Source organism: Curcuma longa, chromosome 2 (genome assembly GCF_044706935.1).
Source record: "Curcuma longa cultivar G26 ecotype Majalengka, Jawa Barat chromosome 2, ITB_CL_G26_1.1, whole genome shotgun sequence".
Classification (NCBI taxonomy): Eukaryota; Viridiplantae; Streptophyta; class Magnoliopsida; order Zingiberales; family Zingiberaceae; genus Curcuma; species Curcuma longa.
This window is the reverse complement of record NC_133862.1, coordinates 5,711,281-5,816,128: the sequence shown is the minus strand read 5'-3', so window position 1 is coordinate 5,816,128 and position 104,848 is coordinate 5,711,281. Positions and strand designations below refer to the sequence as shown.

At 36.7% G+C, this 104,848-nt stretch overlaps 12 protein-coding genes, 2 long non-coding RNA genes and 4 pseudogenes across 19 annotated transcripts in view; 8 read left to right on the top strand and 10 right to left on the bottom strand.

The window, feature by feature from the left end:
• The first annotated feature begins 5,361 nt into the window (after positions 1-5,361).
• LOC141821330 (squamosa promoter-binding-like protein 15) lies at positions 5,362-10,718 on the top strand. Its single transcript, XM_074708741.1, has 11 exons — positions 5,362-5,625; positions 5,748-6,479; positions 6,780-6,973; positions 7,052-7,821; positions 7,908-7,982; positions 8,073-8,180; positions 8,262-8,379; positions 8,525-8,660; positions 8,738-8,882; positions 8,995-9,597; positions 9,782-10,718. The coding sequence occupies exons 2-11, from the start codon at positions 5,848-5,850 to the stop codon at positions 10,199-10,201; spliced, it is 3,201 nt and encodes a 1,066-aa protein (XP_074564842.1). The 5' UTR covers positions 5,362-5,625; positions 5,748-5,847; the 3' UTR covers positions 10,202-10,718.
• A 5,963-nt stretch (positions 10,719-16,681) lies between these two features.
• On the top strand, positions 16,682-19,172 carry LOC141821407 (F-box/kelch-repeat protein SKIP11-like). Its single transcript, XM_074708839.1, is given in 3 exon segments — positions 16,682-17,010; positions 17,513-17,746; positions 17,748-19,172. Coding segments are annotated over 2 exon segments (1,287 nt in total). The 5' UTR covers positions 16,682-17,010; positions 17,513-17,546; the 3' UTR covers positions 18,835-19,172.
• Positions 19,173-19,490: 318 nt separating this feature from the next.
• Positions 19,491-25,351, bottom strand: LOC141821222 (polypyrimidine tract-binding protein homolog 1-like). Its single transcript, XM_074708621.1, has 11 exons — positions 24,986-25,351; positions 24,164-24,373; positions 23,286-23,348; positions 23,142-23,215; positions 22,956-23,051; positions 21,563-21,620; positions 21,375-21,479; positions 21,207-21,288; positions 20,960-21,072; positions 20,343-20,747; positions 19,491-19,803 (listed from the first exon to the last, which is right to left on the bottom strand). The coding sequence occupies exons 1-10, from the start codon at positions 25,181-25,183 to the stop codon at positions 20,367-20,369; spliced, it is 1,380 nt and encodes a 459-aa protein (XP_074564722.1). The 5' UTR covers positions 25,184-25,351; the 3' UTR covers positions 19,491-19,803; positions 20,343-20,366.
• A 1,950-nt stretch (positions 25,352-27,301) lies between these two features.
• Positions 27,302-36,282, top strand: LOC141821144 (phenylacetaldehyde reductase-like). Its single transcript, XM_074708524.1, has 6 exons — positions 27,302-27,560; positions 27,768-27,937; positions 28,884-29,072; positions 30,071-30,233; positions 35,554-35,740; positions 35,862-36,282. The coding sequence occupies exons 1-6, from the start codon at positions 27,317-27,319 to the stop codon at positions 36,004-36,006; spliced, it is 1,098 nt and encodes a 365-aa protein (XP_074564625.1). The 5' UTR covers positions 27,302-27,316; the 3' UTR covers positions 36,007-36,282.
• On the bottom strand, positions 31,964-34,724 carry LOC141818141 (uncharacterized; annotated as a pseudogene).
• Positions 36,283-37,766: 1,484 nt separating the features above from the next.
• On the top strand, positions 37,767-42,307 carry LOC141815917 (phenylacetaldehyde reductase). Its single transcript, XM_074703783.1, has 6 exons — positions 37,767-37,959; positions 38,157-38,326; positions 39,247-39,435; positions 40,415-40,577; positions 41,559-41,745; positions 41,855-42,307. Exons 1-6 carry the CDS (start codon positions 37,845-37,847, stop codon positions 41,997-41,999), a joined length of 969 nt encoding a protein of 322 aa, XP_074559884.1. The 5' UTR covers positions 37,767-37,844; the 3' UTR covers positions 42,000-42,307.
• Positions 42,308-44,923: 2,616 nt separating this feature from the next.
• On the bottom strand, positions 44,924-46,384 carry LOC141815908 (putative sugar phosphate/phosphate translocator At5g25400; annotated as a pseudogene).
• Positions 46,385-48,452: 2,068 nt separating this feature from the next.
• LOC141815903 (p-coumarate 3-hydroxylase-like) lies at positions 48,453-50,311 on the bottom strand. The gene is given in 4 exon segments (XM_074703770.1): positions 48,453-49,107; positions 49,200-49,594; positions 49,700-50,104; positions 50,107-50,311. Coding segments are annotated over 4 exon segments (1,551 nt in total). The 5' UTR covers positions 50,213-50,311; the 3' UTR covers positions 48,453-48,462.
• Positions 50,312-57,955: 7,644 nt separating this feature from the next.
• On the bottom strand, positions 57,956-58,694 carry LOC141821481 (heat stress transcription factor B-4-like). Its single transcript, XM_074708900.1, has 2 exons — positions 58,434-58,694; positions 57,956-58,360 (listed from the first exon to the last, which is right to left on the bottom strand). Exons 1-2 carry the CDS (start codon positions 58,692-58,694, stop codon positions 57,956-57,958), a joined length of 666 nt encoding a protein of 221 aa, XP_074565001.1.
• A 1,952-nt stretch (positions 58,695-60,646) lies between these two features.
• LOC141821041 (putative protein S-acyltransferase 4) lies at positions 60,647-64,182 on the bottom strand. Of its 3 annotated transcripts, none has more exons than XM_074708396.1 (6): positions 63,771-64,182; positions 62,642-62,833; positions 62,249-62,557; positions 61,891-62,124; positions 61,050-61,607; positions 60,647-60,842 (listed from the first exon to the last, which is right to left on the bottom strand). In XM_074708396.1, exons 1-5 carry the CDS (start codon positions 63,837-63,839, stop codon positions 61,095-61,097), a joined length of 1,317 nt encoding a protein of 438 aa, XP_074564497.1. In that variant the 5' UTR covers positions 63,840-64,182; the 3' UTR covers positions 60,647-60,842; positions 61,050-61,094. The 3 variants fall into 3 exon arrangements, with proteins under 3 accessions (XP_074564497.1, XP_074564498.1, XP_074564499.1); XM_074708397.1 differs by having other exon boundaries at positions 61,101-61,607; XM_074708398.1 differs by having other exon boundaries at positions 62,642-62,760.
• Positions 64,183-65,165: 983 nt separating this feature from the next.
• On the bottom strand, positions 65,166-71,420 carry LOC141822204 (histone-lysine N-methyltransferase, H3 lysine-9 specific SUVH1-like). Of its 4 annotated transcripts, XM_074709642.1 has the most exons (4): positions 71,187-71,413; positions 70,590-70,871; positions 68,722-70,487; positions 65,166-65,460 (listed from the first exon to the last, which is right to left on the bottom strand). In XM_074709642.1, the coding sequence occupies exons 2-3, from the start codon at positions 70,780-70,782 to the stop codon at positions 68,773-68,775; spliced, it is 1,908 nt and encodes a 635-aa protein (XP_074565743.1). In that variant the 5' UTR covers positions 70,783-70,871; positions 71,187-71,413; the 3' UTR covers positions 65,166-65,460; positions 68,722-68,772. The 4 variants fall into 4 exon arrangements, with proteins under 4 accessions (XP_074565743.1, XP_074565742.1, XP_074565740.1 ...); XM_074709641.1 differs by having other exon boundaries at positions 68,722-70,871; positions 71,331-71,420; XM_074709639.1 differs by having other exon boundaries at positions 68,722-70,871.
• A 340-nt stretch (positions 71,421-71,760) lies between these two features.
• Positions 71,761-72,057, top strand: LOC141820120 (uncharacterized). Its single transcript, XR_012601115.1, has 3 exons — positions 71,761-71,781; positions 71,896-71,942; positions 72,035-72,057. It is a non-coding gene; the product is annotated as an uncharacterized LOC141820120 (long non-coding RNA).
• Positions 72,058-72,094: 37 nt separating this feature from the next.
• On the top strand, positions 72,095-73,084 carry LOC141815807 (uncharacterized; annotated as a pseudogene).
• Positions 73,085-78,354: 5,270 nt separating this feature from the next.
• On the top strand, positions 78,355-79,121 carry LOC141822118 (uncharacterized). The gene is made up of 4 exons (XR_012601239.1): positions 78,355-78,397; positions 78,478-78,550; positions 78,728-78,792; positions 78,858-79,121. It is a non-coding gene; the product is annotated as an uncharacterized LOC141822118 (long non-coding RNA).
• Positions 79,122-80,165: 1,044 nt separating this feature from the next.
• On the top strand, positions 80,166-83,454 carry LOC141821789 (F-box protein SKIP24). The gene is made up of 5 exons (XM_074709151.1): positions 80,166-80,459; positions 80,535-80,708; positions 81,616-81,778; positions 81,865-81,997; positions 82,839-83,454. The coding sequence occupies exons 1-5, from the start codon at positions 80,245-80,247 to the stop codon at positions 82,895-82,897; spliced, it is 744 nt and encodes a 247-aa protein (XP_074565252.1). The 5' UTR covers positions 80,166-80,244; the 3' UTR covers positions 82,898-83,454.
• Positions 83,455-89,165: 5,711 nt separating this feature from the next.
• Positions 89,166-92,844, bottom strand: LOC141815483 (uncharacterized; annotated as a pseudogene).
• An 8,592-nt stretch (positions 92,845-101,436) lies between these two features.
• LOC141815857 (NAC domain-containing protein 68-like) lies at positions 101,437-102,785 on the bottom strand. Its single transcript, XM_074703724.1, has 3 exons — positions 102,472-102,785; positions 102,100-102,380; positions 101,437-102,011 (listed from the first exon to the last, which is right to left on the bottom strand). Exons 1-3 carry the CDS (start codon positions 102,647-102,649, stop codon positions 101,619-101,621), a joined length of 852 nt encoding a protein of 283 aa, XP_074559825.1. The 5' UTR covers positions 102,650-102,785; the 3' UTR covers positions 101,437-101,618.
• Positions 102,786-104,773: 1,988 nt separating this feature from the next.
• The window catches only part of LOC141815867 (uncharacterized), a 14,551-nt gene continuing 14,476 nt past the window's right edge, over positions 104,774-104,848 (bottom strand). Inside the window, exon 5 of the mRNA XM_074703736.1 lies at positions 104,774-104,805. The gene's annotated coding sequence lies outside the window, so the exon portion shown is untranslated. The remainder of the gene's footprint in view (positions 104,806-104,848) is intronic.

The following is a 104,848-nucleotide window of genomic DNA, read 5'->3' as shown; positions in this document are numbered from 1 at the left end:
CAAAAATGTTGACACTTGAAGAGGAAGCCCAAAAATACTCTTCTCTTATGTAAAATAGTGGTTACATAATCAATCTTATAATTATATATGAGAAGATAAATTAAAAAATTATAATTAATTATGACAGAAAAAAATATTACTCGATTTTATTGAAATTTGAACTTTTATTTTTTTTACTAGTCTCCTCCGTTGTAACCAACTCAGCTATGCCTCGAAAGTGCCAAAAAATACTCTTCCCGTTCATTATCAAACTAAGATGCATTTCTCTAATGATCATTTTTCATGAAAAAAAAATTACTTTTTAATTTAAAATTTTATAAAAATATACACGAATAAGTTTTGGAGGAGAAGTCTTTAATTACTAGAATATTATCTTTTAGGTGTTTTTTAATATTTTTTTTCCCGTAAACGATGTTAATGATAAGTTTAGAGTTGGGGAGAGAATCCTACAATCTTTACATTATCTACAACTCCATACTGCAAAATATACAGTGTTGACATCTGATGCAACTTGCACGCCAAGTCTTTCTTAGCATTCCACTTTTTTAGTACAGTAAATAGCAAGGTCCATTTATTGAAGCAAAATAATCAGTGTAGCAGTGTAAAAAAAATCAAATTATAATTTAAGTATGAAATATTTACTATAAAATCTCCGAAGGAAAAAAATCAAAGAGAAAAAAATAGATCTAATTCACATTTACATATATCTACTATTTATAATTAGCATTATTATAACACATTTTCATGAATAAAAAGAAATTATAAAGGATAAGAAAATTTTCTAGTCACTCTTCTTTGTTTGATTATCTTTAAGAAAAAATGTCACGGAAGATGGTTATCTGAAAAATTTCGCAGCACTTCCCCTTTAACAATTATAATTACCTGAATATACATATGTCATAACGCCTACAAGATCACAAATAACCTTATACAACCACAATCCATAAATATAACATAGTATAAAATAAGTACATCAAAAACCGAACACATATACGAAATTCCACCTGAACTAGATCAAGTTCTGAAACATAACGACCCATAGCATAATAAAGCCAAAACCAACAAAGACGATGTCATCTCGATAGAGGACTAGCAGCGCAACTCTCGAAACAGACGTCAATTTGAAAAAAATAAGACCAACGGAATGAGTTTAATGAACTCAACATATATCTAACAGATATGTATAATAAACTATCTAACAATAATAATCATATAAATACAATAACCTATCTAACAGATTAATCTGTGCCGCTCAGTTTATATATTAATCTTGCTGGGCGGCTATTAATCCACAGCAGAATTGAAGCACGCCTGGTGTTTTGATCGGACGGTTTCGTAACAGTTTGAGATGAAGAACATGAACATTTTCTTTAATTTTTTTTTTAAAACAAAGTGGATTGGAAAATTTAAGTCTTCCCGTGAAAAAATTATTTTAAAATTTAAAAATTCAATAATATTGTTTTTTCAAAATTTTCTAAGTAGGAAAGAATTTTCCAATTTTTAAATCTCATCAATGCATAAACTTAATAAGGTGGATTTTAATATAAGAACCAGTGAATCAAAATATCTCCACAATAGTATAATATTGTCCACTTTGAACTTAAGCCCTTATAACTTTGTTTTTAGGCTCTCCCCAAAAGGCTTTATTCTAATGGAGATATCTTTCATCCTTTTAAATCCATGATCTTTTTCATATGTTTTAGATGTGGGACTATGTTTGCACCCTTGCAACCCAACATTTAATAGTGTTCCAGTAGTATCTCGTGGACTATCAAACCATCAGTAAATAAACTGTCAACTCATGCACCGTTGCTCCCGTCGGTGAAGGGACATGAAGAGAAATTAAACAAATGGATTAGTAGGGTGTCGGAGATTTTCGACAGACTACTCCGACGTTCGAATCAGTATAAATAAAAAAAGAAAGAGAGATGTATGAAGTTGCTGAAGTTGAGGAGAGAAGAATTATTTTCATACATACGGAAGGGTTTATATACGTACAGGAAGGAATATCCATGTCGGCCTAGAGACAGACCTCTGTCGACACCTAGGGGACAAGTTCTGATGATCGCTGCCATGTGGCTTCCACATGCGGCATCTAAGAGGCTAAGTCTGTTAATCTCGTAATCGTCCTATAGCTCGGGAGTGCTGATTATTTTTACCATTTGACTGTAGGGGCAGACACGAGGAGATCCAGGGAACCAAGTTTGATAATCTTGCAACCATTCTGATATTTTGGCAGGGCTCGCATGCTTGAGGGATTTTGACAACTTTTGGATTCGGGATGACTGATAGGCTGAGAAAGATATAGTGGCCGAGGTGATTGAGACCAAGAGACCGAGATAGTCAAAGTCGGAATGGTTGAGAGAGAGACCGAGAGATCAAGATGGTCGAGGTCAGGATGGTCGAGAGAGAGACCAAGATGGTCGAGGTCGGGATGGCCGAAAGAGAGACCGAGGGACCAATATGGTTGAGGTCGGGATGACCGAGAGAGACCGAGATGAGGATAACCGAGAGAGACCAAGGGATCGAGATGGTCGAGGTTGGAATGACCGAGAGAGAGACCAAGGGACCGATATGGTTAAGGTCGAGATGGCCAAAAGAGAGACCGAGGGACCGAAATGGTCAACTTTGAGATGGCCAAGAGAGATCGAGATGGGGATAACCAAGAGAGAGACCGAGGGACTGAGATGTTCAAGGTCGGGATGACCGAGAGAGAGACTGAGGGATTGATGGTCGAGATCGAAATAGCCAACAAAGATCGAGATGGAGGTAACCGAGAGAAAGACCGAGATAGGGATAACTGAGAGAGAGACTAAGGGACCGAGATGATCCACCTAAAATTGACTATTAACTTTCTAACTTGACACATTGATTTATTTCTTGATCTTCATTGTCAAGTAGGGTCAATCAAGATCTGCCACATCAAATAGAAAGAATGTTTTAGTGAGCTAAATAAAACATTTATATAGATAATAAAAAAAATTAAACGGATTAGAACTAAAATAACCTTAAGTAAGATTGGTCTCTATCCACGTTTACATCACTAATTTCGTGTAAGCTCGACTTATCCAGAGTCCACGGCTCTGATCGATCGATCTCCTCCACTCTAACATTCTCGTGGTCATGAATTTTTCGAATAGAAATAAATTTTTTAAAGTTTATTCTTAATTTTTTTATTCTACTCTTTATTTTTAAAAAATATTTTTTTATTCGACTATCTTATTTCATATAATATATGATTTTTGATATTCCTAACATTACCCTCAATGAGCGTGACAGCGCACGAACAGATGAAGGGCAAAAAGGACGGTTCCTCGCGTCGGATATATAGTGACGATCGTACGGTCCAGATCTCATGCTTTTCTTGGCGGTACGTTTTTGTCTGCCACAATTATTGTAATTGCGAAAAAAATAATTATAATGGTAAAATAATATATATTTTTTATCTCGTAAATTAATTAAATTTCTTTTTTCTTAACGACCGCAAATAATTGACTTTGACACAGTCCCCGACGACTTTTCGTTGACCTACCATTACGCAAATACTATTATCCCTTATTGGCTGGAAATTTCTTGGGCCCACGCGGTACAATTTGGTAAGTTTATTTTATTTTTAAATAAAGATTATCAACGCTATTTCATGAGTCCACTCTTCTACAAAAGATCGAATTCGTCATATTAACGGCGGGCCCACACGATCTGCTCTATGACTATTTATGAGGAGGTAAATTGAGAAACTACAGTTGGTCACGACGCAGGAGGGTATTGCTTGATTTCGTCAAGATTCGAACCTTTGTCCTCTTCTGCAACTTTACTGCATCGTAACCAACTCAGCTATGTCCCGGGAGTTTCATGAGCCCACTCGACCTCTCTTTCATGGGCTCACTCGGTACAACTCGACTAATCTATCGGATATGATTTCCTTCTTTACTTTTATTTATTGGATAAATCTTTAAAATATTCATTTTTATTAAATTTTAATCTTTTATTTTCTTATTTATTTTTCTAAATAATTTGCCGACATTAAACAATTATGAATTATTCATCTATATTATTTTTAAAATTGACAGCATCTCATTTCTAATTAATATCAAATTGATGTTTTTTTAATAATTTTATCTCGAAAGTACTCTTTGATTCAGTATTATTATCGTAGCTATGATAGTTATTATTACATGTAGAAGTTATCAAGTAGTTATTATAACATGTAGAAACTATTCAATAATCACTACAATATATTTATAATGAGTTTAAGATTTAAAATTTATAGTTTACACCACATAAAAACTATTTAGTAGTTACTACATAAAAACTATTTAGTAGTTACTACAACGTGCAGAAACTACTCAATAATTGTTACAACGTATTTAAAGTGAGTTTAAAATTTAGAATCTCTGAACAATATTATATCGAAATACTATTTATCAACTTAATCAAAATTATTTAAACTTTATTAAATCATTTTAAAAATAATTGTAAAAGTCAGGGGCGGATGTATTAAGGGGCCCGGGGGGCCATGGCCCCCCAGCCCAAGTTGAACCTTTAGGGTTACTGGTTAATAGGTTTTAGGATTAATGGGTTGTTGATCTATTGGATCCTAAACCAACCCAATAAGCCGATAAGGAAACCTAGAAATCGTGAGTCTGCCTTCGTTGGGTCCCGATCGCGCCTCCATCTTCTTCGTGTCTTCGTCGGGCGCGGCGGCAACAACTTCAGCTTGGATTGCCGGCGATCTGCAAGGTGGCTGAGGACGCCGGTGAGTGAAGGGTGGATTGGGCAGTGCCGGTAACAGGGTCAATCGGCGGCGGCAGTGGCTTGAAGGGCAAACCGGAAGAGTCGAAGAGAAGAAGTAAATCGGGTGAGTTTCAGCCGAATATGTAAGTTTGTACTTAGACCCTTGATATGTATTTTTGGGTAATTCTTTTGTTCAAATGAGTATATCATTTTCATTATATGGCCCCCCCAAATATGAAATCCTGGATCCGCCTTTGGTAAAAGTTATTATATAACCGTTACAATTTTAAATCTTAAATTTTAAATTATAAATTTATCTTAAATACATTGTAACAATTATTGATAGTTCATATACATTATAACATCTATTCGAGTTTATACACAATATACATTTTAAATTTAAATTCATCTTAAATATATTAAATATCTCACTACCAAAAAAAAGGAAGAATATTGCATTTTGCAAGGGGCTTATTGGTAAAATAGATTCGATGGGGACCACACCGAGAAATAATGCACACGCAATTCGCAAGAGGCCAACTTTTCTTTGTCCTTGGCGAATAGCCCACGGCCTGGCCGTTTATTACATTCCCTGCCACGCGGCGATTAGCTGGCGAAGAGCAGAAGAGGAACCGAAGGACGACAGAGGCAGAGGCAGAGGAGAAGAGGAGTGAGCAAATTTCTCATTGGATTCTCCAGTCTCGGAGCACACACAGAGATCCTGCCAACTTGTTCTTTTCCTCTCGATCAATCTTTGGCGGAGATGGTATGGTCTCTTCTCGAGATCGCTTTGATTATCTGTTTCGTTTCGTGGCGAAAGATCCGGATTTCGAGCTTGTTATCTGGCTTTTAGCCTGATCTTTGCTTGTTTCCTTGGAGCAGCAGCGTTTGGTGAGTGAAAGGAGGTTCTTTGCTCATGTTTGTTTGGGGATTTCTGCTGGTTGATTTGCTCCTTCCTTCTTGATGGTTTTCTGATGAGTCCTTGTTTTTCTGTTTATATCTTTCTTCCACAGATTGAAATTTTGCCGGAGGGATGGATCGGAAGAGGCTCTAGTATTCTGAGGAAAAGAAGGCGTGTTTGTGTGAATTTAGGGTTTGAATAATCTTGGAGAGATGGAGGGAGAGGTCGGAGCGCAGGTCGCTCCTCCCATCTTCTTTCACCACCATCACCAGGCCATTCACGACGCTCGTCTTCTCGCGAAAAAGCGAGACCTTCCTTGGAAAAACCACATCTTTGAACATATCCAATCCCAGGAGAGCCAGAGCCAGCAGTTCGCTGCCCTTTCTAATTCCAGTGGTAATTGGAACCCCAAGGTGTGGGATTGGGATAGCGTGAGGTTCACCGCCACACCGGCCCTTGATGGCGCGGACTTGCTCTGTCTGGGATCCCGCCCTTCTTCTTCAGTCGCTGCTGTGGTTGACCTGGCGAACAAGGGAAACGAGGGCTTGAAAGATTCTAAATCTAGAAGGGATTTGGAAGAAGATAACGGGGAGCTAACACTGAAGCTAGGAGGCGGAAGTAACTTGGTGGAGGAGCCAGCAGGGGCGAGGCCTAGCAAGAGGGTGAGGTCGGGTACGCCGGGGACTAGTAGCAATTATCCGATGTGTCAGGTGGATGATTGCCGCACCGACCTGTCGAGCGCCAAGGATTACCATAGGCGCCACAAGGTGTGCGAGGTGCACAGCAAGACCACCAAGGCCCTTGTGGGAAACCAGATGCAGAGATTCTGCCAACAATGTAGTAGGTAATACGATTCTACTCTCAATTTTTTGTTTTCAGTTTCCATTGTACAGTTCTATCGCATCTTCGAATGTTGGCAATGCATTTTATCTCTGGTAAAAACTCTTGTTTCAAATTTAGTTGAATAGATGAAGATTGATCATGGCTACATTCCCTGCTATATCATCATTTATTTATTTAAATGTTGTTATTTCTAATATTTGGTTCGCCTATTTAGGAACTCTTGATCTGACTTAAATCTACATATCCAGTATAGTAGAACCCTATTTATACTGATACATGAATCTTTGGAACTGGAATCCAGATTTCATCTTCTTTCTGAGTTTGATGAGGGTAAGAGAAGTTGTAGAAGGCGGCTTGCAGGGCATAATCGGCGGAGAAGGAAGAGTCAACCAGAGGACAGTTCTTCTAAGCTATTGCCACCTAAAAACCAAGAAAATAGGATAAGCGGGAATCTGGATATTGTGAAATTGTTGGCTATGTTAAGTCCCTTGAAAGGTTAGCTATCTTTAACCAAATGTTGGAATTCTTAGCCTTTCATGTTGGTTGCTTCATAATTTTGTATTGCAATTGCAGGTAATTATCATGATAAACCAAGTGGTATCTCCCCTCCACCTGATAGCGATCGCCTAGTTCAGCTTATCAGTAAATTAAGTGCTTCAATTAGTGGAGACCCCTCTGAAAGAGCTACACCTGGTGGTTTTGATTTGAATACATGTCAAGATGCACCTCTAGGTTCCCTTGAGAAATCAATAAAGGCGGTTCTCTCTGCAGCATTGGCGGCATCCATTACTCCTGTTCCTGCATCTCTTTCACAAGGGAGCAGCAAAAGTAGTGGCAATCCTAAGGCCATAGTACAAAATGCAGATCCCTCTTTGCATGCTAATTTGCATGATAAACCTACCAATGTGTATTCTTCAGTTGCCTTGACAAGTAAAGGTATCAGTCAATCTCCTACGGATGTACCTCGTCAGGTGGTCCAGCAACCTCACCAAAGTTTGCCTTTGCAACTTTTTGGACCTTCTGATGATGACAATCCTCCTGCAGAGGGATTTGCGATTAAGTATTTATCCTCAGAAAGTAGCAACCCTACTGAGGAGAGGTCTCCTTCATCTTCATCCCCTGTTACAAAAAAATTATTCCCTCTGCATTCGACCTTAGAAGAGGAGAAATATACAGGAAGATCTCATTACAGGGAAGAAAATGCAACTGTTGAATTAAGCACCATTCATGGTGCAAGTGCAACACTTGATCTCTTTCAGAATTTTGAAAGATCAGCAGATCATGTTGGCTATAAATCCAATTGCTCAGATCACTCTCCATCGAGTTCCAACTCCGATGTTCAGGTAACCTGCTCTGTAGTAACACACATTTCAGTGATAACATATTACCCATTTTATTTACTTATTGGACTAACAATATGACTTAACAGGATCGAACTGGGCAAATAATTTTCAAACTCTTTGGCAAGGATCCTAGTAGTTTTCCAAATGCTCTTCGAGCTCAGGTACTGCAAATTAAAGTTACCTTTTTTTTTTTACCTTGAACAGTTTGGTATCAAATGGTTTGTTAGCACTTAATTTGATGTTATTTGCAGATATTGAATTGGCTCTCAAACAGCCCTTTGGAGATGGAGAGTTACATCAGGCCTGGTTGTGTTGTCCTGTCAATATACTTATCGATGCCATCAATTGCATGGGAAGAAGTTAGTGGCATTTTTCCCCTGACGGTCTTATAGTTTTTGGTTTACTTTGTAAAATTCTTAATAAATATATTGGTTTTGCAGCTTGAAAGTGATCTTCTTCAGCGTGTCACTTCTCTTATTCAATGTTCTGAAACTGAGTTTTGGCGAAATGCGAGGTTTTTGATTTGTACAAATAGACAACTGGTGTCACACAAGGATGGTATGTTTTCTCTTATAAGTATATACTACCCCATTATATTGATTTCAAATTATTTTTTTATTGGTCGGAGTGCTCTCTGTTGAAATTTGAATCTTTCAATAGTAGATCTCATTTCCCGGTCATTGGCATCAATATTTTATTGCAGGAAAGATTCGTGTATCTAAGAATTCGAGGGCATGGACTGCTCCTGAAGTGACTTCTATATCACCTGTTGCTGTTGTAGCTGGGAAGGAAACTTCCCTAGTTCTTAAAGGTCGCAATTTGACTGTTCCCAGCACCAAGTGAGTTGAGACATTGCAATGCTGTTCCAGATAATGCATGAACTTGTTCTTTTTGCTCATTTTCTTCACTTTTGCAGGATTCATTGCACATATAGGGGTAAATACATGTCGAAAGAAGTTCTCTGCTCCACATACCCTGGCACCATATATGACGATTCTTGCGTGGAGAGCTTTGACTTTCCTGGAGGGTTCCAAGAGCAGTTAGGCCGTTGTTTCATTGAGGTGATCGCCATATAAGCAATGTTCAAAAGCATGTGCCTACTGTTTGTAATTTCCTGTAATCTAACAGCTATGCTCTCAGCTATGCTCTCAATTTGCTGATTTCTATGTTCAGGTTGAAAATGGTTTTAGAGGAAACAGCTTTCCTATCATTATCGCCAACGAAAATATCTGCCAGGAATTGAGAACCCTTGAAGTAGATTTTCACCGAAATTTTCAGACAACAGATGCCATCACAGAAGATCAAGTTAGTAATAGTCCTCAGTACAGGTCAAAGAAGGATGTCCTACACTTCCTAAATGAACTTGGCTGGCTGTTCCAGAGGACACATGCATCATCCAACCTGCTGTTTTCTGATTTCTCAATTTCACGGTTTAAGTACCTTTTAACTTTTTCGGTCGAACGAGATTGGTGCACTCTCATTCGTACTCTTCTTGATATTCTCGTGCAAAGAAGCTTAAAGGATGACTCTTCAAAACATGAGCCACTTGAACTGCTTTCAGAAGTTCATCTGTTGAACAGAGCAGTTAAGAGAAAGTGCAAGAAAATGTTAGATCTTCTCATTCATTATTCTGTAGTTCACGGAAGTTACGCGACAAAGGTGTATCTTTTCCCACCAAACATGGCTGGACCTGGTGGCATTACACCATTGCATATGGCCGCTTCTATGGAGGACTCAATCGACATGGTTGATATGCTCACTAATGATCCACAAGAGGTAAGATTAGTTTTCATTTTGCTACCTTTTTTCTTCTCTTAGATTCTATGATCAACCAATCCCGAAACCAATCAAATAATTTGATCATACTGACTTCGATCATGTCTACATTTGTCACTGCCATTTCTATTGCTTTCGCAACCTTATCAGGCATTTTCACTTATTTATTTCTCTGATTCTTTAGATTGGTTTGAAGTGCTGGAATTCGGTACTTGATGACGATCATCAGTCGCCTTACATGTATGCACTGTCGAGGAACAACATTTCTTATAACACTCTGGTGGCCAGGAAGTTTGCTGACAGGAACAATGGACAAATAACAATATCATTTGAAGGCGAGAAGATCTCATCGTCCGCGGGAGGAGAATCAAGACGGTATGGTTCCCAAGTTTTAGAGTCAGGGTCTTGTGCGCAATGTGCCATTACCAGAACTGTGCTGCTTAGACGAACGCCTCGCACGGGGCTGCTTCAGCGGCCGTATGTCCACGCAATGCTTGCAATAGCTGCAGTGTGTGTTTGTGTCTGCTTACTTCTCCGAGGTTCGCCACAGACTGGGAGTGGGGATCCATTCAGGTGGGAGGAACTCAACTTTGGCCCGAGGTAGCTACTCACATTGCATCCGGAGGTGGTTACTCATCGCGCTGCTGCCTTCTGATTCCGACGAAAGGCAGAGGTGGCAAACTCCAGCGAAAATTGATGCACTATGCGGTGCAATGGAGACCTGCAAAGTATTCTCCAGATGTAGAGCAGGATGGTCTCGAGGGGTTTTAACTTTGCTCCTTTCCGAAGAATTCATTTAGATTTCTCTTAACGATTGCTCTCCGAACACCATCAGAATTGATACAAACTAATGTTCTTGTGTTCAATTGGCGGCACCCGCAGACACAAGCAGAAGATGGTACTCCTCAGGCTTAATCCTTGAGTTGGCTGTGAATGGCTAAATTGTGCATTTGTTACCTTTATCCTCTTTTGTGTCTCTTCATGATCGAGTGGAAGCTCCTTTAGTTTCGCAAATATCTTACAGTTCAACGTACCACACCCACCATCAGAATGGCTATGTATGTTGTGATATTTCTACAAATTTTCTAATTCGGTCGGTTCGGTCGATTATTTTGATTTAATTGAGATTTTACTCACCCCTAATCAAAATGAGAGGAGTTCACTTGGAGCGAAGGTCAAGGATTGAATGAAGTTTGAAGTTGAGGAATGTTATTATACTTTTTAACTCTAATAATAAGGGATAATTTGCTTCTATAAGCATTTTTGAAGGAAAATGGTCTTTCCGATTTACATTGATAGTTGATGGGAAATTTATGGGGACGAGGCTGGCCATCCCCAAGGATTGAGTCCATGAGACTGATTAGGATTTATTATTTTTTAAAGGAAAATGGCCAAATTATTGCTCCATTCAATGCCAAGAAAAAGGACTCCAATATGAGTTTAAGCACAAATGACTGAGCAACTACATATTTGTAATCTTCAATCTTTGATAATAGAGAAATTAAAAGACTTTAATATAGAAGTATCTTTATGGTGAAGATAAGAACATAAAGTAAAAGTGTGCGACGAACAATTTATATCGTCTTTATGGTTATGCTTAATCAATGGAGATAAGGACTTGTGTTTCAAATTTACAATGGATCAACGTCATAGAACCAATCAAATTTAAAAATTTGATTCAATTATTTTAGAAATTTAATTTTCTTAATAAAAAATTGATTAATTTAATTTAATTTCAATTTTAAAATTTTTTATTCCATTAAATCAAATTAATCAAAATAAAAAAATAATTTATAAATTCTAAATATGTAAATTTTATAAATTATTAATTAATTAATAAATCTCCCATAATACTTAAAAAATTCGATTATTTCAGTTAACTCGATTGAAAACCGAATTAATCGATATTTTATTGGTTTGATTTGTTTATTTTTATTTTAATAATTCGATCGGTTCGTTTAATTTAAAAAAATTTGATTCGGTTCGATTTCAATTAATTCAATTCATTTCGATTTTAATTGAATTATTCATCTTTTCAATAAAAGGTGAAATCCATCGCCCTAACGACTCCACACGATCGTTTCATGACCATCTGTAAGGAGATAAATCAAGAAGTTGCAGTTGACTATTACAGAAGAGGATCGTCTCGACTTCGTCGATATTCTCAACTAGAGGTGGGTAACAATTCGATTAAACTGAATAAACTTGAATTATGTTCCAACCGAACTAAAAAATTCAGTTCGGTTATTTCAGAAATTCAGTTATTTTTTTATAAAAATCAGTTAATATGGTTCGATTTCGATTTTAAAATTTCTTATTCGGTTAATCAAATTATTCAAATTTAAAAAAATAATTTATAAATTTTAAATAAATAAATTTATAAATCCCTAATTAATTAGTAAAATTTTCATGATATTTAAAAATTTAGTTAAAAACTGAATTAACCGATAAAATATCAGTTCGATTTATTCGATTTTTATTAAAAAATTTGATTAGTTCGATTAATTAAAAAAAATTAATTTATTTAATTTTTGATTTATCCGGTTCCGTTCGATTTTAACCGTGCTATTAATAGCTTCGAGGGTTATTAGGATTTTTCCAACGGTTACAACGAGTTCGTATTTAAAGGCCAACAGGCGACTGATACGAACGTGGACGTATCACTGGAATAAGCACGACGAATGATCTATCGCATAAGTTATCGTGATAAGCCGAGGTCGAAACGGATAAGGCTTCGGCGTGTGGGCTCCGCTTCGTGACAGCGACTCATTCACGGTATTAACGCGGAGGAACACGAACGCATTGAAGAGGGAGCAGGTCGGGATCGAGGGATTAGCTGACTCCGTTGCGGACATGAAATTATCGTGAGACCAATAGGATGATGACACGTGAACTGAAAACGACGCAAGGACTGTTGTGATGGTTAAGAATCCGTGTCGCCTGGATTGGCGCTTACGCGCAACTCGGTGAATCTGACGTGCACGATGATGGCTGGCATGAGTGTGCGAGAGAGATAATCGCCAAAATTCACTCCTTTCCAACTAGGTTTATATCAATTAAGTTTTCGGACATAGCTGACTTAGTTACGACAGGAACAAAATTGTATAAAAGAATAAAAATTTTCAATTGTAATGAGGTTGAGATAATATCCTCTTCTATCATGGTCAACTGCATCTTCTAGATTTATCTTCTGACAAATCGTCATAAAACCGATCGTATGAGACTGCTGAGGTGACGAATTTCATCTTTCACATAAGAGAATAGGTTTATATTCACTATTTACTAGAAGGAAAAATCATCTTTATAGTATACCACAGCTGAGTCTGGAATTTAAGATTTTTTAAATCTATCGGAGAAATCTTAACTGTTGCCCCGAGGACAATCGTATATTTTCATTTCAGCAAAAAGGTAGAATCTAATATCCAACGGCCCCGCATGATTGATTTCACGATCATCAGTGAAGAGGTAAATCGAGAAGCTGCAATTAACCACTACGAGGAGGATATTACCTTGGCTTCGTCAAAATTCAACCCTTGTCCACTTTAATAAGTATGTCATATAGTAACCAACTCAATCATGCCTCGAAATTGGGTTAAGGAGGAGATTAATCTAATATTTTTATCTAGATTTAGTATCGATTCAATGATTCTAAAAGATTATCACAAGTATTTTTGATACAAAAACACTCACACAAATAGAGGACAAATGAATCGACAATTTTTATAAAATTATATAAATGAATGATGGGGATATCTTGTTTAGCACTTAAAACGTGTACGAACTAAAAAAAGATAATGATAAAATTAATATGGATGTGAAAATAAATTGACATTTATTCATAATTGATATGTGTGACTATCATCTTAAATTAAAGAGAGAAAAAAATACCCTAAAATTATAGCACGATTAATTTCTATCGTATAACATAATTATAGTCTAATTTATTTTCTAATATATTGAGTTTTAATTAATTTCTTAAAGCATTATTCAATTTGTTCTAAAGAGGCTTTAAATTTTGTCCCTTTTTGTAAAAATTAAATTATTATGCCGCTTTTAATATGATGATTAGGACACTTAATTTTCATTTAAAACAAAAACAGTTCGAGATTTATTTTTTTATTCCAACAAAAATTTCATTCCTTCCACGTGGCTTTCACAGGACCATTAGTTCAAAAAATATTGCCAAAAAATATAATTAGTTTTTATTGGAATTGGCTAATAATTTGCAAGAAATTATAATTTACTTTTTAAAAAGAAATATTATGTATTTATTTATTGTAATGAAAATACACGAGAGCACATTCTCCATGGTATCAAAATTTTATTTTCGATTGAAATATATATATTTTTATTTGATAAAAAAATTTAAAAAATAGTATAAAATATAATTATCTGAGTGGATCAGAATACCATCTATGGAGCATGTTACGGTCTATAATTCTATTACATAAATGTGGTTGTTCTATAACAATGGATCAATCATGAAAATCAAGTATTAAATACTTTCTTGATTTATTTTAATAATTAATCAAAAAAATTTATAATGCTAAATCAGTTGTTTACGGAATTAATTGGTTAAATAGAAATCTAAATTTCCAAAAACTAAATTTAGATTATTTATTGAATTGTGGAATTATCTACAATATAAATACCAATTAAATTATTATTTTATAATAAAAGAGAGAGAGAGAGTTGGATGGGTTTCTTTTGTTCCTATCTGGCTTGAGTTTGACACGTGTATAGCTCATGTTTTCAATGAATATTAAATGATTTTTATTTTTATTTTTATTTTATTTTTGTTGTTGTGGTGTTTTTGTTTGCTAGTGATCAATGAATATAGTGTTTGCAAATAATAAATAATTATTTATTTAAATTATGAGTGAGTATATATTTACATCATGTCCAAATCACTACCAGTTTATTATCTTTTTAAAATGATTAAGTATATATTTGTCAAAGATTAAATAAATTTTGAAAAAATAAACCTATTTATATGATTCTGTATAAATTTTCCAAGGCAAAATATCATCTTTTTTATCTTTATTACCATAAAAAAAAAAGACATTCTATTTTGAAAATAGCTAAACCTATTTATATGATTCTATTTTATTATATTTTTTATTCTCAAAATGGTAGTTGAAGACTGAAGTTTGAGTTAAAATAGCTAAAATATAAGTACGATTGTTTCAACTTAATTAAATTATATATGAAAATAGAGTATAATATTTAGGTTAAAAAAAGTAAAAATAAAAAAAAATTATACTATGTATTCTGCAATACATATATATAGATGCATGTATGTGAGAATGATATGGTGCACATACATCCATGATCAACCCATGAGAGAGTTTAGGGTATAGTGTATATAGATGGTCGTGGGGCTGACCGTGTAGGGCCGCTAAGGTGGCGGATCCACCTTTGCAGAAAAGGGTATAGTGTATAAAGTAAAGTAAGTGAAAATTGAAATAATTAAAAGTAAATAAAAATTAAAAAAAAATCAACACTGGATGCTCACGAATGAGTGTGTAGTATATTATCACTCACATATAAGGATGATATGCTATACATCTATCTGTGAGTAACCTATGAACACCTAGTGTTAATTTTCTTTTAAATTATTTTTTAGAGTTTAGGATTTAGAGTATAATATTTAAGTTAAAGTAAGTGAAAAAAATTAACACTAGTTACTCACGGGTGGATATAAAGTGATGATGATATATTGTATACTCATCCGTGAGCAATCCACAAGTACTTAATGTTTTTTTTTAAATTTAAGTTATCTTAGTCTAAATATTATACTCAAAACCCTAAATATTAATAAATATTTAACACTAAGTGTTTACGAGTTGCTCATAGATGGGTATGTAATATATATATATATATATATATATATATATATATATATATATATATATACCTTAAATCTGAGCTCTAAACCGTAAATATTATACCTTAAATCCTAAAAAAATTAAAAAAAATATACTAGATGTTCATTGCGATGTGCAAAGATTATTTAGCTATTATGTTCATAGAGGCAATAATCATAAATGCACTAGAACAATTGGAAAGTGTCAAATAACTAAAAGGGCTAGCTATATCAAAATAATTATACTAGAGCTTGGTCGTATAGCTTCTTATTTGTTATGACTTGGAACTATATATATGAAGTATTATACTATTCAATTATTTTAAATTAATTAAATAATGACCGACTACAAGGTTAACGGTATAATGACAAAAAATACAAAAGGCAACTCCATAAAAGTCAACGCGAACGCGTTGACTAGTTAGGCAAGTCAAATCTTCGTGACAAGTGGTTGACCCAACTCTAACAATGTATAAACACAGTCCAATGAAAAAACAAATCCAATTTGGTGAATAATAGCAAGATTTGACCCGGAATCCAAAGCTCGGGTTGATTTAATTAGTTCTAATTAATTAATTAATTAATTAACAACTTTTTAGAAAGTTAATTAAGACACTTAAAGCACATAATAACTCTAGCAATTAACCTTGTTATTTATTGGAGGAAAAAAATTGAATTAAAACAAAAGAATATTTAGGTTAATTTTTTAATAAGGCGGAACATTTTCCTTATATTATGAGATATGATAATGAAACGTTCCTTTCAAGCCACAAAGGCACCACCTACTTCTCCTCCTATTTTATTCACTAATCCGTACGGAAAATAAAAAAAATTATATAATGGAGAAATAAATAAAAAATATATATTTGTTTAAAATTCTTAATTTTATAATAAACAACGCAAATTTTGAAAAATGAGAAAAAGAAGCTTTCTGAAACATCAGAAGCATTTTTTATAATTATGATATGGTAAGATAAATTTATTATTTTTGAAAATATATAAATTAATTTATTAAAACTGATAATCTTTTATATTTTAATTATCTGCCGTATTGGAGCTGTAGAGTGTTGATTATCTTTTAAAAATGTGTATTGGGCTCTTATATTTAGATTTTGCCTTAAACAGTTTTCTGCTAAAGGAAATAAATAAATAAATAATAAGAGAGAGAGAGAGAGAAGAGAGAGAGAGAGGCCATGGGAGAATAAAAGGAGGCGGCGAGGGGTTGAGGTTCGGGAGGCGTCGCGGGGCGGAGAGAAAGGGGAGGAAGAGCGCAAAGCGCAAAGAAGTAGCAGCTCGTGAAGACATCTGCAAGCGCCGCAGCAATCGCTATGAATTTTGGCCCCTCTTCGATCGCGAGGACGAATTGAAGCCGAAGCAGCAGCAGAAGCAGAAGCAGCAGGAGATAGCCCTGAGGAGGAGGAGACAGAAGAAGGGGATCAGAGCCGGAGGAGCAACGATTTGGTTTCCGTTCTTCTCACCGTCTTTGTTGGTCCGTGTCGGTGATTCGCCGTTTCCTCCTCCTCCTCCTCCTCGCGGTTAATCCTCACGTAAGTTCATTTTTTCTAGTTTTGGGTTTTATTTCCGTGCTGATTCCCTTGCTCCCGTGATGATTGTTAGTGAAGATGATCTTTTGAGGGGATTTGGTGATGTTTACTTGTTTGTGCGATCTCTTCTTCTGGGAATCTGGCGGAAAGCCTTGGAATTGCTGGATACAGATTAGGGAACTCGCAAATAGTTCGAAATTAAGGTTTTTATGGAGCGGGAGTTGTGGATCTGGGTCTGATAGCACTCATTTCTAGGGTTTAGCTCGTCAAACTCTTTTCTTTCCTTCCGTGGTGCTTGTTCTTTAATGAACTTTCTTAGATTGATCGGATGCTGTTGTTTTCCTTGATGTTTTCTTCTATGCAGTGATCTTGTGCTAGTTCCCCCAAAATTGTTTCTTTCATTTGGATTTCACCTTCTCACCGAAAAAACATTTCTATTTTCTTGATTGAAGAACCTGATTGATCATTGTTGCTAACCTCTTTTTGTTTATCTCATCCGGAACAGGAGCTTGGAGGGTGACACAGTCGCAGAGTAGGAAATGATAGAGAATGAGTCTTGTTTGACCTGGAGAACATTGAGGAGCTCCCTCGAGCAAGAATCCTGGGCTTACATGACATACCAGCTCCTCGAGATCAAAACCAACAAACGTCCTCCATCCGTGGAATCCTTGGAGCTAGACGAAGCTAAAGTGAAACGGGAAAAGTCCACAGAGCCTCCTCCCTCTCAAGCCATTGCCTCCCGATGAACCCAGTTGCTGCGGCGGCGATGATGGCGCTTACTCTGAAACGACCTCTCTCATCACTCAAATTGGCCGCGACATGTCCATCAAGTGCCTCCTCCACTGCTCCAGATCGAACTACGGCACCCTTGCTTCCTTGAACCGAGCTTTCAACTCCCTCATACGAACTGGCGAGCTCTACAAGTTGAGAAGGCAGGCGGGGATCATAGAGCATTGGGTATACTTCTCCTGCAACATACTCGAATGGGAAGCATACGATCCTTATTGTAGTCGATGGATTACCTTGCCGAGGATGCCGCCTAATGATTTCTTCATGTGCTCGGATAAGGAATCCTTGGCCGTGGGCACAGAGCTCCTTGTCTTCGGAAGAGACTACACCTCTCGAATTTCCCATATTTTGTTGAGATACAGCATTTTGACAAATTCTTGGTCCCAAGGTGTGGAGATGAACTACCCCAGGTGCTTGTTTGGATCTGCCAGTTTCGGCGAGAGAGCTATCGTAGCCGGCGGCATAGATGCTCGAGGTAATATTTTGAACTCCGCAGAGCTCTACAATTCTGATACACAGACTTGGGTTACTCTTCCTAGCATGAACAAACCGCGGAAGATGTGTTCGGGCATATTCATGGACAACAAGTTCTATGTGATCGGGGGAATGAGTAGCCCTACAGAATTGCTTACCTGTGGGGAAGAATACGATATCGAGAAATGCACCTGGAGAATCATTCCAAACATGTCCCAGGGGTTGAACGGCCCTAGCGGTGCACCTCCGCTCGTTACGGTAGTTAACAATGAACTATATGCAGCTGATTATGCAGAGAAGGAAGTTAGGAAGTATGACAAGGGAAACATCACTTGGACAACTTTGGGCAAATTGCCTGAGAGGCCGGATTCAGTGAACGGTTGGGGCTTGGCTTTCCGGGCTTGTGGTGAACGTCTCATAGTAATCGGCGGACCTAGAATGCTCGGGGGTGGAACCATCGAACTCAACTCGTGGACTCCGAGAGATGGACCTCCGGTTTGGAACATGATTGCCAGCAAGCATTGTGGGAATTTTGTGTACAATTGTGCTGTCATGGGCTGCTGAGTTGTAGTATCTGAAACCTTGCTTCATGTACTGCTCAGTTAAGGAGGATATGCAGGAATACTGATATCATCTTCTTCCTTGTGACGACCTTGATCCTGATTTACCACTGAAAACTTTAACTTCTTCCGAGTTCGGATCATGCAGTCTCACCGCGCACAATAACTCGATGTAGCTGCGTGTTCCTAGGCTTCCTTGAAAGTTACCTTGTTAGATTCAGTATGTACTATTCTGCCATTTCATTGTTGCCTCTATTGCGAGGAAATAAAACTGCTCATCACTTTCTTGTATTCTTTTGCCAACTTATTATTGTTTGAACTGATCGTTGTGCTTTCCATTTAGCATGAGAACTTTCATGTGGATCATTCAGTCTCACTGCTCATCACTTTCCTTGGAAGTTACCTTGTTAGATTCAGTGTGTACTAACTATTCTGCCATTTCATTGATGCCTCACATTCATTATAGGTTTAAATTAAAATTGAACTCAGAAAAACTTTTCTGCATCAATTAATAAGAATACCACAAGCATAAATAAATTGAATGAGGTAGAATACAATCAGAAGAAACCCATAAATTATACAACTAGAACATATCGAAATCCTAGGGTTTGCAAGACTGATCACTACCATGAGCATCAAGACGAAGCAAATAGCCAAATCTCAAGTTAAAAAGATTTGTTTTTTTTAATGTATAAGAACGTCTTATGGGTAGGTCAAACAACTCTCAGATTTAGCACAACTTCCAAACATTTTATGCAAAACCCCCATGAGGTGAAAATGAAACACCATCTTTTACATGGTTACTTTTTTCTTGCCATATCAAATAAGAAAATCCAGATGATAGCGAACTGATACATACCAGACCAAGTTTCTACAACATAGAAGTTCCAAACCTTACATATGCCGAGAAAGGGAAGCTCAGAAGGGGCGATGAAATATATCAATGCGACTTCACCAGATTTTCCCGATACATCTGCAAGTCATGTGCTTCTGGTCATTGCTTGCTTAAACCAAACTGAGGAAAACAGTAATGAAATATAGCATGAAATAAGCTGAAGATTTAACTAGTTCTGAGAAGATAATTTAGTTTGATGCTAAAGACATTTATCAAATTTGAAGGAGGCAGCCAAACATCTGCATAATATTATAAAGGTTACAGGAAATTCTGAATGATTGATAAAAAAAAACCCAAGAGAATGAAAATTAAATGCGATAGTATAAACAACATAACTGTTTGGTATTAAGAAGGAAATATATGGAAAGCTGTCAAATTCCATCAGAATTCAGACTCAATTTTGTCAAACTTAAAAGGCATAGTGAAAAAAGACCATGACAAGAATTTCCTTGCATAATGAGAACCTGATGCAAATTATATCAATGAGAATACAAGATGCATACAGGTTCAAAGCAAGCACCAGCCAGCCTTGATCATGAACATATAATCATTTATTATTTATTACTGTTACGATAATTTTGGAGAATAAATTCATACGGTCATTTCATATAACTGACCTAAAGAATGCACAAATAAGCAGCTTATTGAGCAAAATACGGAGGCTGAGTTGGTGGTGCAGCAGAAGGCTGTGCATTTGCCAGTTGACCAAATTGAGACGATGAAGCTTGAGAAGCTTGAAGTGGCCAAGTAGGAGGAGGAGCAGAGATGCTTGAAGTAGGGTAATAAGAAACAGGATTTGACGTTGAGGCCAAACTTGCACCTGAGGTGCTAGTATTCCATGTGGGCATCTGACCCTGTGAAATTGTTACTTGTCCAGGGACAGCATAATCATTGCTGATATATGTAGACGAAGATTGTGGATATGCTTGCCAAGAAGAGGATGCTGGCAAATTGGGAGCTTGGGACATTGCTTGTATACTAGAGTCCTGGACAGTGTAATCTCTGCTTCTATCATTGTGCACCTGAATAACAAACAACATGCAAACATAGAATCAACTATAACGACATCTTCATTGCATATAGACGAAGAAAACATCATTCAAATATGGGTATACAGTGACATAAGAGCATCAACGGATACAACACTATTCCTTTTTCCTGAGTGGAAAATCTTCCAACAAAATCAAAATTTAAACCTATGTTACTCCATTTAATCCAAAGAATTAATCTATACCTTAACACTGAGATCGGTATGACGAGAGTATGTCAAATGGAGCTTACAGTAACCACCATCATAGATGCAGTGCCCCTCCAAAGCAGCCTTGGCAACTGAAGCAGTCGTAATATCTGGTAAAACAGAGAAATGAAAAACGGACAACTTAAGGAGGATATGTAGGACTAGCAAAATTTCAGTAAATTTGGGCATTCATTCAGAATGAAACACCAGAGCATACACTTTGTAACTCATTCAAAAATTTTACCAGAATACTGTATCAAGGCCTGTACGCCACCATTTTTCTCAAAAATTAAAATTTTTTGCACACTTCCAAAGGCAGAAAATACCTGTATTTGTAGAACATCAACCTAGCAGTTACGCATTGGCTAAAATTCAAAATACTAAACTGCCAGAGATAGAAATAACATCTTACTGTATGAAGAACATCAACTGTCACAGCATATTGCATGTTCTCAATAGTAGCTAACAGGACGTTACTCTCAGGCTCCTGTTTCTTTACTTCAGGACCTGACAGAGGCTGTGAATAACATCTCATAAGAACATTGAAGAACATGGAAGAAGAAAAGGTAAAGAGGCAGGGATGAGTTGTGCAAAAATTACCAGTACACTTCCGTCTATAGCAGAAGGATTCACAGGAAGATAAGGATTTGTATAATCCCTGTTTGAAAAGAGATTGAAACAGATTACTATAAGTTTTATGAAAACTCAAGATTGCAAACAACTTATATAAAGCTAATATCAATATAACTTGAGAAAAAATCACATAGAACAGGTGATAATGTTAGAGCAATGTGGTACAATGGTAGTACTATAATAGATACTGAGATATTATAAGCAAGCTAATGCAAAGATGTCGAAACCCTAAACCCATTTGAAAAGCTTAAGAAAGACTGAAAGAGCTTTGCACGTACAAGTTTAATAACAGTACACAGCTTGACATAAGTTTGTGCAAGCATCTTTTACTGTGTTATAGTGCTTAATAATAGAAATCACAAGAGTGAATGAGATTGAGCAAGTTGAAACTATGACAATGAAACTTTATTAAAAGATCTGATACATTGCATTGTTTATCACCAGGACAAACAAAACTTGCAAAGAGAATTCAAAATTTTATTAAACTGAAGATCCTCTGACATAAGGGATTGGTCTCACTTTTCAAGGCCCCAACCAAAACAAATTTGGAAATAAACTGATATCTACCCGATTATACTGAACAAGAGCATTAGCTAATGAATAGAATACTCGCTTAAATAAATAGGAGGATCTACCAAAGCAAAATCATACGGTCTTAGAACTTATAAATTAAAAATTCCTAGTTTAGAGTTGCATTATTGCCATATGAAGGATGTACGGAAATGAAATATAGCCATTTAACATAAACATGACCTATATTTCCATATAATGGAATTAAATCTCCTGCAATATTCTGCATCATGAAAAGGGGTCTGAATTTAATGAGACAACCTTTTAACTAAAAGTCAAACAAAGAATTTTTGCATCAGTGCAATATAAAGAATGCAAGGAATTTTAAAAAATATTCATTTAATAAAAGATGACCTATATCTTCATATAACGAAATTAAATCTCCTGAAATGTTTGGAATAATCCTAATGAATAGGCTCTGGTTAAATTCCTGTTTGATTGAAAAGGAGGCCGAACTTAATGGGGCATGGCTTCCAGTTGTAAACTAAAGGTCAAACAAACAACATATATGCCCAAAAACAATTGTACTTTGACTCAGTCAATCCTAAAAAGTTGATATTAGAAATCATGATGCAAGAACAAGTTTAGCAAGAGGAAACCTGTTTGACAATGCATTCTTAAGATAGGTGCTGAATATGACAAGGATGCAAATTCTAAGAAAAATCATACTCTAGTTGTTGCTTTCCTTGTGTAATCTGAGAACAAGGTACAACATTCAGAATCAAAATGCAAGAACTTAAATCATAAGCAATCCCAAACTACTTGCCCCAGATTGTAGAGCAATTCTTACCTGCTACGGTGAGACTGGAACTTGATGCTTAAATCTGTGTGAGCTGAATATGAAATACGCAAATGGCAAGATGTAATATGTTCAGGAAGCAAGTACCTGGAACATTCAAGTTCAATTAGAATGAATTCAAAAAAACCAACAGTCTGTGTTATAACTTCGACATCAAAACATGGAAAAATTTGTAACCTCGGAATACTTCTCCCATCCAATGCATTTCTTGCACTAGCAGCAGTCTCTGCATCCGTGTATTGAATTAGTGCCTGCAAAACATCCAATGAAAGGAAAGTTATAACCTGCAGTTTTATCAAAAACCCCATGACAAAGTCTTACCTGAAAGCCAGCAGCTTTTTCAAAGGTTGCAATTTTATGCACAAAACCAAAGGCTGAGAATACCTGAAACATTTTTTGGAGCATTTACTATTAATTATTATGAAGAAATCTATCCAACATAGACTATAAATGTAAAGTTTAGATCCATAACTTAATTTCCTTTAAAAATGATTGGAAGTCACCCAAATGCAGCTCAAAGCAAAAAGTGGATACCCCTTTCACACAAAATTTTATGCAAGGAAAAAATACAAAAATTGTGACCTTAAAAGTTTCCATAAAGGACAAAAGCAATTCAATCATAAAAATAGCCTGAAAAGAAGATATACAACAACATTTGTGTTCCTTAAAACTATCAACATAGGAATTATTATGCCTATGGAAATATCTCAGGCTCTCATCAAATCATTAGATGAAGCATCTGACAGATTATTTTCAAGATAGAAATGTTTCAAAAACAAGAAGTCAACCAAAAAGAATTATCCATAAGTTCCAATGATCTTACTTTCAAAGTATATGGTGTTCCATACAACATCTGCTTTTCCAAATCTTGGAGTGATTGGTAAATAAAGATCGAGTATGGGAATCCCAAAATATGATTGTCAAACTAACATCAAAAGTATATATATTGAAGCTAATCATTTTCCTCAATCCTAATGAGAAGTTTTTTTTACAAGGCTCTCAAAGTCAACATGAGCAAGCTAGATCTTACATAAGTCAATAAGAATTGGAGAGGGGAGCTTATTTTGCAACAAGGTTTCTATGTTCTTTACCTGAATACAAAGGTCCAATAAACTAAAAACCAATTATTTGATAGGATGAACATAGTCTTTAAACACCTTTATTTGTATTTTGTAACATAGATTCTATCAACAACTTACCAGATGGATAACATCTATGCTGACGTCGCCAGCTTCAACACCTTCGATAGTGACAAGCAAGACATTCCCGGGAACTTCTCCAGTACTCCTATTGTTTGTAATTTCTTGCCTATTCGAATACTGAATATAAACAGTTTTTCCACGGACTTGGGCTGGCTCAGATGAAGAAGCATAGTATGAAACCATCGAAATTGCTTGGTTGGGGTCCGCCTACATTGAGACAAAATGACAATTTTCAAATTTGACAGCAATGTACAAAGAGTTTAAACATGGAATAAGTAAAGCTCGTAACCAAAGAATTCTTTTAATGCAGTATATTCAGAACTAAGATATCTTACAAGTATACTACACTGACATGTATATCGCAAAAGGGAGTAAAAACCAAGAATTAAGCTAAATGATGCTGGAACTTGAAGAAAGAGTCCAACCTATGTATCCTAGCTAATTTAGATCTAGTATACTGGGTTAAAACAGAGGAAGCAACAGAGGGATGTGATTCACCTGCTCTAAAGGTCAAATGGGGAAATCTTGCTAATTCGAGAGTTTGATATTAGTAAAAAAAATCCCTATTTCTTCAGTTTATTGGGTTTTGTACATTGCTGCCTTTCCAATCTGACAGAAAATAAAGTATAAACAAAATTTCCAGAGTCCGATGTCAAGATTTGGGGACCAAACACGAAGGGAAAAAACATCAAATTGAAAAGTGGAATGCCAAAAAATTTAGGTTTTAAGTAGTTTTTACAGAGGAATATAGACTATCAAAACATAATGCTAAAAACTGCACAAGCGAATCAGGATCAGGGAGAAGAGTTCGACACGTACAAATTCGACGAAGGCTTGGTTCTTGTTGGCGCCGACGTTGCACATGGTATTGACGATCCTTCCAAACGGCTTGCAGAGGACGACGAGCTCCTCCTCCGTACACTCCCATGGCAGGTTCCGTAGGTGGAGCACCTTTGACGGCGTCTGCGTATAGCGAAACTGCTGCTGCGGCTGCCCCACTCCTTGCCCCGGTGCCATCCCTTATCAAATCTCAACGCTCCTTGTTAGGGTTAGAGAGAAGGAGCCACGACAAGAAGGGAGACGGAATCAGTCTTCGATTCTTCTCTCGATCGCCCACCCGCCGCCCGCCCGCCCGCGGCCAAGGGTTGCGTTAACCGCTCTTCGCCCGGTCTCTTGTAGCGCCGACGAAGGATGAGTCGGCGGCCGCGGTCGACGTTATCCCGGTTAAGCAAATGAGATGACCATTTTGCATCGGCTCCGATTTTTTTTTTTTAATTCAGGTATCAATTATTATGATATAATTAATAATTTTAAAAATGATTAATTCAGAATTATAAATTTTTTTTTATCGATTATAAAAAAAATAAATAAATGAAACTCCGTTTCTAATTTTAAAGATTTCTAGATCAAAAATTTTTTAAATATATATTTCAAAATGGTAAATTTTAGTTTAAAAAATTAGTAAAAATAAAAAAAATTCAAATTTATTAAATAGATGAACATTTAAAAATAAATAAATTAAAAGAATGTCCTATCAAATATTTTATCTTAAAAATATCCTTTTATTTCAATACTCTTATAATAACTATAAAAAATTTACTATATTAATTTATAGTTGTTATAATGTATTTAAGATTTAGAGTTTAATTTTGTACCCCCTTGGTATGATTACCTGGTAATTAGTTATTACGAGACGAATGTTGTTTGATTTACTTTATTTATTTGGAGGGAATAAAACATAACTAGTTTTATATTTACTATATTACCCTTCATTCAATTATATTTTAATATAATTCATTATATTAATAAATATAATTTGATAATTTTATTTTAATAAAATAATTCTTTAAAAATAATTATTTTAATAAAAAATATTAAAATAATAAATATAATTTGTTAATTTTATTTTTAAAATTTAAAATAAATTTATATATTTTAATAAAATAATTATTTTAATAAAATAATCCATTAAATTAATAAATATAATTCCTTAATTTTATATTTTTAAATTTAAAATAAATATAAATTTATTTTAATAAAAAAATTTATTAAAATAATTATTTTAATAAAATAATTCATTAAATTAATAAATATAATATGATATTTTTTATTTTAATAAATAATTTATTAAAAAATTATTTTAATAAAATAATTTATTAAATTAATAAATATAATTTGTTAATTTTATATTTTAAAATTTTAAAAAATATATATTTTTTTAATAAAATAATTCATTAAAATAATTATTTTAATAAAATAATTTATTAAATTAATAAATATAATTCATTAATTTTATTTTTTAAATTTTAAAATAAATTATTTTTTAATTTATAAATATTTAAATTAAAATTTATTGAATTAATTAATTTGATTTTAATTAGATTTCGAAGTACATTTTAATTAATTCAATCCCTTCGGAATCATAGAAAACCTCTTGGGAATCGATCATAACTTGACCCATAGTAGGATCAACAAATTTCATATTTTATTGAAGAATTTAAAATTTAATTTGATTAAAATAAAATAAATAATTTTTATATTATAATGATTATCGAATATCTATTACAGAATAGCTACTAGTTAAATCATAAATTTTTAATTTTTAATTCTAAATATTGAAAAATATTATTTATATTAATTTTTATATAAAGTTATTTAAACTTTATCTATTTTTAAATGAATAAAAAATATTTTTAAAATAATTATAGAAGTTATTAAATAATTATTATAATATTATTATATTAGATATTATACGTTATAATAATTATCAGAATAATTTTTAATTTGATTGTAGTTGTACTTTTAACCCTTAACATTATTATTATCATGAACTGATCACATCATTATTTTGTTAAGCGAGTTAATTAAGTGCGTTAATAATTAGGAAGTGGGAAAAAATAATCGTGCTGTTTAAATGTTTTTTTTTTCCAATTATTTTAAATAATGTAATTATTTTCTTTATCGGATTATATATAATTCAAATAGTAGATTTTTTTCCTACGCGTCAAATATTCATTAAATTAATATATTTTATTAATTTTATCTCATTTAAGCAAAATAGATTTTATCTCAACGCCCCTGTTCCCTGTTCCCTGTTCCCTGTTCCCTGTTCGCCGTCCACTGTCCACTCACCAAATCGCATCTGCAGTCATGCTTCGCCTGTCCGCTTCATTTGGTAGTGTCGCCTCACGGCGTTCACCGTTGCCGCTCTCTTGTTCCGATCCAATCGGTTCCCCCTTCTCCAAGAGAGCGGCAGCGAGAGCGAAGGCGGTCGTCGCCATGAGCAGCAGCAAGATCGTGTGCGTCACCGGAGGCTCCGGGTACATCGCCTCCTGGCTCGTCAAGCTCCTCCTGGAGCGTGGCTACACCGTCCGCGCCTCCGTCCGCGACCCCGGTCAGTTCCCTTTTGTGTGCCACGTTTTCCAGTGCTCGGTCCAGGATTAGGTTTTTCATTTGATCGCTCGGTCCGATCCCTTGAGATGGATCATTGTTCCCGTCTTTAGTGCCGTTACTAGTTTAGAATATGCAATAATAATTCAAGATCTCACACGATTCGGTCATTGGAATAAAAAATGTTATATGTATTCTGTCGAGGTTTAAGCTGATCCGAAGAAGACTGAACACTTGCGTGCTTTGGATGGGGCCGCTGAGAGGCTTCATTTGTTTAAAGCCAACTTACTAGAAGAGAATTCCTTTGATGCTGGGATTGAGGGTTGCGATGGTGTTTTCCACACTGCATCTCCTTTTTACCATGCAGTCACTGATCCGAAGGTTTGCGATTGTGTTCGTTTAAGTTAAACTTATTTGGTATTATTGGTGGTCTTAATCTTTAACTGGTTTCTTTACTTAAGGCGTTTGTTCCTTATGCATGTCGCTCCTCTCACAAGGTTCTAAACATTTTTTTTGGAACAATAATATTTCAAGCTATTCCTGGTCCAATTCATATGTATTGGTAAACAAATATATTAAAATTAGAATTATATTGTCAAAATTGTATGGTTTTCAAATTTGATCAAAATTAGTCATATCCATGTTCAAAAATTCTCTCAATTTCCTGAGGCTAAGTTACTCTTAAAACTAAATCCAGCTATATTTGATTATCATTTTCTCACTTAAATTCAGACAAAATCAAATAGAATGTTCAGATTCATACAAAATTTCTGATATGGAATTGGAATGTTTTTTAACCAGTATGTTATTTGAAACAAGCTTTTAAGATTCATCTAAAATAGTGGATAACCCTAATGGCCTACGCTAGGGACATGTCAGTACAGCATTTATATAGTGGTTGTATAATTCCTGAAAGTGTGCAACATCATATCATACGTAATAGTTAATTTTGCCAAACATAAATTCAACTATTGTTCGATCACATCTATTATCGGATGTACTTTGAATTATTTTATCCTGAATCTTTTACAAAATGATTTCCTGTGTGCAGATTCATGTTATGGAAATGTTTTATATTTGTTTGTGCACACCAAAGTAGCTTATTTACAATTTCTTGTCTATACAAAAAAAACATGAAATAAATTGAAATTATTGACTTAGAATGTCATGATATGGTGATCTTTGAGAATACCTGTAATTCTTGATGAAGCTTGTATGTATATCACTGCTTACTCTTCTTTTTTACGTCAAATATCAACATAGGTTATTGACTGTCATTTTTCAAATGGGATTGAACAATAGTTGAATTGATTTTTTCAACCTTCAGGCTGAGTTACTTGATCCAGCAGTGAAGGGGGCACTCAATGTGCTGGCTTCCTGCAAGAAATTTTCCATTAAAAGGGTAGTTGTGACATCATCACTGGCTGCTGTTATATACAATGATAGACCACGAAGTCCTGAAGTAGTAGTTGATGATACATGGTTTTCAAGTGCTGAAATTTGTGAGCAGGATAAGGTAACTGAAAATATAGACAGAAATAATATTTCAATCATTCCATGGCATAGATTTGAATTTCTCAATCTCCATCAGAGCAACGCTCATCATTCTTTGAAGGCGGCACATTAGAATCTAGTGTGTTGAGTTAATGCTGACATACACTTTAGGCATCTTTCTCATTCGTCTTTATTTCACTACACACACAAGAAACCTTGTTTACTTCTGAGTTTTAAGATGGTTGTGTATGTGAATTCATGATCCACTCTCTTGGGCATGTTTGGACAAATATATTGGTCCTGTCCTGCCAACAAACTTTCTCTGATGTTACCTGCATTAGACAACTAAACTGAAAACATCATGAACCAATCTTATAGTCGTCTTTATAATAATGTGTTTTTTTCTGTCTAGATATGTCTGTCCCATTGCCACAATTGCTTATAGATAAATTATTTAAAAATTCAGTCATTGAGGTTGTTGAGGTATTTTAATTCCATTGCTTATGAATTATTCTAAGCTTGAAAGACAGTGTATTACCTATTGAACATATTATTTATCATGCATGAACATTATCTTTCAAAAAATTTATAGTTAATCATCTTTGGTATGATTGATTGTATGACATAAACGGGTGTTGGAAGGTCACTATATTATGTATAAGTAATGTAGTCAATATTCTGCTGACGCCTTTCAACCAGCGACCATGAATGTGCCGTAGGAACTATTCAGCTTGAAGATAGGTTGCCTTTTTACAACCACAAAGGTATTCCTTCAGTCTATAGATCTCTGTGTTACCACAATATAATGTGCTTGATGAATTAATAAATCAGAGTTTTCCTTTGATACAGTAAGCACTTTTGCATCATATTCAATTGAATATCATAAATTCAGAATATTTATATTTGGGTTTGGTAGCTCTAATAAATTGGGTACCAGGAAATGCTCTTTATTTAAGAAATTTATAAGATATACTTCCTACGCTATGTACGTTATCTAAGATGATCTTCAAATTGCTTCAGCAATGGTATGTTCTCTCAAAAACCTTGTCAGAGGATGCTGCTTGGAAGTTTGCTAAGGAGAATGCCATTGATATTGTCACGATAAACCCAGCAATGGTCATAGGTCCTCTTCTTCAGCCAACACTAAACACAAGTGCTGCTGCAATCCTTAACCTGATAAATGGTATGATGCTGTTTGAAGCTTAATTCTTTCAAACATTCCATTTGCCTATATTACATGGAGTTTGCAGCTAGACTTTTTTTCATGCATTTTCACTCTAGCATTGTCTTTCTATTGGTGGAATAACAACGGGTACTTGACTCTTGACATGCCTTACTTTAACCATGTTACTCTTTGTATGATGTGCTACAAGAAGTTCTATGTTACATCAGTGTTTGGCATGAAAACTTTCAGCACAATCTCATGAAAATGTTTGACGCATCATATAGTCTAGTGTCTGAACCTTTTCCCCTTCAATTTCCTCAACTCTGGAGAGCCATTTAGAATCAAAGACGCACCATCATGCTTCATCATTCGTTATTTTTTCTCTCTTCCAGAACTATTATGATCTACCTGGGAATCTATTTTGAATGTTATTTATAAATGGCAATGATTTAGTTGGTAATGATTTAGTTAATCTTGTTGATGATGTCATTTTTTGCCATTGATTGTTCTTGTAGATCCTTTGTCTAAAGGGCAAAATTTGCCATCCTTTTATTCCCGGAGTGGAGAATTCTTGATGGTTCTATGGGACTAGATCAAGACTTAAGATGGTGTAACCTTTGGAAATGACTTACACTTGTTTCGGTTGGGGATCACGTAGGCAAGTCTAGTTTTACGTTGTATAGGAATCGGTAGGCGAGTACACTCTCATGGCTTAAGGTGTGACCCCTTAACCTTTGAGAGAAACAATGCTCAAGCATAGTCACACATTCATATTTGTTTTTCCTTTTTTTTTTCTAATTTCCATCTATATATTATCAGTTATATACATAGACACCCTTGCAGTACATTGCACACAAGGTGTTTCTCAATGGACAATGTACCCTGGATATGCCACACGCACAAAAGCAGCATCTAAGTACATGTTCGGCTTGAATTGCTCATGGTTAAAAACTCTTTTAAAGCTTGTTTTACTTTTAAAGTTTAAATTCTACGATAAAATTTTAAATTTCTATATTAATGTAACCTACTTAAATTACCTAAGTTAAGTTGGTCATCTAAATCTTCATTAAAAAGTTGATGAAAATACTTCTTTCATTGCTTTTTTATTTCCTCATCATTTATTAGTACCTTATTGCATTTATCTTTAATACATCTTATTTGAATATAATCTCTTGTTTTCCTTTCTCTCTCTTTGAACTATTTTATAAATGTCTTTGTCCCTTTTTTTGTATTCAATTTTCGATATAAATATTCAAAAATTTCATTCTTAGTTTCATTCATTGCTTTCTTAGGGGGCGCTTGGTATACATTCGGTAATGGGAATGGTAATGATTTTGATTGAGGGGTTAATGACAATGGGAATAATTACCGGATTTTTGGTGCTTGGTATAGATACTGGAATGGGTATTATTCCCATTAATGTTGTTTGGTTTGACTTAAATTATGGAATGAGAATCAGTCAAAATTCTCATTTTACCCTTATATGTAAAAGACAAAAGTAATCATATAGAGTCATAGACAAAACCATTTTATTTAAAAAAAATACAATATGATGAATATTTTTCTTTCATCCCAACGTACAAAAGGCATAATTGTCCACAATAGACTATTGCGCTACTTTATGATTAAGGGCAAGATATTATTCATCAGAATAAAATGCACTACTGTGAGAGTTTGAGCTACTTATTTATAAGGAGTCAATTACTTGCAAGCTATTTTCAATCAACAATGTGAATTCATTACTGGGATTATAGATTCCCAAACATAAAGAATGGCACACACACCTGAGCCATCACGAACTCATAGTTGCCCTTGAACCTTGCTCTCATCTCATGCTCGGGGACCTTCATCAGCCGTCCACAATCTCCATTACTAATTCCAGAAACCAAGGCGACCAATGCTGTTGTATCAAAATTTACAACGTCGGTTGAATTCATGTTCATCTTTGAAAGCACAGATCCAAATCCTTCAGACGATTCACAAACTTCCACTGTCTCATCCATAACTTGAGAACTACAAATCGCACCTCCTCTGTCATCTTGGCTAATCTTTATCTCAAACACCCTGGAGTTTGAACTGTCTGGCCATCTAACACCAACCCATCCCTCTTCCAATTCCTCGAACACATCCTCCTCCTCGTTCTTAAAGAAATTAATCTCAGAGGCCCCAAACTCCCTCACCAGATTGTTGGCAACATAGCTAGGTACGCCACGAGAGAAGACAAGGAGGACAGAGGTGGGTTTGAGAGCCCCAGCCGATCGGGCAGCAACGGCGACGTGCTCAACGCGAGCGCGGAGTCCCCTGGGACCGATCCAGGAAAGGTAGGAGGGGTTTCGATCGGAGACCACGAACCAAGCAGGACAGCAGCGGAAAGTGCAGACGAGGTCGACGTGGACAGGGTGGTCGGATCCAGCGGTGATGATGGGCCTAGAGACGCGGGAGACGCAGCGAATGGAGGGGTGAAGGAGGAGACGGCCGATGGATTCGAGGTACCCGATATTGGAGCTAAGGGGAAGGAAAGGGGGAGGTGAGGCGAGTGAGGGAGCGTAGCTCAGCTTCGAGGAGGCGGGTGAGCGATTGGTAGGAGGATGGGGGGAGCCCGGAGTGGAGGAGGCGGTGGCGCAGAGCGAGGCGGTGGTTTTCGGCATCGCGAATTTGATAGCGACCAGCGGCGACGGCGTCACAGAGGACTTCATTATGATTGAGGGCAAGATATTATTGCGCTTCACCTTGCAGATTCTTCAAACAAGTAGACTAGGAGAAATGAGGAGAAAGGAAGAAGAAGAGGAGGAAGAAAAGGGGAAGGGGTGGAGGAGCTCGGCCGGCAGAGAAAAGAAGAAGAGGAGGAAGATGGGGGGGGGGGGGGGGGGGGGGGGAGCTTAGATGAACGGGGGAGAAGAAAAGGGGGGCGGCCAAGAGGAAGGGAGGCTCGCGGGTGGGGAAGAAGAAAAGAAGAATCGCGGCGGGGAAGAAATCGCAAGGAAAGAAATCGCGACCTAGAAGATGGGCGCGGGGTACCGCTGTCCACGGGAAAAAAAAGCTGCGCCGCGATGGGAATGAGTTTAGCGATAACCGGGGGAGGGGTAGGTTATGAAATCAGGGATATCAAATCCTTATTTTGATTTCCATTCCCGTCTACCAAGCATTAAGAATGGGAATGAAATAGATTTCATTCTCATTCCCCTCTCCTAAACCCGCCTACCAAGCGCCTCCTTAGTCTCTTTCTTACTATATATTTTTTAAAATTTCTCTTGTTCTTACAAGTGTATAATACCTTATAGGTTGTTCCTTTTTTCTTCGTTTCTCTTGTACTTTCTTATTTCACCGCCAAAATTCTTTACTTGGTAGTGTATGTTCCTTTAACTCATCGAGTACACTCTTGGTTACTATTTTAACTTTGATATCATCTTATTTCATGTCATATTCGAGTCTCTATATATTTCTCTTAATACTTGTACTTGTACTTTCTCCTTAAATATGTTTTGTTTCACATCATTTAACTTTCACCATTTAATTCTAGGAGTCGTGGATATTTTCCTTCTATTGATATTATGTTTGAGGGGTATTTCCAACACTAAAAACCTATGTTAGGTAGTTAATTTTTTTCCATGGATGACCTTGCAATCTTTATACATTTTTCTATCATTCTTCCTAACTATAAGAAAGTCAATTTGCAATTTATTATTTCTAGTTTTGAACGTGATAAAGTGTTATTTTCGTTTCTTAAAACATGTATTAGCTAGTATAAGGTCATAAGCTATAGTAAAATTCAATATAGTTTTTCATTATTCATTTCTTGTTCCAAACCCCTAACGCTCATGCACCATATCATATTTCTCATTTTTTACTCCTACATACTCATTTAAATTTCCTCCACTTAAAATTATTTTGGTTGGTAGAATATTTTGTAATACCTCATCTAGATCGTACCAAAATTTAAATTGGATGCGCTCATCTAATCCTACTTAAGATACATATATGCTAATTACATTAATAATTTCTTTCGTCACCATTATCATGAGAATTATAATCCTATTTTCTTTCTAACTACTCCTAGTACTTCATTCTTTAATGAACTATCGATAACAATACCTATTCTATTTCTTGTTTTACTCCTTTTTGTGTATCATAATTTAAAATTTGAATTTTCTATCATCTTTACATTCTCTCCGATCCATTCTGTCTCCGATACATACAAAATATTAATTCCTCTTTTAATCATTGTATTTACTATCTCTAATATTATTTGAAATTATAATAAAAGTTAACTTTTAATTTTTATTCATTGAAAAAAAACAATTTCTTACCGTATAAATAGAACTTTTATATGATATAAAGTTTATAAAAGCTAATTCATAACAATAAAAAAAAGAGTTCTATAAATAATACATAAATAACACAAAGTAAATGATAGCATCCACAGGAACAACTCATGAACCAATGAATTTTATTTTCCATCAATGCTGCAGCTATTTGATTGCGAACCCCTGCCATATGACCATCATCCATCTTGTATAAGTAGTTGAGCCTATTTCTTCATCATCAATTCTGTGATTTTTCTTAATAGAGAGGGGTTAACAAATTATGTTTTAAAAAACTGTGTTTTTGTATATAGCTTATGTAAAACATGTTTGGATTGACTTTTGCTTCTGAGGGATAGACAAGCTAAAAATAAGCCGGGCCCAACAGGTAGTAAGTTGGCAACCTATACGGACTCATTTATATTAGATCAATGTCCTACACATTTCCTTCACTTATGAAATTGTGATTAGGGTTGTGAATGAACTGGATGTTTGTGAACAAATTTGGTATTCGGCTTGGTAAGATTTTATTTATGTTCATTCAATACACACAAGATCAATGAAATGAACAAGTTTAAACAACTCGTTAAACTAAATCAACAAACTTAAACATAATGTGTTCAGCTCGTTAATGTTCGTGAACAACGTTCGTGAATAATATTCGTCAATAAAACTCTTATCAACATGCTAAGTAAACAAAAAAAATTTCAAAATGAATAATTATTTTAATGATTTGGTTCATTTTAGGCTTTGGCTTAGCTCAGTTACCTTATCAAATAAACTTGAACATTACAAAACTTGGCTTGGCATGTTTACAACCCTAATTGTGACCTGATGACTCCGTTGTTTGCATATGAAAATCAATGGTTTCTTCACCTCTATCTACACAGTAACTAACAATAGTAAACACACTTGAGAAATGAATTCCTTGTATATATAACATTGACGTATTATTTAGTACGAGATTTGCATTTTCATAATGTTTTGTAGTTGTCAAACTGACTCATCACCTTCTTTATTTTGGTTCATGTTTTCAGGTTCACCTACATATCCGAATATATCGTTCGGGTGGGTTAACGTTAAAGATGTAGCCATGGCACACATTCTGGCATTTGAAGTTCCTTCAGCCTCTGGAAGATACTGTCTAGTTGAAAGAGTTGTTCACTACTCAGAGCTTGTGAGGATCATACGGCAACTTTATCCTTCTCTTCCAGTACCCGAGGAGTAAGTGACCTATTTGATTCTTGTTTTTGCCGTCATTGCTTCACCAGTCTTTTTTTTTTTTTCCCTTTTTCCCACACATGAAAGTTTTCATACAAAGTTTATGAATTTCCAACATCCCCAGGTGTGCTGATGACAAACCCTTTGTGCCAATATACCAAGTCTCCAAGGAGAAGTACAAAAGTTTGGGACTCGACTACACTCCCATTGAAACAAGCATCAAGGAAACTATTGAAAGCTTGAAGGAGAAAAACTTTGTTAATTTCTAAGGCGGCTTTTAATCAGGCAAGAAATGGAGCTGGCAATGTTAATATGCCTGGGAGGTACCGTTGAAGTCTCTCTTATTTGGTAAGTTAAAGTATATTAATTTCCTTATTTCAATAAATGTTGTGCGTAGTACTTAATAAATAGGATTTGGCAAACTTTATTGATAATACGTGGAGTTGTTTTGTTGGTAGTTCTCAGATTAACCAAGTCTGAAACTTCCTATTTGGTGTACAAGCTTCAATATTTTTACAATTATAAATATTAAATTTGAGATTGAATCAATGGGTTGATATATAGTTTAGAAGTTTGAGGAGAGTGAATAGGGTTGGAGATAGAGTTGTCAAATGGGTCAGTTTGTTTGTGATAGGCTTGTCAAAAACTTAGCATATGATCAGACGGGTTGAGAAATTTTCGATCTAATTTAAGATGGATTGGAGATTAGATGAGATGGCCTATTAAAAAAGAAATAAATTTTATAATAAATTGAATTTGATCATTTTATAAATAAATATTTTTGATAAATTTTTAATAATATTTTTTATTTTTGATTTCACATCTTATACGTGTTGACCAAAACAATTGATAAAAAATTCATAATTTTCATTAAAAATATATATATATATATATCTTCGTAAGTCAATTCAAATTTATCACGGTTTAATTTATTTGAAAAATGATAAATCTCAGTTACCTTCATTGACTATCTGAGGGTGATTGATCTGGTCCCACGGAAGTTTTTCATCGGTCATCAGAGTAAATTGGAAAGTGCATGCAGTGGACAATTTAGACATCCAGCATCCTTTGATTGTGCTCCTCATGCTTAGGATGACAATTTAGATGTCCTACCACGGTGTCATGTCTCAGGGACATCCAGGGGCATGGATGACAATCTGATTTAATCTATTTGGACTTATGACTTGGGTGGATTAATTTATTTTTAAATGAGTTAATAAAATTTAAATTTAATCTATTTAAATTATTTAACAGGATAAATTAATTCTATAAATCTAATCTAAATTGTAAGTAGTTGGACTTTTTATTAAAGTGCTAGGATGATAGATTTTACTTTTTATTAATGTGAAAATTTGATACACACCGTAACACTGTTGTTACAGCAAAATTAAAATTAGATGGTGCAAACATAAAAAACGCACCCTTAATTATTATTTTTATTAAAAGAATATTTTTAAAAAATTAAAAATTTTTTTTATATCTTATCATATTTTCCATTTTAAAAGTACCTTTAACAATGCTATAAAACTAATATGTAATAATAATTCTTTCAGTATTGTTGTACAGTAGTAGCTATATAAAATAGCTGTTATAATGTTATAACAATCTTTACTTTCAATGATATTATTGTAGTAATTATTCAGTAGGTGTGATAATGTGTAATAATTAATATAATATAATTATAATTTTATTTAATAATTACTATAATTATTTTAAAATTAATTTTGATCAATTTAAAATTATTTTAATAAAAGTTCAAGTAATTCTGATAAGACAGGAATACTTTAATATAATAATATTTTATATATAATCATATTATAACAGTTAATTAGTAATTATTATTTTTAATATAAAATATCTAATAGAGTATTATTTTATTTTTTTTATCATTTATATAATTTGAAGGGCTCTTTTGGTTTTAGTTGTGCTTTTAATTAAAATGCTTACGCATGGGCGGGCGAGGCCACACCAAATCCGCCGCCTCGGCCCCATCGCTCGCCTATTTAATCGGGCTTCCTCATCTCCTCGGCTGTGCTCGACCCCTTCCACTTCTATTCGCCAGGCAATCGCTTTCGCCAGGCAATCGAGAGCGACAGCGATCGCCGGCATGAGCAGCGGCAAGGTCGTGTGCGTCACCGGAGGCTCCGGGTACATCGCCTCCTGGCTCGTCAAGCTCCTCCTGGACCGTGGCTACACCGTCCGCGCCTCCGTCCGCGACCCCGGTCAGTTCCCTTTTGTGTGCCACGTTTTCCAGTGGATTAGGGTTTTCATTTGATCGCTCGGTCCGATCCCTTGAGATGGATCATTGTTCCCGTCTTTAGTGCTGTTACTAGTTTAGAATGTGCAATAATAATTCTAGATCTCACACGATTCGATCATTGGAATAAAAAATGTTATATGTATTCTGTCGAGGTTTAAGCTGATCCGAAGAAGACTGAACACTTGCGTGCTTTGGATGGGGCCGCTGAGAGGCTTCATTTGTTTAAAGCCAACTTACTAGAAGAGAATTCCTTTGATGCTGGGATTGAGGGTTGCGATGGTGTTTTCCACACTGCATCGCCTTTTTACCATGCAGTCACTGATCCGAAGGTTTGCGATTGTGTTCGTTTAAGTTAAACTTATTTGACATTATTGGTGGTCTTAATCTTTAACAAGGTTCTGAACAGTTTGTTTGGAACAACAATATCTCAAGGAACTGGAATTCCAATTCTAATACTATTCCTGGTCCAATTCATAAGTATGGGTAAACAAATATATTAAAATTAAAAATTATATTGTCAAAATTGTATGGTTTTCAAATTTGATCAAAATTAGTCATATCCATGTTCAAAAATTCTCTCAATTTCCTGAGGCTAAGTTACTCTTAAAACTAAATCCGGCTATATTTGATTATCATTTTCTCACTTAAATTTAGACAAAATCAAATAGAATATTCAGATTCATACAAAATTTCTGATATGGAATTGGAATGTTTTTTAACCAGTATCTTGTTTGAAACAAGCTTTTAAGATTCATCTAAAATAGTGGATAGCCCTAATAGCCAACGCTAGGGAAATGTCAGTACGGCATTTATATAGTGGTGGTATAATTCCTGAAAGTGTGTAACATCATATTATATGTAATAGTTAATTTTGCCAAACATAAATTCAACTATTGTTCGATCACATCTATTATCGGATGTACTTTGAATTGTTTTATCCTGAATCTTTTACAAAATGATTTCCTGTGTGCAGATGCATGTTATGGAAATGTTTTATATTTTTTGTGCACGCCAAAATAGCTTATTTACAATTTCTTGTCTATACAAAAAAAATCATGAAATAAATTGAAATTATTGACTTAGAATGTCATGATATAGTGATCTTCGAGAATACCTGTAATTCTTGATGAAGCTTGTATGAATGTCACTGCTTACTCTTCTTTTTTATGTCAAATATCAACATCGGTTATTGACTGTCATTTTTCAAATGGGATTGAACAATAGTTGAATTGATTTTTTCAACCTTCAGGCTGAGTTACTTGATCCAGCAGTGAAGGGGGCACTCAATGTGTTGGCTTCTTGCAAGAAATTTTCCATTAAAAGGGTAGTTGTGACATCATCAATGGCTGCTGTTGTATACAATGATAGACCACGAAGTCCTGATGTAGTAGTTGATGATACATGGTTTTCAAGTCCTGAAACTTGTGAGCGGGGCAAGGTAACTGAAAATATGGACAGAAATAATATTTCAATCATTCCATGGCATAGATTTGAATTTCTCAATCTCCATCAGAGCAATGCTCATCATTCTTTGAAGAAGGCACATTAGAATCTAGTGTGTTGAATTAATGCTGACATACACTTTAGGCATCTTTCTCATTCGCCTTTATTCACTACACACACAAGAAACCTTGTTTACTTCTGAGTTTAAGATGGTTATCCACTCTCTTGGGCATGTTTAGACAAATATATTGGTCCTGTCCTGCCAACCAACTTTCTCTGATGTTACCTGCATTAGACAAATGAACTGAAAACATCATGAACCAATCTTATATTCGTCTTTATAATAATGTGTTTTTTTCTGTCTAGATATGTCTGTCCCATTGCCACAATTGCATATAGATAAATTATTTAAAAATTCAGTCATTGAGGTTGTTGAGGTATTTTAATTCCATTGCTTATAAATTATTCTAAGCTTGAAAGACATTGTATTACCTATTGAACATATTATTTATCATGCATGAACATTATCTTTCAAAAAATATATAGTTAATCATCTTTGCTATGATTGATTGTATGACATAAACGGGTATTGGAAGGTCACTATATTATGTATAAGTAATGTAGTCAATATTCTGCTGGCGCTTTTCAACCAGCGACCATGAATGTGCCGTAGGTACTATTCAGCTTGAAGATAGGTTGCCTTTTTACAACCACAAAGGTATTCCTTCAGTCTATAGATCTCTGTGTTACCACAATATAGTGTGCTTGATGAATTAATAAATCAGAGTTTTCCTTTGATACAGTAAGCACGTTTGCATCATATTCAATTGAATACCATAAATTCCGAATATTTATATTTGGGTTTGGTAGCTCTAATAAATTTGGTACCAGGAAATTCTCTTTATTCAAGAAATTTATAAGATATACTTCCTATGCTATGTACGTTATCTAAGATGATCTTTAAATTGCTTCAGCAATGGTACGTTCTCTCAAAAACCTTGTCAGAGGATGCTGCTTGGAAGTTTGCTAAGGAGAATGCCATTGATATTGTCACGATAAACCCAGCAATGGTCATAGGTCCTCTTCTTCAGCCAACACTAAACACAAGTGCTGCTGCAATCCTTAACCTGATAAATGGTATGATGCTGTTTGAAGCTTAATTCTTTCGAACATTCCATTTGCCTATATTACATGGAGTTTGTAGCTAGACTTTTTTTCATGCATTTTCACTCTAGCATTGTCTTTCTATTAGCGGAATAACAATGGGTATCAGATCAATGTCCTACACATTTCCTTCACTTGTGAAATTGTATGGAACACATGATAGCCGGGCCCAATAGGTAGTAATATACGGACTCATTTGTATCAGATCAATGTCCTACACATTTCCTTCACTTGTGAAATTGTGATTAGGGTTGCAAATGAACCAAATGTTGGTGAACAAATTTGGTATTCGGATTGATAACATCTTATTTATATTCATTCAGTATACACAAGATCAATTAAATGAATAAGTTTAAACAACTCGTTAAACTAAATGAACAAACTTAAACACATGTGTTCAGCTCGTTAATGTTCGTGAACAATATTCGTGAACAATGTTCATCAATAAAACTCTTATCAACATGCTAAATAAACAAAAACAAATTCAAAATGACCAAATAAGCTTGCATTATCAAGTTCAATAATCATTCAAACAAGTTTAAAATGTAAAAGTTTCAAACAATCAAACAAATTTGAATTGAGAGTTTGATAACATCTAAACGAATCAAGCTCAAACCAAGTTTGAATCAAGCTCAAGCTTATAAAAAAGAAACCAAACTAAGCTTGAACAATTATTTCAATGATTTGGTTCATTTTAGGCTTTGGCTTAGCTCAGTTACTTTATCAAACAAACTTGAACATTACAAAACTTGACTTGGCTTGTTTACAACCCTAATTGTGACCCGATGACTCCGTTGTTTGCATATGAAAATAAATGGTTTCTTCACCTCTATCTACACAGTAACTAACAATAGTAAACACACTTGAGAAATGAATTCCTTGTATATATAACATTGATGTATTATTTAGTATGAGATTTGAATTCACCTTCTCTATTTTGGTTCATGATTTCAGGTTCACCTACATATCCGAATTTATCGTTCGGGTGGGTTAACGTTAAAGATGTAGCCATGGCACACATTCTGGCATTTGAAGTTCCATCAGCCTCTGGAAGATACTGTCTAGTTGAAAGAGTTGCTCACTACTCAGAGCTTGTGAGGATTATACGGCAACTTTATCCTTCTCTTCCAGTACCCGAGAAGTAAGTGACCTATTTGATTCTTGTTTTAGCCGTCACTGATTCACCAGTCTCTTTTTTTTCTACACATGTAAGTTTTCATACAAAATTTATGAATTTCCAATAACCCCAGGTGTGCTGATGACAAACCCTTTGTGCCAATATACCAAGTCTCCAAGGAGAAGTCCAAAAGTTTGGGACTTGACTACACTCCCATTGAAACAAGCATCAAGGAAACTATTGAAAGCTTGAAGGAGAAAAACTTTGTTAATTTCTAAGGCGGCTTTTAACCAGGCAAGAAATAGAGCTGGCAATGATAGCTACGCGACAATTTGAAATAAGATAGGCTTAACAGAGATGAAAAATATGCCTGGGAGGTACCGTTGAAGTCTCTCTTATTTGGTAAGTAAAAGTATATTAATTTCCTTATTTCAATAAATGTTTTATGTAGAACTTTAATAAATAGGATTTGGCAAACTTTTATACGTGGAGTTGTTTTGTTGGTAGTTCTCAGATTAAAAAACATCCTATTTGGTGTACAAGCTTCAATATTTTTACAATTATAAATATTAAATTTGAGATTGAATCAATGGGTTGATATATAGTTTAGAAGTTTGGAGGAGAGTGAATAGGGTTGGAGATGGAGTTGTCAAATGGGTCGGTTTGTAATAGGATGAGCTGGTTTGTCAAAATCTTATTGGACGGATTGAAAAATCTTTAATCCAATTTAAGATGTGTTGCGGATTAAATGAGTTGGCTTATTAAAAAAAAATAAATCTTATAATTTATTGAATTTAATTATTTTATAAATAAATATTTTTAATAAATTTTTAATAAAATTTTTTATTTTTGATTTCACATCTAAATTCATAATTTTCATTATATATATATATATTTATCATAAATTTATAATTAAAATTTATATTTCAATTGCAAGTTAATTCAAATTTATCACAGATCAGTTTGTCTGGACTTATGATTTGTGTGGAGTGATTTATTTTTAAATGAATTCAATAAATTTTAATTATTTAATTCATTTAAATTAATTCGATGAATTTAATCTAAATTAACGGCTTTAGTTGGAGATGCAAGTAGTAGTAGTAAGTTGACCAATCTCTTTGACATTGACCGATCCCTTTGACATACTAAACCCAGTTAGCTCACCTAACTTAATTCGGCAAATCCAGCTCACCAAACTTGCCTGACCCACTTAAAGATGGACAGAGGATATACAACCGAAACAGAAATGTGATTTATTGATAAAGTAAATCTCTTACGAACGGGTAAGAATAACTTTCAATCCGTTTCAAAAACATATTTTAAATATATATTTTCTATTAACATTTTTTTATTTATAGTTTTCAAGTGCTTCAAACTGTAAAGAAATATATATTTTTTCTAAAACAAATAGAACCATAACACTTTTGTCTCAATCTTCGACTTAGGATAATTAAATTCAAGTTCATGATAATTAATTTACTCAAAAATCATACAAAAAATTAGCCAATAATCATACAAACTCTCCAAATGGAATCTTGACTTAATGATAAAATTGATACCGTGTGATCTAAATATCTCATGGATTCAACTTTCAAAAATAACCTTTTACAAAATAAAATAAAATTGTGTATATTAGACCATTTCCCAGAATTTCATATTGACGAAAGTTACGTCTAGCATTCTGCAAATGCAATTCTCAATTTATTGGTATTAAAGTGGATATTCAATTCTTATGAACTAATTAATATACATCCGATTACATATTTTATCCATCAAATAAATTCAAAAATATGGTAGCTCCTAACATAACGATTCAGGAAAATTAAATCATGATTGTATGAGAATGCACGTGCTTATTATCACCCCATCATGCTTTGAGGGCTCTTGTGCTTCTCTTCAACATTTTTATTTTAAAAAAAAATAGAATCCACCACCCTAACGGTTCCACACGATTAACTTTACAATATCTGTGAAGAGATAAATCGAAAAACTGTAATTGACCACGATAAAGAAAAACATTACTTCAAATTGAGATTCGATCCTTGTCCATATGTCTCATTATAATCAACTCCACTTGCCTCAAGGACTCCCTGTGCTTCTCATAAAGCCAAGGATGTTCAATTTATCTCCTAATACTCTATTTAATTCTTAATCAACTTCACGGGCATTAAAACTATAACTCCAAAAACATTTCGACGACACTTTAAAACAATATATATTATATAAAACACAACAAGTGTGTAACAATTAATAATATTAATTACCGGAGGCATTTCGAGAAAACATATAAAAAGGGTACCATTGTAGGAATTGGCTTGTTGAATCATCTATCAATCACTGATCTATTTTAAAACATCTTTTTAATTATTAGATTTGTATTTTTCAAAAATAAATAAATACAGTTTACATCTAAAATTCTCAAAGCAATAAAAGTAATCAATTTGATTGAAAATGTTCATCTTGCTCAACTTGTACAGTCATTGATATTCATGCACATTTTTATTGGAAATAAAATGATTTCTAGCTAGAATAACTCAAATGCATAGAAAATAAATCAAGATTTAAAAATATATATAATGAACATATTAGTCTACTGATAATTAATCAAAATCAAGATAGTTTTTGATGATTGAATAGTTAGCCCGAGAGAAAAGATCTAACAAAAGAAGAAACATCAAGAACAGTGGGGGCTTTAGCTGGAAGGTAGATGACTTCAAGTTGTAAGAGTGAAGTGAGGATTTTGAAGGACCACCAGCTACCAGTGTCAATGCCTCAAGAGATAAGCAATAAAAAAACACAGTGGGCAACAAAAAAAAATTGCAAGTTTTTAATTATAGGAAACAGTGTACAACAAAAATACAACCAGTAATCTTCATGGATGAACATATTAAGTCAAAATCTACTTCACAGAGAGAGACTGCAAGTAAAAACATCCATGGTATTACTGACACCAACAGCATTAATGTTCAAATTATGTTGCAATGAGATAATTAACTGTAAGCTTGCTTCCAGACTAACTAATCAATCATCCTCAATCTTTTATTTTCACCTTTACATCTTCAGTAGCTTAGAGTAAATCAAACAAATTCATTTAATAGTTAGAATCTTCTCTACAAATGCAAGAAACATACAAACTAGTGTTTCAGTGAATTCAATAAGATACTTTGCATGGAGACAATGGCAGAGCCATTGGCAATTCTTACTATTAATCTACAGATCAAACAATAGTTCTGCACCTATGTGCTTATTACCTTGAAAGAAAGAAAAAAAAATAGGTAGGTTAACATTCATCTGATTAACAAATTAGAAGATAAGTCCAATGCAATGTAAGTTGAACATTAGTACAAACACTAAATTAAGGAATTCTAGTAGTTAAACGAAGGGAAAGGCTAAAAAGTTCACCTTTTTGTTTTTGCTGTTTTCCCCCATAAAATTCAGTAGAAGAAATTGCTGCTGGAGATGAAGAAGGCAACGAATGAAGATATCCATTAGAAATGCTTGAGAAAAACCATCTCTTGTAGCAGAATTGATAGGGTTGGAGGAAAGATGGATCAATCCTGGGATTCACTCTTCCTGTTGCTACCACCATCAACTTGCTCAAGGAGCTTTCCAGCCTCCTCCTCGTCCACCTGGGCTGTTTTCTTCTGCCCCTCCTTGGCTTTGAGAGCCTGCAGCTTGACGTGGTTGTAGTAGGCCACGCCGAGGAAGGCGATGCCATAGCCAAAGAGGTTGATTGTGGTGATAGTGTCACGGATGACGGACCAGGAGAAGGCGATGAGGAGCCAGTCCTTGACGACGCCAGCGACGTTCATGGTGAGGGCGGAGGTCTTTCCGACTAGGAGGAAGACGGCGAGGTTGAGGGCGAACGCGCACAAGGAATTGGTGCCGAAGATGACGAGGTCGGGACGGAAGGGGGCAGAGGCAAAGCGGCTGCGGAGGACGGGGAGCTCGACGACGGACCAGGGCACAAGGAGGAAGGCGAAGCAGCAGGGGGCGATGTAGTAGAGGGAGGTAATGGGGTTGAGGGAGATGCCCTTGGAGTTGAGGAGGATCTGGATGAGGACAAGGCGGGTCGCCTCGAAGGCGACGGCGGCGAGCTGGAGGGCGACGCCGGTGGGGACGAAGCGAGCCTCGCCGTAGGCGGCGACGGCGACGCCGAAGGAGATGGAGAGCATGTTGAGCATAGAGGAGGACCTGAACGACTCCTTTTTGAAGAGGACGCCGATGGAGTAGACGGCGACGGGCATGAGGGCCTTGAGCATCTGGATGAAGGAGACGGAGAGGTAGATGTAGGCGGAGTTGGAGAACCAGAGGGAGAGGGAGTAGAGGGCGCCGATGGGGAGGACGGAGGAGAGGTAGAGGACATGGGCGGGGAGGAGGGCGGCGCCACCAGGCGGAGGACGCGGACGAGGAGGAAGGCGAGGGAGGAGCAGAATGCCATGTGGATCATGGTGAGGGAGATGGGGAAGGGCCAGGCGTACATCTTCGGGTCCAAGATGTACTTGTTGTAGACGATGACGGTGAAGCTGAGGAAGATCCAGATCGAGACGTAGGAGTAGGAGAGCAGAACCTGCTTGAGCACGCCTCCCCCGCTGCCTTCGCCGCCGCCGTTGTCTCGACCCATGGCGGCGATGATAGATCGAGAACGCCGCCGCCGCCGCCGCCGCTTCTTCTTCTTCCTCCTCTGGAAGAGGCGTTACTATATCCGGATAGCGCGGAGTGAAGTGGAGTGATGGGCACGGTAGGGGAAAGGGGCCCGGTGTTTCTTCTTGGGTTTATTTGGAAAAGAAAACAAAAATAGGGCAAAAATGGGCCAAAAAGGAAATATTTCATTTTTAAAAAAATTAAAAATACTAATTAATTATAGAACCACTGAATAACTATTCCAACGATAATGTTATATTAATTTTTATATATTATAATAATTATAAAATAGTTTCTATATATTCGAGATTGCTATCTTGTACGACAAACCCGTGCACGACTCTCTAACCCATCGCTGATGCCGCCGCCCTCGCCGCGCCGTCTGACCACCGTCGGTCGCCGCCTCGGGCGCGATCGACGCGCCACTCGTCGGTGCTCCTTCCAGCGGTGGATTCCGACCGGATAGTAGTCAGAATTTGATGAATTTACCCGGAAACGCGACCCCTGCCCACTCACCGCCATTGCCGGTCAAATCGCGATCGGAGATCGATTGAGGAAGGACCGACGTGAGCGGGCAGGGGTCGTGTTTCCAGGCAAATTTGCATGATTCCGACTACTATCCCACCAGAATCCACTACCAGAAGGAGCGCCGGCGAGTGGCGTGTCAATCGCGCCTGGGGCGGTGGGCGGATGGCGCGGCGGCAACGACGGTGGATCGAAAGTGTCGCGCACGGGTCGTACGGGTACAATAACAACACTACAAATGCATAATGATATAATTACTCGTTGAAATAAGAAGTATTTTTGAGATAACACAATTAATGAACACTTTTTTTTTTAAATTGCCCTCATTTAATATTTCTTTTAATTTAGGACACTTATTGATCTTTATCCTAAAAAACCTAAATAATTCCTATTTCATTTCATTGTATGCTTATAGATTTAATATTAGAAAACCTACAAAATATTTAAATTAAAAAATATATATAGAATAACAATCAAATATTAACTGAAACAATGCATATTACAGAATAATTAAGACTTAATGACATAGGTAATCAAATTGTTTTAGTTATCTCACCAAACACAACATGAAGGAAGCGTAGAGAAACTTACCAAGTGCTGAAGTAGTTTAAATTTCTACATGAATATTATTATATTAAAATATTTTTTATCAATTTAATTAAAATTATTTAAATTTTATCAAAATTATTTTAAAATAATTATAAAAACTACTAAATAATTACTATAATACTATGACAATATTTTATTAGATATTACATGTCGTAACAACTACAAAATAACTTTTACACATTGTAACAGCTACAATAACATTAAAAATAAAGAATAATATTATAACAACTAGTCAATAGCTATTGGCTATATGAATGTTGAAATATTTACCCCAAAAAAACCTTTAAAAAATATCCTATTTCATTTCCTTGTATGCTTGTAGATCTAATATTGGAAAACCTACAAAATCTTAGAATTAAAAAAAAATATATAGAATAACAACCAAATATTAACTGAAACAATATAATCACAGAATAATTAAGACTTAATGACATAGATAATCAAATTATTTTGGTGAGATAATCAAATTGTTTTAGTTATCTCACCAAACACAATATCAAGAAAACGTAGAGAAACTTAAAAATCATTTTAAAATAATTATAGAAATTACTAAATAACTACTACAACATTATATTAGATGTTACACATCATAACAATTAAAAAATAACTTTTACATATTATAACTGCTACAATAACACTGAAAATAAAGAATAATATTATAATTACTCAATAGCTATTGATAATTGTATGAATGTTGAAATATTTGCTCCTAAAAAAACCTTTAAAAAATATCCTATTTTATTTCATTGTATGCTTGTAGGTCTAATATTAGAAAACCTACAAAATCTTAAAATTTAAAAAATTTAATATAGAATAACAACCAAATATTAACTGAAACAATGTAGATTACATTACAGAATAATTAAGACTTTAATGACATAAATAATCAAATTATTTTAGTTATCTCACCAAACACACATAAAGGAATTAAGCGAAGAGAAACTTACCGAGTGACGAAGTAGTTTAAATTTCTGCAGGAACACGCGCGTATAGATGGGATGGCAACCTTGGCCTCGCCACAACCCGCAATGGAGTATGCATGAAGGTGATGAGGCCTGGAGTCTCCCTCATGTCGACATCCTCTGGTTTAACACCTTCTTCGAGTGCCCATTCGAAGTGGTGCAAGAGATGCGCCAACATCGAAGTGACCAGGTTGATGCCCAGCTGGGCTCCAGGGCAAACGCGACGACCGGCTCCAAATGGCAGCACTCGCATATCGTGACCCTTGATGTCGATATCCTCCTCCAGAAACCGCTCAGGGCGGAACTCTAGAGGGTTTTTCCAAAGCTTAGGATCGCGAGCAATCGCCCAGACATTGACAAGGATATTGGTGCCTTTGGGGATGTCGTAGCCGCCGATTTTGACCTTGGCACTGGCCTTGTGGGGAAGCATGAGAGGAGTCGGAGGATGGAGCCTGAAGGATTCTTTTACGATGCATTGCAGATAAGGGAGGTTTGCGAAGTCTGTTTCATTCACGATGCGTTCGCGTCCTACGACGCGATCCAATTCATCCTGGACTTTATCTTGAATTCTCGGGTTCTTCACCATCTCCGACATGGCCCATTCGACTGATATAACAGTCGTGTCCATTCCTGCTGTAATCATGTCCTGTCAAAAGAGTGAAGTGTTGAAAAAGAAGATCAATTTGCTGCTTGCACATCGCATGGAGGAATTGAAAGGATGATAGCAGAGAAACTAACCCAGAGGAGGCCGATAATGGTGTCCTCGCTGAGATCATATTGGTCTTTCAGTGTGAGAAGTGCATCCACAAAGTGATCCTTCGCTCGGCTCTTGTAGCGTGCTTGGGTGTGCTCTTCCATGATGATTTTAGTCAAGTTATCCCTCCGAGCACTGTGCTTCTCGTAGCCCTCTTCGTCGAGCGGGAACATCCATCTTAACCATGGCACATACTCTGCGAGTGAGAGTGAGGCTCCAAATTTGTGGCCGTTGGAAACAATTGTCTTGAACTCAACCCCTTGCTCATCGATACTACCATCTGGCTTCACAAATCGCTTCCCAAAAGCAAGACGTGTAATGTTGTGGAATGCCACAGTTTGCAGATGCTCCTTAAGCACCAGGCTCTGCCCAATCTTGTCTGCAAAATCAAAAAAATAAGATCTTCCTGTTTCGATCCGAACATTCGTGTGCAAAGATTGAAAATAGGAAGCACCAAATCAATTATGAAGAAGAGTTCAATTACCTTCCCGCGTGCAAACGCGGAAGATGGACTCGACCATGGAGGTGACCTCGTCCTCGCGGATGGGGCGGAGGGCCTCGAGGCGCTTAGGGGAAAACAGCTCGAGGTTGCAGACCTTGCGGACCTTGACATAGTGGGGACCGTAGTCAGCCCAGATTAGATCTGCCCCGTTTCGGCTGAATCGGGCGGATGTTCGGGTGCGTTGGCGGTCGGAGAGATGCTGGTCCTTCTCCTTAAGCACCTCGCGGGCGAGCTCGGAGCTGCAGACGACCACGGTGAGAGAGGTTCCGAACCATACGGACAGGATGGGCCCGTACGTCTGCGCCCACTCGGCGAAGCAGCGGAAGCGGACGGGCTCGATGTGGTAGAGGTTGCCGACGATCGGCCACGGCCGGGGCCCTGGGGGAGCCGAGTGCGGAAGCGGAAGTAAAGCGCGAGGATGACAGCGAGGGCGGCGAGGAACGCTGGGAGGAGATCAGTTCCGTCCGTGGAGAGCAGTCGCCGGAGATCCGCCATGGGCAGGGAGAGAGCACGACGAGAGTCGGTGGATATGGTGGACTACAAGTCTACACCACTGCCCGCTTGACCCTTTTATACCAAGTTTTCTATCACAAATGTTCATTTTACCCCATTTCTACTTATTGCAATTTATTGTCTAAATACCCAGTTTTATACTCGACTCAAGCAACTCGACAGCTCAACTACTCAACACACTTGATAGCTCGGTCACTTAGCTCACTCGATAGCTCGACCATTCGGCCAGCTCAGTCAACTTGACAATTCAATCTTCCTCGACAACTTGATGCTCTATAGTCCGATCACCTGACTCGGCCTTCCCGACTTATAAGTAAGTCCATCTCGACAAACCAAATAATTCTCAATTTAAATTCAAAAAATTCGACAAATTTTACCTAGAGTGCTGACTCAAATTGTATCTCAATTTCATACCCAAAGCTAGCAGTCTAGACAATGTGCCACCTTTTCTGGAGGGACTGGTCCCTCTACATACAACCCACGACACATGACACATACCTGCCAATTAAAATCCTCTAAGTCAGTCAGATTTATCTTACCAAATACAAGGATGTAAATCGAATTTGAAAACAGCAGAGATGAAATGGATGATATATAGTTTTCCAAGATGAGGAATGATCATGCAAAGAGTATCACACTAAGTGGTAGTAGTAATGAAGGAAAGAATAGTGTTCATAAATATGAACACCAAGGAACAAAATAAACCTTTCTTCTAAGAAACCAAACTCTATAGACACTTCCTAAATCTTTCCTCAACTAAAATGATTTAAGCATGCATACACTCTCTGGAAGAAAGCAAATCAGAGATTCCACCTGTTCTTTATGCTTTTCACCAATATTGAAGAACCTATATCAAGAAGGAAAACATTGCTAGCTTAAGGACCAACAAAATCATTTTCTAGCAGAGACCCGTCCACGTCAGTATTTAATAATTGATGCATAGTTGTTTCGTAGAGACAAACTTGAATGCTAAAAAAAAATTCAAACGTCGATTGTGAAAGGGTGGTCCATGGAGCTCGTAGTAACTTACCTCTTTTAGATTTGTCGGTCTACGTATAAATAATTAACGCTATGTTTGGATGGGTAAAAGAAGGTTCATTAACAGAAAGAAAGGGAAAAAAAAAAAGGAAAAGTAAATTATTTATGTTCTATTTGTTTAAAAAGAATAGAAGATTCATGTGTTATCTTGTTCGGGAATAAAAGAATGAGAATAAAGATTAAATATATAAAGTTATAAAAATACTCTCACTTCTTTAAAAAAAAGTCAATGTACATAGATAACAAATGAGAAACTATAAAATTCTATCAATATTACATGTAAAAAGTTTTAAAATAGATAGCGCATGCTCTTTGGATAAATTCATATCCTTGGAGGAGGAGAAGAAGATTAGGGTTACCTATTCTGTTCCTCTTAAGTCTTGTCCTTGAAGAGGTTAAGGATGAGGGCTGACGTCGATGTCATGGAGTCAAGTAGTTAGACACTGGACGGTGATAGGTTGGAAACGGACGATGATGGCGCGCATTATGTGAGGCCTTCCGTGCATTTGATGTTTGATTTGTTATATGAAGGTGATCATTTTAATTGACGACCATTCAAAAGTTTGATCAATTCAATCACATCATTTATTGCATGGACAAACACTCATCATGTAATTGATCATGTTAGGATATCAACAATACACAAACATTTATAATAACCACATGCATATTGAAGGCATCGTCTTTAGAATAAGAATTAAAGTTAGATAGTTATATGACTAGAAAAGTATGTCTTTATAATGTAAACACTTAACCTAGTACCTTTACCAATATGTGTGAAAAATAAGGGATGTGAGAGTAAGTTCTATCAATTTCGTTTGTCATTGTTTCTAAATTGTTGGAAAAAGATAGTCATTCAATTAAATGATTATATTTCTAAAATATTATGTTAATGATAAATTAGGTGAAATAGCAATGTTGAGGTATTTTAAGAAAATATGAGATAAACCTATTTCAAACAGGGCATCTCCCCCTCCACCTCCTCCTAATGCTGACTCGAATTCTAGTGATCTTGGGCTAAGAAAGAACATCCTCGAATATAATGTAAATGAAAGAGAAATTGTTCGACGTTACTATTTGCAAAAAGGTCTATTATATGAAGGTGATCAATTTTATTGATGACCATTCGAAAGTTTGATCAATTGAATCACATCATTTATTGCATGGATAAAGACTTATTGTATAATTGATCATGTTAGGATATCAACAATACACGAACATCTTATAATAACCACATGAATATTAAAGGAATCGTCTTAGATAGCAATTAAAGTTGGATAGTTATATGACTAGAGAAGTATATTTTTAATGTAAACACTTAATTTAGTACCTTTACCAATGTGTGAAAAATAAGGGATGTGAGAGTAAGTTCTATCAATTTCGTTTGCTATTGTTTCTGAATTGTTGGAAAAAGATAGTCATTCAATTAGGTGATTATGTTTCTAAAATATTATGTTAATGATAAATTATGTGAAATAGCAATATTGAGGTATTTTAAGAAAATGTGAGATGAATCTACTTCAAACAGGCATCTCCCCCTCCACCACCTCCTCCTCCTCCATCTCCTCCATCACCTCCTGATGCTGACTCGAATGAGTATCCTAGTGATCATGGGCTAAGAAAGAACATCCTCAAGTATAATGGGAATGAAAGGGAGATTGTTTGACGTTACTATTTACAAAAAGGTGAGTTTCAACCTAAGAATCATGAATTTCTTTGGTGTTCTTGTCCAAAGGAGAAATGAAGATTTCGAATTATATGGTTCAGTAATCATCTTAATTGGCTAGAGTACAACATTGCAAAAGACAAGGCCTTCTGTCTTTATTGCTATTTATTTAAAGTTGATCATGATGGTCAAAGTGGTGGTGATTCTTTTATTACTGAGAGATTTAAAAATTAAAAAAAGAAAAAAATTTTCATGAACATATTGAACATCATAGCAACATTCACAACATGTGTATGGCAGCTTATGACTTAATGAATCAAAAATAACATATTGAAACTTGTTTGATCAATCAGTCTAGTCAAGTAGCTACCGATTATTATGTTCGCTTGACAACATCAATTGATTGCATAAGATTTCTTGTGGTCAAGGATTACCATTTTGTGGTCATGATGAATCCACAGACACACTTAATCATAATAATTTTTTTGAACTATTAAGATTTCTTATTGACCATAATGAGGATATCAATAAAGTTGCACTGGACAATGCTCTCTTAAATCTCAAACTAACATCATCTAATATTCAACAAAATATTATCAGATTCATTGCCTATTTAACCACTAATTCTATTCTTGGAGATCTTTGTGATGAATTATTTACTATATTGGTTGATGAGGCTCATAATGTATCTGTTAAAGAGCAAATGATAGTTCCTTTACAGTTTGTAGATGAAAGGAAAATATTGTTGAACATTTTTAGACATTGTACATGTAAGCAACACTACTGCCTTATCACTTAAGACTGCTATTGATTCTTTGTTGTGCCAACATGAGTTGTCTATATCTAATTTATGGGGGCAAAGGTACGATGGAGCTAGCAATATGAGAGAAGAATTCAATGGCTTAAAAAGCTTAATTATGATAGAGAACAAAACTTGCTTATTATGTTCATTGTTTTGCTCATCAACTGTAACTTACACTTGTAGTTGTTGCTGAAAATCACATGAAGATTTTTACTTTTTTTATGTCATTGCACAGTTGAATAATATTATTGGAGCATCATGCAAGCGAAGACACATGCTTTATGAGAAATAATTTTTAAAAGTTATTAAAGAATTTGCAATGGTAATATCTTCACTAGGGGAGGTATGAATCAAGAGAAGACATTGAAAAGACCTAGAGTACTACATTGGGGTTCACATTATAATATATTATTGAGTTTAATATGCTTATATCCTTCAGTTATTGATATCCTTTTAATTGTTGAAGAGGAGGAAAAATATCACAAGCAAAGGGTGCAAGCAAATAATCTATTGGAATTGATGGAAAATATGAATTCATATTTCAGATGCACTTAATGAAGAATATCTTGAGAGCCATGAATGATTTATCACAAGATTTGCAAAGAAAAGATCAAGACATTGTAAATGTCATGATTCTTATAAGATCAAGCAAACATCAACTGCAAATTATAAGAGATGATAGTTGGGATTTGTTACTAAATGAAATTTCTTTATTTTGTGTTAAATATGAGGTAGTCACCCCACACATGGAAGACTTGTTCATCTTTCATGGGAGATATGATGAAATATTGAAGGAAGGACAAATCTTCACTATTATCGTGTTGAAATATTTTATGAAGTGATATATTTGCAACTTCAAGAGTTGAACAGTCACTTTAACTGAGGTGAACACATTGTTGTTATGTATGACTTATCTTGATCCATCAAATTCATTCTTTGCTTATGATAAGAGAAAATTACTTTAGTTTGTTCAGTTTTATCTATCTGCTTTCTCCTCGATGGAGTTAATGTATCTTGAGCACCAACTTGATAACTTTATTTTTGACATGCGAAATAGCAATCAATTTTCTATGGTTGCAGGGATTAAGCTTGCTAAAAGAATAGTTCAATTGAAGAAACATCAACTATATCCTTTGGTATATTTACTTTTGAAATTAACATTGCTATTACCAGTTGCAACTATAACTATAGAGAGAGTATTTTCAGCAATGAAAATAATCAAAACCTCACTTTGTAATCAGGTTGAGAGATGTTATGGTAAATGATTGTTTGGTACCATATATTGAGCAAGATGTGTTTGATACAGTTGATAATGAAGTTATTATTCAACATTTTTAAAGCATGAAATCTTAAGAAAGTATTATTGTAAAAACATATGAAGTTAATATATGATTTTTATTATATATTTTATGTTGTATTAATTTTTTTAATTTATTGAATTCGTATAATTCTTCCTAGTATGAAGATGACAAACCTTCATTGGCACTGAACATAGTGCCGGTCATCGATATGATTACAAAATTATCATTAAAGCATGCTTAAGCATGACTCTACGAGACCCATTATGTACATTAACAGGAAAGAAGGGTCATTCAAATCCCAAGCACTAAGGTAAGAAGAGAATAACACATTAAAAGATAGAAATATGTCACCAAACAGAAGATGAAGAAAAAATAGTTCTATTGATACCATTTTACAGTAACAATTCCTTCATGTATTTTAACTCAACATAATTCTTCCTAGTATGAAGATGACAAACCTTCATTGGCACTGAATCGATATGTACCATCAAAGCATGCTTAAGCATGACTCTAGGAAACCCATATGTTTACAAAATTATCATCACATTAAAAGAAGCATTGATACCATTTTACAGTAACAATTCCTTCATGATTTTAACTCATAATTCTTCCTAGTATGAAACAAACCTTCATTGGCACTGAATATAGTACCATTATGTACATTAACAGGAAAGAAGGGTCATTCAAATTCCAAGCACTAAGGTAAGAAGAGAATAACACATTAAGAGATAGAAATATGTCAGAGTTAGAATTTGCAGAAATCTGTGCCAAATTCAACTGCTTTTCTGTTAAACAATTCACTTCCTCCTCTAGCAAACTCTATGCCAACTTAATAAGTGGATGAACAACTTGGATGAGGCCTCACCCAGCAATTTGTACCCATTGAAAACTAAAAGGAAGCAGCTTTATAGAAAGAGCAGCAGCTCTATGGTGTTTTTGCAATGATTTTTTTTTATCATTCAATTTAGTTCTTCTTCAACCTAATATTTCCAGTGTAATCCTTTTCCACAAATTACCCATTTGTTCCATTCAATTCACAATGATGATAGCAGAGAATTGGGAAACTAGCTAAATTAATGAATAACACTGCCACATTGTATTTAGATAAGATCGGCTTAGAGGAAGGATGGATGTACCTCCTTTTCTGCAGCACTGTACAACCAAATGTGATAAGCTCTGCCATCCTTTTGCAGTAGTCGTCTCCTCTTTCTTAAATGGAGATAATTATGATTTCAAGAGGATATCAATGAGAATCATGCTGCAAACACAGGGATTGTAAGGAAACCGAACGAAATAACATTGAGCTAAATATATTAAACCAGATTGAAGCGAACGTGTAACCGGAAGAAACAAAATAGATGGATTGGAATCAAATCGAGCAGTTCGTAAGAATGCAGTAGCATCTGCGATCTCCCACGAAAGCAGCTGCATCGCAGAGATTCACGAAAACTGACGAGATTTATCGCAAAGAATGCAGGCGAAACGGCAAAACTCTTCGGACCTATGAGCGATTCACATAACAAAAAACCTAGATCGATCCAAATCCAAACTGAAAGAAAGGCACAAATCTTACTCCAATCGCGTCGCCAATCTTCGCGCCATGTTTCTCTATGGAAATCGATCGAAATCGAGGGCAAGGGCGGGCGGAAGAAATCAGTGCAACACTTTGGGGAGAAATTTCATTTCGAACCCCGGGGTTTTATATTTTTCAAAATACTCGAGCTTAAAATTTGGCACGCCAAATTTGAAGGGATGAGAATAAGGAATAAGATTTGGTTCCTTATGTATATTAGATTTATAAAATAAATAAATAATTAACTTATTAGCATTGCAGATGCTCTAATATTAGATTTATAAAATAAATAAATAAATAACTTATTAGCATAACTCATGAATAATTTATAAATAAATTTATTTAAATAAACTTTAACTTTTTAATGTTATATTTAGATACAAATAAAGGAGGAGCAAGTTAGCATTTATTTATCCAAATACGAAGGTAGAGCTATAAAATATATATAATATTAATGAAAAAAAATTAGGGTTGAGTAGGTTTAAGATTTAAGATTTAGAATTCAATTATATTCTCTTCAATAAAAAAAATGTAATTCAAACTTAAATGACAAAACAAAGCAATTCATAATCCCGAAGATTACAGTGCAATGGTGAAATCCTCCGATGATCACTCAGACATCTAAGATTAGAATCTCAATTATGATATTTTATAGAAAATTTTTCCTCGAATGAGAGGATGTGTCTAAAATTATTAGATGCTTGGATGTCGCTAGTGGACTTAAATTGAAAAGTTACAGTTGTCCACTACAGGGAGGATATTACTTTAATTTTATCTTAGTTTCAACATTTATTTATTTCAGCAAATTTGTCCACCGGGTCTCGATTTATCACTTCTCTTCTTTTGCATAAGGTGGAATCCGTCATTCTAGTGGTCCCACACAATTGGTCCTCATGATCATGTATGAGGAGGTCAATCGAAAAGTTACAGTTGATCACAACGGAGGAGAATATTGTCTCGACCTCGCGAGATTCGAACTCTTATCCTCTTCTGCAATTCTGTTCCGTCGTAATCCACTCAACTATGCCCCGGAGATCGATTTATCGCTTCTCGATTTATCAATTAGCGAAATGATTACTCCAAGAATCAATCAATTACTCTCTTTCACTCTCATGTGACTTTTCTGCACTTACATGGTGCAAAAGAACCATCTCTCGAATCCACAACATATCATCAAGTAATGTTTGTCAGAGACAAGTAGAATCTTATGCACTTAGTGACTGCAAAGGTTGAAGAAGAAACACCCTTAACTAACTCTTAAGCTACGTGCTGCCTGAGTTCACAAACATCTCAAAGTAGGAATTTAAAATGAGAAAGAAAAATGGATAACACTGTTCGTCTTGCACTAAACCTTCTTGCCATGGATTGGGAAGCCGAAGAGCTTAAAGCTACTCCCTGGAGGAGGTTCTAGCTCCAGTGGCCTGTTCCGGTGGTTTTGTATGAGGAGCACAATGTCATCGTAGAGCTTCTTCACGTGTGTCAGTTCGGACAGCAGCATCGAGTTCTTCCTCCTCAGTCTCTGGTTGTCCTCCGAGAGAGCCGACAGGAACTCGGCCTCGCCGGAAACCTGCAGAGGAGGCTGCTGGTCGGCCCAACTCAAGAGCTGTGGCGCCTGGCAATGGAAGATCCGAGCCGGCGCCACTTGAGGTAGTGTCCGCCGCCTCTGTATCTCTGAGAGCAGATGCTTCTCCCCTCTCCTGAAATGCTCGTTCGCGAACTCCCACCTGTCTGCTGCAACCTTCCTAAAACCCTGAAACGCAACCTCCACGATCTCAAAGTGCTGCAATAAAAAGAAATAAGAAGGTGAAGAAGAAGGACTGTACGTAGGTGTTGAGCTGCCTCACGAAGCTGGAAAAGTTGTTGTGCTTGAAGAAGTTGGGCAAGATGTCCCTCGCAAACTCCGACGGCCTCCAGACAACGAAGGCGGTGTCGTCGTCGCCCCAGGACACAATGTGGTCGGTGCAAGGATCGTCAACCAGATGATGGTCTTGGTGCAAGGTTTTGGATCGGAAGTCAACCAGATGATAGGTCTTGGTCAGGAATGGTGCAGGAACTGGTTTTGGAGAATCCATGGAAGTCGCCATGAGCGCCTCTCTTTCCCTCTGATGATCTAAGAATTTCCTGTAGATAGTCCTTTTTTCTGCTGCATATCTGCAGTTGACCCAAACTTTTGCACACGAAGCTTGGGATCTGAGAGTACCATAAAGGAGTTAACTTTAGTCACCATTCAAACCTCAAATCATTGCATTGGCTGCACATACTCGGAAGAAAATGAGAAATGTCAAGGGAAGGAACAGTGGTAGCTAGACTGCGAGCTGCTCTTAGAGCTTGAGAATAATGGAAGATTCTATCGCATGTGAGTCCCCTGCCATTGACTCACCAAGAGCAAGGGATTCATGTGATAAATGAGACAAACTCACACCTTCCTCAACCATGATGCACTGAATTTCTTTCTTTCTTTCTTTCTTTCTTTCTTTCTTTCTTTCTTTTTGTTTCAGATTCGTTTTTAGTGCGAGTTAACGAGAGTGCTGGAGTCGAGCATACTGGAGATGGAATGGTTAGGGAAAGAAGAAAGGGGAATTCTTTTGTGTTGCAGGAGGAGCTTTTTGATGCTGCAAAAAAGGAGAAAAGACCATCGAAAGTAGAAGGGGTTAGCAGACAAAGGAAGCTTTGCAGGCCACTTATCATTCTTTTGGCAGAGCGAGTAGGCCACGGCGCTAAGTGGGAGCTGATTAAAGTGCCTGTATATTCTGCTGCTGCTGCTGCTGCATAGAAAGGTGAGATCCAAATAATATATTGTTGAAAATTTGAATGAAAATAAAAAGTGGTTGAAGGAGAAAGCTCATTTGTGAATGAGAATATAGTTCTATATTGAAAGTTTTAAGGCATAGTGGTGACCTCTAAGTACCACTGGAGGGGACATATCTGTTTTAAAGAAACTGCGTTGAACGCAGATCTTGACATCATCCACTCAGCTTTCAGCGATTCAACACTCGATAACTCGGCTCTCGGTAGTCTGCCACTCGGCAGTCAGTGACTCGACCCTCTCGGCAATTGACGACTCAGCCATTCGGTTGACTCAGCACCGGTGATCGGGAAAACACCAACCCCTGCTGAGAGTTTGAAATTATCAATTCAAGTCATCTCTACCAAATAAATTGAATTGTCTTATAATTTTAAAAAGATGAGGCTTTGAGGTCGGACGAGATTACTTTAGAGTCTCAAGTGAGGTCCAGGACTAAGCTTATACTGAACCCGAAGTACAACTTAAGTTGAAGGCCACAACTATCTCACTCGGATGGGATCATTTCTTTTAGATTCATATTAACTCGTCTTGCCAAATTAATCTGAATTATGATCTTCATTTGACTCTTGATATTTATCCTAGAGATAACTAGGTCATCTATGACACCTGCAGAGAAGGAGCCATTGAAGTAGCCAAGATGTAAGATGTCCTTTTCCTCCCTGTTTTCTCTTAGAACAGTTAATGATTTTGGTTATTATCTCAATTAAATCCAAGACATTAAGATGCTAAGGGAAAAGAGCTTGATCCTAGGGAGTCTATGAAACTGACTAAGATTTATCATTTTAGAGGAAAAGAGCTGTGTAATTAAATTTTTGAACCAAATTAAAAGAAAAGAGACATTGAAACATTTCTGTTTGATTTCTGGTTAAATTCTTCCTCGATGGAACATCTACTGATTGGCAAACAAACAAAATTGGCATAATTATTTTCTCTATCATAAAAATTAATCCACATACTTTCTCAAAATTTGAGCTTAGTTTTTTATTTTTTACATAAAAATTTTAAAAATGATCCTAATGACATTTTTTAAGACTATTTTTTCTTCATTAAAAATAAAATCATAAATGCTAGGGCGGCTTAAAACAACGTCGAACCAATATTTAATTTATTGACCCTATAAATATTTCTAAGAAAATTCCAAAGTTCCACAATATATACACAGAACTCTAAGGTGCCGTCTAAGCTTTTTTTATTTTTTTATTTTTTTATTTTTAACTCTCCTGAAAACCATCTCACACTTGCAAACTTGTATACTTCTCGAGCTGGTGATGCAATTCTAAACAATTTTGGATTCAAACTGAAATGATTCTCTTTTTATTTTCCTTTGCATGAATGAGGCATCTGCATGAATCAAAACTCGATAGGCTGCAGAAGAGTCATCGGTTGGTGGGAAACAGAATTTGATTTATCTGAACTCGAGCTAAACCTGCAAAATTCCAAGCAAATTTTGTTAACGAGTGAGAATTTCTATCATTTCTCTGATCTAAAGATCACAAGGAATGTTCTATTTTTCTCTTCTTCCTTCTTTCTCGGCACAAGGAACAGAAATTATGTCAAAGAGTTGGCCTATCTGAATCAATTAACGGATTATAACTAGTTATGAGAAAAAGAGAAATGCAGAATTGATCCTTGCCTCATGTTGAATTCTGGTCGATAGCATATCATCACCAGGCAAAGTTTATACCATGTTTGAGTATCTTTGACTGATATTTCTTTCATCATCGACAGCTTCAGGAGCTTCCTTAGCTGCCCTTTCATTACTATACGCTTCATTTTCACTACTGCAGCTTTTTGAAGTTGAATGACTTAGTGAACAACGATCACAGTTTTGAGAAGTATGAATACCAAGAGGATCGAATGCATCGTCGTCGGTTAGATCCTTGACATCTTCATTATCTTCAATGCTACTGTAGTCCAGATTCTGTAGTATACTTGGAATGGTCATATTGTCGCCCACCGCAAATTTGTTTCCCATCTTTATGCCAAACTTCTCCTTCATGCTTGTTAGGTTCATGCCAATGTTTGGGGTGTCAGGTCCAACTTCTATCATTTCCTCATCCACAAATGATCTAAAATCATGCTCTGAAGGTGGGACCTTTGAGAAAAAAACCTCTTTGAAATTTCTCCAGTAGCCGTTGTTGTGTGGGTTATCTTTCTTATCGTATCGATATCGGAAGTTTTCATAGGTTGTCTGCAACATCGTTAAAGAACAACATCAAGCACATTCAGAATGAAAGATTGCACAAGGGTAAAAGAAGCACATTCAACCTTGTGATGTATGATGCTCTCTATAACCAAAGTACAAGCTACGAAATGTTATATTGCATAAAGAAACATGGTCAAGGATAGGGGTCATGTTGCTTATATCACATAAGTCTCGTCGTCCCTAACTTATTTGTAACAATTTTCCCTCTCATAAATCATCGGTGAACGAGTTTCGCGGGAGGGAAAACAATTGGCAATGGAATTTTTACCTGATTTGTGCTCACTAGATAGCAATGGAGAACAGTAAGCCCGCCGACAAACCACACCATGATGAAAATGAACACTATGAGAACCAACGACACCACCTCGTGTTTCATGGAGTTCCACATCGAGTTTCCATAGTGCTTCTTTTGATCAATAATGTTCAGCCAGGAGAAGATGAAGATGAAAATGCAGAGAAATGCAGATGTCGATATAAATAAACTGAAGAACCGATAGTTTCGCTGCAGAAGACACAATAAACGGTCAATGCAGCCATCCTAAAGATTCAAAAAACCGGCACCGAAATGATCTATCTAGTGTTCTGCAAAATAGAAAATAAATCAGATCACAGAGAACTCAGCTTACTAGTCCAATGCACTGACCAACCCAAGGGCAATGGTGATCGAACTTCTTCACACAATTGTTGCAGATTGAGCAATGTGAGGCGCGAGGTGGCCGGTACAACATGCAAGTATCACAATACTTCACCTTGATGACAAAGCCATTCACAATGACATCCTTTGTTCTCGGCAACCGTAGATGAGGTGCTCTTCCACTGATCCACTCCATGGATGGAGTTGTGGCATTGTATGCTTCATCACCATCCGGTGGCCTCGTGTTCCTTTGCACGATACCTGGGTCTCGACTGGATGTCATGAACAAAAAGGTCAAGTCCTGCACCATCCAAATCCCAACTCTTTAAGATGACAAGAAATTCAACACAAACAACTCTTACATCGACCGAGTGGTTCCACTTACAGCAATTGTCATCAGCAATGTCAGTATCAGAACTGGAAATCCAAGGATCGTATTGTGTTGCTTCTCATTCTTGTTCATTTTCAAGATTATATCCATGCAGAATGTTATCACTGGACCAGCTATTAGAATTGTTGTTAAGAATAATGAAGCAGCATCTGGGCCAAATATTAATCTTCCACCACAAAAGAATATCTGAATCATTTGAAATATGTAAGGAAACAAATTACATCACACATCCCAACCAAGAAATCATCAACGGAACAAGGAAAAAACAGGTGAATTCTACATTTGAAAGAAATATCACCAAGAGAATTTTATGCTCATGGATTTGTAATTGAAGTTTAAATTGTAACTTAATGGATTCTCCTTTGGAAGCTGCAAATTTTAAGCTTAAAGTCCATTAAGGGTTTATTTTGCAGAAAAAGGATTCAAATAGGAGTAACAAGTATTAAGATCTATGAAGTAAGATTGAATTACAATAACCACGACCACTGCTAAAACTAAATAGGGAAATGTATACCCATCACCTCTCAGTCAAGCCTATATGTTGATTTGATCGATAAAGATCAAAGTCGCGGTTATCTTTCTCCACTCAACATTGGCTATCTCTAGGAATGATTCTGTACTAAAGTTTCGCAGAGGAAATGCACCTTGTGTAGTAGCTAACAGGGTGGCATTAGGAATGTGCATACAAGTTCGTAACAAGGGATGTGATCTTGCTTGTGAAGAAGCTTAGGTTTCCATCAATTGTGGACAAAACAGGGTTTTGAACTCATGATATTAAAAGACTAGATATACAACAACGACGACGACGACAACGAACCAAGTATTTATCCCACTAAATGAGGTCATCTTACTATGATTACCATAATTCTAAGACTTTTTAAGTTGCACAGCCTCATGATATAAAATAGTACAAACCAATCTTGTGTGTGTGTTTTCTTTTAAATTTTAATAGGAATTGTAACTACATCACTTTGGACCTCTCAAACCCTAAGACAACAGAATACAATCATCTAACAAAAACAACAGAGGCAAAAGCTCAAACACTTTGGAGGCAGGAAATTGGAACCAAGATGCAACCTCAGAACATTGATGTAAATCAAACAACTGAATCAAAAACACTTACATTGTTTCCCTTCCATGCTTGATACAATCTCAACCTCTTGATCCCCTCTCTTTGCTCTGGTATCGCCATGCAGTCCTTCGCACCGAGCTTGAACCTCAATAGCTCAAATCACCAGGAGGAAGCAGATACCGGCGAAACCAAGATGTACGAGTCATCTAGAGGGTTCCTTCTTCATGAACCAGCCCTTTAGGAAGAGATCCGGTGGATTAAAAGAAGGAAGAAGATAGGAACGGATCGTTCCGTTGCTCTGAGTGTTGAGATCCAATGCATGCAGGTGCAGCTGCTGGATCAATCCATCCGTGCAACGTTCTTCCTCGAAAGAACGCCGCGCAGCTTTCCTTCATCTCTCGCCCCAAATCGAGAAGACAATCAAGAGGGGAGAGAAGCCGTTGGCTTATGTGGAACGCGTAGCTTGTAGGTGGACGACAGCAAGGCCCATTTGATTTGGCACGGGCGGAAACAACAACAATAATAATAAATTTATATAAAAAAATTGATTGACCAAAAACAAAAATTCAACGGTAATAACAACATATTTTGATCCGATATATCCTCTATTATATTATATACATGAATAAAAAATTTATTTCAACTCAATATTCACCCTCTTGTATTAAATTATTATTCATTCATTTCATTTTCAAACTTATCAAATTAATAATTAAATTTATATTTATTTTAAAAATTTTAAATATATATATTTAAAATAATATCAATATATATTTAAATGACTAATAAATACTCATCCCTTCTAATTTGATAGATCCTATCAGTTGACTCATTAATACTTTTGCCCTATCAATCAAGCCTGTCTAACAATAGACGTGGCTAATTAAAATTTATCAATTTATCTTTTGATGATCATGAAATCAATCATGTAAAATCGCTAAAATGATGAATTTCATTTTTTTTTTTTTTGCTGAAGTGAATGTTTAAAGTGAATGACCAAGTCCATTCATTCACTCATCACCCTTAAACCCTATACTAACAAATCTCTTTTTTTTTATATACCAAATATCCTATCTATACAGATTTTATCTATCAAATAAATTCAAAAAAAAAAAAAAGACTACAAACGTGACACTCTAACATGACTAATTATTCAAACACCACATACATACGTTGTGTGAATTTTAAACTCTGATTGCTTAAAAAAACATCGAGTAATGATAGATAGCATGAAAAATTATAGTATGAATGTAACATGACACACTCAATACAAGTGAGTTTTATTGACATGCAGTGGAACTCACATCCATTCATTGAGTGTGTCATGCTACATCCATGCTACAATTTTCATGTTACCTATCATTACTCAAAAACATCCGGTCATTTCCCACCACACCACCTTCAGCTTTGAGCAATCATCTCCATTTAATAAAAAAAAAGTAGAAATAAAATAATAACTAAACCATCTGAATTTGATCTAAAATCATCAGATCTAATTAATTCTTAAACTGAATTCATCACTTACTTTCAAACTAAATCATCAGATCTCAAATACACATTCTACTATTCAGAAAGACTACCACAGCATGAAAGCATGAGATAGGCAGTCAGTAGCCTACCCTACAAAGCATCACCTCCTGCCTTGAGTTCAATAACGTCCAAAGATCTCATAATGCAATTAGCCGACGCCATGTTGATCAAAAAACAGTTTTTCGGTTGCGGCGTAGCGAAATACATCAACCTGGAAAGAGCAACCAAAGGCCGCGAGTTAGAAAATCCTCTTCACTGTCCAGCAGAAGCATCCAAATGTAGAATTAGTGAAGATTAGCAAGGTTCAGAAATTTCAGATCTATTCAGCTCATATCAGTTATCTCATGCTAATGTTACAGAAGAACAATCCAGTGATGAAACTGCAGCTAATCCAGTGATGAAATAGTTTTGGTAAAGGAAGGAATTAACTACATGAGAGAAAAGTCATTAAAAGCAAATCTAAGCCATTAAGAAATTAAATTAACCCTAATATACTAGAAGTTAACTGAAAGAAGAAAAAAACAATGAATTCTATATTATATGATAGAAAGTATAATGGTCAAAAGAGTAAAATGATCTTTTAAAAAAATCTTACATATAGTAGAAACAGTCAAAGTGAGATCAATGGGAATTTAAAAGAAAAAAAAATCTTGTATTAATACATAGAATGACAATAAAGTTGAAATGGTTATTTGACTTAGAAGTCATGTCATAGATAAGCAGTCTTCTATTTGATGATTTGCTGTCAAAAGCAATTGACAAGGGAGTTCCAATGAAGTGTTATATTACTTTACATATTCTTTGATGTCAAAACTATTCTAAAAAAAGTAGAAATATTTTTAATATATTTTCTAATTTTTATATCAGAACCTTAAGATTCATATGATTCACGATTCAATAATTCACGAAAATGATCCATGCCAAGAACCTCAATTTGACATCCTTGAAGGGGAGTTCTCAAGGCTAACAAATCACTTTGTTGGGAAGTTAAAGTTAATGCATACAAAGGATCTTGGTCAATGGCATCCCCTGGGGCCTTGCTTGCTTGTCATGTTACTTTCATCAATTGATTTCACCAGAAGGTTTTCTTTTTATAAAAAAAATGATGTATTTGCTATTTTTGAGAGGTGGAAGAGCCTAGTTGAAAATGAATATAGTGCTAAGTTACAATGCTGATGGGACAATAGAGAAGCATTTTGTACTACATAGTATTTAGACCTATGGCCTCTAATCTTCTGAGTGCTTGTCCTCCACCCACAATGTCCTCTTCCATCCTTCGTGACATCAATTTTATCACCCTCACCTACATCACGTCAACTATCATTGCATATCTACTATCCTACTCTATCATCTTGGAATAATTCTTTAGAGGATTTCCGTAAAATGTGTCTTAGTCTCGAAGGTTTTAGAGCAAATTTAAAGGCGAACATCAATACTAAAGAATTTGAGACATCTACTTGTCTAGCAACCACAATAAACCTTTTCAAGAATCTTGAGAGAGAGGCTCATCTGCCGCCTACCTCAAAAAAGTCATTAAGCTATCAATACTTTGAGGAGCTCTACTGCTACGCATGAATTAAGATTCAAAATCTCGCTTCAATTATTTAAAATTGCTAAACTTTCTAGGGCAACTTTGAAAACCATCCATGAGCTATCCCCTTAGTTGTCAAGAAAAATTAACACATCAATGCATCAGCATCCAATAAAGAGAAATGTGAGTTAAAAGTATATGCATGCATAGCAGAATCAGTATTGTTGTTATATGTACCTATGCTCAACATCTGGAGGTTTTGTGGTATCAACTCTTATTGCACCTAACCCTAACCTCGAACAGTCCCTCTATTTTCTGATTCACCATCTATCTATTTTGCATCTACTGTAGGCACACCCTTTTCTTTTTCCACAGCTGCTCAAATTTTGCCTCCTTGCTAGAATTATAATGTCCCCTTATCTTCTATTAATTTTGTCCCTGATTATATAATCAGTTTGTTTTCTCCCTCTTCAACCTTGGAAACATCTTCCTAATTAATATTTGAACTAACATCCTTAATTGTAAATTCAACACCTCGCAGGCTTCTCCATCAACCATCACTGAGTCATCTAGAAATTTCAATCCCTGAGACCCTTGAATTACGTAGTTTCATCTACTAAGGAGAGGCAACTCTCCCCCTATAAAGCTATTCACATCAACATTCATCAAAACTATGAGTTCAATAAGCTTGGCAGTTTTTTCTTCTCCTCCCTTCTTATCTCCATACTCAGCACTCCGTTTTCCCATATACGATGCCAAATTTGTTATGATTAATTTATGACAGCTTATAGAAATCTGCCAACTATGGCACTTTCCCTAGACACCAGTCAGGAATGAAGCCAATGGAGCTCAAGTTAGAAAATTTGAACAAGTTCTGATTAGGCTGGGAAATTTGCCCAAACTGAATTCAGTTTAGCTTAAGTAGATGGGATGGGATGATACAGAGTTGAACTAGCGACTGAATTGATTGGATTTTATGATTTTGATGGATCCAGGAAAAGAATTGTGGGCTGCTATAGAATTGTAGCTTGAGGAGACTTTTGTAGTCGTGGGTCAAAGTGGAGAAGACTTGGAATGGGTCGCAGTGATATCAAAGAATGTCCCAGAAGGAATGGTTTTTTTGTCATTCACGACTAGAATTCCCCTTTATAAGATCCTATGAATGAGCATTCATCCAATAACACCTAGTTACACATTGCCTAATCATCAAAGAATCCAGACTGTTCTCTATTGCACAATGGCCTCGATGATTGAGCATGCATGGCCTCTGGATTGATTTACTACCCTGGATGACCTTGTCCACACCGATTATGCTTGCTCTGTACAGTCACACATCTAATGGTAGCAAAATTAATAGTTTTTTTACACACATTAAAACTGAAGGATGATATTTAAAGGCATCAATTTGTGGACACTCCTAAACTGCATAACTTCTTAAGCTTTGTCTTGACCACCTTAGCTCTATAACTGAAAAGAGATGATTTTCCATCGTCATCACCAACAGAGATAAGCTCCTCAATAAGGAAATATGACACTACTAGGATGAATATGGGCATCCTCATACAATAAAAGAAAAAATGGTTTAAAAGGAAGGCGTATGTCTATTTGTCACAATTGAAAAGAAGAAACATGAAAGACTGGATATAGGCCTCATGGGAAGAAAGTCATGCCCATAAAGCTTAATCCTTGATAATGAGATTATCTCATGAGACAGAAAAAGCAAACACCGATAAGTAACTCAAAAAGATAGTTTTTTTTTCATGATATGCAATATAAACAAAAACATGAAATAGACATAATTGAAAATACAAAGTAAATGACACGAGACAACCACTAATTCATTTAGTTGATGCAAGAAAGCAAGCAATCAGCTATGCATGATGTTCAGAAGAATAGGAATTGAAAATAAAACATATATTTAAATAAGGAGCAAATCCTTACCCTGATGGATGTGTAGTTGTTTAAAGTACTTGATATACTATTGATCAAGCTTTAGCCAAAATAGCCTCGACAATTTGGAGATTTACACAAGCATTTCCTGCTTCGAAGTGATTCAGAGCCAGGACCGTAATCGTATGTCAATTCAGTCATAGGAGGAATGTGCTTCATCGCAAAGAACATTATATGTGGATATTCCTCATCGCCATGATCATGTAAAACTGGTTGCCAGAAAAGATTAGGAGAGCAGCTATGATTCATAAAACGTGCTATGTTGCCTGAATTCTTCGCACTTATTGTAAAGGGAAATGGTCTAAACACCTCATTAACAATTCCTAATTCAGGATCTTCCAATAATTCAGGATCTTCCAATAATTCAGGCCTATAATTGAATCTCATTACTTTTTCACCAAGATAAGTAGGTCGAAAGATATACTCATCCTCTTCATCTTCATCTTGAACCCTGCTATCAATAATCTCACCTGTATATTCACAAACAAATGTTCCTGCTCTAATAGGGTCCCAGGAACAAAGACCCCAACCACGTTCTTTGGTCCTAAAAACTTCAAAGTGGAGCCTAATACCCTTCTGAGTGACCCTATTTCGGCAATTAAAAGAGCATTGGCAGGATAAACAGCATTCATAAATTAAAGGCTTACGACATACAAGAAGGCCCATTGAATTGTATGGTAAATCACCCCCATTTTGCTGGGCACAAGAGCAGTTCCGGTCACCAGGGAGACACACACTAAGGCACATGCAACCTCGTGAAGGCTTCATCACATTAGTAGGGTGTGGACACTTAACATTTGTTAAGTAAACAAAATGGTTTGGTTTTCTCTCATAATCAACATCATTGACAAGGCAAACTGGAAAGTTCTCTGCACCTGATGATATGTCGGGTAGTATCACTCTACCTCTACTAGATGGATCCGTTTTCCACTTCTGCACCATTTTCCAGGTTGCAATTCCATCAGGCTGCCCTGGCTCTCGTAGCAACTTGTACTTGAACATGTTGAACCCTGCCTTGCCTTTAACAGTCCATGAACTTTCAATCTTATAAAGACCATCATAGATGTATATTTTACCAGTTGGACAATTAATATCTTTAGCACTACGTACAACCCGAATCTGATTCTTCCTGTAAAAACTTGTATCAAGAGCAAGGTTGCCTCTTTCCAGCTTTTGGTCGTCTGGTTTTTTATGCCTGTCCTGACCTCCCTGGCCACTATAAATCAAAACATCAACATCATCATCTTCATTTTCATAACCACCAGATGACACAATACAAACAGCAATACGGTCCTCTTTGTCACCAAAGCTAGTTGTCAGGAAATCAATACCTGCCATAGTAGGAGCATGCAATCCAATCAAATTCATTTCAAACCTGAAGTAGAAAATATCTCCAACTTCAACACCTGGAACAGATCCAATCCTCTTCCCTGCATTAGTCCTCACATCCCTAGCAGACATGATGGCCCCAATTTTCAAGTCTTGGCGCCTGAGCACATCTTTTGCCTCGTCCAACTGAAGAAGCCTCCTACGGAGTGCATCAAACATCATAAGTATCATATCTACTGACTCCCTAGGGTTATTTGGCATAGGTAGGGCCAAGGGAAGTGGTTTTATTGGACTCTTGATAAGTCGTTTACTTTTGACATTTCTCTTCTGGCTATCTGCTCGTGCCTTCTTAGCTCTCTTGCCTGAGGATGTTGTATTGCCTTCAAAAGAAGGGTCGTCATCGTCATCGGAGAGTGCAATGGTAGTACCTGCTGAACAAAAGGAGCTAGAGAGTGGTGTCCTAGTTGTTGTTGCATTTATGGAGCCATTAGTACAAGATTTCATTGCAATAGGGCCCGTTTTCTGGGTACCTTGGTCGACAGGGTCAGGACCGGAAAGAGAGAAGCCAGATGGAGTGATGCAAACAATGGGAGGCACAGTTGACTGCGTAACCGTGTCAAAGCCAAATGGCGCAGGGAACATTGGCGCCAAAGACCGTAAAGGCTTCACATCCAATACCCCTTTTTCCTCGGATGGAGGAGTCCTATTGGATCTTCTTTCCATGACAAAGCAAACAACTGATAGTGCAGAACAAGAACCACCAAGTTTGAGAAACTAGAAGCTCATTTCCCTTCTTCAGACCGTATGAACTACTGAAGAAAATGCAAACAAAAGGTTCAAATCACAGAACCAAGACGCGAATCAGTTATAAAGTATCCAACCATTCAGGAATCTGGGAGCTCATCAGAAAGCTTGGAAGTAAACATAAAATAAAAATACATTAAAAACCCCCAAATTTTAGAAGATTGCCAAAATAAATATCTTAATGAGATAGCGAACCCTAGTCGATATCACTCAAACAAGGTATGAAGAAGACGAAGAAGAAAGGCAACTAGAGATCAAAAAGGGTATCCCCATTCGGGTTCTCTCGATAAACCAAGTAACCGCAAAAGTTCATCAAAACGAACCTTCGAACACTCGCAAGCACGAAAGTCGTAAACCTAGCTCGAAGTCGAAGGGATCTCACAGATTCGACAGCAGAAGCAGCTTGACGCGAATCTCTCGCCACACAAGAAGCCGATCGGGGAAAGAGCGGAGGACGAAGCAAGTACCAGTCACGCCAGCTGAAGGATGCGCGCTTGGGATTCGCCTCGGGGACCTCGAGCTGCCTCCTCTCGCTCCTCGCGCCTCCGCTTCGCTGTTCGCCTTCTGGCTTTCCATCCCGTACTTGTTTCTTTATTTACCTTGCCGCCCAGCTACCACGTGGTGCCCTACCAGCCGTCCGATTGAAACCTTTCATTTTTACCCTTCAACTTTATAAATATTATTAAAACACCCTTTGCAGTTCAGTGTTATATCCCATATATATGACAAAAAATAATTCTTCACGTATTTTTTCGAACCAATCAAATCTTGACAAGTGGTTGGTAGGTCAGCCAGTGAGATCTCCCTAATAGATGCTCTTAATCATGATCAAATTGACCTAAAGAAGAAGAAGATGAAAGATTTACTGCTTTTCTTCTCCTCTTTCTCCTCGAGAGATTCAAATATTGAATTCCAAAGGTAAATCTTCCTCTGTTCTTCCATATATTTATCGCTCTAGGAAAGAAAATCTTATTCACTTTCTAGATATTGTTTTCTTTCCCTTCAGAAATTTGATATCTTTTGTCTGAATAGAGAGAGATTCAGAATTAGCTCCAACGCCATTTCCTTCCTCTCTTTCAGTGAGTGCTTTGTCGATCGATCATCTTCCATGATGTTGTTATTTGAAGATTGTTATTGTTTTTCAGAGTTGATTTTCAATTGTCATGAACAGACAGACACTCAAGGAAGGAGGAGGAGGAGAAGAAGAAGAAGAAATAAAAAACAAGCTCTAATGTGGCTCTTGTTTGTGCTGCACAAGGTCGTTCCCCCTCTGTTTGTTCTGTTCCTGAATTCCCTCCCAGTCATTGCTTGCACATCTCTTCTTCTCGGAGTCCTTTTGATCCACAGTGAGCCGAACACCCGCAAGCACAGACACGCCGGCGATCGAACGAGGAAGGATTCAGTCACTGAAAGCCTCGGATTCAGAGCAACGAGGAGGACAGTTGTGAGAAGAGTCATCTCTGATGCAGATAGTGATGAATGGCATGAGATTGATCGAGAACAGGATGGCGATCCTAATTCCGATTTCAAGTCAGAGAGATCTGGTTCTTCAATGGCAGCTGCTGCATCGGTGGATGGCAGCGATGTCGGAGAGAAAGATGGTGAAGAAAAAGCTGTGTCGTGGAGCGAAGATGACCAGAGAATTATCATTCAGATCGGGAACTCCGAGCTCGAAAGAAACCGGCGGTTGGAGAGGGTGATCGCCATTCGAAACGCAAGGCTGATGATGGATGGCAATGGAGGAGGAGACGAGCCACCGTCGATGCTTTCCCCGACGCAAAGCCCGTTAGATCTTCTTCCTCGCGATCCTGCAATATCCAAGGAGAATCCACTCCAGATGAGGCCGACGAAGAAGGCGAGACAGATTCGTCGAATTCACAGAAGGAAGCAAACAAGAAGCCTGATGCAGCAGGAGCTGATCAATTTAGCTGCTGGTTTGCGCAGAGTCTGGCATCAGTCGAAGAGCATGAATCGCTGTCGAAGGAGGTGTCAGTGATCGAGGAGGGCGATGTGATCGGCCTTGAAATGTACAGAGCTCGCAAAGGTTTCGGTTTCGATGGCCCAGTTGTGAGGGCTGTGCCGGCGCCGGCGCCGGCGCCGGCGTCAGCAGCTAAGAAGGCATTGCTGCGCTCGAGTGTGGTTTCAATGAGGATGTAGACATCAAGCTGAGTTCTTTGTGTTGTTGCGTAAGGAGCTAGTGTTGTTGCCTTGTGTACTCATTCGGTTTGGTTCAATTCGATTCGATTGATTGAAATATATGCAATATAGTTCAGCGGAAGTGCTCGGATTGAACTTGGCCCCAAAGGCGTGGGCCTAGCTCGATCGAAGCGTGCTTAGTCCACCCAAGGTGTTTAGATGGAGTCATTTTCCGAGTCGGGGCCTGAGTGGATCGAGTCCGATTTCAAACACCCAAGGTGTGCTTAGGGTTGTTAGTTGAAGTTGTGATTTTTCTTACAAATTAAGATTCTTCATAGCAATTTTTATATAATTAAATATTTATGAATAAATTTGGTATATTGATGGACTATATTGCATAATATACTAGAACAAAATTTATAAATTACTAAAATTTTATCAAACTTATAAATAAAAAAATTTATAATATTAAACTCACTAAGCAATTAAAATAATATTTAGAATGTAAAAAATTATAATAATAAATTTAAATTAAAATGCAAATAATTAGACTTAAACAATGAAGAGACTTAGTTAATTTTAATCTTACTCTGGCTTAATATTCTTAAATATTGATCATTTACCATGTAAAGTTAAAAAGATATACTTAAAAGGAATCATGAGAATTTTTTTTTTGTCTTTTTAGGATTTTAAAAATTCAAAATATGTGTTAAAATATCTATATTTCTTAAAATTTTCAAAATTACTAAAACCCCCTATTTTTTCCTCTTGAGTCCTCAAAGTTTTGAAATCTCAACACACGAACCAAATTGAACTAAAAATGTTTTAATTTTAGAAATTTCAAATATTCTTAGGTGCAAATCCTCATATAATTTTTTTTTACAGTTGACTACTACGAGAGGGAGAGTATTTAACCTTGTCACTTCATCCCCCGAGCCATGGTGTCACGGTAGGACATCCAGATTGTGACCCAGGCACCCATGGTTCGATCCCCATCTACGGCGTATTTACAGAAATTTTCCTCCAAATGAAAATTGTAATCAAAGGATGCTGGACATTTGAGTTGGCCGCTGCGTGCGCTTCCCGATTTACCCTGGTAACCGGTGGAAAACTTTCGTAGGGCCGGGGCGACAACCCCCTGTTGGTGCCCCGGTTAGTTTTGATGTGGTCAACTAGGTTAAGTTAGGTCCTGTTATTTTTCTGATCCCTCTGCTAAGTGTGCAGGAGCTTAGGTACGGAGAAAGTCAAGCGTAAGACGTAGTGGACGAGAAGGATTGCGCGGGGAAGTGAGCCGACGGGCTCGGTGCAATCCGAGGGACGTGGAAGCTACGGAAGAGTACGCCGGTGGATTGAGAAAGACGTGCGCGAAGTCCGAGGGACGAGAAGCCGGGAGGAAGCACGCTCGAGGGGCAAAAGGCCGGAGTCGGGTTCGGGTGAGCCTAACTCCGGTTGGCCAGAAATCACTCAACCGAAGATTTTATAAAAAGTCAACAAAAGTCAAAATATTGACTTTGACTAGCAAAGAAGAGTTGGACTTTTTGGACGTGGCGGTTGCAAAAAAAAAAGAAAAAAAATAAGATTTATCTTTTATTATATAAAAGATAAATACTTAGTTTTATTAAGGATAAATCTCTTTATCTTTTATTAAAAATAAAGTTTATCCTTATTTAATCAACGGCTACAATCAAAGTCTATCTCCGATCAACAGTTAGGATCGTATCAACGGATCAACGGCCAAGAGAAAATTTATCTACGATCAACGATCCAGATATATTCTCTTATGCTATAAATAAACTTAGAATGTTTAGAGCTATATATCAATTATATTCTTTTCTCTTCTAAGTCTGTGAGTAGGGCTGGGTCGGTACGGTATACCGAATTTTACATATGATACCGTATACCGTACCGAAAATTTTGGCATAAAAAAAACCTATACCGTTACCATACCAAAAATTCGGTATACCGGAATTTCGGTATACCGAAAATTCGGTATACCAAATTTTCGGTATAGTATAAAATGCATACCGATCAAAATGTTCGGTATACCGATCATACCGATCATACTGAAATACCGACCAACCGATCGATCATACTGATCATACCGATCGTATAAAAATGTTCGGTATACCGATCATACCGAAATACCGTACCCAATATCAATTTTAAAAATAATAAATAATTTATAAGAGGATATATAATAGGTATTTCGGTATATACCGAAATACCGAAAAATAATAATTTCATACCGATACCGATAAAAAAATTCGGTACGGTATTATACCGTACCAAAATTTTCGGTATGAAATTTTCGGTAAACGGTAAATATCGGTATGGTATGTGCGGTATACCGAAAATCCTCCTTCCCCGACCTTCCCCGACCTCCGATCCTTCTCTTCGTCAGTGTCTGATCCAGAGACTGCGGGGCCGCTGCGAGAATCCTCCTTCCCCGACCTCCGATCCTTCTCTTCGTCAGTGTCTGATCCAGAGACTGCGGGGCCGCTGCGAGGACCTCCGATCCTTCTCTTCGTCAGTGTCTGATCCAGAGACTGCCCCCGTTGCATTGTTCTTCGGAAGGTCTCTAACACCTGGGCGGCAGTTGAGGCATTGTATCTCTTTATCTTTTATTATATAAAAGATAAATACTTAGTTTTATTAAGGATAAATCTCTTTATCTTTTATTAAAAATAAAGTTTATCCTTATTTAATCAACGGCTACAATCAAAGTCTATCTCCGATCAACAGTTAGGATCGTATCAACGGATCAACGGCCAAGAGAAAATTTATCTACGATCAACGATCCAGATATATTCTCTTATGCTATAAATAGACTTAGAATGTTTAGAGCTATATATCAATTATATTCTTTTCTCTTCTAAGTCTGTGAGTAGGGCTGGGTCGGTACGGTATACCGAATTTTACATATGATACCGTATACCGTACCAAAAATTTCGGCATAAAAAAAACCTATACCGTTACCATACCGAAAATTCGGTATACCGGAATTTCGGTATACCGAAAATTCGGTATACCAAATTTTCGGTATAGTATAAAATGCATACCGATCAAAATGTTCGGTATACCGATCATACCGATCATACCGAAATACCGACCAACCGATCGATCATACTGATCATACCGATCGTATAAAAATGTTCGGTATACCGATCATACCGAAATACCGTACCCAATATCAATTTTAAAAATAATAAATAATTTATAAGAGGATATATAATAGGTATTTCGGTATATACCGAAATACCGAAAAATAATAATTTCATACCGATACCGATACCGAAAAATTCGGTACGGTATTATACCGTACCAAAATTTTCGGTATGAACGGTAAATATCGGTATGGTATGTGCGGTATACCGAAAATCCTCCTTCCCCGACCTTCCCCGACCTCCGATCCTTCTCTTCGTCAGTGTCTGATCCAGAGACTGCGGGGCCGCTGCGAGAATCCTCCTTCCCCGACCTCCGATCCTTCTCTTCGTCAGTGTCTGATCCAGAGACTGCGGGGCCGCTGCAAGAATCCTCCTTCCCCGACCTCCGATCCTTCTCTTCGTCAGTGTCTGATCCAGAGACTGTGGGGCCGCTGCGAGGGTTCCGCCAGAACCCCCCGTTGCATTGTTCTTCGGAAGGTCTCTAACACCTGGGCGGCAGTTGAGGCATTGTATCTCTTTATCTTTTATTATATAAAAGATAAATACTTAGTTTTATTAAGGATAAATCTCTTGATCTTTTATTAAAAATAAAGTTTATCCTTATTTAATCAACGGCTACAATCAAAGTCTATCTCCGATCAACAGTTAGGATCGTATCAACGGATCAACGGCCAAGAGAAAATTTATCTACGATCAACGATCCAGATATATTCTCTTATGCTATAAATAGACTTAGAATGTTTAGAGCTATATATCAATTATATTCTTTTCTCTTCTAAGTATGTGAGTAGGGCTGGGTCGGTACGGTATACCGAATTTTACATATGATACAGTATACCGTACCGAAAATTTCGGCATAAAAAAAACCTATACCGTTACCATACCGAAAATTCGGTATACCAGAATTTCGATATACCGAAAATTCGGTATACCAAATTTTCGGTATAGTATAAAATGCATACCGATCAAAATGTTCGGTATACCGATCATACCGATCATACCGAAATACCGACCAACCGATCGATCATACCGATCGTATAAAAATGTTCGGTATACCGATCATACCGAAATACCGTATCCAATATCAATTTTAAAAATAATAAATAATTTATAAGAGGATATATAATAGGTATTTCGGTATATACCGAAATACCGAAAAATAATAATTTCATACCGATACCGATACCGAAAAATTCGGTACGGTATTATACCGTACCAAAATTTTCGGTATACCGAAATTTTCGGTATGAACGGTAAATATCGGTATGGTATGTGCGGTATACCGAAAATCCTCCTTCCTCGACCTTCCCCGACCTCCGATCCTTCTCTTCGTCAGTGTCTGATCCAGAGACTGCGGGGCCGCTGCGAGAATCCTCCTTCCCCGACCTCCGATCCTTCTCTTCGTCAGTGTCTGATCCAGAGACTGCGGGGCCGCTGCGAGAATCCTCCTTCCCCGACCTCCGATCCTTCTCTTCGTCAGTGTCTGATCCAGAGACTGCGGGGCCGCTGCGAGGGTTCCGCCAGAACCCCCCGTTGCATTGTTCTTCGGAAGGCCTCTAACACCTGGGCGGCAGTTGAGGCATTGTATCTCTCCACCAAGGTGAAAGGTTTCTGACATTTTTAGGAATTAAAAGAAAAAAGGGGAGGAATAAATATATATATAGTGTAATTATTTATCTACAATTTATTATCTATAAAACTTTATCTATCTTATATATCCTCACATATGCCCTCTATTATACGTACGTGGATTATTAACATAGGGATGCATAAATTTTACAAGTGTTGAAATAATACATTTCATGGTTCTCATTTTTATTTTCTCGTGTAGCTAGGCAAGATGAGACCATATGATGATGGAGATGAATTTGCATTCACAAAACATATCAAGTAGATTTTGATTACTGGAGAACAATTCTGATCACTTTAATGGAAATATATGTAGGACAAAATAAACATCTAGCAAGGATTGCATGATTAATTTAAGCATGGGTAGCTGACCATTGAGCATATATTTGCATTCTAGTGACTTTGTTGCTTTGATCTTTATCTATCTTAGACGAAGGCGTCCAGAACTTGGTTAGCAGTTGAGGCATCGTATCTCTCCACAAAGGTGCTCCTCTCTTCTTTTCTCTTTCTGCATTGATCCGATTTTTCTTGAAAATCTTTATCTATCTTAGACGAAGGCGTCCAGAATATGGCTAACAGTTCAGGAGAGATATCTCTCCACCAAGGTGGCTCCTCTTTTCTTTTCTATGTTTTTCTTGAATTTATCTTTATCTATCTTATTTATTTTTTATGTTGAATGGTGCAGAATTTTGTCGAGAGTCATAGGGTGCTCTTCAAAGTTGGAGCAACGATTGCATCTGCCCTTGCTGCATGGGCAGGTAGCTGACTTCCTACCTTAATTCTATTTGTGTACAATGGTTGAGCTTTTAGATAAGGCTTTGTTTATGATAGAAAACTCTGAATTTAGCTCCATGTGTAGGTTCTCTTTCCTTACTTCCTCTATAATCAGCAGGTAGTTGATTAATTAACAACTTTATTTTTTGATTATTTTGCAGGTTATTCTATGACTCAGAGACATCAGTCCAACGTCGAAAAAACGCTCAAGTCAATGGACCAAATTGTAAGTTCTTAGCTAGGCGATGAATAGTTTGTCATCTATGTTAACCCTTTGCATTAGATGTTCAGTTAAGTAAGCGTGAAGAGACTAAAAAACTTGCAAACTCTGGGAAGTCAGCACTACTGCTTTCATAGCAACAACTGGAACATCTTTTATCATTGGGTTTGTTGCCATCTACCATCTTCACTTCTACATTTGAATTTTTTATAAATCATCTTGAGTTCATTATCTATCCTGTTATAGTTGAATAACTAAGATTACAACAAGTGAAATTTTAGGCAAAAATTGTCAAAACTGCATGTACGACATGCACAAATATGGAAATACTTCTAAATGATGCCAAATCTTACAATTTATATAACAAACTGTTGTAACCAATTGCTCACCTGCAGCTATGGCCTGGGTCGGAGAGGTGGACAATGGTACGCCAACAGGAAATTGCGCAGAGAGCAGCTCAAGTTGATGGGTCAGCTGAAGCCCTAACGATGGCAACTCTTGAGGAAGTCCTTCGGAAATTTTAGAAGAACTCCAGCCTCAAAAACCGAAGAGACACCCGCCATCGCCCATGTTGGTTTATCTGTACCCGCCAACAAATGATTGAATAAATTTTGACCTTAGTGGGCAGATCAAGGATACAAGTTTTTTTCTTCTTGTTCTTAGAAAATTAAAGTTATTGGAACAAAAACCAATTCCTTTTTCATTAGTTGTACAGAATCTTTCCTCAGATGCAGCAACAATATTATTGTTTTTTGTTTTCCTGAGTCGATGGTGAATCCAAACAAACACATCAACATGGGAAAGATCTGGAGAAAACTATAAAATCAAGCTTAGAAGCCGAAGTCCAGATCCTCCTCTTCCTCGCGGACGCAATGCTGTCGCTCTGGTTCCGGCGAAGCCGCCGGTAGACCCGCATTCCCTCTTCGTCACCGTCGCCGTCGCCGTCTCCAGCGTTGAAGACCTTAACGCCGCCGTTGACGGCGTCGACTCGCATCCTCGCCTCCCAGACGGAGCCGGCGACGACGCCAGAACTCGCCAAGGCGGGAGGCGCTCTGCATGGCTTCCTTCTTCTACTTCAATTTTCCCCGCACAATTCAGCGGAAAAGAGAACGGGAAGGGAAGGCTGAAGAAGGAAGCGAGTAGAGAGCTGAGGAGTTTGAAAGAAGGAAGGAGGCGAGGCGAGGACGAAGGACGAGATTATTATAGGAATTATTGATAAAAAAAATGAATTTTATAAAGTAGAGTGTGAGGGTGTTTTTGTCAAAATAGTCGCCTCTTTCACGATATTTTTTGAGCACCGACAACAAATTAAAATCCAAAAAAGGAAAAAATAGAAAGAAAAAAAGAAGTAATTAATAGGGCAGAAAATATTCCTTCAATCTCTCTCGATCCTTCTCCGGCGGACAGGCGTTGCCTATAATTCATCTTCGTCTTGTCGGTGGCGGCTGCGGCGAGAGCATGGCGATGTTGCCGGACGATATATGGGCTCGTATCTTGCAGATCGGCACCGACTCGGCCCGCCTCACCTACCGCGACCTCTGCGCCCTCTCCATGGCCTCCCGCCGCCTCAGCCGCCTCTCCGCCGACCCCGCCCTGTGGTCTACCCTCCTCGCCATCGACTTTCCGGACGACGAAAACGCCTCTCCTTCACCAAAAACCCTCTACCAGACAAGGTAAGCGGGGCGCGCCTGCCTGCCTGCCTTCCTTGTCTACTCCGCCTTTGATGTGGGATTTGAGTTTTGATTCAGATTCAAGTTGGACAAGGCAAAGAGGGTCGCCCTTCAGAGAGCGAAGATGCTGTTCGCACAGAGTAAGGTAGCTGTTTCTCGGAAGAGGCTGCAAGAGTTGAAGTTGTTGTTGGTGCGGGAGGGCGACAGGCTCAAGGCCGCTGTCGAAGAGTTGAGAAATTTGGAGAGATCCAGGTGCTTTATTGTTTGAATTAAATCTGCAAGAGTTCATTCTGAATTGATCACAAATTAACGGCTTCAGTTACTACTAAAACTCATAGGTTTTTTTTTTCCTGGTCATTAACACTTTTTTATGTTGCTGGTTTCTTTGCTGTTCATCTTTTGGCGAAAAGTTTGAGCATAGTGATGACATTAATTCCCAACTTTCCAAGTATTAGATAACAGAATAGCTCGAAATGCCTATGTTTTATGTACTAAATCTAGGGAGCTAGTTCATGGGGCTAAGGGCGGTAGAGAGGTTTTGACAACTTCGGCATTGTTTAACATGAAGTTCATATATGTATGGATGATTGGAATTTCAATATACCAAATTAGCAAATTGTGTTCTAGGATATGTTGAATATGTAAGATCAAGGTTTCAAATGACACGCGATCATTATTTCATAAAGCACATATGGTGTTTAATTATATTTCTTGTTCATATTAAAGTCATACGTAACACTAATTGTAATCATAACAATTGCATAATATGTGTAACCAAAATTTCTAGTTTTACATCTGCCACATGAAGTGCATACTGAGTTTACAAGAAACATAATAAAGTTACAACCAACATAATATTGAACACATGAGCTGCATAACACTTGGTGCAGTCCAATTCAAGCAAGCCGACCACATACAATAGAAAGTCGAATGTAGGATATGCGATGAGGTCATCCTTGTGCATATTATTTCATTTAGATTCTTGAGGTACCTGAAGAAACCTTATGTTTTTCTTTATTTTATCACTTTCTTTCAGTTAGATTGCAATGATTTAGACATCAGTAATCCAAGCCTTAGTTTATTATCACCAGGTGAATGCTTGGTGTTCTAATTGTCACTGTTGTTATGTTGTCGATGTTCTAATAATTTAATATTTCAGGACTGCATCTGTCGCTCTAAATGTATGGCAGCCAGAAGTCGTTCGTGGGAGACAGAAGCAGATAGTCAAGCAGTGCACTGTACCAATTGAATCTCGTGTCTGTGCTCTAAAGATGGAAGTTCAAGTCTGTAAGCAACAGATTGCTACTTTTAACAAGGCCTATGTATGACTCTGATATTCTTGTTCTATATATGTAGGATTGTTGCAGCTCAACATTTTTATTATGTATCTTATCTTTATGTTTGACAGGAAGAGGAGAAGAAAAAATTGGGGAAGCACAAACAGGCACTGGCATCGCTGGAATATCATCCACTACAAAGCCATTTTAATTCAACCACCAGTCATTCTAATAAAAGGAAAAGATTGGAGCTAAGTAGTGATTGTAAGTCACTTTTCTTGAATCTTTAGCTTGATGCTTTTTGATCTTTGGAATGTGGAGAATAAAAAGAGCAAGATAAAAAGTAAAACAAGGAAGAAGAACATATCTCACAACAATAAGGAATGAAAAGAAACTAAAGACAATAGGTATTTAATTTCCACTACTTGAGAAAACTTATCCATGGAAGTTATTTAAGAGAGATTGTTGTTTTTGCATGCCTTGAATCTGGCTAGTGTGGCTGAGGGATGGAAGGTAAAACCATGAAACTGTGCATGAACAATTATTATTTATTTTATTTCGATATGAAAGGAAAATGAATCATGATTTGGTAAAATTCTACTCGTTGAGATTGAGCATCCATCTGTCTTCATGGTTAGGCCTCACTGATGCAAACATGCCCATTCGTAAACTGTTAGATGCTGATCTCTCTTGCTTGTTCATTTGGATTTGTTTCTGGCATGTTCAGAAAAATGCCCCAATAATAATACACAAGAAGATACTGGACCAATAGATTTTGTAGTTAGTAGTGGAATTTATTAAAGTCTAAGGTGTAGCCGTTAAAGGGAGGTTAAAGAAGATATTAGTCATTATAATGAAAATTGATTTAATGTGTTTAATTGTTACTAATGATAGAGGGTTGCATAAAGCTCAGTGGATGACGAGATTCATATAGCCTATTTCAAATAATTGGAACAAAACGCAGCTTGATGATAATAATTAATAATATTGAACATGAATCAGTGGATAAATAAGGTAGAACTTCATATAAGTTAAACCATTTGATTGAGGATCATGACAATTTATAACTGTTCTTTGTGATATGTATTTTTCATTTCTGTCGCAGCAAAGCTTTCTAGTGCTGCTCTCGAATGGGACGAACAAGAAAAGGCAGAGAGCTCCTGATTAAGCTCACTTGGTAGTTCTATAGCATTCCATCTTTGATTCCAATCACCTGCAACAGCTTCTTTGCAGGACTACTTACAGCTTAAAGATCAAGTATCAGCTCTCACTTTGAAGCTACCTAACGAAAGCTTTTCGACAAAACACACACAGAAAAAGAAAGAAAACTCGCGTGCAGGGCGCCCTTGTGCTCAGGTGTTGTTTGATGATACGAGGCGATGGTACAAGTTATGCTGCTTCTGTTATCAAGCCTCTACTTATCCTGTGTTTCGGCTGACAAATTACTGGCTTGAATCGGAGTGATTGAAGAAATTTAAGTCATTTGGATCCAATTAAGGTTTCTCTTCTGTTTCATCTTCAGTCGATTAGTAGCCGAACAACTACTGAATCCTTTTCAGAGGGATCCCTCGGAGAGATTGCTATAAAAGACTCTGGACTCGATATTCATCTTTGTAACTTGGATCAAATTTGACGATAGATCATAATGAGAATGTTATCATTTAACAATGATACAATAGATATACACTCATCCGGATGAGATATTTATCAGAGTTCAATGATAGAAATAATAATGTCCAAATATTTATGAATATTATGAAAACGTTGTTTCTTTATTCAGTTTAATTTGCAAGTGAGACTTACATTAACAATACTATATGCTTATTAGAAGCGAAGTAAAGTTCTTTAGGAAAAAAAGGAACAAATAGTTCCATTTTTCTGTTTATAAAGCACTCAAAAATATGCATGGCTCAATAAACTTTTCTTTTCTATTAATTTCTGCCATTTCGACAAAATTAGAGCCAGAAATTAATCAGAATTGTGAATTATAATCTTTAAATTCGCTTTCAACAATTCTAATTGATATTATTGTTCTAAAGTTTTGTATTTTTTTCTTCTTCAATATCCTTCCTTTTATAACTCTTTCAGTTAAAATACAATAGTTTGCCCAAGTTCAGTTTATAAAATGTAAATAAAATCTCTCTTATAACTTTATCAGAATTGGTAATTCAAGTATCCATTCTTTCAAACTCAGATTAATTTTGAAAGTGATCAATTCGATCTCACAAAAATTTTTCACCAACTATAAGAGTAAATCGAGAAGCACGAACGACATATTGCTCCTCAATCATTATTCAAAGAGTTGTCTCCTCACACTGTAGTTAGAATCAACCTATGAATATTTGATTAACTACAAAAATATCTTGCCGTTATATTGTAACTCTATTGTACCATAATCCTAGGGCGATGAGGATATATTTGACTAATCATGTGCATGTATTAGAATGTTTATTTCATATCAATTCTTATAATTCAAAAAGATAAATGAAAGAACCCTTACTAGTTTGGGGTGAGTATTCGGTTAGAAGAATATTTATTTTTTTCATACAAGAACAAACCGACAACAATTCAACAATCGAATTAACTGAAATTTTTAAATATTATAAAAATTTTATTAATAAATTAGAGATTTATATATTTATTTACTTAAAATTTATAAATTATTTTTTTTTATTTAATTAATTCGGTTAATTCACAAGAAAATTTAAAACCGAAACAACAATTAACCGAAAAAAAATAAATTCCGAAAGAACCCTTACTAGTTAATCTACCTACCACAAGGAATAACTTTTTTTTCTAGATCTTGTCCCCATTTGAGAAAAGATATTGACAAGAAGAGAGAAAGATTTGCTAGATATCTTAATTGGCATTATGGGAGACTAAAGAGGTGTTAATAATGTATTAATTTACAAGGTTTGTTTGAGTGGTTGCAACTTGCAAATTGAACTCTTATAAGAGAATATGTCAATTTGTTTTTTTTGTCTTCTCCTTTGCAGTCCTTATCCTTCATTATCATTAAAATTATGATAACCTAGAAATTTTCTCTAGTGTAATTAGGTTTTCGTAAGGTTTTATCAAAGCAATGATCATTAATTAACTAGCTCACTACTTAATCATTTTGACTAGTCCAACCATTTCACTTGGGTCAATTGTATGGTCTTGCCCCAATCAACTATCTAACCTACCCTACCTAATTCACTAGGTTCATTCAATCCAATCAACTAGCTCTCCTGTGTTTGACTAATTTGATATTTCAACCGACTAATTAAGCAAACTAGTCCAATCAATTCAGCTCAATCAATTTCTTTAGTTGAGACTTAGCTCGCACGGGACTAACTTAACTCAATCGATCCACTCTTAACTAATTTATCTTTACTTTACTTATGCTTATCATGCATTATCATATTTATATAAAATAGTTAGACACAAAAATGTCACTTGTACATAACCCTCAAATATGAACAAACCCTCTAGAATTGATATACTATTAGCAGGGTAAATAATAACTTTCATTAAAGATGATTTTGAAAGTTCATGTATAAATTATGTTCTGAATTTAGAGAGTGAAAGATCATCTATTTTTAAAATTAATAGAAAGAAGTTCAATTAATGTGGAGATTCAAAATAATAATAATGTGTAAAAAAAAAGACAGTCAATACTGGCAGTACACACAGTACCACCACCTGCCTGATTGTAGACTTTGGACACACAACAATCCATCCATCACTACAACTCATCTCCAGGATAAACTCAAAGAACTAATCATGAATCCACCTCACATGTCTTCTTCATTTTATCTATTTTATTCTCTCTCTCTCTCTTTTGTCTCCAGTTCTCAGATGAGCATGGCCTATATCTCCCTTCCTACTCACAGAAAATGTATCTGATCCTTTCTTCTTCTACTCCTTTCTACACTAAACCTTTAGCTTTGTCCTTTGATTTCTCTTCAACATATGCAACTTTCTTTGCTTGCTTTAGAAGTTAAACTTACAAAGTTTGTTTCTTCCTGCTATATAATAACATATATCTCTGTGCAGTTTAGGGTAGAGGGGAAGATGTGTAAGGATCAGAGTATGGAATTAATGGCTGAAGGATCCTGCTGGGCTTTTAGGTACTGAAACTGTGAGGAACTCTTCCTCTAGATCAAAACCCTAGGGTTTTCTTCCAGCAGACCAAATAGAAACCTAGCTCCAACAAAGTATTAACTATGCTTCTGGGATCAAGAGGTTTGTTTCTGATATATAGATCTACACAGCAAATACTTGTGATCTTTAGGTATGCTCTTCATCCTTTTGGTACATACTGTTCCTCTCACCTTTCTTTCTACAACCTAGGGTTTTGATCAACAAGTACATGGTGAAAATAATATTTTGAGTTGAATATATATGATCCTGGTGGATCTCCAATTTTCCTAGAGAATAATATAAAGTGCTTTATCTAATTAACTTTACCTCACTGTTTAGTTGAGTTATATATATATTGCTGCTTATACATATGTACTTGCAAACTATTCATTTGCATTCATTCATATGCTTTTCAGTTTCTCATAGAACTTTAATTGTTTCCTTACTTGTTAGTAACTTTAAGCAGAAACTAGTTAATTATATATATAAATTGTTTCATATACTTTTCAATAGCTTCTTTGTGTCATTTTATTCTTATTTTTTAGCTCTATATATTATGATCTTAATTTATCCAACCATAATTGCATGCATTGCTCTATGGACTTGCAATTACTTCTTGTTTTTTTTCAAATAATTATTAGTCTCTTTTTTGTTAGTTCTTAATAGAAACTAGCTACACTATTTTTTGAGCTTAATTATTATACAATAAGGAAAAAAAAGAGTGAAATTAAAGTGCGATCGAAAGAGCTTCCTTCAGTCCACTCATGGATGACTAGGGTTTGAATCAGCTGCCGACTCATTCATTCAAACACGGTAGCAAGAAGGGAACTTACGCTACTATGTGAATGAGTGAATGATGCGGGAGTCTATTCCCTCCCTTCCATTCCACACTTGGACTGAAGGGAGCTCCTTCTTTCTCACCTTCTTTCAAATTTTTGCAACTTTTATTTATGAAAATTTTTCATCGATCATCCGAATAAGTTTGAAAAGAACGATTTAACATCATAAACTTATGAAGTGGCTCATGTGAAAATTGAATCAATTATATGTATAAAAGATAAGGAGACAGCAGTCCATGAATTCAGGTTAATGGCAAGCTTCAGTGTTCCTGATTACTTGGAACTTGAAGTAAACAAACATGTTTGCTCATGCAGTTGCATTAATTCCAAGCCTTCCACTCCACTCAACTCCTCCTTTGGGCACTTGATCTCCCACTCACCTCGAACTCTGTGTGTTGTGGGTGTACGTGAGAGAGAGAGAGAGAGAGAGAGAGAGACCATGGCACAGTCCTTAAAAGGCATAAGAAATGGACACAAACACAACTGCAAAGATTCAGGATGCTCTTCTACTCGACGCTCGTGCATCAACAGTGAAAGTACAGTTCATGTGCAAAAGGAGGAAGAGAGAGAGAGAGAAAGTTTTTCACTACAGGAGCTGTTGCAGTACTTGTGCAATTGTTTAAGGCGTAGAGGACGGCCATGAGTGGAGCTGAAAAGGGTTCAGAATGCTCCTCTCGTGCATCAACAGTGCATCTGTGAAAGTACAGTGCGTGTGCAGATGAAAGAGGGAGGAAATGGAGGGTGTTTAGGGTTTGATGAGCTCCATGGCTGCAGATGAGGCAGGCACGGTGGTGAAGGTGATGGTGATGGCTGTGTTCTTCTGCAGTGATTCTGGATTTTTGTTTTTTAAAAGTTTTGTTGTAGAGTCTTTAATTATAGTTACAAAAGTAATTATTCATGTTGTTCTTTTTTAAAATTATTAAGATAATGTCCTATTTATAATTTTAATATGATTTTTTAATTCAGATATCCAAATAATGATCTAGCATCATTATGATATCCTAGGTAGAAATCAAATCATTATTGCAAGAGAGATTAAAAATATCAAAGTTATTCTAAGATGATATATAGTTTTGATTAAAGCTATTCGTGTTCCTGTAATAATAAAAAAATGATAAATTTCAATTAGTCTCATTGATTATCTGTCTATATCCGGGGGTGATTAGTCCGGTTCCACGGAAATTTTCCATTGATCACCAGGGTAAATCGGGAAGTGCACATAACAGTCAGCCTAGATGCTCAAATATTCATGTTCATGTAATAATAAAGCCCAAGGTGAGATGGATTTGATAAGTTGCTTTACAAGGGTGTGTAATTTTAATTAAAATTATTTCAAATTGAAGCATAAAATTATATTTTAGCTAGTAAATTATGAGTACAATGTTAAATTATGTTGTCTTTTGATTAATGTTGAACATAGTAAATATTTCTTTTTAGTTTATTTATTAGATAAATTCGAAGTATATATAATTTATATACAATTGATAAATATCTAGAATTTTCATTTAAATTTAAAATTCTTATTTATTTATTTATTTCTTTAAATGTTTTATCACTACAATCGCCGAAGCACATAGAAACACTTTTGATGATATGATAATTAGGATTTTTTTGATTTTCTACTTTATTAAATATTATAAGGATTTAATTTTGTTTATAAATATTGTAAAATCATTAAGGGCAAATAAAAGTTTAATTAAATCAAATTGACTGTACAAATAACTGGAAAGTTTCAGAAAATTATTAATTTTTTTAAAATATTGATTATTTCAAATAATTCTATTCGATTTTGATTTTTAAATTTTTAATTCAAAATTAAATTAATAGATTTTTTCAATCAAATCGGACTAAACAATGCTATTGTTGTGTCAGGTGTTGGAATATGAGATACAATCATGCCACATGGCACGGTCGAACTCATGTTCCCTTTTGAACTTTAAACTTTTTTTGATTTCATTAGTTACTCTTGAAAATTTAATTAATTTGATTAAAAATTAAATTAATCGATATTTTAAGTTTTGTTATAAAAGTTCGATCAGTTTGAAAATATTTTAGTTTATTCAATTTCAATTAAATCGATTCGGTTCGATTTTGCCGAGCTCCTTTTTAAAAATCATTACATGAGCTAATTATTAATAATCACAATTAAATATTTAAACTTTTATCTTAATCAAGTATGAATGATTAATTAAATTTATCAACTACTTACTTGAAATTTTTATCATTATTCATTACGAACAATTAACTGAATTAATTACATTTGTTTATACTATTTTTTATATTAAGTTAATATAAACCATAAGCATAGATCAAATTCATAAACCATAAACATAGATCATTATAAACTGAGAAACGATCACATTACGACCAAAACAACAAACAAAGAATGAGTCCATTATCTATTCTTGATAAACATAAACATAAACATAGAACCAAAACAATTATACATAAACAAGGAATCACATCTCTCAAGAAGATCAATCACCATAATCTAATGCCAAATAACAAACGGTCCATAAACACAATCCAAATCGCCTAAAATCTTAATTAAGCTTTTGCAAGTGAAATTGTTGTATCAAAAGCAAATTCTAAATGGCCAATAACAAACCCATATATCTTGCACTTCAATCTCTCAATCTTTTCCTTCAGCACCTCCCCGTCCGATGTCTTCCCAACCCCATCCAACCAATCATTGATCCTTTTCAGCTGTGACAAAACTGCTGCAACTCTGTTATCATCAGAGTTCTCGCCGAAAAGGCGAAATCCAGCCTCAATGGCTTCCTCTACAAACTTCAGAAACCAAGCTTGCATTTCATGCCTGAACATGTTTGCAAAATCCACAGCTTCATGTGCACCATTACCGCGAGTCCAAGTGCCAATTGAGGGAATGGGGAGCCCTTTTTTTTGGCTGATGAATGCTTCCTTGGCACATTCTTCCTCTGAGGATGATCCACTTGTGGGGATGCAGGTTTTTCAGAAGCCTTTTGATCAGTGTTCAGCAAATGGATAACTTTGAGGTCAGTGGCTAATGCTGCCTGGACCCAGAGAGAGGCCAATCTGCCTTGCTCAGTTGGTGTTGCATCCTTTGGTCCATCATTGTCGTCGCGGCTTGCTGAGAGAGAATTAGCCACAGTTTTACACCTTAGAACGTCGTCATAGGTTGATAGAAATCGGTTGATTGTTGGCACAGGATTGCTGGCTTGGGACAATGAACAGAGTTCAGAAAACATGCTGCAAATGGGAGTTGGGAGCTAAGTTAGTCAATGGTTCCAGACAATGTTTTCCAAACAATATAAATAAAAGGTTACCTAAGATTCCTGACAAGAGATTCAGCAACCAAGGCCTCTTCCAGAGCCTCTGCTGCAGCTATAGAAGCAACATTTCTTCTTTGAAAAGCCTCCTGCATGTGCCAATGCACAATCAAAACAATTCACCATGAAAAAGCAAAAGAATGATCAAAGCATACTTTTCCTAATCTTGCAAGGTGATCAGGGATGGAGTCAAAAGATATGTTGCCATCAGTCCACTTCTTATCATGAAGTGTAATTCCTGTGGCCATGTAGCTCGACTCCTCTGATGAAGTTGAGGAGTCAGACTTTTTACTTGCTCTTGGTGTTTGCATGGAACACGACGACTCCATTGCACTCATTTCTATTGTTTCAGCATCACTCAGTCGCCTTGAAATTGCAACCTGAGATTTTGTAATCTAGAAAATAAGACATGGAAGAAAAGCAGCCAAAATTGCAAACTAAAAGGTAGAAATGAAGATCAGGTTAGGGAAGATTGCCTATTTCTTTGAAAATCCAACATAAGAGATGATGCTCCACTGGCCTAACCTAGTGGAGATGTTGAATTACCACTGAAGTTTAACTGAATCTCTGGGTCAAGAAACTAACAGGCTGATGATTTAGCAGCAATTTCTCTTAATTTTAATTAGAATTGGTACATACAAAACAAACAACTTACTGAAAATGTCTCAAAAAAATTCTGTTGGATGTACAAGGATAGAAGTTTTCCTGCTTGAAAACCAATGAGTATATCAAAAATAATCCTTTCACCAACACATCAGTTACGCAAGGATATCAAAGCTACCAAGCAGTCCACTGGAAGAATTATAGCATCTACATCTTTCGACCACTACATGAAACTTTTAATAGGTTCATCCAACTGAATTTCAAATATAGATGAGAGTTCAACACGAATTACACTTAAAAATGTAATAAATAAACAACAAAGGAAGCTATCGGTGATTCCCTTAACTAAAATGAAATAGTTTGAAATTCTGTCATATTGAATTGATTTTAACAAACTCGACAAATCTAGACAACTTTTTCTAGATCTTCGCTTGAATACTAGCAAGGGGATACATAAGAGGGAAATATTTTTTGTTGCTTTCAGTGACTTCTAAGTTAAATCCCTTACATTCTCACCACCTAAGATTTGTCATGAGATGTAATGTTGCTTGTGATATGCCACTATGTTGACCAAGAACCTTCATTACCTCTCTAAATCCCTTATCAATCAAAATAATATGGAACATTAACCAATAGTGTAATTTTCATTATTATCAAATTTTTACATAATATACATCTTTATTTTGATTGAATATCATTTACCTTCTTTGTGTTGAAATATCTAATTTCTCACTTCATTGAGTTTTCACTAAAAAAAAAATTGATTTTGCCAGTTCTACCTGTCCAATACTTGTCCATACTGCTATCTATTTCTCCATCTTTTCTTAAATTGTTTAACTTGTCTAAGTATAAAATCTATTATTGTTCTTCAAATATGTTCAATCATCTTAATGCATTCCCTTACTGTTTGCCATCTAACAAAGCCACTTATCTCATTTCTGCTACATATTCAATCTTGGATCTATTAAAGTTAAGAACTTTTGTTTTTATAAGTTTCTCTAATCCAATTGACTTGGAGTTTATTCTTTCATGCTCTCAATCACAATTCAACATATGGACGTATAATAGTAAAGTTTTCTACAGGTACCTGAGTTCGCAAAATTGATTCTTTATCCACTTTTCTCTTCGATCCTCCCTTCTCCTTGGGTTCGGAAGGCAGAGCAAAATCAGTCATGGTTGAATCATCCCAGCTCTTTCTTGTAGACTTCGCAGAACCCATGAGTGCATCAGACCCCCTGGAAATCCCAGCAACAACCACTCCGAATTTCTTCTTCCCGCTGCCGTCCCCAGTTGCTGGTGATGACACTTTCAACCCGATCGACAGCCTTCGTGCCGGGGACACGGAGCTGCGCCTCCCTATCTGGGAGGCAGAGAACTTCCGCCCCGTTGGTGATGGCTGACGGTACCTTGATGGGACGACGATGGCGGGCTCTCTCACAGATCTCCGATTTTCCTCCTTGGCCGCCACAAGGCTGGGCACCTCACACTTGGATGGAATGGGGGACGATTGCCTCGAGCTGGCCCTCCCCGGCATTGCCGGAGAAGAGTGCCGCGAGTTTGCCTTCAAGGCAGGAGATGGCTCGCGTGAAAGTTCCACTTTTGTATCAGCGCTAACGGCACCACTCTTCCCGACGGACAATTTCGCTGAGACGGGGGAGGAGAATCGCGTTGTCTTTCCTGAGCAATCTCCCTGGTTCTTGCTTAATCCCACGACAACATTCTCCTTTGAAGCAAATACGAATCTTTTTTCTACTTGGTGGGGTTGATTGGCCCCGAGAAAGGAGGGGAAGAGCGGAGGACCAGCGTCAGCGGCGGTGGCCGGCTGGATGACGAAGCCGCGGTTTCCGGGGGAGGAGAGAGCGATGAGAGGGTCAGGGGATCCGACGAAGGGGTGGGGACGGGCACCGGGAACCGGTCGGAGGCCAACGGCGCGCGGCGCGGGGTGGGCGAACTGGAGACGATCGACGTGGACGAGCTGGCCCAGTTGGGGCCGGCTGGAGAGGACGGCGTCGGCATCAGCGTCAGAGAGGGAGACGTAGGTGGAGTTGGCGGAGTCGGATAGCTGGAGGTAGAAACCGTGGGAGGGGAAGAAGCTGTCACCAGTGGGGACCGAGAGGGCGGGGACGATGCCGATGATCTGGAGCACGGCGGAGCGATGCTCGCCGACCACACGGGCGTCGGTGTTCATGGACTGGAGAAGCTTCAGGAGGACGCCCGGCGCGAGGGACGCCATGACCGCCGTTGAGCTCCGTGCGATAGCTGATCGACGGAGTGTCACGGGAAGAGAGGGGACGCCATCGCGTCACGTGAACACAAGCGGCGGAGCGGAGGAGAGGCGGCATATATTACTGCTTTCAAATTTGAAATTCCCGCCATTTGAGGAGGAATTAACGGCAAGATATTTAACATGACGACGTATTCAAATTAGGAAAGAAGTGAATCATGAATATTCACCTTCCATTTTACACTTATGCAAAAAGATAAAATCCATCATTTAACGATATGATACAATTGGTTTAACGATCATTTATAAAATAAATTAAAAAAATCTACAGTTGATCACAACGGAGAAGAGTTTATCTTGACTTCGCCATGATTCAAACTCCATTTCTATAACTCTTCTTCATCATAATCAATTCAATTATGTCCCATAAGTTACCTTTCATTTAACACAATACATGTATAGTTTGCCACTAGAGCATGTTTGAATTGATTACTGTGGGATAGATTTACTATAGTGGACAAAGATAGAATTTTGACGAAGTTAAGACAAAATCTCAACAAAGCTCAGGTATAATTTTTAAGTCCATTTCCTATAGTGATCAATTGTAATTTTTAGATTTATCTCTTCACATATAATCGTGAGAGTAGGATCGCCGACGCAACAGACTTGCAGAAGAGGGCAAAGGTTTGAATCCTGGCGAAGCCAGGCAATACCCTTCTGCGTCGTAACCAACTGCACTTTCTCGATTTACCTCCTCACAGATGGTCGTGGGGCCGACCGTGTGGGGCCGCTAAGGTGGCGGATCCACCTTTTGCAGAAGATGAAAGTAGGATCGCAGTCCCCGGGGCAATGGTACAATGGTAGGACATCCGGATTGTGACCTAGGGACCTGCGGTTCGATCCCCAGCTACGGCGTATTTGTAGGAATTTTCCTCCAAATGGGGAACACAATCAAAGGATGCTGGGCATCTGGATTGACCACCGTATGCGCTTCTTGATTTATCTTGGTGGTCGGTGGGAAACTTCCATGGGACCGGGCCAGCCACCCCCAGGGATTGAGTCCATGAGACTAACTGAGATTTATCTTTTTATGAAAGTAGGATCGCAGAATAGAAAAGAAAATGAAAGTAGGATCGCTGCAATCAAAGAATGCTGGGCATCTGGATTGACCGCTGTATGCGCTTCCCGATTTACTCTGGTGGTCTGTGGGAAACTTCCGTGGGACCGGGTCGGCCACCCCCAGGGATTGAGTCCATGAGACTGACTGGGATTTATCATTTCAGCTACGGCGTATTTGCAGGAATTTTCCTCCAAACGGGGAACGCAATCAAAGGATGCTGGCCATCTGGATTGGCCGCCGTATGCGCTTCCCGATTTACCCTGGTGATCGGTGGGAAACTTCCGTGGGACCTGATCGACCACCCCAGGGATTGAGTCCATGAGACTGACTGGAATTTATCATTTTTTTTAAAAGTAGGATCGCTGGGGTGGCAGATTCCATATTTTACTACAATGTATAATTTCAAATAAAAATTTTAAAAATATTCTTTTTTATTTTAATATTATTATAATAATTTTGATAAAAACTTATACAATATGCTTATAGCCATAAACTCTAAATCTTAAAATTACTAATTAAAATTATTTTAATATTAATTAAATTATTTTGAATCGATAAAAAATGTTAGGAATTATAATTATTCTAATTTAATCAAAATTAATTTAAAATTATCATTGTATTAACGCCGTAAATGGAAGTTAAAATGAAAGTAAAAATATTATTTAAATTTAGTATATTTTGTTAATGAGCCATGAGCTCGATTCAACCTTGCTTGAACTTGATAGATATATGGAGCTCTTAATTTGAATTTATTTTATTATTTAAAATTTTATATTTTTAAATTTCTTCGATTAGTTAATAAATTTGATATTGTAAATTATTTATTTATTTTAAATTTATTTTAAAGACATATGTTCGAGTTTATTAATTTAATTTATTAAATTATTCAAATTTATTTATTTAATTGATATTTATATAGTAAATGAACATAACTAATTGTTTACCAAACTAAATAGGAAATTTTCTCTCTGATTCATTTATAAGATTAACGATATATAAAGATTTGAATAGTTTTAATAAGTTAAAATAATTTTGACATACTTAAAATTATTCAAAACTATCGGCATGTTATAATTCAAAACTGCTAAAATATTATTGAAAAATAGTATCTGGAGTATTATTTTATTTTTTCTAATATAATTTTATAAATTCATTTTACCCTATGATTTATAAGCTTTTCAAAATATATCCACACTTTAATTTGGTAAGAGGAGCATTCAAGAAAACAAGAAAAGTACGGGGAGCAGAATGAAATTCCCCTTAAAATTTACGGTGGCCCGATCGCATCAATCCACCGCGGCCAAGTTCTACCGACAGATCCAGAAAGATTCAGCCTCCTCTCATCAATCGGCGCTCCGGTTCTTCGTCCTATCGTTCTCTTCGATCGCCGGCGAAGATAGAGTGAATCCTCGGCCGGCTTCGGCCAACCTTCCAGGACTTGGGAACAGACGTAGTTTTCGGGAGGCAGAGGGTTACACCTTTTTCTATCAGGTACTCCTCCCTGTTCCATCTCAAATCGTTCTTGGGTGCTTATGGGGGAGATAAGGGCGATCAGATGAGTGAATAAAGAGGGTTTCAGTTAGGTTGTTGTTGTCGGAATGGAGTTTCTCGAATTCGATGGCTTCTTCAATTCGTCCTGTTTGTTGAAGGGCCGATAAATAGTTTATGCAGATGAACTGTCTGATGATATGCTTCAGAGAAGTCTGCCTTCTTTCTATTAATTTTTTTATATAAAATTGTACAGCAAACTGAAGTGGACGGGTCTGGCCTAGGCACAAAAACATGTGTGGTGGTGGCACGATGAACTTGATTTTAGTCTGAACGAGAGACTATAATTTTTCATTCCCATATTGGAGCTAGATTCCGTGCCTGTTACATGCTTTCAATGTATTCCCATGGTTATTAATTGTGTGGAGATCTGCAAGTTCCATGCCCTTCTTCGCACATGTTGTTTTGTGTTAGAATGTGACATGAATCATGCAGCTTCCTTGGCGATAACATGTTTCAGAAGCAGCTGTCCAATTGTGTGGGGCATGGCCTTCTATAAGAAACTAAATAATGGATGCAAATTCGATTGGCTGTTCCACACTTAAATGAAAAAATTGAGATGAGGCCTGGGAATCGAGATAAGTCACGGATAGTGAACTTTTTGGGAATAGGTCTCCTAGTTTTGTATCTATTGCACAACCCCTCTATTTGTCTCCTTCCCCTGCCTGCCTTCCCTAATCTACACTGACTATGCAGCTCTTATCCTATGCACAAACTAGCTCCTCAGACGATTGTGTTCAGGTCTATATCCATCAATAAGAGTGGGAAGAGAGATTACATCTTCAATCAAATGATGACATTTAAGGAACTTTCTATTTACCACTCCATATTTTAGATGACTAGGAGATGCAGTAGATGTTTCTGTTGTTCAACTTGTCTGATCCCTTTTAATCTTTCATAGTGTGATAATTTGTTTTTTTTTTAAATGGTGACAGTTTGATGCAGCATTTGTATCTATAGTTATCTTTAAAGATTTGATTTGAAAATTATGGTTAAGTTGTGTATTGACATCTCTGTCCATGTGTAACAATTAATGTAGCTTATGAAAATAATCTTTGTTATCAGAAATTTCCAGTTTTGATGAAATTTTCTCATGGTGGGTGTCGTATTCCCTTTTTAAGGTTTGTTGACAAGCAACACTCCATATTTCACTGTTTGTTTTGCATAGATGATTCATAATGGAGATGTTGTAAGCAATCATCTTGAATTCTTAATTTGACAGATTAGTTAGTGGAGCTCAAATATAATCTTGTCAACATTTTGTAGCTTGTAGCTAGAGGGAGTTTAACCATTCATCACCTTGCCTTAACTGGGACGACAATTGGAGATCCAATGGAAATGTCACTTCTGGTCATTTTTTCATCTTCGCAAATTCTTAATTTGACAGGCTAGTTGGTGGAGCTCATATATGATTGTGAGCATTTTGACGTTAATTAGAGGGAATTTTACTATTCATCACCTTACTTTAACTAGAGAGTGGGTATTTTTTTTTAAACCGTCGAGAATAATTATGGTGATATATGACATGGAGCATCTATTTCCCAAGCTTAATAATGTGATTTCAATTAAGTTACGTTAGATAACATTAGATAATATTGATTACTTTATATATGGATCTCTCTTCTTGCATAACAAGTAATGGGTTATAAAATTTTGTTTTCTAATTGCATTTAGGAATTCAAAAATTCTTGTCCATAGTGCCATCCTATGGATCTTTTAATTCCCCAAGTATCTATATTGTTTGGTGTTTTGCATCAATTGCCCTAGTGTCTATATATTGCTTATTCATTGCATCGATAATACACGGGAATCATCATTTCTGGTGCTAGGTAGTCAGCCAATTATGATTCCCATCTGCATATATGTTAAAGTCTAAGGTAACTTTATTCTTACTGAAGACTGCAGAATGAATTGATATAGACTTGTACAGAATACTTCACAAGAGAAGCGAAGTATAATAGTAGGTATTCTGTTACCTATTTATATTAAATATCTCAAGGGGAACCAAGCTCATCAGATCAACCAAGGACAATGATTTGCAACTTAAATAAATGCCTAGAAATATGCCATTTTGTGAAAGGAGAAATTGATTTTTAACTGCATAAACCAAGAATCAGAAAGGAAAAGGATTTGCAAACTGCAAGCAACACAGGATGAGATAGAGATTTATGTTGTTGCAATGATACTCCTAAGTGGTTTGGGGAGATTGTTGATATAACAATGCTTCTAAGTGGTTGGTTTTGACCGCATTACCTTGGGATAATATATGTGCATTAAGTTTGTAGGGACTTGATAGGTTGCACATAAAGTGACTCGACGAAGTTAAATTAGATTGGTTTAGCTTGATAGTTTGGAGGTCTGGTACAAGATGAACAGTGATCAACAATGGATGATATGGGATATCCGAGAGATAAGAATTCATGGTGTGGTGGACTAAAAGACAAGGAGCATGTGTCTAGTGATGACTGGAAGGTGAGGCCAAGTGGTGAAGTCTTGTAGGCAAGACCTTTGGCATGTGAAGACTTTGAGTATGGATCTTTGGGCAATATTATCACGGATGATGTGGAGGTCATAGAGTTGGAATATGGTGCTTTGGGCAACATCATCGAGGATGATGTTGAGTTTGAAAATCTGGAAGTTGGTGAATTGCGAAATAATATGTATGAAAATGTAATTTGGGGTTAAAGGCCTAGAGTGTGGAGCTTTGGGCAATGCCATTGAGGATGATGTGAAAGTTGAAAATGGAAGATGGTGAAGTGTGAAAGACTACTTACGAAAATGTAAACTAAGGTTTACATTTTTAGGCAATATTATTAGTGGATAATGTGGATATAGGGGCTACCTAATAAGCTTGTAGAGACCATTCCACCAAGGAAGAACAAGTCTGTGGTTGTAGTTTGTGGTCAAGCTGGACTTTGTGTAGGCTCACGAAGGCATAAACTCAGACTGTAGGTGAGTATTACTACTGAGTCAGCTGTAAACTGGTGTGTTTGAGATGATTGAACTTGGATTTGAGTTGATTGAAGGCGGTTCTAATCGATTGAAAGATTAGTCCAAACGGTTGAATTTTTTCACTGTTGGCGTTATCGTAATGATTTCAATTGACTGAATTAGATTTCAATCAACTAGAGTTGGTCTCAAAACTACCTATTGGAGGTCATTCTATGTAAGTGTTAAACACGTTCTCTCTTGGTTATAGTGCATGACTTTGATTAGTAATGTTCCAACTATTAAGTGGTCAAGAAAAACGTTGTCTAAGCCCTCGGGGCTATGGTGCAGCGGCAGAGCGCCTATGCAGTTTCTCAGGCATCTAAGGATCGAGTTCCAGCTACGGTGAATTATTGGATAAATTTCTCTCAATGGGTGGTTGACCTAAGAATGTTGGGTTGCTGGGTCGTCCGCTGCGAGTGTTTCCCTATTCACCTTGATGGTTGGTGGAAAATTTCGATGGGGCATGACCGGTCATCCCATGATTAGTCGGTCTGTAGGACTGGATATCTGATGTCAACTAAAAAAAAAGAGAAAAACATTGTCCAAGGACTTGCGAAGGATTTCTCTATGAATTGTTGGTAATCTTCTCTTTTTACTTATTGTTCTATTTTGTATAAAGAAAATACATCATATTTCAGAGTGATTCACCTACTAATTAGTAGACTATGGAGCAAGGGTTTGAATCATGTAAAATCCACTATTAGCATTGCCCTATTTTGTGTTTTTTGTAATCTTATTTCTGCTATGTATATAATTCTTACAAAACATATACAAGCACCATACTTCCCTAACAAATTTGTTTGTTCTTGTACATGCAAGAGAAAAAGAATATATTAATTTGCAGGTTACAAACTATTCACCCTTACCTTCCTGCCATCCACACGTTGATTCTAACAATCTACCAAGAACCAACCAAAAATTTTTATTTTACTTAAGCCAGATAAAATATACTTTATATGAGATCTTAAATATGATGTGCTCGGTACCTTTCCAAAATATGTTTCCTTGTATAATAATTCCAACTATGCTAGAGATCAATGAATGCTGATCCAGAGGTTCTACATCACAACAGAACTTGCACATAATTTTTTTTTTAATGATAGTAGCATTTCAGTAGTCTATTCATTGTAGGCAGCCTTCTTGATAAGCCCCACAAACTAGAAAAACAAAACCTTGATATATGATGAAAATTTTGAATATGTATACCACAGAAAAAATAATCTCTACTTCAATCTAAGCTTAATCGAAGACTCACCGTTGAGAAGCTAATAAGGGATTCCAAATTGATCAGCCAAAGATCACGATCAATCATGAAATCCACATACTTCAGTAATTTCCACTGTACATGGTTTATTTTCTCAAGCTACCATGTACAGCTTATCCTTAAGCCAAAAGCAGTCTTTTAAAGTTTTATGGTCCATCCCAGTACTGATGCTCATTTGACATCTAAGGTAGACCCTGCTCCTCCTGTACTTTGTAGTGGTAGTCCTTGTCAGCTAAGATATTGGTAGAGTATTAGTCATCTAATCTATCAAACATCATTCACATATGTAACAAGATATTTGAGAATATTGTTGGCATGAATCACGATTAAGGGCGAAGCTTTAATTCAAAGTTATAAAGAAGAACTTGCCACCTCCCCACTGATAACAATCTATTGCTTGGTTGTGTAACACGTCTTCTATGATTCAACAAAACCTTGTAGTCACATGCTCATTGGCAATTTTCTATTCAACATCTGTCAATTATGTATTCGATTGACATCTTGGCTCCATCAGTGCACCTTGTTATTGTTAAGGGTTGGACGTGTGCCGCATGACTAATTAGCTACTTTCCATATTGGCCACTATCTAATGATTGTAGGATTTGGAATGGTGCACCAATCAAGTATAACTGATGTGTCACATGAACAACCAATCATTTCAGTAACTTTGGCGTTGCACTCATCCTTTCCCATCGCTCCCATTGTCACTGTGTGTATTGCATCCCATTTGGTCAGCCTGCTGAACCTTGTTATTGCCAATGATCACACAGTGCAAAAGAGACTCTGAATTGGTAGTACTTGTAGGTGTATGATCACTATAAAGATAATAGGAATAGATCAACAATAACAACAGTATATGACACAGGTGTGATAATGTGTTTGTCCAGTTTATTGATGGTGCTAGTTGGTGTTAGGTGATGGTCACAACCAGGCCATCGTGTTCCGTGATACTTGGCATAATTTCAAATGGGTGGGGAACATTTGTCATTACTGCTGTCCCTAGTGTCTAAAGTTGTCTACGGCTCCCAATTGGCCGTCAGAGTATTCATTACTTACGAACATATGTATCGGTTTTTCTTCCATCAGAAAACAATCAAACCAAGCTTTGTTCAGTTCCTCTTCATATGTTTGTTGCCATTTGTGTTGATTTCTGCAATGTCTGGTATTTTGGCTGGTTATGTGCATCTGGGTTTTTTTCCCCTTTTATTTAATGCAGCCGCTGTTATGATGTTTTCTTCTCCTGTTCTATGTTCCATAAGAATTCAATGTAATTTACCATTCCATACAATAGAAAACGATGAATTATCTAACGTGCTCTAATTTTTATTATCCCATGCCTTGGTTTTGACTTTATTCAGAACGTATTTTTTTTACTAATGTCTTTGGTTAGTCTCCTCTTAGATTTTTTGGATGAGCATCGCCTGCTAGACATTTTCTATCTAACAGATCACACTTAATCTCGTTTAATATTCATAGCTTAAAATTTTCTTCTTGTTTTCTCTCCTGTTTTCTGTAAGGGTGGCTGTGAAGCCCTACTTGTTCAAATATATCGAAGTAAAACGACTTCGACTGATTTGATGAATCTATGCACAATCCTGAATCAAGAGTAATAGCACTAGTCTTTATGTTTCTCAAAAGAATTTTGTTTAGCAAAATTTCATGTTGTTAGACGTTCCTATTAGAGAAACCGAGACATTTTTTCCATTATAAAATGCAGTCCTCCATTCAGGAAAACCTATTTTTGTACATAATGCATCAACATGAAACACACAAATCCTAAAGTTTCTTCCTATCTTTGCTCTACCATCCTTACTACCATGTAAGTCTAAGCTATTTACATCTTTTGAGGCTTTTCTTGATTCAGAATGGTTGCAGGTTGGTGTAACACGGCCTCAGAATCGAAGGTGCAAAAAGTTGCAAATTATAATAATCTTGGTTGGTTGCATCCATCACGGGCGCTGGTAATCCAAAACTCACGCAAGAGGTCTGCAGGTCTTCCAGTTTCAAATCCGTAAACCATTCACTGTCTTCTTTCTGGCTTCTGTGAATCATCTGAAGTGTCTGTGGATCATTGATATTTGGCAGCACATCGTCGTTTTCAACGTCGGATTCTGGTGTTGTTATGAAGCTGTCCGACACTGTGTCATCCACCGAGCCCATGGTCGCTACAGAAGATGACGTCTTCTCTTTGCTCTGCATCTTCTGCCAGGTATTCTTCTTGTTGTACAACCGGCAAAGAACCCAATCATCTAACTGCATGCACGCATCCACAGAATTTCATTCAATCACTAGTTTCGTTATCACATGCAATTCGTAACTACATGGTTTGGTGATTGCATACCCTTAAACTTCCTTTGTTGCGGCCGCGTTTGGTATCAGCTAGTCTGTACTCATGCATGATCCAATCTGTCTTCGTTCCTTGCGGTGCCTTCCCAGAGTAAAAGACCAAAGCTTTCTTGATCCCCACAGCCGTGTTGCCGTCCTTGGGCACGACCGGCTTATCCGCCCCGGTTGCCTTCCAGTAGCCTTTCCCGGCGGCCCTATTCGGCCTCGATCCGTTCGGGTACTTCCGGTCACGGGGGGTGAAGAAGTACCATTCCTTTTGGCCAAACAACGCCTTGTCTGAAAAGTCATGAAAACATGAGTTGGACGTTCAGAATTAGCTAAGCATCGAGTGTGTGTTCTATCATTTCATGTTGCATTAGTTTTGTACCTGGGAGTTCCCACGGGTCGTACTTGTAAAGATCGACCTCTGCGATGATAGGAGCCGGCAGGTACTGGCCGGCGGCCTTCCGGCAGAGGTAGTGCACGACGAGCTCCTCGTCGGTGGGGTGGAACCTGAACCCTGGTGGCAAGTTGAGCTCGGCTTCAGCGTCTCGTTTCCTTGCCATCTTTCAAGCAGCCAGATGTGCCCTTCGTAAATGGATGCCAAGGCCGAGTAAGCTCTCTGCTCTCTCCCTCGTCGCTGCTTGTCTGCAAACCTGCGATCGTTTAGATTGCTATCTATGGCTGCCTGGTAAGATTTATTGGACATGCAATGTGTAATTTTATAGGCGTGGGTCGTGTGTTTTTCAGGTGGGACCGCGTGGTGCCGGCCGCAGGATCCAGGCAGCTTCGTATGTTTGCATTGGTCAAAGGCGGCTGACTATCTTCCAACTCATGGTCACCGTGGTGGAGACCACCGCGACAGCTCGGATTCCTCGGTGACCTACCTCCATTACGAAAATTACAAAGCAGCCTCGAGGTAATAATCCCTAAACACACTTGAAGTAATTTCTGATGAATTTTTTTTGTGCGATTGATTTAAACTATTTTTTATCGTTTAAATGTGGTACTGATTTAAATTCTTTTATATTTTAAATTAAAGTATAAAAAATTATAATGATTCGTGAATATGTAAATATAAAATTTACTTAAGGTTAAAAATTTTCTTCCCTTTTCTCTGCGGGGGGCACTTTTTTAGCTTCTGAAGTAAAAAGGTGTCGCACTGTCTGTCGTTTAACGGGTGCCTCTTCCCTTTCGCACTTGTTAATCATAGAGGCATGTCGACGAGATATTACACTGACTGTGGATCTATGGACTCGTCTACTGATGGGACGTGGTGGATCAGGTCCATTGAACGTGGGGGAAAAAAGGGTTGATAAATGAAAGGGAGAAGAAATACTGAAACAGATGGTGGGAGACAGAATGTTTCAAGTCACACTACTTACCTTTCCTAGATTTTGAAAAGCCAACCAGCGTTTTCCGAATCGCGAGGGGGGCGCTGCGCTGGCTGTGCCTGCACCAGATCCGCCTGTGCCGGTGCGTTGCATGTGCGCGGGCGCTGTCCTGCTCGCGGGCTCGTGTTTCCACCGCTGGTCTCTTTCTTGGTTGGCACGCAACTGGCCTTCGGCGGCTGCGAGATTTTTACCGATTCAACGGAGGGGGGTTTGGTTGGGCCGGCTGATGAGCGGGCGAGCCATGCGAGTGGGGCCAGTCGGCACCTGAGACTCTGCTGCTGGACTCGAACGCTGTGTTCTGCGGTGCGCGTGTGCGGCGGTGGCAACAGGCTATATTACACGAGTGACGAGGACAGGGAGTTTAGTAAGATAAGCACAATGGCCATTGCTTTTCCTTGACTCGTTATTTCTGTCACGTGTCCGATTCTTCTCTCCCAATTCTTCTAGAGAATTTACTAGATAATAAAGTCAGCATGCTGAGGTGGAATGCAGATCTGGGGGAGCCATTATCTTGTTTAAAATATCGCTGAAATATTTATTTATAAAATTAGTAAATTTGAATTTATATATATAAACAAACGTGTACATATGCTTATAATTTTTTGAATATATATAGTCAGTGACCAAATATTCGAGCTATTCGTTTTAATTAAGCAGTCAATAAATTCTGCTATAACTTAGTTCTAATTTGTACAGAGGGGTTCAATTCGATTTGCATATCTATTTACTAGAATTTGAGACTATAAAGCTCGATTTGAAGAGATAGGTGGTTGTTTGTTTCATATATCATCAGAAAAGCTGAGATATGAAACAGTATGACTTAATAACACTCTGATGCTTTTACAAAGTTGTGAATCCCTGGAATAGAAATCAAAAAGATTAGCAATGATGTTTCCAAACCAAGGAAGGAAAGGAAGAACAAATTTTAGCAGAGAAGCCAGATTGAAACACCTAATACGATGCCACAATTGGATCAACAACGCAGATTTGTCTAAAATCTGTCATCGAGGCATCTCTATCTTTCCCGTGGTTTCTTTCTTCAAAATGATTTCAAACACGTCGATAGGTGTTTCCAACAATGGTGTTTGCATGTGGACGTAAAGAATGTGCTTTTGCCATTGGCACATGATTCCATGGTTTAACAGCCGGAAGGAAGAGTCTGTCGAAGGGATCCATAGAACAAGATCAATGAATTTGCAAGAAGAGCTGGCTGCATTCTATGACGATAAACCTTCATGCCGAAATTGGTGCTTGGGGAACAATGTAGTCGAGCAATATGACATGAAAGCCAGATCATGTAATTGTGGTTTTCTTGAATCACTATCAGCCTGCAAAAAAGTAATGGAATCATAATTAGAATACCATAAGAGG

Bases quoted from the DNA above. Each gene is read 5' to 3' on its own strand.
- LOC141821330 (XM_074708741.1), top strand. From the start codon at position 5,848: ATGGAGGGAGAGGTCGGAGCGCAGGTCGCTCCTCCCATCTTCTTTCAC. The intron at 7,822-7,907 runs GTAACCTGCTCT...ATGACTTAACAG, and splicing joins GTTCCAACTCCGATGTTCAG to GATCGAACTGGGCAAATAAT. The intron at 8,883-8,994 runs GTGATCGCCATA...TTCTATGTTCAG, and splicing joins TAGGCCGTTGTTTCATTGAG to GTTGAAAATGGTTTTAGAGG.
- LOC141821222 (XM_074708621.1), bottom strand. From the start codon at position 25,183: ATGGCACCGGGGCAAGGAGTGGGGCAGCCGCAGCAGCAGTTTCGCTAT. The intron at 23,349-24,163 runs GTAAGTTGTTGA...AAAATGTTTCAG, and splicing joins GCATAGATGTTATCCATCTG to GTATTCTCAGCCTTTGGTTT. The intron at 21,480-21,562 runs GTAATTTTTGCA...TGTTATTCACAG, and splicing joins CTATAGACGGAAGTGTACTG to CCTCTGTCAGGTCCTGAAGT.
- LOC141821144 (XM_074708524.1), top strand. From the start codon at position 27,317: ATGCTTCGCCTGTCCGCTTCATTTGGTAGTGTCGCCTCACGGCGTTCA. The intron at 27,561-27,767 runs GTCAGTTCCCTT...TCGAGGTTTAAG, and splicing joins CGCCTCCGTCCGCGACCCCG to CTGATCCGAAGAAGACTGAA. The intron at 35,741-35,861 runs GTAAGTGACCTA...CAACATCCCCAG, and splicing joins TCTCTTCCAGTACCCGAGGA to GTGTGCTGATGACAAACCCT.
- LOC141815917 (XM_074703783.1), top strand. From the start codon at position 37,845: ATGAGCAGCGGCAAGGTCGTGTGCGTCACCGGAGGCTCCGGGTACATC. The intron at 39,436-40,414 runs GTAACTGAAAAT...AAATTGCTTCAG, and splicing joins AAACTTGTGAGCGGGGCAAG to CAATGGTACGTTCTCTCAAA. The intron at 41,746-41,854 runs GTAAGTGACCTA...CAATAACCCCAG, and splicing joins TCTCTTCCAGTACCCGAGAA to GTGTGCTGATGACAAACCCT.
- LOC141821481 (XM_074708900.1), bottom strand. From the start codon at position 58,694: ATGGCGACTTCCATGGATTCTCCAAAACCAGTTCCTGCACCATTCCTG. The intron at 58,361-58,433 runs GTACAGTCCTTC...GTTGCGTTTCAG, and splicing joins TGAGGCAGCTCAACACCTAC to GGTTTTAGGAAGGTTGCAGC.
- LOC141821041 (XM_074708396.1), bottom strand. From the start codon at position 63,839: ATGGCGATACCAGAGCAAAGAGAGGGGATCAAGAGGTTGAGATTGTAT. The intron at 62,558-62,641 runs GTAAGTGGAACC...TGGATGGTGCAG, and splicing joins CATTGCTGATGACAATTGCT to GACTTGACCTTTTTGTTCAT. The intron at 62,125-62,248 runs GTAAGCTGAGTT...TGTCTTCTGCAG, and splicing joins TTGGTCAGTGCATTGGACTA to CGAAACTATCGGTTCTTCAG.
- LOC141822204 (XM_074709641.1), bottom strand. From the start codon at position 70,782: ATGGAAAGAAGATCCAATAGGACTCCTCCATCCGAGGAAAAAGGGGTA.
- LOC141821789 (XM_074709151.1), top strand. From the start codon at position 80,245: ATGGCGATGTTGCCGGACGATATATGGGCTCGTATCTTGCAGATCGGC. The intron at 80,460-80,534 runs GTAAGCGGGGCG...GTTTTGATTCAG, and splicing joins AAAACCCTCTACCAGACAAG to ATTCAAGTTGGACAAGGCAA. The intron at 80,709-81,615 runs GTGCTTTATTGT...TTAATATTTCAG, and splicing joins AGAAATTTGGAGAGATCCAG to GACTGCATCTGTCGCTCTAA.
- LOC141815857 (XM_074703724.1), bottom strand. From the start codon at position 102,649: ATGGCAAGGAAACGAGACGCTGAAGCCGAGCTCAACTTGCCACCAGGG. The intron at 102,381-102,471 runs GTACAAAACTAA...ATGACTTTTCAG, and splicing joins CGACCCGTGGGAACTCCCAG to ACAAGGCGTTGTTTGGCCAA. The intron at 102,012-102,099 runs GTATGCAATCAC...GCGTGCATGCAG, and splicing joins GCAACAAAGGAAGTTTAAGG to TTAGATGATTGGGTTCTTTG.